The 142,547-nt window shown below is 38.7% G+C and overlaps 1 protein-coding gene across 2 annotated transcripts; it reads left to right on the top strand.

The window, feature by feature from the left end:
• Positions 1-23,703: 23,703 nt before the first annotated feature.
• On the top strand, positions 23,704-106,676 carry SLAIN2 (SLAIN motif family member 2). 2 transcript variants are annotated; one of them, XM_035005020.1, is made up of 9 exons: positions 23,704-24,391; positions 59,050-59,198; positions 65,125-65,289; positions 67,483-67,644; positions 71,530-71,889; positions 72,317-72,454; positions 81,747-81,824; positions 101,971-102,289; positions 103,679-106,676. In XM_035005020.1, exons 1-9 carry the CDS (start codon positions 24,003-24,005, stop codon positions 103,743-103,745), a joined length of 1,827 nt encoding a protein of 608 aa, XP_034860911.1. In that variant the 5' UTR covers positions 23,704-24,002; the 3' UTR covers positions 103,746-106,676. The 2 variants fall into 2 exon arrangements, with proteins under 2 accessions (XP_034860911.1, XP_034860912.1); XM_035005021.1 differs by lacking the exon at positions 81,747-81,824.
• The last annotated feature ends 35,871 nt before the right edge of the window (positions 106,677-142,547 follow it).

Here is a 142,547-nt window from a genome sequence, read left to right as displayed (position 1 = left end):
TTATTTATTTATTTATTTATTTATTTATTTATTTATTTATTTATTTATTTATTTGACAGAGAGAGAGACACAGCGAGAGAGGGAACAGAACCAGGGGGAGTGGGAGAGGGAGAAGCAGGCTTCCCGCCCAGCAGGGAGCCTGATGCGGGGCTCCATCCCAGGACCCTGGGATCATGACCTGAGCCGAAGGCAGACGCTTAACCGACTAAGCCACCCTGGGACCCCAACATGCTCCCAATATTTTTTGAGAGCTTCTTTATTTTCTGGAGCAAGCAGATGTTTCAGACTTAACTTGTGTTTTCCTTGGAACAGTCCTGGAATTGGCAACTTATCCAATGAACCCTGGTTCCTTTAAGTAAGGTGTTTAGAAACCAAGACCTGGGTGCTAAGTTGCTCTTTGTTATAAGAGCACCACTGGTTTCAGGCCTCTTGCCAGAAAGAGCCAGGAAAAGTTCTATGCCTACCCAACATCTATATCTATATCTATATCTATCTACACAGTAAAACAACTATGAGTTCACAACATTACCTATACATCCAATCCAATTCCACAGTTTGTTCTAGTGTTCCCCTTTCCGTATTTGTACTACTTCTCTGATAATAAGAAAATTGTCTCCCATCATCATTAATACATTTATTTTCCCTGTAAGTAACCAATATCCAGATCAAGGGAGCCATCTCCTCCACCTCCTTGGTTAACATCACCAAACCAAATCCACAGGCCACCTTCTCAGTCCTGGTCCTGCCACACCTGCCAGTGACACTATTTAGTCCCTCTGACCCCAAACAGTCTCCAGTCATTCGTGATTGCGCCCTCCCCTTCACTCTGCCCGTATAATCAACCACAAAGCCCTGATTATCCTGCCTCCTAAATATTCCCTGAATCTGTCTCCTTCTTTCTACTCTTTCCATGGATGGTATAACCAGGTAAACTGTACCAACTGCCTAGCAAATCGTTGATGTAATTGAGGGCGCTGGTAGATTCTTTCTCCCTCCCCCTCTAATGTTTTTTGGCTGGTGACCAATTTTTAAGGGACTTATTAACCATAATTAGAGAGTGACATGTTTCCCAGGCCATGCTTGCTCTCTCCCCGATGATTATTCAGAGCCAGGAATTGAATGGGAGGAGTTAAGCTTTGGTCCTGGCCTGCAAGGTGGGGAGACGCTCAGATGACAGAGCTGTTCTGGTTGAAGGGTGGAGGAAGAGGCAGAAGGTGAGAGGCCATCTCTATTAGTTGAGCCCCCCTGGTGGCTTGGTATCTTCTAGCTTCCAGTCCTAACCTCTAACGGGCAAATTGAAAAGCCCAGCTCTTCTCTGTAATTCTGACAGGTAACTAATACAGCATTAATCAGCTACTAACTAATTGCTAAACTCCTATGGGTAGGTGAGTGCAGCTCAGCTTGGTGCTGCACCCTCTTTTCTAGTAATTTGTCCCAAGAGTTGAGTTAACTTCCCTGTCTTTTAACTATTTCACATTGTCACTGACCTTGCCTTATCAGCTCAGAGCTGATCTAAGAAGTGCAGGTAGGGTAGGGTTGGGAAAGTGGCTTTTCTTCTGATTATAAAAGAAATCACAACTTTCCAAAAACTGGGGGACAATGAAAAGAAAATAAAGAAAATGAAAGTCATCCACAATACCACAACTCTCTGATGTAATTTCTTCCAGTTTTTCTCTGCTCTTATAAAACAACTTGATATTATAAAAGGTATTTCCTTTTATATCTTGTTTTTTCTTAACATTATGATATCAGCATTCTTCCATTTCATTTAAAATCTTTTGAAAATATTATTAATGAAAACATAGATGTGTCCTAACAATATCCCAATTTTTACATTGAGGTTGTTTCCAGTTATTTTACAATCATAAATATTGCTGGAATAAACACTTGTGTACATAAATCTTTGTCCATTGATAATTATTTTCTTATGTTCGATTATAGATGTAGAATTATCTGGCCAAAGTCTGAACATAGTTAAGTTCTTGGAACATACTGCCTAATTGTTTTCCAAAAAGCTTGCTGGGAAAAAAAAAAAAAAAGCTTGCTGGAATTTACACTTTCATCAGTCGTGTGTGAAAGTGAGTACCCTTCTCACTCTAGCAACACTGCACCATAAAGGATTGGATAAGAAGCAAGATAGGAAGATAAAAAGGAAGATAAATGGAAAAAAAACAGATCAAGTAGTCACTTGAGGAAGAACATTCCTATCTGACTTCCATCTTTTTACACTAGGATTTGATGGTGATATGTAGCCATTCTGATTTTCTTAGGCGCTTTTAGCCTTGGACACTATGTATACATCGAGGGAAAGAGAAGATTCTAAATTGCAAGATGCTTTGGTGGTGCTGGACGCTCAGCTTTATTATTTGGTAGGTAGGTTAAAGACATTGAATTGCCCAGGCTGGACACTTTAGAGCATCCTCTCTCCCTCTTTTCTCTTACCCTTCACATCTGATCAATCAACACAGCCAGCCACTCTGCCTCTTCTCTATCTGTCTCCATGTCCTCACCCCATTAGCTTCTCAGGTTCAGGCTGTCATCACTCTTCACCTGAACAAATGCAATAGCCTCCTAACAGATCTCTCTCAAATCATCCTTCACACAGAGCAATCTGTCTAAAGCATAAATCTAGCCATGTCATCTTCTGGTTTAAATACCCACAAGGGTGTTTAATTGCCTGCAGAATAAGGATCAAGCTCTTTATCCTGAAGACAAGGGTATTGTCTATTCCCCTCTGTTACTACTGCTTACTTTCTCCTGCCTTGAGCCTTATACATCATTAATAGCATGTTATTTACTGCCCAAACATCATTCTATTTCTTGCCTCTAATTTGCTCATTCCCACTACCTAACACACCTTTCCCTCCTCCCTGATAATGGCAGGGTTACACCTTATCCTTTTTCAAAGATAGTAATTGCCCCTCCTTGGGATCATATCACATATCCGGTTTGGACATATGATTTGTTTTGGCCCATAACATGTGAGCAGAATTATGTTTGTCACTGCCAAGTATAAGCTTTAAGAGTCAGAGTGTAGCTTGCTATGCTCTCCTCATGCCCCACCCCTGCAGCTGTGAGATCAGCAGTGCTCCAGGTAGAGAAGCTTCATCAGCTGGGTCCAAAAGTGAAGACAATACGGACAATCTGCAATAGACATGAGTGAGGGATAAACTTTTGTTGCTGTAAACCACTGAGATTTTGTAGTCATTTGTCACTGCAGCATAATGAATCGTACTCTGACTGATACAATGGCCATCTCCTAATCATCCTTCACACAAGGTACTACCTCTAATGAGGTTCTATAGTACATGTCTGGCTGCCATGTTTGGTGATACAAATAGACTTCCTATTTGGGAACCATCATTGCCCAAACCATGAGTTTGGGCAGGGGGCAGTTTCTGCCTCCCACCAAGGAGGCCAAAAAGAACCAATACCTGTTCTCCCAGATTCCTCACAGCTAGGGAATAGGCGTGTGACCTAATGTCAACCATCTAGAAACTCCCTACACATGACGTGGAGTCTTGATACAAAGAAGCAAGAATGGGATATTACAGCGTTAATTCTGGTGCTGGGGGCAGCATCCGGTGGAGTGACAGCAGTGAGAGCAGAGTTAAGGGCTGAAAACAGTGAATGTCCTGTAGCGACAAGATAAGCAGACTGTTCCGGTGGTGTGATCCAGCTGTGTTCCAGATGGCCTCGTCCCCTTAGTTCCTGCTCACTTTCTGAGCCCACTTTGCCAGTTCTCCTACAATTCTTTGATGTACCCAATGTCCTTCCAATCAATCTGTTTTCTTAAATTATTCAAACTTGTTTTCTATTGTCTGCAAGAATCTTATTCCTACTCATCCCTAGGGCTCCAAGTGATCTGGTCTCCATATGGAGTCACATTTTATTTTATTTTTTTATTTTTTATTTTTAAAGATTTTATTTTTTTGACAGAGAGAGACACAGCGAGAGAGGGAACACAAGCAGGGAGAGTGGGAGAGGGAGAAGCAGGCTTCCCGCCGAGCAGAGAGCCCGACCCGGGGCTCGATCCCAGGACCCCAAGACCATGACCTGAGCCAAAGGCAGACGCTTAACGACTGAGCCACCCAGGCGCCCCTGGAGTCACATTTTAAAAGGCCAATCCTGCATCCAAAAAGAACTTTATTTTTTTTTAAAGATTTTATTTTTTATTTATTTGCGAGAGAGAGAGAGACAGAGATAGCGAGAGAGAGCACAAGCAGGGAGGAGAGGGAGAAGCAGGCTCCCTGCTCAGCGGGGAGCCTGATGCGGGACTCAATCCCAGGACCCTGAGATCATGACCTGAGCCAAAGGCAGACGCTTAACCGACTGAGCCACCCAGGTGCCCCAAAAAGAACTTTAAAAAGAATTCCAATATTTATCTAATTTCTCTGAAGAACATTAAAAGGAATCCCATTCTGATCCATATTCACCCACATTAATCATGCTCTTTCCTCACCCACCTCCACCCTGAGAAGAGTTCTCATTTTTAGAGTGTCTCGGAGCCCCAAACTCACAACCCACCTACCTCTCCACATCTGGATTGCCCAACTCTGGCACCTCTTTTCCTCTTACCCTCTTTCTCCCCCAGTTCTTTGTTAGCTAGATCATCTTACCTCACCTACTAGGTCTTTTGTATTTTATTTCACCACCCAGACCTCGTACCTCTCTACTCATTTTCTCAATTCTGCATCATCAATTCTGCAAAAGGTCTGTTGCTGTTGTCTTTATTGAGTTAGTTGCCAACATTAAACAGTGGGAGAATTCCAACACAAAACCTGGATTTCCAGGTCTTCCGAAAAATCAAAAGACCTGGCAATGTTGGGATCCCATTTTTCCACAGTAAGAGTCAACTGAAATTTGACAGCTGCTGCCTCCTTCGACAGGGCATCCCTCCAGTTCTCCATGATCTCTGCCCCATCTTCCCCACTCTGGCTCCTACAGGAATTTGAATTTGCAATTTGAATTTGCAATCCGAATTTGCAATCCATGCTCTATAATTGTCCACCTGGAATGGCAGGAAGAATCTGTGAGATGAAAGAGTGCATTTTCTTTAGGGATGGGGCCATAGAGTGAAAGGAAAGACAAAAGAAGGCAATACTTCGCATATTGTAAATCCAGTCCTCTTACAATAGGACTGATGGAAAAAGAAATGCACAGGAGAAAGTAAGGCAGCTTCAGAAAGAACCAGGGGGCCAGGAGGCAAGACAAATGCATTAAAGTGGCTTGCTGACAAGAACCAAAAAAAGTACGTTTACAAACTTTCACGAGCTTACATTTTGTTTTCATTTTTTTATTGAGTTTTTTATTTTAGTTCCAGTATAGTTAACATACAGTGTTATATTAGTTTCAGGTGTACAATATAGTGATTCAGCACTTCCATATATTACTCTGTGCTCATCATGGTAAGTGTGTGTACTCTATAATCCTCATCACCTATTTCCCCCATCCTCCCATCCACCACCCCTCTGGTGACCATCAGTTTGTTCTCTATAACTAAGAGTCTATTTCTCGGTTTGTCTCTTTTTCTTGCTCTCTCTCCTTTTCTCCTTTCATGAGCTTATATTCTTTTAAAGATTGTATTTATTTATTTGGCAGAGAGATCACAAGCAGGGGGAGCGGCAGGCAGAGGGAGAAGCAGGCTCCCTGATGAGCAAGGAGCCCAACGTGAGGCTCAATCCCAGGGTCCGATCCCAGGGTCCTGGGATCATGACCTGAGCCAAAGGCAGATGCCTAACCATCTGAGCCACCCAGGTGCCCCTTCTTAAGCTTATATTTTGAATGCTCTCTCTCTCCTCCCACTCTCCACCCCTACCAACCCCACCCCCTTCTCTATACCTGAAAGGCATCATCCTTGATGTGCCTCCAAGCTGCCAAGGAAGATATATAGTGCCTACAGTTTAGTAGCAACTACATTTGATTCCATGTTAAGCGTATATAGGGGAAAGTTTTTGAAAGGAATCATAAGATAAAAATATTTCAAAAGGAATACTTACTTTCCAAAGTTTGCTCATATTCCTTTTAATCCTAATTTACATGTGCAGTGTTAGATTTGTTTAAAGTTAGACACATCTGGGGCACCTGGGTGGTTCAGTTGGTTAAGCAACTGCCTTCAACTCAGGTCATGATCCTGGAGTCCCAGGATAGAGTCCCGCATCCGGCTCCCTGCTCAGCAGGGGGTCTGCTTCTCTCTCTGACCCTCCTCCCTCTCATGCTCTCTCTCTCTCTCAATAAATAAATAAAAATCTTTTAAAAAAATAAATAAAATAAAAATAAAGTTAGATGCATCTAACTTATCAAACAACTGGGACTAAAATTTCTTATACCAAATTTATTGTTTTCTTACAACTTTATCATAGTTCTTCACTGAGAGAACTTACTTGATATCTATATCTCTATATTGTATCTGTATTTGTATATGAAACAGAGTTTCAGCTCTTTAATACTCCATGGTTGTGAGTGAAAATAAAATGGTAAAGTTCAGGCTGGTAGAGAAGAAACCTACGGCAATATTTAAGGAAGAGAAAGTCAATAAAATAGTAGATTATTAAGGAACTCCACTTTAGGGGCACCTCAGTGGTTCAGTTGGTTAAGCATCTGCCTTCAGCTCAGGGTGTGATCCGGGCATCTGGGATCGAGCACCCCCCTCACAATGGACTCCAGGCTCAGTGGAGAGTCTGCTTTTCCCTCTCCCTCTGCCCCTCCCTCACCCTCTGCCCCTCCCCACCTCCCGTGCACACACTCTCTCTCAAATAAATAAATTAAATCTTAAAAAAAAAAAAAAAGGAACTCTACCTTAACATAATTCACCCTTGTAGGAAGAATTCAGGGATTTTAATGTTTATAAATAATATATCACACTCATGCTTTTCATGGGAGATCTGAGAGTTGAATTTACCTTGGAAGGAAAGGAGAGGGAGAGTTAAGTTGAGAGTAGAGAAATACTGTTTCTTTTTTTTTAAAGATTTTATTTATTTATTTGAGACAGAGAGAATGAGAGGGAAGAGGGTCAGAGGGAGAAGCAGACTCCCTGCCGAGCAGGGAGCCCGATGCGGGACTCCATCCCGGGACTCCAGGATCATGACCTGAGCCGAAGGCAGTCGCTTAACCAACTGAGCCACCCAGGCGCCCAGAAATACTGTTTCATCTCTGTTGCATACACTTAAAAGAAAGAAGTTATAAATGACAGATTTGGGTTACTTTACTACACTGTTTTAGCTTCCATTTCTTGTCACTTTATTCTCTTGCAGTATTTGGTTATTTCATATATTGTAAACATGAACTGCAGAATTTTTTACAAACTGATTTCTTGGAAGTAAAATGATACAACCATTTTAGAGAATAGTTGGGAATATCTAGTTAATTTGAAGATATGTGTACCATGTGACCCGGAAATTTCTCCTATAGGTATATACCCCTAGAGAAACTCTTGCATGTGTGTACAGGGAGAACTGTACAAGAATATATGGCTACTGGAAAATGAAAATGGTTAGTACTAAAGTACTAAGAAAAATATAAGGTACCATTAGTTTACATAAAGTGTATATTGAGTCTAAAATCATGCAAAAATACTGTGTATTCTGTAAGAATGTATATGTGTTAGTAAAGTAAGTATACATGAATGAGAAAGTAAATACAAGTTCATGATAGCAGTTATCTCCTGGACAGAGAGATATTTCTTGGGCTGTGATAGGTACATGAGTGTTTTTTATTATACTTCTTCTGCCTTTGTGTATGGTTGAACCTATTTCATGATACATCTTAAGTCAAATGAATGAAATCTACTTTTAAAAACTATGCACACAGTGTAACCAAATTTCTGAAAATTTGGAAAATAAAGGAAAAATCACCCCAAATTACACCATCTTAACCCTCAATTTATTTTTTTTTAAGATTTATTTACTTCTTTATTTGACAGAGAGAGACACAGCGAGAGAGGGAACACAGCAGGGGGAGTGGGAGAGTGAGAAGCAGGCTTCCCGCTGAGCAGGGAGCCTGATATGGGGCTTGATCCCAGGACCCTGGGATCATGACCTGAGCTGAAGGCAGACGCTTAACGACTGAGCCTCCCAGGCACCCCTAACCCTCAATTTAAAAAATTAAGTAATTCCTTCAACATCTGAGTGAGGTTGGTGAATACAAATGTTATTTCTGCAGCTATTCGTAATAGCCAAAATCAATCCAAATGACCATCAATGAACGAATGGATAAACAAAATGTGGTATATCCATACAATGGAAGGAAATTCAGCAATAAAAAAGGAATGAAATGATAATATATGATACAACTTGGATGAAATTCAAAAACATTATGCTCAATAAAAGGAGCCAGACACAAAAAAAACACATGTTGTATGATTTCATTTATATGAAATGTCTAGAAAAGGCCAAAAAAGTGCCAAAAATAGATTAGTGTTACCTAGGCCCTCAGAGGAGGGAACAAGGAATGACTACAAATGAGCACAAAGGTTGTTTAGGGGATGATGGAAATGTTCTACAATTCAGTTGTGGTGATGGTTGCACAACTTTGCATATTTACTAAAACTCATTGAATTGTACACCCCAATGGATGAAGGTTATGGTATCCAACTTACATATCAAAAAAGCTGTTTTAGGGGCACCTGGGTGGCTCAGTCAGTTAAGCATCTGCCTTTGGCTCAGGTTGTGATCCCAGGGTCCTGGGATTGAGCCCCATGTCGTCAGGCTCTCTGCTCAGTGGGGAGCCTGTTTCTCCCTCTCCCTCTGCCTGCCGCTCCCCCTGCTTGTGCTCTCTCTGTCAAATAAATAAATAAAAATCATTAAAAATAAATAAAATAAATAAAAGCTGTTTTAAAAAAAAAAAGTCATTGAGGGGTACCAGGTTGGCTCAGTTAGTTAAGTGTCCAACTCTTGATTTCAGTTCAGGTCATGATCTCAGGGTTGTGAGATCAAGCCCTGCGTCGATCTCTCTGCCTCCTCCCTCTGCCCCTCCAATCTCTCTCTCTCTCTCTTAAAAACAAAAACAAAACAAAAACAAAAACAGTCATTATAGAAGAAACAGTTAGGCTTGAGGGAGGAGGAAGGGAATGTTATTTCAGCTTAAGGACCTGAATGTGGTAGAATATAAATCTGAAAAAGGACCCAGAATCCTAGCCCATTAAACTACATCAGTTGAAACCTTCCAGGTAGGTTGAGGTGGAGGCTGAAAGCAAAGCTTCCTTTCAGTCGGGGGCTCTGGAAAGAGGCCACCTTTTAGGAAGGCCCTTACCAACACGGAACAGCCATGGTAGAAAACATAGTAATGGTGGCACCATTAGGTAGAGAGAAATCTAGAGATGATGTTCCTCATACTCCATGTTCTGTGGGTGGTTTGCCAGAGATTCAGAAGTTCCTGCATATCCTGAATTGGAGAAAGTGGGCACCAAGGCCTGAGAAAGAATAAACTGAAAGAAGACTTAAAGATTAGAATCCTGGGAGCAAATACCATGTATATATTGAGGATCCCCAAATATATATGTCTAACTTGGATCTTGCATCTAACTCGAGGCTCCCATCTTCAGTGGCCAACTTGATAGCTACCCTTGGGTACTGCAGAGAAATATCAAAGTAAACATAGCCCCAAATGGCAATTTTGATTTCTACAGACCCACACCTCCCTACCCCCGCAATCTCCCAGGTTGCCACTCCCACCCACATCCACTGTTTCTGTTTCCTCAGGACATGGAATCCACTTTCTCTCTCTGCTGCCACCACCTGTTCTTGGGCACCATCATTTCTCTCCTGAACAAAGCAACCACCTCTCCATTTCTGCTTTTGCTTTCCTCCAACTACCCTCCACATAACAGCAAAAATATTTTTTTAAGTGTATTTGTTTATTTTTTTAGTAATCTCTACACCAGTCGTGGGGCTTGAACCCACGACCCCAAGATCGAGAATCATAAGCTCTTCTGACCGAGCCAGCCAGGTGCCCCACAAAAATCATTGTTTTGTTAACTTGGGTCCTGTCACTCAAGGGCTTAAAACTCTTCAATAGCTTCTCATTGTACACAGAATAAATCCAAACTCCTTCTGTTGGATGATAAGGCCCTGAATAATCTGGCTCTTGCCTAAATCTCTGTACCATCTGGCCTCCTTCCCCTTACTCACTGTGCTTATTTACATTTGTTCTTTTCTCAATTTTCACTTTTCCTAAGCTTTTCCCATCTCAAGGCACTTACTGTTCCTTCAGTTCGTACTGACCTACTGCCTTCTTCTCTGCCACATTTCAGCTTAAATCTGCCTCTCTCAAAGTCACCCTCTCCAATCACTCTCTGTAAGGTAACCTCCCTTTCTAGTCTGCCTTTGTCCTGGTTTTGTTTTCTTCATAGCACTTTTCACTATTTGCAATTATTATGTGTTGGTTTACTTATATTCTGGCCTGCTCCGCTTATGAGAATTGAAACTCTGTGAACCATATGCTATTTACTATTGTAGCCCCAGCATCCAGCATAATACGTGGAACGCTGCAGTGCACAACAAAGATTTGTTGAATGGAACCACTTAGAAAACCACTTGAATATTTCCTCCTATTGTTCAATTTTCAGAAAGAAACAGATTTTCTTGGCTGGATCAGACTATTTTGATTACAAGGAATGAGAGCCCATTGAAGCCTAAATAAAAGGGAGATTTATTGTGCAGACACAGGGTTCTCTCAGGAAGCTGAAGGGCAAAGGTACAGACGTGTCTTAGGAAAGAACTCAAAGCAAAAACTGGGGTGATGTTAGAAGCCTATCGATTTTGCTCTACTAGCAAATTAACAAGTTAGCCTGCCACGGTTTCATAGATTCTGGCAGAAGACACAAGATTCCTGCATTAGAGAAAAAGAACAATATGTCATTTATACCAATAGTATTAGCCAGCGTTTGCGCTGGTTCCAAGCTCTGATTCCCACAGGGTGGGACGTGAAGAGAGCCGAGTGATGCTTACCTACCCAGGGGGTTGTGTTACAGGCGAGAAACCCTGAGTTATGGGAGCCAAATTTTTTTTATCGTGGGTAGTATACTTGCCTGACCTTGGCTCTGGGAAGGCACATTAGCTTTATCATGCTGGATAGTAAACAAACCTGCTCTTTATTCCGGAGAGACACATCATCTCTATATTCCAAGGCTGTTTGCTGTGTAAACATTTTTGAAAAGATAATTCAGAACAAGGGCAGTCAGTGCCTCACTCACAAGATATGCAGAGATGCAAGAGATCCAGGGAGAAATGTCTCCCACCAATCAGGTGGTGGGGAAGTGGGGACAGGATGAGCTAGGCAGAAAAAACAACGGACATCCTCCACATATACATCTCAGGGAATAAGTGCAACACTTTTTACAAGTGAATTTAGGGAATATTTACTAATTTTATCTTACAAAACCTCTGTCCTTAGACCTGTTTTTCTTAAGAAACACACTGATACCTCTTTCTAAAAGGCGCCTGGGTGGCTCAGTTGGTTGGGCGACTGCCTTCGGCTCCATTCATGATCCTGGAGACCTGGGATCTGATGGAGTCCCACATCGGGCTCCCTGCTCAGCGGGGAGTCTGCTTCTCCCTCTGACCCTCCCCCATTTCATGCTCTCTCTCTCTCTCTCAAATAAATAAATAAATAAAATCTTAAAAAAAAAAGAAAACAATATTGTATTTTCATACCAATTGGTATGGAGAACAATTTAAATTCCTGGCAATGATGCATTTGAAATAATTCTTTGAAAATAGTTTCTCTCTTTTTTTTTAATTTTCTGTTTCCGTTATTTAAAGTGCAGATTGTGGCAAAGGGTCAAGGTGGGTATTGTTTTGTTTTTCCTGCCTAAGGGAATGTGAACTATTTTGATACTGTGTGAATAAAAACAAAACTTGAAACATTTATAACTGACTTTAAAAGAAACCTAAGGCAGTACTAAGAGAGTTAAATGCTCTGGTCTAATTCCCCATAACCATTTCAGATATTTTTAAATTACATTTGTGTATGAATTTAAAATTCTAGTTACCCAGAATTCTGTGGATAAAGAAAATCATATAGTCTTGGGAAGTAAACCAATAGTCAAAGCTTGCTGCTACCAGAGTAATCTTACTCTATGATTTCTTTCAGATCAATGATTATAGAGTGGTAGTTTGTAAATAACTATGATTTATTTATTATTTCTTCACTTATACTGGTTGTTACATTTGTCTTAGATGATGAAACCATAAAATATTGAGCTTAAATCAGTTTGATTCTCTGTATAAAGAACTTAGCATAGCAATTAAACTTAAATACTTGCTAAATTAAGAAAATGGTCCTTAAAATAAAGAAAAGAAAGACAGAAAATTGACCTCAAGTCAACTACAGAATCAGGATTTTAAATCTTTATGAAAGGTGAACATTTAGAAACAGCCTTCCCTCTAATTCAGTGTGAACACTTTTTCTTTGTCTGTCTCTGAAATTTAAGAAAGATAATTCCTTTGTCCCCTTATTTCTCCCGTTTCTAACCCAAGAGAAAATCAAACCTATTTCAGGTATACTTAGCGAGAGCTAATATGTAACAACAAATCTAAATAGAACAGATTACACATTGTTGTTCATGTGACGAAATGTGTCCTGAAACTAGGGAAATATTTCAGTTAACAAGGGTTCGTTAGAAACTACATGCAGGATACTAAACTTATTTACTGAGAAGAGTGAAGAAAGTACAAACAACAATAACATAACTTCCTTTCTTTAATGTACTCATTCAAAACGTGAAATGCCATTCACCTGCTGTCGGGATTGCAAAATGTAGCTACTATTTGGATAAATGAGTGTGCTATTTAAAGTGTGGAACTGCTTGTGACTAGTGCGTGGTAAGTACAGAAATGGAGACTAAGCATGTAGAGACCTTTTTTTAGCAATTCGACAGAATAATTTTCTGCGTGTTGAATCTAATAAAAAAATTAGGTGTCAATTTTGTATATCTTCTTAAATTTACTTTTTCTAAGAATTCATTTTTTTTTATATTTTACAAAAGTACCATTCTCCTACAGTTTGGAAGTAAAAATAAGAAAACTGGTCCTTACCACAAATCGTTTTAGAAGCTGTTTCAGTAGAGAGCATTATAAAGTCATCTATGATGACTACTACCCGTAAGCAGTCACTGAGCACTACGTCATATGATGTGATTATAGGTTTGCTTACTAAATAAGCTAGATGTATTGACTGTTAGGTATGTACTGAGAACCCAAAATATTTGGGGTACCTGATGAAGCTGACATGCTAGCCATGACCTCTTGGCCTATAATCCCTTCTCGGAAATGTTGTAGGATCCTGTTCACCTCTGGGAGCTGGCCTCAGCTTGTTCTATCATGGTGGACTAATATTAGTTAGCCTAAATAATATGTGAGTCTAACATTATGTCACCCAAGAATCTGGAATTGGGACACTGAGAGACTGAGTGGTTAGGTCACAGTTGGGCGTATGAGCTGAAATGTCAATAGTTGTTACAACACCAAACCACATGTAAGCTGATGTTATAAAGGCAACACAGAAGCCACGAGTAAGCAGAAATTTTGCGAGCGAATAAAGGGAATGAGAAACTGGCAAACGTGCAAGAAGCAGAAAAGAGAGGGATCTTATTAAAATAGTAATCAGATCATGTCACTTTTTGGCTCAAAATCTTGCCTTTTCTTCTCATTTTAGAGTAAAAGTCAAAGTCTTTACAATGGCCTACTACGCCCTATGGAATCTTTCCTCCATCCCCCTGAGCTCATCTCCTATGATTTTCCCCCTCATTCATTCCAGTTTAGCCACACAGACCTTGTTTTTCCTTGAAGCCAGCACATTATTGCCTCGGGGCCTTTGCACTTGCCATTCTGTTCTATTTCATGTTCTTCCCTAGTTACCTGCATGTCTTGCTCTCTCACCTCCTTCAGACCTTTGCTCAAATGTCATCTTCTCAGTGACGCTTTCCCTGATCACTCTGTTTAAAATTGTAATCCCATCCCCACCCACACCCCTAATCCTCTGTCCCTAATTCATTTTTCTCCATAGCACTATCATCATAAGGCATACTATACATTGTACTTAAGTGTTTATTGTCTGTCACCCATCACTAAAATGTAAGCTCCATAAGGTCAGGTGTTTCTCTTCCTGTTTGGTTCTTTGCTATATGCCCAATTCCTGTGCCTAGTTCCTGGTGCATGGTAAGTGCTCAATAAACACGTGGAATAAAATAAATGAATAAATCAGTAATGGAAATGGAGGACATTGCTTTGCTTTCTTGCTTTGTAATTCTAGTCCTCAAGGGGTCTGGTCACACTCTATTACCTATCATCAGATATTAGAATACTACCTTTTAATAGCTCTTTTCTTTTTTATTTTTTAAAAATATTTCATCTATTTATTTTGACAGAGAGACAGAGAGAGAGGGAACACAAGCAGGGGAAGTGGGGAGAGGGAGAAGCAGGCTTCCCTCTGAGCAGGGAGCCTGATGCGGGGCTCCATCCCAGGACCCCAGGATCATGACCTGAGCTGAAGGTAGACGCTTAATGACTGAGCCACCCAGGCACCCCTTCTTTTTGATTTTTTTTTAAAGATTATTTATTTATTTATTTGACAGAGAGAGACACAGCGAGAGAGGGAACACAAGCAGGGGGAGTGGGAGAGGGAGAAGCAGGCTTCCTGCTGAGCAGGGAGCCCGATGCGGGGTTCCATCCCAGGACCCTGGGATCATGACCTGAGCCAAAGGCAGCCACTTAATGACTGAGCGACCCAGGCGCCCCCAAAGCAAAGTTTATTGAGTGACAGTAAAGTTATTGAGTTATAGAGTACAAAGCTCCCGAACACGGAGGGAACCAGAGAGTGTTGCCACCAGAGTTTCTAAGTCTAGGGGTTTTTACGGGCTTGTTGGTGGGGCTGTTTTAACCTGATTAAGTCTCTATGCACCTGTCATCCAATCAGGTTTTTGTCATCTATATATCATGTGGGAAAGAGTGGAGGGCAGGGTGGTGTAAAATCCTTTAAGGGCGGTTTCCTCTTGGGGTGGGGGGGGCCCTTGTCCCTGCCTGCCTTTCTTCCAACTATCATAATTTTTATTGAGATGATTCAAGCGGTTTTCTGTTCATTGCAACCAACAAATCAAGATTAAGATAACTACCTATCCCTGAAGGCCCATCTCAAATCACACTCCTTCTGGGAAAACTCTTATTATCCTAGGCAGAAGGAATAAATTTCTATTCCCCTAATACTCTTAAAAAAAAAAGTCATAGGAAAAAAAACACAAAGAAAAGCCCTTGTATTCTCTCTTTTCTATATTGCTCACGTGGCCTTTTCACATGCTGCTTTGTATGTACAGATACCGATGTTCATCTCATCTCCTCAAATGAATAATAAGCTGCTGCAGGACAAGGAGCACATTCCTTATGATCTTTATCATCCCTGGCTCCAAATGGTGTACCTTGAACTAGGAACAATGACCAAATGAACAAATGTTAATGCAGCACATGACAGGGCCTTATATGAACATGTCCATTCAGAGTTATGCCTCACATAACATACCAGAATGAATCTCAGATCAACTAAAGAGTTGAATGTAAGAACTATAAGAAACTATAAGAAAAAAAAGATGTGATATTTGCCATTTGTTTGGAGGTCAGAAAAAGGACTGTCTGAACTTTGCACATTTCAACTAGACTGACCCAATAAAAATGAGCCTGAAGCCCTCTCACACGTCATTTTGGATCCTTTTTTCTCCTGCCCATAGTCTCTGTTCCTGGTACTAATCCTGGCTGGAGCCACTGCAAGACTGGCCCTTTAAGGGACGATTGAATACTCTTGCCCAAATCTAAGGCTCCAGAATCAAGCCCACAGCTACAGTCATGTAGAAGATCTGACAATTACATGATTGTGTTCAGTGAGCACATTGGCTTTAGTGTGAAGGTGGTGGCCTTTGTTAGTCTGTTGACTAAGTGTAGGAAGAATTTTTTTTTTCTGCTTGTACTCTAACAGGCCATGCCCACTCTTGAAGGGGACCTTGTGCAACATTATGATGTAGCTCTGAATGCATCTGAGGTGGAGAAGTACAAAGGCATCTCTTTGTTCTGGCTGTTAGAGAGGTTGGAGAAATTCATTGCCTTCCATGCAGCCTGCAATTCCATCTTTGAAAACAATACCCATTTCCAGGCTCTCCCATTATCTACATACCCTCTCCCTGCCAGGATGGTCCTGGTAAACACTGTGATCTGTCCTGCTGCCAACGCACAGCAAAATTTTGGTGGTTTTCTCAAGAACTGTCTATAAATGATACCACATCATAATTTGGGTCCGAGACTCAGAGGATGCTTAAGCAGAATGGCTGAGAGCTGCATGTGACTGGAAGTTGCCCAAATACCTGGCCACACTACATGATCAACTGACCTGGGCTGGTAAAATGGGCAAAAGTGAAAGCTCCACCGATTTGGGAGAATGGTGCTTGTAGAAAAGAAGAACCAGGTCTTGCAATTATGCTAGTAGACAAACGTGCCAACAGACAGAGCAGCTCTGTTTGAACCGTGAGCCACCACATCATGTTCAGGAGCCCCATCTGAAGTAAACCGTCACCCACTGAAAACAGTGGAACCACCTGTGCCGTGCCCTACTACTCATCTCTTCCCTACCCAGCCCAAGAACCTACCCTCATTTCTCTAGACGAGAGCACAGTTGTGAGATGAGGGCTATCTGGTTTCCAAGAACTTTGGGGAGATGGAATCTGTTTACAGATCAACACAATGGTGGACTCTTGGGCATCAGGGAGCTTTGCAGATCGGGCCCTGGTCCAGGATACCTGGTTACCAATTTGTCCCAAGGCTAGAAGCTCATAATCCTGCCAGGCAATAGCAGTACTGGCCCTTTAAACGCCACTGTTTCTCCCACATATCTTGCTACAAAGGCCATAGAAAGGCAACTGCCTGCGGCCACTTAGTATTTACTAAGGATCACCTTCTCATCTACTGTTGAGACCACTGCCCCTTGCTCTGCTCTGTTTCCCTGGTTCTATACCTGCTCTTTTGATATCTGCTTCTAGTCTTCCTTACTTCAGGACTGGTTCAAATTTTCCTTCTCTCATTTATAGGCCTAGGGCTCTTGCCAGTAAATTCCCTTAAATCTTCATGCTTTGTTGATTTAGGTGTGCTACTGCCCTGGGTAAGAGATTCCCCCTCCTAACTTCTTCTCCGTAAAACTAATCTAATAGCTTTTCCAATGAGAAGCTCAGAGGCTGAAACTTATCTTAACAAACTGCTAACTGGGGGGTCTTGAGGACTCCTGCATCCACCTCTCAAGTGCCTGGAGTACTGTCCAAGTAAATGGCCTACTAGGAAATCTTTTGAGCGAGAAGTAGAGGAATTGCCTCTCTCTCTAAGGAACAGATTGTTTCAATGTGTTGGGCTGAGACTTCAAAACTGGCAAACCTGCTCTTAGAGCAAGAGGATTGAGTCATTGGGTATCATAAAGGCAATACCCCTTGCTCCCAATCTCCACCCCAGATGGTAGCTGACCGAGATATCAATACGCCTATAAGGTCCTTTTCTTATAGGAAAACATGGAGAACTCATTTGGTCATGGACTGTTGGAGATTGTGAGTGCAGATTCTGAAGTCAGACCACCTGAGTTCAAATCCAGCTCTACTACTTCCTGACCATGGACCTTGGGAAATTATGTTACCTCTCTGTCTCGGTTTCCTTATTCATAAAATGGAAATGATGATGTTAATAGCAGCAACCTCAAAGGGCTATTGTGAGTTTTAAATGAATTATTACATATCTTAAAAGTGGTCAATGATTGTTAGCTACTATGATTATTAGGCCAATTCAGAAATACCTGGATATTTACAGAATTAATATTCTGGGGTACATATAAGTTTGTTTACATAAGGATGGTTATAAATAAGAAAGTAACCTTTCCAGACATGCTTGGACAAATTGAATAGTTGATGATGTCTTTCAGTCTGTAATATCCCAGGAGTATCTCAGAGACTCAGGAATGGAATTGTCTACAACTTCTGAGATAGAGGAGTATATTAAGTATCTCAGTGACAGCTTAATTTGCTTTAGCCTAATACAAACCTCTATTTTATTTATTATGTGATGTTAATCACCATACATTACATCATTAGTTTTTGATGTAGTGTTCCATGATTCATTGTTTGTGTATAACACCCAGTGCTCCATGCAGAATGTGCCCTCTTTAATACCCATCACCAGGCCAACCCATCCTCCCACCCTGCTCCCCTCTAGAACCCTCAGTTTGTTTTTCAGGGTCCATCGTCTCTCATGGTTCATCTACAAACCTCTATTCACAGTCTACTATCTCTATAGCATCTCTAAGTCAGTACTCAGAATAATATATTTTAGATCCCAGATCAGATTACTGGGATTTGTATTATCAACTTGGAGATTTGGATGATTCTTAACAAGTTTTCTCCTTTCCTTAAATGGTAGGTTTTCTAGATCATGGATACTCAGAAGTAGTTCAGATCCTACTTTTCCAACTGTGCTGTGCTGCTGATGTAGTACTTACAGAGGAAATAATAAATGTTATTTAGCAATCTTATCTCCTCACTTGCTACCACGAAAAGTGTGGCAGAAAGGTATTGTTTCCTTCAGGGCTAAGATAGCAGTCTCATAGAGTTTAAGAATATGTTCACATCTGCCCTGTTCATGAACCTCCTCACCCCTACATCAATATAATACATGCCCCCACGCTGTGATAGGGGGCCACTCTCTGGCCAGAGGACCTTCCAGAAGGAAGTGATATGCTGACTAGAAAAATTCTAAGGTCCAAATCTTGGGTCCCTCTTCTTTTTGCCCATAGGATTTCAATTCAGAATCTCATATACACCTAGCCTTTGAAGTTCCTGAGATTCCTTCTTAAAATTGCATATGCCAAGACAGTGAAGAAAAGATCCCTTGACAGACCTGAGGAGGTACACCTAGGAGAAGGATGCTGGTGAAGAATAGGTGAGAGAGGACACATGGGAAATGACTAGCCAAGTGGGTGTGTGTGAGGATAAAATGGATGTGTTGGATAGTAGAGGTTTCTTCAACAAATTTGAGCATGTTTTAAACAAATGCAAATATTTCTGTAAGCGCCTTGAGGTTTCTAATATCTTTTTTTTTTTAAGATTTTATTGATTTGAGAGAGAGCACGAGCAGGGTGGGGGGCAGAGGGAGACGGACACACAGACTCCCTGCTGAGCAGGGAGCCCGACACGGGGCTCGATCCCAGGACCCCAAGATCATGACCTGAGCTGAAGGCAGATGCTCAACCATCTGAGCCACGCAGGCGCCCTTTCTTTTAATGTCTCTTTTTTTTTTCCTGCCTTGCGGTTTCTTTTTTTTTTTTTTTTAAAGATTTTATTTATTTATTTGAGACAGAGAGAATGAGAGCACATGAGAGGGGGGAGGGTCAGAGGGAGAAGCAGACTCCCTGCCAAGCAGGGAGCCCGATGCGGGACTCGATCCAGGGACTCCAGGATCATGACCTGAGCCGAAGACAGTCGCTTAACCAACTGAGCCACCCAAGCGCCCTGCCTTGCGGTTTCTAAACTACCTTTGGGCATGTGCTCAGTTACACTCTCACACACACATATGTACATACATCGTGATTAGGGATTTTAGGATTGCTGAATACCTTTAGGCCATTGAGTAATAGTTTTTCCCTCTAAATACTTACAGTGGTTTGTAATATTTTTCACTTCGTCAGATTTGGCAGGAGCTAACAGGCAAGTAGGAGCAAGTTACGGAAAGGGCCACACCTGCTGAGAAAAGGAGCCACTCCTTCATCCAGGAACAAAGCAAGCTTATCGTGAAAGGCAACACCTGATAAACCTAGTTGAGACACCTGTGATGCACACTGCAGACATGTACCAGAGGAACTTCTCCTATCTCCATGAGAGAGCCACTTTTAGAGTGACTTTTTAAAAACATGCTCTAACACTTCTGAGTCATCAAAGAAGACTGTACTGTAGTTAACCTGAAAGAGAAGGATCCAGGCAGCATTTAGGACAGAATGGAAATATTCTTGTCCTCATACTTTTAAGTGAGAACCTGCGACTTTCCTCAGCAATTCTTAAGGGCTGTTGACACCCAGGAAGTGGAGAATGACCTAGTTTTGAGGATGACATATATAGTGTGACATGTTGCTCTGTGGAAGACAAATATATAATTAAAAAAAAACAACCATTCAACATTATTAGGAATTTCCACTTCAATGATTTGAGACATAACACATTTATCTGAAACTCTCTGTTAGGAGGCTTCACTTGACCTAAAGCCATCATTTATTCAACACTTATTGAAAATCTGCAATATAGTAAGGGCACCAGGGATAGTGCAGTGAATCCCGTTTTCACATAGTTCATATTCTACTGGGGAGAGATAGGCAACAAACAAAGGAAGAAATAGACGATGTGTCAGAGGAAAAATGAAACAAGCTAAGAGCTTGGGGAATGATAGGGATGCTATTTTATGAGGGTCATAACGATGAGAATAGTGAACTCAGTTGGTGAGATATGAGCTGAGACCTGAATGGAGAGAGTTAGTAATGTGACAATGTCGAGGAAGAATGGATCCTAGATAGAAGGTATAGCAAGTACAGAGTTCCTACAGTAGAAACATGTTTGGCATGTTTAAAAAAACATCAAAAAGGCCAGTGTGGCTGGAGTGGGGTGATGGCGGGGAAGAGTGATTGGAAGTCAATAAGATACTTGTACAAGCTGCCAAATATCCAGTCTTACAACCAAGAAAAGGACATGGTAGTTTAAATACGTTGAGAAGCAAGTCGAGGTTCCTAGCAGGGGAGTGACCTGATGCAACTAAGCAAAGGATCATTTGGTTGCTGTGTGCATCACAGATTGTAAGCAGCAAAGTGGAACAGCCCATTAAGAGAGTACCGCAGTAAGTTAAACAAGAAAAGATGGGAATTGGAATGACAGTCCTACAAATGGAGGTGCCAGGAAGTATTCAGATGTATTTTAAATATACAGCCAGTATGACTTGCTTAAGGATCAGAGATTAAGGTCAAGCACCACATTTGCGTTACAGCTAGAGTCTGCCACCGGGCCTTCTGATTCTCCATTCATTGCTCCTTGTCACACCAACCTCTTCTTGCTTCCATGAAATATTAGTGTTTAACTTCATAATGTCATATGAACTATTCTTTTCAAGGAATATATTTGAAGTGTTCTCATTAAAGAGCCTAGCTAGTTGGCATCTATTTTACAAACTGTTAAATGCAAGTGAAAAGTGCTATATGTGAAGGAGTCATGATACTGAACCCTCCGGCAACTAGTTCAGATGTGTCAGACAGACATGATATTCAGATGTGCATTATATAGATAATACATATTACTTCACAATTACTGTGTTAGCAAACAAAGACATCTTTTGATTAGATACATATATCTATGAAAATGCTTATTTATAAGTAGCAAACTTTGAAAATACTCAATGCTTTTTTTTTAAAGATTTTATTTACTTATTTGACAGAGAGAGACACAGAGAGAGAGGGAACATAAGCAGGGGGAGTGGGAGAGGGAGAAGCAGGCTTCCCTCGGAGCAGGGAGCCAGATGCGGGGCTCGATCCCAGGACCCTGGGATCATGACCTGAGCCGAAGGCAGACGCTTAACGACTGAGCCACCCAGGTGCCCCGAAAATACTCAATGCTTTTTTTGCTATCAGTAAACATCTAGACCTTGACCTGTCAGAATTTAAATTCTTCTCAACTTTCAACAAACCAGATATTGTATGTCCGCTGTGTCAGACACTAGACATGAAAAAAACCCAAAATAAATGGTCCCTTTTCATCAAGTAAACAGACAAAAACAAAAAAGCAAAAAATTTAAAATACAAACACCTGTTGAAAACTATTGATCAGGTAATGCTAGAGTAAACAGAACAGCTGAATCCTGTGGAATTGTCAGGAAAAGTTTTCCTAGATATGCGAGCATGGGTTTTAAAAAAAGGAATCAGATTTGGCAGGTAGAATATTCTAGGCAAGGAAAATACAGCACAGAGAGGCTAAAAGGTAGAAGTAAGCCATGGCATATTGGTCCACACCCAGGTGTAATAGGACTGGATCATTATAAGCTAAGGGTGGAGGAGGCAATTAGAGGAAACCTGCAAACATAAACCAAATAGTTCACAGCTGACATCTGAAAATAATGAATGTGATTAAAAATAAACCCATTTAAGTGGTTTTTGGTTTGTTTTGCTGTTAGTACACATTATAAACAGGTGCCACTGAAGGCAGATTTTTTACATTCATACATCCCTCAGCATTCATCAGTATGTTTATTTTTTATTTTTTTAAAGATTTTATTTATTTATTTGACAGAGAGATAGAGAGAACAGGTAGGCAGAGAGGCAGGCAGAGGCAGAGGGAGAGGGAGAGGCAGGCTCCCCGCCGAGCAGGGAGCCCGATGCGGGGCTCGATCCCGGGACTCCAGGATCATGACCTGAGCCGAAGGCAGTCGCTTAACCAACTGAGCCACCCAGGCGCCCCCCTTTTTTTTTTTTTTAAAGATTTTATTTATTTACTTGACAGAGAGAGACACAGCGAGAGAGGGAACACAAGCAGGGGGAGTGGGAGAGGGAGAAGCAGGCTTCCAGCAGAGCAGGGAGCCCGACGTGGGACTAGATCCCAGGACCCTGGGATCATGACCTGAGCCGAAGGCAGCCGCTTAACCGACTGAGCCACCCAGGTGCCCCAGTATGTTTATTTTTGCTTATTAGGTTTATTTTAGTTTTTAATGTTTATTTATTAAGTTCTCTTAATACACTTTTTAAAAAGGCAAGCCACACCATGAAAAAGTTTTTCCCAAGAAAACGATCCAAAGAGCAGATTACGCATCAATTAATAAAGGTAAGAGGAGCGGTTTTCTATCCCCCGCTTCCAAGCCAGTGTGCAGTAAACTTTAAGTGAGAAAAACTGTTTTAATCGATGAGATGCCTTTAAAATGCTTAGTACAGGGGCGCCTGGGTGGCTCAGTCCGTTGAGCGGCCAACTCTTATCTGGGCTCGGGTCTTGATCTCCGGTGAGTTCCAGCGGGCTTTGGGCTCCTCGCTGGGTGTGGAGCCTACTTAAAAAAAAAAAAAAAAAAAATGCTTAGCATAGTGTCTGGCCCATAGTAAACACTCAACAACTTGTGGTTATTATTTTGACCGTAGACCTCTCAACCATTTGAGGTTCTGTTTTCTCATTTTCAGAGGAAGAAACAGGTCACCGACAGTCCCTGAGGCTCCTGCCAGCGCTCACAATCTCCTATTTCAAGTAGGCATCGAATGAATATTTGCTGAACAGACAAAATAAACTCTTTCCAAGGGGTCCGGCTAAGCGCCCACCAGAGAACCAGCCAGGAGATAGGATCAGGCGCTGGTCCCACACGCCAGTGTTTGGGGGTGGAGAACACATCACACGCCCCCCCATCCAAGACCAATAGGCGGAGAATCTGAGTTTGCGATCTTAGCCCTACCCACAGCCAAGTCTTTACTCCTCTCCCGCCTCTGCGAGCCTATCTCCCCGCGGGGGCCCCGCCTGCGGCCAGAATCGCGCTTGCCAGCCAGCGGGGCAGCTTCCCACCTCCACCGCGCTCCGGACCCGCCCCTTCCGGCCGAGGACCCGCCCACCGGCCTCGCCCACGGCCCCGCCCCTCCGCGAGCTCTGCGCCCGCTCCTCTCAGCGCCCGCCGCCGGCCGCGTCCACCCCCGACGCTCTGAGGTCACCGACGGGGCCGGGCTGCGGGGGGCGGAGGGACGGAGGGAAGATGGCGGCCGAGGCCGGATATTGGCGCCGCCTCCCCCAATCCTGGAGCCGGCGCAGATGAGGCGGCTCGGCTGGGGCCAGCGGCGCTTCGGAACCCGAGCTGGGGGGACCCTGGCGGTGGGGCCTGGCCCTGCTGTATGCCGGCGCCTCGGCTAGAGTGAGCGGCGGCGGCGACGCCTCTTTGCCCTGGCCCTCTCCCTGTCGCTGTGAGTCCGAGCGGGTGGCAGGCGGCACAGGCGGCGGGGCCGGGATGGAGGACGTTAACTCCAACGTGAACGCGGACCAGGAGGTGCGGAAGCTGCAGGAGCTGGTGAAGAAGCTGGAGAAGCAGAACGAACAGCTGAGGAGCCGCTCGGGGGCCGTGCAGGGCGTCGGCTCCCTCGGGCCCGGCAGTCCGGTTCGGGCTGGCTCGTCCACTCCCTCCTCCGGCGCGGCGTCCCCTCGGGGCTTCCCCTTGGGCCTCAGTGCCAAGTCCGGCGGCGGGGTCGGGTCGGGCCCGAGGCGGACGAGCAGCGAGGAGCTGCGGGACGCCACCTCCTTGCTGGCAGCGGGCGAGGGCGGCTTTCTGGACGAGGTGGAGCCGCTGCGGCCCGAGGAGCTGGAGCGCCTGTCGGGCTGGGAGGAGGAGGAGGAGAGCTGGTGAGCGCAGGCCGTCGGGCCGGGGCTGGGCGGGGACGGGCCCGGGGGCGGAGAGCGTCTTCCGAGGGTACCCCTGGTAAGACACCTCGCTTTGTGTAGCCAGATCCGCTCTCTTGACGGGGACTGGTGGTTTTTTTGCTTTGGCTGCGGAAGGGTCAACTGGAGTTGGGGATTCAAGGCGTGCTAGGAACGAACGGCGTTGTAGCTAGTTTTATTTTCCCCTGGGTTGTGGTGGACCCTCTGGGTTTTAGACCCTGTTGGGGTCTGTGGTTTGGCACAGCCTGGGAAGGAAGGGCTCCTCGCGGGGGGAGGAGTCGGCGGTGGGAAACTGCTTTGTAAAGAAAGGATCTTGCTTTGTGTGAAATGCTGGCTTTCGGAGTGTGGTCTGAGTATTTTGGATGTCGGGGAGGGGTCTGCATGATGAGGTATCACCGGGTGCGGGGAGCAGACCAGAGTGGTCTAGTGCGGTCGTCAGTGGTTTGGACCGGTGGGAGATGGGTACCTTTCTGGCCGCGATGGGGAGACCGTGTGAATCAGCACTCCCCTTTTGGGTAGTGGGGTAAAGCTTGCTTTGTGTGAAGAGGGCAGAGGATGGTACTGCTTTGTGTGAAAAGTCAAGGGTGGAACAAGAGCCTGGCTCTTATTTTTTAAACAAGAATTGGGGCTGTCATTTTTCGGTGCTGTGAAGTGACAGTTATCACATCCGTCCTTAATTTCCATGTCATCCTAGGGGCAGAGAAAAGAAGCCCTATTTTAAAAATATAAACCAAAGCTGTATTGTCATAAGCTACTTCTTGATAGAATTGTGACCTATACCATAATATCACTTACATAAATAGAAAGGTCATGGGAGGCATTCTCCCTCATTTTATTGCAACCCCATAAAGATGTCTATGAGAAACTGTCTTAATTTATCCCTTTTTAAAGTTTCGATTTGTAGCTAAAATGTGTCAACTCTTTGTTGAAATGGAAACTTTTAAGCCAGTGAAGTGGAAATTCTTCATGGACTCTAATATTGCAGAGGTGCAACTTTACAGTTACTGAGATAGTTAAGAGCTTTGCCTGGATTCAGGCCCTGGCTCTGCCACACGAGCTGTGTGACCTTGGACAAGTTACTCTGAGCTTCACGTTTTTCCTCTATTTGATGGAGAAAACAATAGTTCTTATCTCTATGGAGTTGTGAAGATTACATGAGATAATTCATGTATGGTTTTAGCACTGGGTCTGACACATAGTAAACTCTCCAAAACTAACTGCAGTTACTCTTAAGCCTAGTTATTTAAATTGTGAAATATTTAGTAAGCTCTTATAGGATCTTGTGGGAAAGTCTAAAGATTCATTAACATGTTGATCCCTGTTCATTAAGGCAGTTACAGTCTTGGGAGCCAAGTTTTATGCAGTTAAATGAGCTAGGAGATATACAGTGAATTGCAAAAAAAAGAGTGAGAGGAACAAAAGTACTGAGAATGCTCAAAAATTGGGAAGAAAATAATGGTTCAAAGTAGCTGAGGCGAACTTTGAGGAGAGGTGGCTTAGGAGCCTGAGGGTGGGGAAAGAGTGGGAAGGGCCTTTTATGCTCTGACAATTGCTAGAGCAGAGTCAGATTATTTGTAACTCCCAATTAGGAAGGTTTGAATTACAGAGATACTCGAATATATGATATCAAGCTGTTACTTTATTTCCAAGTAATACGAAATGTTATTAGAACTGTCTATGGTAGTGACAGTTTTTCATATTAGTGTGAGATCACATCCTCCCAAAGGAATCCTGGGTGTGTGTACACTTTAAAAGAATCCAGAATCATTTAAATATCATCACATGCCTCTTCCAAGTGATGATGATAATGATGCTCTTAATAATGAGGATTAGCTGCACTCACGAGCCCGTTTTAGATTATGTATTATTAGAACACTGACTCCACTTGGGGAAGCTGAATACGTATTTTGCTGCTTTGGTTTCTGAGCAGAGTTTGTTCAGGTAAAGCAAGTCTTAAATACTGTGCCGGAGTTTTCTTTTGACCAGATGGTTCCTGCTTATTGCTTTGATCCTGGCTACGTATCTTGATCCTTTCCTTTTTCTGAAAAGATTTGTGTGAATTGAAAGTTTTATAAATCATTTAAAGTGCTTTAGAGTATGCTTTTGGAGTACAAGTGGGAAGGGGTGGGTGTTAGTGTGGGGGGGATGATTTCAAAGAATTAAGAATTTTTTCTTAGCATACCAAAAATTTACTTTCTGTAACTTGACACCCATTGTACCTTCTTTTTCATGTAATGTTTTTCCCCAAGTGTACACTATAAAATGCTAGTTCTGAAGATGTTAATAGATACTGTGTGAAAAAATAATGGTGAGTCTGAGGTTAAATACATGTGGGAAAAATAGTTTAACAAAAGTAAACAGGTTTCTTTAATCCTGGACCTGTTTAATATGCTAATTGTATATTGAATATAGTAAATTTCTTTTTTTTTTTTTTTAAGATTTTATTTATTTATTTGACAGAGAGACACAGTGAGAGAGGGAACACAAGCAGGGGGAGTGGGAGAGAGAGAAGCAGGCCTCCCGCCGAGCAGGGAGCCCGATGCAGGGCTCGATCCCAGGACCCTGGGATCATGACCTGAGCCGAAGGCAGATGCTCAACGACTGAGCCACCCAGGTGCCCCGAATATAGTAAATTTCTAAGTGGTAAACTTTTTTTGAGCTCCCAAGGATCTAGTACCTATAGAACACACTTAGAAAACAGTGCTTCAGACCAGTGGCTTTCACAGCCTTTTTGATGGCTTTTTTTGGACCCACCTTCATGATGAAGAAATACATTTTACATCATAGCCTATTACACAAGTATATGAATAATTGAAACAAATGTATCACAAAGCTATAGTTACTTTTAGTACCTGTGGTAAGCTCTAATATTTTCTGTGTTAGGGAAAAAATGCTAGTTACAACCCATTAAGCTGATTTTGTGACCCATTAATGGATTTTATCTCAGTTTGGAAAGCACTGTTACAGAACAACTCAGAAGAGTCAGAGAAAGCAGTTAACATCATTGTACGTCACAGTGTATTAGGCTATGCTGGGTAGCTTATATACGTCACAGTGTATTAGGCTATGCTGGGTAGCTTATAAACATTTTTGCATTTAATTTTCATCCACTTGTGAATTAAGTATCATTTTTAGGTAAGCAAACAACCTTTTTTTTTTTTTTTTAAAGATTTTATTTAGTTATTTGATAGACAGCGAGGGAGGGAACACAAGCAGGGGAAATGGGAGAGGGAGAAGCAGGCTTTCCGCTGAGCAGGGAGCCCAATGCGGATCTCTGTCCCAGGACCCTGGAATCATGACCCGAGCCGAAGGCAGATGTTTAACAACTGAGCCACACAGGCGTCCAGGAAACAATCTTTCTAAGCATCAAATAACACACAGTAAATGATGGAGTCAGGGTTTGAATCCAGGACTTTATGACATCAAAGCCTATGCTGTTCCCCCTGTATTTTGCTTTTTCCAGGTATAATCCCTTTTCCATATGAATGGCCCCTTAAAATATTTGAAGACTACTGTCATGATCCTGTTGACCTCTTCTACCCACCACACACACTGAGCATTCTCATCTCTTCTGCAGAGTAAAACAGTCCCAGTTTATTTCATCATTCCTAGTTAATATAACTTTCTGATCCTTCGACCATGATCACTTTTCTCAATGAATTCTAGTTGCGCATTGTCATTAAACATGGTACTCAGAACTGTACTCAGCATTTTATTCTTTTTTTTAAGATTTTTTTTTTAAATCTCTACACCTGTCATGGGGCTTGAACTTACAAACCCCAGATCAAGAGTTGTATGCTGTACTGACTGAGCCAGCCAGGTGCCCCTGTACTTAGCATTTTAGATGATACTTGACCAGACAGTGTGTGGTGGATACACCTTGCTTGAGGTAAATGCTGTTATTTTGAAACCAAATATTTCATTAACAGTTTTGGTTTCTGTTGCTTATGTTTAATATGATCCAGTAGTGTCAATTACACTTAGTATCTTTTATACATTAATTGTTAAAATAAGTCTCCCTAACCCTGTTTTTGTGCAATGAATTCTTTAGGCTTTTGTATTTATGTTCATATATATACCATATATATATATGGCTTATATTTAAATTAGTCTTGATTTCATTTCTTAGTCTTGATTTAGGCATTTAATATTATTTTTTGTCATTTTCACATTTGATAGGCATACCTACTGGGTCTTCATTCAAGTTGTTAAAAATGTTAAAATGACAGAATAAAGGGCTCTGAAATGTGCAGCTCAACTAGAATCCCTCCAGATTAACATCAATCTATTAATCAGCACACATTGTGGTTGTTCAGTAACTTAGTTCCATTTGTTATTATCAAGCCCATATGCCATTTTTTAAAAAGATTTGTCAGAGGGAGAGCTTGAGTGCACATGTGCACACAAGCAGGGGGAGCGGCAGGCAGAGGGAGAAGCAGGCTCCCCGCTGAGCAGGGAGCCCAATGCGGGACTCGATCCCAGGACCCTGAGATCATGACCCGAGCCCAAGGCAGACTGAGCCACCCAGGCGTCCCCATATGCCATTTTGTATGGATATTATGAAAGATTTTGCCAATTGCTTGCTATAATTAAGTTATACTGTGCCTACAGTGTCTTAACTGCAATGAAGTAAACCTATCAAGGTAGAAATTGCATTTTATTTGTTTTGACTTGTTCATGGTGAATCCTCTGGCTTTTTCCTTTTTTAACTTCACATTTTGTTTAATTCAGTTTTGAATTTTGCAAGGAATAAGTTTGGTGTAGAAATTCTAGACCTGCTTATTTTTCTCTTTAAAAAGTATCATATTTCCTCTTACCTACACTTTTGACCCTGACATGTTATTTTATTTTATTAATATTTTTTATATTTTTATTTAAATTCTAGTTAGATAATATACAGTGCAATATTGGTTTCAGGAGTAGAATTAAGTGGTTCATCACTCACATAAAACATCCACTGCTTATCATAACAAGTGGCCTCCTTAATACCCATCTAGTCCATCCCCCATCTCCCTCCCTCCATCAACTCTGTTTTCAATTGTTAAGAGTCTCCTATGGTTTGTTTCCCTCTCTTTTCCCCCCCTCCCATATGTCCATCTGTCTTGTTTCTTAAATTCCATGTGAGTGAAATCATATAGTATTTGTCTTTCTCTGACTTACTTCATTTAGCATAATACACTCTAGCTCCATCCACATCGTTGCAAATGGCAAGATTTCATTCTTTTTGATGGCTGAGTAATATTCCATTGTGTGTATATGTACATATACAATATTGGCTATAATGGACATTGCTGCTATAAACATCAGGGTGCATTTACCCCAAATCTGTATTTTTGTATCCTTTGGGTAAATACCTAGTAACACAGTTGCTGGTTGTAAGGTAGTTCTATTTTTAACTTCTTGAGGAACCTCCATACTGTTCTCTAGAGTGGCTGCACCAGTTTGCATTCCCACCAACAGTGTAAGAGGGTTCCCCTTTCTCCACATCCTCACCAACATCTGTTGTTTTGTGTGTTGTTAATTCTAGCCATTCTGACAGGTATGAGGTGGTATCTCATTATGTTTTTGATTTGTATTTCCCTGATGATGAGTGATGTTGAACTTCTTTTCACATATCTGTTAGCCTTCTGGATGTCTTCTTTGGAAAAGTGTGTATTCAACCTGACGTGGTACTTTAGATTGACATATTTTGAATCAATAATTCAGTGACAAAATTTCAATTATTTTACATTATTTGGAGGGGTAGGCCTAAATCTGTTTCAAGCTATATTCTGGCTTACATTCTGACTTACTGTCTATCACCTTGCTTTATTTGAAATTCAGTTTCCTTTGACAAATGTTTATTTGGGCTGTCCATTTGAACAAAGTATTGACAGAAATGCAGAAGGTAAAGAATATTTCTGCCCACTCTTTGTCATTTAGCCTTATTGCATATTTTGCTCCCATATTATGGGCTATCCCTCTTTTGATACTAATGTCCTTAGTATACTTTTTTTAATCCATAAATATTTGTTGATTGTAATTCACATGCAATAAAACTTGCCCTTAAGAAGTGTAATTTAGTGGCTTTTTTTAGTATATTCACAAACTTGTGCAGCTGTCTGATTCTATCAAACCACTATCTGATTCTAGAACATGTTCATTAGTACCCTTCCTGCCCCCCTGCTTAAAAAACAAACCCCCAAAAAACCACCAAACCCATTATCAGTCACTTCCCATTTCCCCCTCACCCCACGTCCATTTATATACTTTCTGTGAGTATGGAACTGCTTATTCCGGTCATTTCATATAAATGAAATTATGTAATATGTGGCATTTTGTGTCTGGCTTCTTTCATTTAGCATAATGTTTTTAAGGTTCATGTTGTAGCATGTATCAGAACATTTCCTTTTTTTCATTTTTTTTTTTTAAGGTTATTTGAGATAGCACACGAGGTGGGGGAGGGTCAGAGGCAGAGGGAGAGGGAAAAGCAGACCCCCTGCTGAGCAGGGATGCCTGATGCAGGACTCAATCCCAGGACCCAAAGATCATGACCTGAGCCAAAGGCAGCCGCTTAACTGAGCCACCCGGGCGCCCCTTTTCATTCCTTTTTATGTCTGAATAATATTGCCACATTTATCCATTCATCAGTTGATGAGAATTTGGGTTCTTTCCACCTTTTAGTTTTTACGAAAAATGCTGCTATGACCATTTATTTACAAGTTTTTATATGGACATGTTTTCATTTTTTGAGTATATACCTAGGAGTGGAGTTACTAGGTCAAATGGTAACTCCATGTTTAACTTTTTGAGAACTGCCAGACTGTTTTCCATTCCCATCAGCAATACACAAGGGTTCCAGTTTTGCCACATTCTCTCCAACACTTCTTGTCTTTTTTGTTATATAGCCATTCTACTTGTATCTCATTGTGGTTCTGATTTGCATTTCCCTAATGACTAATGGTGTTGAGCATCTTTTCAGCTATTTATTGGCCATTTGTCTGTCTTTGGAGAAATGTCTATTCAAACCATTTACCCATTTTCTAATTGTGTTAATTGTCTTTATAATAAGTTGTAAGAGTATATATGCTGGATGCTAATCCCTTATGAAATATATGATTTGCGAATATTTTCTCATTCTGTTTTTTTTTCCACTTTTTTTCTTTTTTTAAAAAAAGATTTTATTTGTCAGAGAGAGAGAGCACAAGCAGGGGGAGCGGTAGGCAGAGGGAGAAGCAAGATTCCTGCTGAGCAAGGAACTCAGTCCCAGGCCCCTGGGATCATGACCTGAGCCAAAAGCAGACACTTAACTGACTGTGCCGGCCAGGTGTCCCTGGGTTTTTTTTGTTTGTTTTTTGTTTTTTTCACTTTCTTGATGGAGTCCTTTGAAGCACAAAGTTTTTAATATTATAAAGTTTTATTTATTCTTTTGTTGCTTGTGCTTTTGATGTCATGTCTAAGAAACCTGTGTCTAATCCAGGATCACAAGATTTATTCCTATCTTCTAAGAGGTTTATAATTTTAACTCTTATATTTAAGTCTTTGATCCGTTTTTATTTTATTTGAAAGAGAGAGCACGTGCACAAGCAGAGGTAAAGGCAGGCAGAGGGAGAGGGAGAAGTAGGCTTTCTGCTGAGTGGGGAACCCGAAGCAGGGCTCAATCCCAGGACCCTGGGATCATGACCCAAGCCGAAGGCAGATGCTTAACCAACTAAACCACTCAGGCACCCCTTTAATCCATTTTTTAAATTGTGGTAAAATATACGTAATATCAAATTTGCCACGTTAAACCTTTTTTTTAAAAAAAGATTTTATTTATTTATTTGAGAGAGAGAGAAAGCATGAGGTGGAGAGGGTCAGAGGGAGAAGCAGACTCCTCGCTGAGCAAGGAGCCCGATGCGGGACTCGATCCCGGGACTCCAGGATCATGACCCAAGCCGAAGGCAGATGCTTAACCAACTAAGCCACTCAGGCGCCCCTTTGATCCATTTTTTAAATTGTGGTAAAATATACGTAATATCAAATTTGCCACGTTAAACCATTTTTAAATGTATAGTTCAATGGCATTAAAGTACATTTTATATTGTTGTGCAACCATCACCACCATCCATCTTCAGAACTTTTTCATTTTCCCAAACTGGAATTCCATACCGATTAAACAATAACTCCCCTTCTCTCCCTAGCCCCTGACAGCCATTCTTTCTGTCTCAATGATTTGACTACTCTAAATAACTCATATATGTGGAATCATACAATATGTGTGCTTTTGTGACTGCTTTATTTCACTTAGCACAATGTCTTCAAGATTCATGTTGTAGAATGTCTCAAATTCCTTCCTTTGCAGGGCGGGGTAGGGGGCTGTCTCTAAAGCTTTATTTAATCTTATAATCCTCAATGGGCAAGAAAAAGCAACACTTAAATCTTCCTATCCCAAACCTGAGCTGTGTGATGCATATGATTTTCATATTTAAATATGGAATTTATATGTATATGCTATTTTTTGTGGCACAAAACCCCCACAAAAGTCAGCCTTCAAACAGTTTCCAAGTATATAGTTCATTATTGTCAACCACATTCACATTATTGTGCATCAGATCCCCAGAATCCTTCCATCCTGCATGACTGAAACTCTACACCCACAGAACAGCAATTCCTTGCCTCCCTTTTCCCCAGCTCCTGGCAACCACCATTTTACTTTGTTTCTATGAGATTAGATGCCTCCTAAGTGGAATCATGTAGTATTTGTCTTTCTGTTACTAGTTTATTTCACTTAGCATAATGTCCTTAAGGTTCACTCGTGGTATAGCATGTCATGTGGTTTCCTTTTTTAGGACTGAATAATATTCTGTTCTATGTATATACCACATTTTCTTTATCCATTCATCTGTCAGTAGACATTTGATTTCTCTCTACCTCTTGGCTATTGTGAATAATGCCACTGTGAACATGAGTGTACAAATATCTCCTCAAGTCTTTGCTTTCGCTTCTTTTGAAGTAGAATTACTGGATCAAATGGTAATTCTGTGTTTAATTTTTTGAGGAGCCATCATACTGTGTTCCATAGCAGCTGCACCATTTTGCATTCCGACAAGCATTACAAAAGGATTCCAGTTTTTCCATGTCCTTGCCAACATTTGCTTTGACCCATTTTGAGTTTTTATATAATGTGAGGAGGAGTCCCAATTTCTTTCTTTTTGCACGTATATATCCTGTCACTGTACCTTTTGAAGACTTTCCTGTCCCCATGAAATTGTCTTGGTACTCTTGTTCAAATCGGTTGTCCATAAATGTATGGATTTATTCCTGAGCTCTCAATTCTATTTATTGATCTTTGTCCTTATGCCAGTAGTAAACAGTCATGATAACTAAAGGTTTTTAGTAAGTTTTGAAGTTGGAAAGTGTGAGTCCTCCATGGAGTTTTGTTCTTTTTCAAGATTGTTTTGGGTATTCAGTCTCTTGTATTTCTATATGAACTTTAGGATCAACTGGTAAATTGCAGCAAAAGCAGCTGGAATTTTGACAGGGATTGTATTGCGTCTATAGATAAATTTGTAGATCAGTCTATATTGAGAGCTTAACAGTATTTATTCTTTGAAATTGTGGACATTGGATGTCTTTCCATTCACTTAGGGCTTTAATTTCTTTCAACTATGTTTTGTAATTTTTAGGTTATAAGTTTTGCATTTATCTTGTTATTTTTATTCCTAGTTATTTTATTCTTCTTGATGTCATTGTAAATGCAATTTTTTCTTAATTTCATTTTTTGATTGTTCATTGCTACCATATAGAAATATGGTTGATTTTTGTTTATTCATTATATTCTGCAGCCTTGCTGAAGTCACTTATTAACTGTCATAGTTGTTTTTTTGTGTGTGTGTATTTCTTAGGACTTTTTTATATATAAGATCATGTCATCTGCTAATAAAGATAATTTTACTACCTCTTTTCCAATCTGGGTGCCTGTTTTATTATCTTCTTGCTTAATTGCCCTGGCTAGAACATCCAATATAATGTTGGATACAAGTGGTGAAAGTAGACCTCCTTCAGTGTGATTTTTATTGCTCTTTTATTTTTAATTATAGCTAACATTTATTGCATTAACATATGATAGATACTATGCTAACCACCTCATATTTTGTCTTCATAATAATTGGATATGATCAGACTATTATTAACCTCCATTTTAAAGATGGGGAAATTAAAGCTTAGATTAAATAATTTACTTATAGTCACTCAAGTATATGGCTGAGATTGGATTGGAACCCAGTTAGTCTTATTCTTTATTTTTAAAAAATTTCAATCTTTACCTAATTCTAATTATCTGTATTTTTGTTATTTTTAAGATTTATACTATTATTTACTTAAGGGTATTATGTGTCCCCCCAGTTCTGTCTTTTGGTCATTTGTCTATAATAACTTGATGTCTGTGTACATTTTTATTTCTGTATATGAGGACCTCTTTTTGTACTCATTATTCTTGTGCTAAATTGGCCTTTGGGGCCCTTGGGAGTCTGATAACGTAGTAGCTGAGAGCTTTGACTCGAACTAGATAGCCTGAGTTGAAGTCCCTGCTCCCAGCCTTCTTACCTGTGGGACCCTGGGCAAACCACTTAATCTCTGTGCTTGAACCTCTTCATTATCTCCAAAATAGAAATGATTATTGTAATATAGAATTTAATGTAATATATGTAAAATGTTAAGAACAGTTCTTGGCACACTGTTCACTGTTTTATTATTTTAGTTTCAGATTTGCCTATCTTTGCATTGAAATTTTAAAAAACTTTTAATTTTGGAAAATTTCAAACATATAAAAGTGTAGAATGAACCTCAACTTATTACCCATCTTTAACACTTAACACCTCATACCATTCTTGTTTTATCTATACCACCCAAACCTCAACATCCTGGACTATATTGAAGCAAATTCCAACCAGATATCATTTACTTACTAAATATTACAATAGAAGATAAGGACTTTTTTTTTTTAACATAAGCACAATACCAGTTTCACTCCCATTAAAAATATTTTTTAGCATCATCAAATGTGCTATGAATGTTTTTAGATCAAATTTTCTAAAAATTGATTTGCTTATCTGTGTTTAGAATTTTTTTATTCTGTGATAAACTCTAAAATGAAATGTTCTCTTCAAGCATTTTGATCATTTTCATATCCCCAGTTAATTTGTTGGTGATGGTCAGAACAGACCCAGTTCTCATTTCTTTCCCAGCCTTTTGAGAAATTGTTGAGGCAAATCACAGATTTCTTAGGTTTTCTGCTCTGTGCAGGGTGAAGTTTTCAGCAGATGTGTAAATACCTGAAGTGGTTCCATATCACTATTACATCTTTTCTTTGTACTAGAATTGAAATTTGTGTTAGTAATATTATTCATATCTTCCCTTGGCCTGTTGGCTTGTAATCAACTCTCATAATATCATCCCTGTTTTTACATGTACAGTTATTTAACATTTTTAGTTAATTTTGGTTTTAGTGTTTCTGTGCTTTGATTCCATGTACTTTTACTCTTAGGCTCCTACATTTTTGTAAAACAAAATAATTTCAGTCTAATTTTCCATAAATCCACATTTTCTTCACTAAATTTACCTAGAATGTTGTACCTTATTGAGGAAAGAAGCAGTCTTGGGTTTCAGAGAAAGGAGTTTTTACTAATGGCTTTTATTAGAATTTTTTAAGGGCCTCATATAAAAGAATGAACAAGTACATATACGCATAAAAATCTTTACTATTTAAAATATTTCTTGTTGAGGAGAGTTAGGAACTGACTTGTCCATCTCTTCAAGTCTCTTAAGATTGTTTTCTCCATCCTTACTGTGAATTGTGCTAATTGAAAGGAATTTACATGTGGGCAAAAGGGGAGTGTATATGTGAAATACTTTCTAAATGAGTTTTAGGTTGTTTATTCATCTACTCTGCTGCACTTTTGTAGTTGAAAGTTTAATATTGCACATATAGTGACTGCATTACCTAATTAGTATTTGTTAGTTAACATTAGTTGTTAGTATCTAGAAGTTTGTAATTTTATTTTTTCCCTTTTTTCTTTGAGAGAGCCATTATTTGTTGACATAAACCCCTGTATCTGTAGTGGAGACAATAGATTGAAAATAGAGATGTTAGGAAAAATTGATAATGAGTTGTCAGGCTCTTTGCAGGGCCCCTAGGAACTTTTGCAGAACATAAAATCATAGAAAGTGAAATTAGAAATGGACTTTGAGATCAGGTGGTCATGCCTCTTGTTTTTAAGCTGTTTAATATTCAGACTGGTGAGGACAAATGGTTGTATCTTCTTAAAAATGTTTGAGGGACCCCTAGGTGGCTCAGTCAGTTAAGCGTCCAACTCTTGATTTCGGCTCAGGTCATGTTCTCAGGGTTGTGAGATTAAGCCTCATGTGGGGCTCCACGCTGAGTGGGGAGCCTGCTTAAGATTCTTTCTCTCCTTCTGCCCCTCCACTCCCCCCCCAAAAAATTTGAAATTAGAAATCGAATAAGTCATTCATGTCTTGTTAAATCCATTTTACTTTAAATCAATTTTCTCTTAAGTTTATGAAGACATATTAAACTCAGACTGACTTCTTATCAATAAATTTTATTGATAAACTTCCCTAACTTAGATAGTATGTGGTTTTTACTTGCTGTGTTTTTTCCCTCACGGTCCTTCATATCTAAGAATGAACTTTATTACATGGCCTCTTTGTTTTTATGTATGCTTTTCATGGGAGACCATTGGTAGAATTTGACTGTAATTTTATTTGCTAAGTCTAGATTAATAAAGCATTTGATTTGTATAATTATCACTACTTATCTGAATAGCTTGGCAGTTATTTGCTGATTAACATCTTGAAGTTTGTTTTCTAGACTCTTCTGTACCAAGGAGATGTTACTTTAAAGTAATGTGGCTCTTTGCCACGTGTGTGTGTGTGTGTGTGTGTGTGTTTTAAATGAATTAAGAAATTACACATCTAGATGAGCATTTTATTCCCTTCTTAGTGGTTTTCCAGTGATTCTGATGTGACTTAAAAATTTTTTTATTAAGAGAACAAATACTTAGAACCCCTATGTGTAAACAGCACAATGTTGGGGAAGCTGAGAGACATAATAATGCAGGTTCTTGCTTTCTTAAAAAATGGAATTTGGCCAACAAGGGCCACATGGTTGGTAAAATATATTACGGTCACTATTGTTTAATTATATTCTGTATACAAAGTACTGTATAAGGCATTTTATGCATGGCAAATCATTTAATCTGCATAATTTTACATTATTATCTCCATTTTTTATTGTAACATATGCAAAACAAAAAATTACCATTTTAACCATTTTAAGTGTACAGATCAGTGGCATATACACTGATTTATGCAATCCTCACCACCATCCATCTCTAGAAGTTTTTATCCTTCCCCATTGAAACTGTATAAACAGTAACTCCCCAATATCCCTATTCTCTTGCCCCCAGCCCTTGGCAGCTACCATTCTACTTTCTGTGTCTATGAATTTGACTACTCTAGGTACCTCATGTAAGTGAAATCACAAAGTAGTTGCCCTTTTCTGTCTGGCTTATTTCATTTAGTATTGTGTCTTCAGAGTTCATCTGTGTTGTAGCATGTGTCATGTTATCCCCATTTCACAGGTAATGAAGTTAAAGTCACATAGCTGATAGAGTGAATTGAGACTCATGCTAAGCGTGAGAATAAAACATTTGATGTGTATTTAACCTATGGATATTTAGCTTTCGGAAGAGAATGTTTTTTAAATATTTGAAGGAGTATAATGAGGATTATTAGACTTACTCTGTATAACTCTGGAGATCATTACTAGAACAATAGGTATAAATTAGAGGCAGGCAAATTTTTATTTAATATAAGTTAGAATTTTCTAATAGAGCTGTTTCTAGGTGGTATGGACTGTATTTTTTTAAAACTTTTTTTAGATTTTATTTATTTGATAACGAGCGAGCACAATGGGGGGGGGAGGGGCAGAGGGAGAAGGAGAAGCAGGCTCCCCACTGACAAAGTGCTAAGCTTAAATGTGGGAGAGATCTTTAGCAATGGGAGCATCATAGATTTTTTTTTTTTTTAAGATTTATTCATTTAGAGCGAGCAAGTGAGGGGAAGGCTAGAGGGAGAGGGAGAAAGAAACTTCAACCGACTCCTCGCTAAACTCAGAGCCCAGTGCCAGGGTCGACCTCACCACCCTGAGATCCCTATCTGAGCTGAAACCAGGAGTTAGATGACCAACCGACTGCGCCACCCAGGGGCCCTTAGATTTTTTTTTTTTCCCTGAATCTATAGCACATTTTTCTGAATATTCTCAGTAATGGAAGATTCTTTTCCTTGTGAGGGTAGGTATGAGTTTTGAAAACTATTAAAAGTCATTATTATGCTAGCAAATAAAAATGGGTTAGCAAGGTATTTAAAGTCTTGAGCAGTCCAATTCCAGTTCTCCTTTTTCCTGTGTTTACTTACTGTTGCCAGCAAACTTCGTGGACATTCCTGCCCGGTGGCATGTTCTGATGTTCATTCAGCAACAGAGCACCTTTTTTCTTTGTGAAATTCTAAATATCCTGCTTGGTTTATTTCCTTTTCAGTGTTACCTACCACTGTTTACACACCATTTTTAGAGTCAATGTAACAAGACAACCTTGTACTTTGGTCTCTGTAGTCTATCTAGATTGTGAGCAGTTTCAGCAGAGGGACAGTATCATATTCATCTTCATGTGTCTGAACAGGCTCTCAGTATCTTATGTGTAGTAAGAGTTCAGTTACATTAAATTACATTGAATCAATCTGATTGTCAGTGATGTTAGGTTGAAATGAGGTGAAGCTGGAAACTAATGAGATCAAATTCTTGCCTGACTTGACTCTTAGGCTAGTTGAGATGAGGAGTTTCCCACACATTCTGAATACTAGCAGTGTTGAATCTACACTCTCGCATGATGAATTAAAGAAGAAAATACTGTCTACATAGTGTCTGATGTTAAAAAGATTTTATTTCTTTATTTGACAGAGAGAGACACAGCGAGAGAGGGAACACAAGCAGAGGGAGTGGGAGAGGGAGAAGCAGGCCTCCCGCTGAACAGGGAGCCCGATGTGGGGCTCAATCCCAGGACCCCGGGACCATGACCCGAGCCGAAGGCAGACGCTTAACAACTGAGCCACCCAGGCGCCCCCAAAAAAATCAGTTTTAAAATTAAGATAGTGATATCTCTTTGGTGGGTTAACAGATGCACCCTGTTTCAAACTTATTTGTACTTTTTGTGATTTCTAAATTTCCTGTTATGAACACAAATTGCTTTTATAATTTAAAAAATCCTATTTATGGGACTCCTGGGTGGCACAGTTGGCTAAGCATCCAACTCTTGGTTTCAGCTTTGGTTGTGAGATTGAGCCCTGCGTTGGGCTCTGCACTCAGCGAGGAGTCTGCTGGAGATTCTCCCTCTGTGCCTCTCACTCATGCACGTATGCGCTGTCTCTCTCAAATCTTTTTTAAAAAATCCTGTTTATGAGATTTAAGTCAGTTTCATTACCTTGTGGTCACATAGGTAGGGATCATAATATAACATGATACGTTAAAAAGCCATTGATGTTTTCCTTATTACTTAGTGGTAGTAAGATTGTATATCAAAGATGAAAAAAGGGGCGCCTGGATGGCTCAGTCATTAAGCGTCTGCCTTCGACTCAGGTCATGATCCCAGGGTCCTGGGCCTGCTCTGCGGGAAGCCTGCTTCTCCCTCTCCCACTCCCCCTGCTTGTGTTCCCTCTCTCGCTGTGTCTCTCTGTCAAATAAAGAAAATCTTTTAAAAAAAAAAAAAAGATGAAAAAAATTTGGTTCCAATAAGTTTAAACATGTGTTTTTGATAGAACTGGAGCCCAGGTCAGCTGTTGTATATGATATTATCTATTATTCTTGTTTTTAACTTTGCATTTTAAAAATGAAATTACTCAGGGACGCCTGGGTGGTGGCTCAGTCGGTTAAGCGTCTGCCTTCTGCTCAGGTCATGATCCCAGGGTGTTGGGATTGAGGCCCGCATTGGGCTCCTTGCTCGGCAAGGAGCCTACTTCTCCCTCTGCCTGCCGCTCCTCCTGATTGTGCGCGTGCTTGCTCTCTCTCTGTCTCTCTGACAAAATCTTTAAAAAGTAAAAAATAAATAAAAATTTTTTAAAAATTAAAAAAAAAAAAGAAATTGCCCAAGTGTAAATTTTCTTTTTAATTTTTTAAAGATTTTATTTGAGGCAGAGCAGAGCAAGAGAGAACACAAGCAGGGAGGGGCGGGCGGAGGCGCAGAGGGAGAGGGAGAAGGAGAAGCAGACTTCCCGATGAGCAGGGAGCCTGCCACAGGGCTCCATCCCAGGTCTCTGGGATCATGACCTGAGCTGAAGGCAGACGCTTAACCAGCTGAGCCACCCAGGCGCCCCCCAAGTGTAAATATTAATATCAGATTTGCCTAAATAAAGTATATCTATTTTTTTTTTTAAGATTTTATTTATTTATTCACGAGAGACAAAGACAGAGAGAGAGAGAAGCAGAGGGAGAAACAGGCTCCCAAGGAGCAGGGAGCCCGATGTGGGACTCGATCCCAGGACCCTGGGATCATGACCTGAGCCAAAGGCAGACGCTTAACCATCTGAGCCACCCAGGCGCCCAAAGTATATCTATCTTTGTGGAGGTGGAAAACCGTGAAACTTTTTTATTTTCCGGGAATATCAGATAAGGAACCCCAAAGCTGTGTGTAGCTCACACCTTCTGGGCAAAGAGATCTGTATGCCAAACTTCAGGGAACCTGATGCTGATGCCTTGTAAACCAGAAGGGCTTTTTCCCTTCTCCCCCCACTTACCAGGCCCCCTGCCTCCTTGCTTGTCTGCTAGGAACATACCTAAAACTATATTTGTAAATCAGTTTAATTTTGGCTTTTTTTTTTTTTTTTTTTTTTTTTTGACAGAAAGAGCACACAAGCAGGGAGAGCGGCAGGCAGGGGGAGAAGTAGGCTCCCCTGCTGAGCAAAGAGCCCAACATGGGGCTCAATTCCAGGGTCCTGGGATCATGACCTGAGCTGAAGGCAGATGCTTAACTGACTGAGCCACCCAGGTGCCCCACATTTTTTATTTTTTATTCATTTCTTAAAGATTTTATTTATTTGAGACAGCACAAGAGGGAGGAGGGTCAGAGGGAGAGGGAGAAGCAGACTCCTCGATGAGCAGGGAGCCTGTTGGTCACCGGGCTCAATCCCAGGACCCTGAGATATGACCTGAGCTAAAGGTAGATGTTTAACCAAATAAGCCACCCAGGCGCCCCTAATTTTGACATTTTTTTAAAAAGGAAACAATTTGAGTGGTAAGTAGCAGAATTAAGTGTCTTAATGTAAATGGGTTGAGTTACAATAACGTAGTGTTCCTTATGGTAAGGACTCATACTAGCCAAAGCACACTGCATGTTGTCTCATGTGCTAGTTTAGTAGCAAAAATGAACATGTAGAAGTATGTAAGTTTTGGGGCGCCTGGGTGGCTCAGTCGTTAGGCGTCTGCCTTCGGCTCGGGTCATGATCCCGGGGTCCTGGGATCGAGCCCCGTGTCGGACCCTCTGCTCAGCGGGAGGCCTGCTTCTCCTCTCCCAATTCCCTGCTTGTGTTCCCTCTCTCGCTGTCTAAATAAATAAATAAAAATAATAATTTTTAAAAAATATGTAAGTTTTAAGACTTTAGGTAATAATAAGTTTTTATTTTGCCTGTTGCATTTACTCAAAGTTACATCCTCTGGTGTCTTTCACTTGGGAATCCAAATTATGGAGGAAATGGACACCTTTAGGAACAAACCAGCTTATTGAAGAGGAAGGCTTTGTCAAACGAGGTCTTTAAACTGGGTGTGGCTCCAAAAAATGCAAAACCTGCAGTTTGCTTTGACTTTGAAAAGGCTCAAGTGCTGAAATAAAAGTGAAATTTCTTAAAGGTGTTAAAGGGTATATAGGGAGGAAAAGAAAAAGTGATTGTATCTCCTTGAAATGTGAAAAATAATAAAAACAAGATAATGCAGTACCATAATATCTGATATGATTTTTTTTTTTCTTAAGATTTTATTTATTCATTTGAGAGGGAGAGAGACAGAAAGCACAAGTGGGGGAGAGGCGGAAGGAGAGGGAGAAGCAGACTCCTGGCTGAGCTGGGAGTCCGACATGGGGCTCGATACCAGGACCCGGAGATCATGACCCGAGCAGAAGGCAGACGCTTAACCATCTGAGCCACCCAGGCGCCCCTGATATGAAAATTTTGAAAGTATTTGGAAAGGTAAGGTGAAGAGGGAGATAGTGTTTAGTTAAGAATTAGAGGTTTAGAATCCATGAGGATGAATCAAACCATCTCCCACTTCTACAGTTTACTAGAAGGAAACTCCTCCCACACACAGCCCTCCATTCAAGAGATTTTGCTCATTTCTCTGTGTGAAATAAGTACCAACTTTACTCTGTGAGAGTAAAAAAGTACTAACTCTGTGTGGCTGTTAAAGGGTTTTGTTTGAAAGGTGTGAATAAGAAGCAAGGGTGGGCCAGGCCAAGTAAGTGGCCTGTATGTCTGATAACATTGAGGAATGGAACTTAATAGATGCTATCGAGTTAGGAGGTTTTAGAAGTATGTATTTAGTGCCTATTTAGTATTGTATTTTATAAGGATGATGTAATTAGGTTGTATGTCTTTATTAATATTAGATGCAGAAAGAATATAATTTAGTAATTTCAGGATGTGAGTATTTTTTGAGTGGGCTTGCTAATTTCCTTTCTAGGAGGGAGATAATTGACTTGTGTTGACTTGTCATAGTAAAATTCTTGTTTGCCATTGGTTATTTTTAGCTAGGGCTGTTCTGGAGAGGATTAAAAAATGAAATTTAAAAAACTGATGAAGGGGCGCCTGGGTGGCTCAGTCGGTTAAGCGTCTGCCTTCAGCTCAGGTCATGATCCCAGAGTCCTGGGATCAAGCCTCGCATTGGGCTCCCTGCTGAGCGGAAGCCTGCTTCTCCCTCTCCCACTCCCCCTGCTTGTGTTCCCTCTCTTGCTGTGTCTCTCTCTGTGTCAAATAAATAAATAAATAAAATCTTTAAAAAATAAAAAACTGATGAATCCTAGAAACCTAAGTCTAGAGGCTTGGAACTTCACAAGCAGGCATTACAGGTCTCAGTGGTAGTACATCAAGTGAATGAGAGAGGCTAACAGCACTATGTATAATCTAGTTTTGTCCTAATTCATCTTTAGTTTCCTGTCTAGCACCGTGCCTGGCCAATGGTACTTGCTACGTTAATATTTCTTTAAATGAGCAAGTAGAACTTGATACTAAGGCTTCAGGGTACTTACAGTTTAATTTGGAGACAGAATGAACACGGAATTCGGGTCTCTCTGAAACCAACAATGAGAGTTCATAGAAGAAAGGCATATATGGACTTGAATGTGACAAAGGACTTAGGTACAGGTGGAAGGTATTTCTTGCTGTTCTGTCAGAATCAAAACAGATGAGTGCTGTATTTGAGTAGGGTAAAGAGAAAGCCTGTGAAGATACCTCAGTGAAGTATGTTGGGGAACAAGTGAGAAATCGTTGGGTTTGGGACCATACTGTGGATGGCCTGTGAAATCTAGGAAGAGATTTTTGAGTGGTGGAATATTCTTAGCAAAATGGTGTTTTGGAAAGATTAGTACGGCAATTGTATGTAGGTGGGAACAGAAGGCAGAGCTATGCTTAAAGGGCTAGAAAACTGAGCCTCTGAGTTTTATCAGCCTCTTGTGCCCAGAAGCACATGGCAAACTGGAATTCAGTCTTTCCATTTCATTCCAACTCTTCATAATTGATTACATAAAAATCATCATATCAAAGTAAATGATTAAAGATCAGAGTAGTTCCTCTATTTTTTTTTTTTTTAAGATTTTATTTATTTGACAGCGAGAGACACAGCGAGAGAGGGAACACAAGCAGGGGGAGTGGGAGAGGGAGAAGCAGGCCTCCCGCAGAGCAGGGAGCCAGTGCGGGGCTCGATCCCAGGACCCTGAGATCATGACCTGAGCCGAAGGCAGACGCTTAACAACTGAGCTACCCAGGCGCCCCAGAGTACTTCCTCTTATAAGACATTTACATTGTTTAAAAATAGCATTTTGGTCTTACTAGCTTTTTTTTTTTAAGATTTTTTATTTATTTGACAGAGACAGCGAGAGAGGAAACACAAGCAGGGGGAGTGGGGGAGGGAGAAGCAGGCTTCCCGCGGAGCAGGGAGCCCAATGCGGGGCTCTATCCCAGGACCCTGGGATCATGACCTGAACCGAAGGCAAACGCTTAAGGACTGAGCCATCCAGGCGCCCCCTTACTAGGTTTCTTACATGAGGATATTGACATTTGGGGCCAGATAATTCTTTGTTGTGGAGGCTGTCCTGTGCATTGTAGGATGTCTCCAGACAAAAATGCCTCCAGATATTGCCAGATGTCCCTGGGGGCAAAATCACCTTAGATAATTGCCTTACAGCATACTTACACGATACAGCCTCAACCTAACCAGAAGTATTTAGTGCTGTATTGCAGGAATAAGGATTGCATTCTAGTAACTGTGTTCCCTTTACATTTCTAAGTCATGAAATAGTAATGTTCTGAACATTAAGAAAAACTAAAGTAATTTATTGTACAAACCTGGGCTCTAATTGAGAGTCAAGGGAGTGCTAGGATGCCAAAACAACAGGCTTAAATTAGGACTTCCCTGGGCAAACTGGATGAACGGTCATCCTAGGAGTTAATCTTCACACATACATTTGGTACTTACTATGAGTAGAGTAGTATGTTAAAGTGGTAAGAAGTAGGCTTGAGCACTATGGGTGGTTGGAAAGCCTCGTGAAAAAGGCAAGTCTTGAATTGGTCTTGAAGTGAGGCTTGAATTAGATCAGGAATATGAAAAGGAAATTCTGCCCCCTACCCCCCATTGTTAAAATTATGAACAAAGACATCTGTGGTTTAACTATCCAGGATGCATGAGATGAACATTTGTCTGGTTTGGCTGGACAAGACGGTTTTTTACTGGAGTACATGGGAGAGAAGATCAAAGGATGTAGTTTTGGATGAGACAGTAAGATCTTAAAAATTAAGCTGGGGGCTGTATTCTAAATTTTTTTTTTTTTAAGATTTTATGTATTTGTGAGAGAGAGAATGAGAGACAGCATGAGAGGGAGGAGGGTCAGAGGGAGAAGCAGACTCCCTGCTGAGCAGGGAGCCTGATGTGGGACTCCATCCCGGGACTCCAGGATCATGACCTGAGCTGAAGGCAGTCGCTTAACCAACTGAGCCACCCAGGCGCCCTGGGGGCTGTATTCTGATGAGAAAGTTTTTGAGCTGTGAAACAATGTTACACTGATCTGTATTTTAGCTAAATGGTAGTGGGCAGAGGATAGATTGGAGGAGTAAAAGTCTAGTAGGTATGGGGAAACCACTTGAGATTATTAAATTGCTTATGTTGGGTGAGATGCGGGTCTAGACTTGAGTGAAGTCAGTGGAAATGAAAAGGAAGGGTTGGATTTTAGGGGCATTAATGAATTGATAGGATGTGTTGATTGAGCACATTGAATATGTAGAGAGAGAAAACAGTCAAGGTTAGCATAAAACTTTCATTGACTGGAAAAAATAGTGGTGCCATTTTGTGTTTGTTTGGAGGTATTTGATTTTGGGAGGATGTCTGTAGTAAACCATTGGAGCTCTATGATACTCAGAAAAATTAGGACTAGAACTATTTGAAACTAATATATGTCCAAAGAATGATAGTTCTCAAGCCTACTTCTTACCACTTTGTTATGATGAAACAAAAAAAGACTTCTTCAAATTAAAAGTTTCTGGTTAAATATAGAATAAAATAGTAGGAACAAATTTATAGTTGTATCCTGTGAGGCAGCAGTTGATAAAGTAACAAAAATCCTGTGATACAGAAAATGTGTGACGAAATAAAACTCAGTTTTTACACTTGTAATGTGTATTTTCAGACCCTATGTCATCACTTCTAGTTTTGGTAATTAAACTTTAATAAGTGATGTGAAAACTGATGGGAAAGGAAGAAAATTAAGAGATGGAGAATAGGTTCAACTTAGTCTCTTAAAGACCCTGGCATAATTGATAACTGTCACTTGGGAGAGAGCCTGGTTAGTTGTTAATGAGTATTTTGAAAGGAACAAATGAAGTGGAATGGATACGAATTAAATAGAAAAAAAGTTTTTTTTAAATTTTTCTTTTTTTAATTAGAAAAAATTTAGTTCTCATCTTGTAACTAGAGTTTACTAAGTGGTACAATCGAGAATAACTAGAATTTTTGTATAATTTTTCAAGAAAAAGTGCAGTGCCCTATTATGGATTCTTTATAGTTATTTCTTTCATTCATTCTGCAATATTGAATTCCTTTTCTACTATGTACAGGGCAGGTTTCTTTGGGGTTGAGGGTATAGCATAAGAGATGATGGGGATGCCTGGAGTCCCATATGAAAGACAGTTATATAATATATAAATAAATATATATAAATAAATTGTATATACACACACACAACTACAAATTGAGGACTAGATTGGGTTTTCTTTCTAGGAAAATGTCAGTTCTAGAAATACCGTCCCTCTCGCCTCTCAAAAGTATTTTATGCATTCTGACCATTTCAATATACGGTATATGTCGGGAATCCTCACATACTCTTATCTTTCTTTTTATATAACTCAAAAAGAGAAGAGAATGTCTGAGCTATTCTTAACTTTAATTCTATAAACAGTACAGAGTACCATTCTCACTTCTACTCTGGCATGTAACATAAAAATATTGCCAGATTTTCTTTAGCACTTCAGTTACCTGATGTTTTAGGCCAACCTGTTGTTGGGGATAAACACATATATTTGAATACAAATATGTAAACATATATATATGTATCTAATACATATATATCACACATACATTGGGTACTTACTATGAGTAGAATAGTATGTTAAGGTGATAGGTAGGCATGAGAACTATGGTGGTTGGAAAGCCTCGTGAAGAAGGCAAGTCTTGAATTGGTCTTGAAGTGAGGCTTAGATTAGATTCCTCCCATTATTTTGTTCATATTTTCACAAAGTGGATAAAATATTTAATTTTATAATTCAAGAAACTAATTTTAGAACCTGTAGGAATACTGCAAATAGAAAATTCTCTGATAAAAGAGTTGTTTATTGTATATATAAACCTTTGTTACCAGTATGTTGTGGATTCTTTTTTTTTTATAAAGATTTTATTTATTTATTTGAGAGAGAATGAGATAGCATGAGAGGGGGGAAGGTCAGAGGGAGAAGCAGACTCCCTGCTGAGCAGGGAGCCCGATGTGGGACTTGATCCTGGGACTCCAGGATCATGACCTGAGCCGAAGGCAGTCGCTTAACCAACTGAGCCACCCAGGTGCCCCTGTGGATTCTAACTTTATCTTTTCTCAGATATTTGTGCAGAAACTTTCTTAACAATAAGAAAAATATATTAATTTTTAAAACCTAACCTTAGTTGACAAATTGTTAAAAGTCATTATAGTATGTATGCATTATTACCCGGGATTTGAAGGACATGTCATTTGCTAAAAGTTATGACTTGTTAGCCATAAGTACCATGGCTTCTACAGATAAAATCCTGTTTAAGGCATTTCACCAATAAAAAGTTAGTTATTTAAAAAAAAAAAGTTATTAACAAGCAAAGTACTCGAAAAGAATCAGTGTGGATTGTGCACAAACACACACATTTCATATACATGTAACCTATATATCTGTATGTTAAATATACACACACACAAATTTATGTTCTCTGTGGACTAAAAAATTCTGCTTTTAGTAGTAATTGTTATATTGTATGTGGTTGTGGCTGAAATTATATGTTTAGTTAGTATACATAAGGACTGTCATGCTCTGCCACTATTGTCAAAATTTTGCAGTCTGGTATAGTTTGAGACTCCCAGCCTTCCTGATGTCTTTTCTCAAACAAAACAAAACACACAAAACCCCAAAAAAAACCCCCTCAGTTTTTGATTGCTGCACTCGAAGTTGGTCTCACTGTAACTATTGTTTCCCAGCAGTACGTGGCTATGCCTCAAACACTAGAAAATTGTCTTTTTAAAGAAGTAGTTTCCAACCTCACTTTTGTGGAATCCCAGAGAACATCAAAACTGTTTTGATTTTCTTAAAATTAAAAAACTCTTGCCATACTGGAATGAGAATCAACAGAGTCATGAAATGAAAATGGAAGCATAGAGTGTCACTATTTGAAACTTTGGAATTCACTGTTTTAAAGCTTTTCTTTAGTCTTTTCGGCTTGCTTGCTTGCTCTGCCCTGTGTTTTGGCTCACTGTGTTGTATTCTGCTGTCATACTTTCTGTTTATATATGTGTCCTACCTACCCTGTAGCTAATGTCACTTCAGTGCTTGTGAACTGTTTTTTTGGGTTTTTTTGTTTTTTTATTTTTATTTTTTTTAAAGATTTTTATTTATTTATTTGAGACAGAGAATGAGAGACAGAGAGCATGAGAGGGAAGAGGGTCAGAGGGAGAAGCAGACTCCCCGCCAAGCAGGGAGCCCGATGCGGGACTCGATCCCGGGACTCCAGGATCATGACCTGAGCCGAAGGCAGTCGCTTAACCAACTGAGCCACCCAGGCGCCCCTGGGTTTTTTTAAATATTATTTCTTTGTCAGAGAGAGCACAAGCAGGGGGAGTGGCAGGCAGAGAGAGAAGCAGGCTCCCCGCTGAGCAGGGATCCCGATGCAGGACTCGATCCCAGAACCCCGGGATCATGACCTGAGCAGAAGGCAGACGCTTAACCGACTGAGCCCCCAGGCATCTCAGTGCTTGTAAACTGTATAAGAATTTCTTAATGAATTTGCTTTGCTAATAATTACCATTATTATTGGTAATACCAATGATAGTTCTCTAAAAACCAGAAGAGTATTTTATATTTCTTCATGTAAATGTAGTATATATGCCTTTAAGTCTGCTAATGGGCCAAATATAATAGTTAATGGCATGATCAGTCTAAAATTTCAGAAAGACTCTTGCTGTATATATGAACTGAAGATATTTTTTTCCTTTTCCTTTTTTTTTTTTTTTTTAACGATTTTATTTATTTGAGAAAGAGAATGAGAGAGAGAGCCTGAGAGGGGGGAGGGTCAGAAGGAGAAGCAGACTCCCTGAGCAGGGAGCCCGATGTGGGACTGATTCTGGGACTCCAGATGGGATCATGACCTGAGCCAAAGGCAGTCATTTAACCAACTGAGCCACGCAGGCACCCAGAGATGTTTTTTTTCAATTGAGAATGGAGTTCTGATTTTTTTATTGTAATAGTAGGATCAATTACAACTTTATGCTTGGTAGGGTTTAGGAAAAGAACAGGGAAACCGCAGGAGCCATTAGAATGATGAGTATACTGGAGTTTTTTGTTTTTAAGTAAATTCTACCCCCTTCGTGGGGCTCGAATTCAGCATCCTGAGATCGAGTCCAATGCTCTACCGACTGAGCCAGCCAAGAGGCTAATTAGGCAATAAAATATAATAGTTAAGTGCACAGGTTCTGGAGTTATCTTGGTTTTGTCACTTAGTAACTATGTCACTTTGGACAAGTCATTTATCTCATTGTGCCTCAGTGACCTTATCTGTAAAATGGGGATTAAATATAATTAACCAACTGAGCCACCCAGGTGCCCTTTATTATTATTTTTTTTTAACATTTAAGCCAGGTCTAAGTGAATAGCCATCTGTTTGTTTGTTTTTTTAAGATTTTATTTATTTAAGAGACAGAGAGACAGAGAGACCACGAGAGACCACAAGCAAGGAGGAGAGGGAGAAGCAGGCTCCCGGCGAGTAGGGAGCCCAACTCGGGCTCAATCCCAGGACCCCAGAATCATGACCTGAGCCGAAGGCAGACTCTTAACGGACAGAGCCAGCCAGGCGCCCCCCCATAACAATTTTAATATAACTTTTATTTTTACTTTAAAGTTAAATCTTTGTTGTTAGCTTCACTAGCTTACTTTCAGCTGACTACAATATGAAAAGTGATTACTATGGTTACCATAAATTCAGCAAAGTAACTCCAGTCTCCCTTCCTATCCATTATTTATTTATTTTTCCATCATTCAGTTATATGTCTACTATGTGTTCATCATAAAGTCAGGAGAGACCTATTCCAAACTGTAAATAACTTGGGGGGATAGAACTGGTAGGGAGAGGGAGGTTATTACCACTCCTTATTACATTTATACATTCCTATATTACTGAAAGTCATTATACTTTTTAAAAAAATAATAGTTATATTCTTAGCTTTTTTTCTTTTTTTTTTTTTAAGATTTTATTTATTTGACAGAGCAAGAGAGCACAAGCAGGGGGAACAGTAGAGGGAGAGGGAGAAGCAGGCTCCCTGCCAAGCAGGGAGCCTGATGTGGGACCCGATCCCAGGACCGTGGGATCATGACCTGAGCTGAAGGCAGACGCTTAACCATCTGAGCCACCCAGGCGTCCCTATTCTTAGCTGTTTTTATCACCAATCATATTATATAGGTATGTGTGACATATGGGCCAAAATATGATTTATTACGGTCAGTTTCATAATCTTAATTACATTTTGACTAGTTCTCTCGGACAGTATACGTAAATTAATGATGTTTAATTCTTCTGTAATGATCATTCTAAGGGAAAAAGTAATATCTCGAGGGCCAATTTTTAAAAATTTTTAATTCAATTAATTTATGTATAATGTATTATTGGTTTCAGAGGTACAGGTCTGTGATTCATCAGTCTTATCTAATACCCAGTGCTCATTACATCACATGGGCTCCTTAATGTCCATCACCCAGTTACCCCATCCCTCCACCCTCCTCCCCTCTAGCAACCCTCCGTTTGTTTCCTATGATTGAGTCTCTTAGGTTTTTCTCCCTCTCTGGTTTTGTCTTGTTTTATTTTTTCCTTTCTTCCCCTATGATCCTCTGTTTTGTTTCTTATATTCCACATATCAGTGAGATCATATGATAATTGTCTTTCTCTGATTGACTTATTTCATTTAGCATAATACCCTCTAGTTCCATCCATGTTGTTGCAAATGGCAAGATTTCATTTTTTGATGGCTCTGTAATATTCCATTACACACACACATACACCACACCACACCACATCTTCTTTATCCATTCATCTGTCAGTGGACATCTGGGCTGTTTCCATAGTTTGGCTATTGTGGACATTGCTGCTATAAACATTGGGGTGCAGGTGCCCATTGGGATCACTGCATTTGTATCTTTGGGGTAAATACCCACTACCCAATTGCTGGGTCGTAGGTAGCTCTATTTTCTACTTTTTTTTTTTTTTTTTTAAGATTTTATTTATTTCTTTGACAGAGCAAGCAAACACAAGCAGGGGGAGCTGCAGGCAGAGGGAGAGGGAGAAGCAGGCTTCCCACTGAGCGGGGAGCCCAATGCTGGGCTCCATCCCAGGACTCTGGGATCATGACCTGAGCTGAAGGCAGACGCTTAACCGGCTGAGCCAGCCAAGTGCCCTGTTTTCAACTTTTTTTTTTTTTTAAGATTTTATTTATTTATTTGACAGAGAGATACACAGCGAGAGAGGGAACACAAGCAGGGCGAGTGGGAGAGGGAGAAGCAGGCTTCCCACTGAGCGGGGAGCCCGATGTGGGGCTCAATCGCAGGACCCTGGGATCATGACCTGAGCCGAAGGCAGACGCTTAACAACAGAGCCACCCAGGTGCCCCCCTATTTTCAACTTTTTGAGGAGCATCCATACTGTTTTCCAGAGTGGCTGCACCAGCTTGCACTCCCACCAACAGTGTAGGAGGGTTCCCCTTTCTCTGCATCCTTGCCAACATCTGTCATTTCCTGACTTGTGAATTTTAGCCATTCTGACTTGTGTGAGGTGGTATTTCATTGTGGTTTTGATTTGTATTTCCCTGATGCCGAGTTATGTTGAGCATTTTTTCATGTGTCTGTGAGGGCCAATTTGTTTCTAACAGATTTTTAAAACAGCTTTATTGAGATATTTTACATACTACAAAACTGGCATGTTTAAAGTGTACTATGGTTTTTAGTATTCAGTGATTTCTAGTATATTTACAGAATAGTACAACCATCACCATAGTCTTGTTTCAGAATATTTTCAACATACCCCAAAGAAACCATGTACCCATTGACAATCACTTCCCATTTCTCTTCTCCCTTCGCCCTCTCCAATCCCTAGGCAACCACTAAACTACTTTTTTGTCTCATAGATTGGCCTGTCCTAGACATTCCATATAAATGGTATCATATAGGATGTGGTCTTTTGTGGCTGCCTTCTTTTGCTTAGTATAATGTTTATAAGGTTCACCCATATTTTAGCATTTTTATTGTCTCTAGTACATTTTTAAAAGTCTATTTTCAATTTATAAATACTAACTTAAAAACTTCAAAAGGACAAAAATGAACAAAGTATAAAGTAGGTCTTTTGTAACTAGAATGAATGTTAGAGGAATTTCCTTTTTGATAAGACATTTAAGTGGCTGCAAAGAAGCTTTGTTAAAACACCTTGGTTCACCATATAGTACTAGTCTTATGAGAGGTGTTGAAGAAAGATTTCCCTGATGAAGTGACATTTAAGCGGAGATGCAGTAAAAAGTAGGAATGGGATGGCTGAGGTTGGGCAGGGAAGGGTGAGATAAGCAAAAAGTAGAATTGAGCTTGTTTCAGGCAAAGGGGACAACATGCACATGTGACCTAGAAGTAAAAGTGTTGGGCTTTCCAGGAATAGAAGTTAGTACGATATGGCTGTTATTAAGATTTGGGTGGTGGAGGAGGGTGAGAAACGTAGCTTAAAAATAAAAGCATTGCAACAGTTAGATCACTGCTCATTCCTCAAGGGCTGTGGGGACCATTTTTTGGAAAGGGCTCTATCATAAGGGCAAAAAGGAAAGTGGGACAGAATTTTTAGCACAGGAATATTAGCATACTCAGATTCATATTTTAGAAAACAATTAGGCTTCATTGTATAGAAGGGATCAGAAAGAAGTAAGACCAGAGATTTTCAGGGTGTTTGTTTTGTTTTGTTTTGTTTTAGGATTTTTTCTTTTCAAAATTGTTTTGGCCATTCTTTGCCCTTTACCTATTCCTATAACTTTTAGAATTAGCTTGTCAATATCTATAAAAATGCCTGCTGAGGTTTTTTAGGGATTGTATCAGTTGTGTAGATCGGTTTCGAAAAATTGACATCTTAACAGTGTTGAGTCTTCAGGTCTATGAACATAGTACATCTCTCCATTTATTTGAGTCTTCTTTAATTTATCTCAACAATGTTTTCAGTGTACAACTCTTGTACTTCATTTGTTATATCCCATTTGAATTGTTCGTTGATAATATATAGAAATACAATTGATTTTTTTGCCTACTGAACTTATATCCCACGACCTTACTAAACACATTTATTCTAATTGGGTGTTTTTGGTTTTGGTGGATTCCTACAAAGTCATTTCTATAGAGAGGATCATGTTGTCTGCAAATAAAGACTGTTTTTCATTCTTTTTTAAGATTTTATTTATTTGAGAGAGAGAGAGAGCACAAGAAGGTGAAGCTGGAGGGAGAGGGAGAAGCAGTGTCCCAGCTGAGCAGGGAGCCTGACACAGGGCTCGATCCCAGGACCCTGGGATCATGACCTGAGCCGAAGGCAGACACTTAACGACTGAGCCACCCAAGTGCGCCTACTTCTTTCTTTTCAATATGATGTCTTTAATAACTTTTTCTTGACTTCTACTGGCTAGACACTCCCAGGCTATCATTGTAGAGACATGATGAGCATTTGCACCCTTAACTTTATTCCCAGTCCTAGAAGAATTCAGTCTTTTACCATTAGATCTATTTTTCTGAAAGAGTTTGTATAGGATTAGCATTTTTTTCCTTAGTGTTGATAACATTAATAAGTGAAGGCATCTGGGCATCAGGTTTTCTTTGCAGTAAGATTTCTAATTACTAATTCAATTTCTTCAGATTTTCTACTTCTTTGTGAGTCCCATTTGGTAACTTACATCTTTATAGGAATTTGTATATTCTATTTAAGTTACCTGTTCGGATAAAATTGTTCATAATATTCCTTTATCATCTTATTTGTAGCAATGCTCACTCTTTATTTCTAATTTTGGTAATTAGTGTTTTCTAGCCTTTTAGATCTTTTAGATCTTTTCAAAGAACCAACTTTCGTTCCCCCCCAATATATTTTTCTATTTCACTGATTTTTGCTAATATTTGTATTTTCCCTCCTTCTGACTGCCTTGTGTTTAATTTGCTCTTCTTTTTTTATGCTTAGATTGTGGATTTGAGACCTCTTTTCTTTCCTAATGTTTTTAAAATTCTAAATTTGCCTCTAAGTACTTCACTGTCTTCATCACCTAATTATTGGTACGTTATATTTTGTTTTTATTCAGTTCAAGATATTTTCTAATTTCTCTTGTGATATATTCTTTGACCTTTGGTTATTTATAAGTGTGTTGTTTAATTCCCAAATATTTGGGATTTACTTAATTTCTTTCTGTTGATTATTAATTTAATTGCATTGTGGTTTGAAGTTTTTAAACTCAAAGACTTTTTCGTGGTTGAATTGGCCTGACCTGAAGAATGTTCTGTGTGCACTTAAAAAGAACGTGTATTCTGGGGGCGCCTGGGTGGCTCAGTTGGTTAAGCGACTGCCTTCAGCTCAGGTCATGATCCTGGAGTCCTGGGATCGAGTCCCGCGTAGGGCTCCCTGCTCGGCAGGGAGTCTGCCTTTCCCTCTCCCGCTCCTCCCTCTTGTGCTCTCTCTCTCTCTCTCACTCTCTCTCTCAAATAAATAAATAAAATCTTAAAAAAAAAAAAAAAACGTGTATTCTGTTATTGGTGGATTGAGTGCCCCTTAATTGTCAGTAAAATAAAATTGATAATGTTCAAGATTTCCATATCTTTACTGATTTCTCTACGTAGCTCTTTTTTCAGGAAGTAAGAGGCAGCTATTGAAAACTCCAAATAAAATTTTTCAATTGTCTCTTTTTCCTTTTATTCTTCTACTGTTGTTAGGTATCTTTACATTTGATTGTTCTACCTTCCTGATATATTTATATGTTTTTCTTTGTCTCTAGTAATATTTCTTATCTTAAACTCCAGCTCTCTTATGGTTACTATTTGCATGGTATATCTTCTCATCTTTCAGTTCAACCTATTTGTGACTTTGTTTTTTTGTTTGTTTTACCCTCTGAGCAGAGAGCCCGACATGGGGCTTGATCCCAGGACTCTGGGATCATGACCTGAGCTGAAGGTAGGCTCTTAACCAGCTGAGCCACCCAGGCGCCCCGACTTGTGACTTTGAATCTCAGGTGTTTCTTTTATAGATAACATATAGTTGGGTCTTTTTTTTTTTTTAATCCAGTCTGACCATCTCTTTTGAATAGATTGTTTATAGTCTTGTTCACATTTAATGTAATTATTGCTGTGGTTGGATTCATGTCTGCCATTTTGCTTTTTGTTTTCAGTTTGACTCAAGTATTTTTGTTCTCTGTCCCTCCTTTAACTGGTTTGTTTTTTTTTTTTGGTATGATGAGTGTTTTCCAGTTGTATCCTGGACATTCTGGGTGTTATATTGTGAGACTCATAATCATATTTCTTCTTTTTTAGTAGGCAGTCTTGTTTAGATGTAATGCATGGGATAGATGTTCAGCTCCCTGCCAGGCCCTGGCTCACACTATCTCCTTCCAGATGGATGGATGGGGTATAAAATCAGCTCTGTACTGGGCTCTGCTGACATGTAGAGACCTGGGAAAGGGAGATGAGGTGCTCACTTCCCCTTGTGTCCTGCATTGTTGATGCTGGGTGGGGGTAGAGGCTCTATGACTTAATTTTAGCAGAATTAGGGTAATGAAGTTATATGCTTCACGTTTTCTTGGCAAGTAAAAACTTGACAAATCTCAACATGTTGTAAGTTGCATTAGCCATCTATATACTGGTGGTGTCCATCAGAACTAAGTCCCTCCTAATTAAGCCAAATATTATTTAAAAACTTCAAAAGCACCAGAGTGAGAAAAATGTTTTTAGTAGGCAAAAGTTATTTTGAAGAAGTCTATGTGTTTGTAAGAAACAAAGGAGATAATATGTATAGTTATTCAAATATTTTGATTAGGGATTTTTCTTTAAAATTCAGGGACTGAAACACCTTGGTCTTGCTAAAAGAGGATCCAGTTACAAGCTGCAACTCAGTTTTTGTGTCCTCTGGCAGGTTTAGAAGTACTTTGAAACCTCAACCAAAGGTTGACCAAAGAATTAATTTTGTGCCAATACCATTTGGGCCACAGCACTCCAGTTTTAGACCTGGAGGTAGTGTTGGGGCATTGAAATAAGAGGAGAGAGTGATAGGAGATAGTTGGCATACTCAGGGGTTATTGAATCCGTCTCCCTCTTTTCATCACTCTAGGAATGTACAGGTTGCTACATTAACTTTTATCTGTTAATGGAAGGAAGGGGCAGTCTCTATTGCCAGTTAGGGAAATAAATACAGGAATAGTGGGGGGAAAGGTAGTTTGTACATGTAGGATCAGCAAGACTTGGTAACAGATTATTGGTGAAGGTAGGAAATAAAACAGACGGAGGAACCCAAAATTACTCTTATATTTTTAGCTTTTATAACTGAAAGAATGGTGCCATTGACAAAAATAGGAAAGCTACCATGCATGTGGTATAGGAGAGATGATGATGCTTTAGTGTAATTGATTTTGAATTATTATTTTATTCAATTAGTTTATAGTAGATTCTATCTTTTTAAAGATTCTAAAAGCACCTTACAATTTTTTATAAAAGCTTTATCAGGACATAATTTACATACTATAAAATTTACCCATACTTGTGTAATTTATGTACAAGAAAACTCATCATATAATTCAAGAGTTTAGTATATTTACAGTCATGACATTATTACCACAGCCATCAGCACCATGTAATTTTAGAACATTTATATCACCCTAAAAGAAATCTCTTTCCCATTCCTACCTCCAGTCCTAGGCAGTGACTAATCTACTTTCCGCTCTGTGTCCTTTTCTAGACATTTCATATAAATGGAATCATATAATATGTGTGTTTTGGTGGCTGGCTTCTTTGAGCATGTTTTTGAGGCTCACTCATGCTCCTTGCACTTTTTACAATTAGTATATTCCTCTACTATTAGCTATGAAACTTAGTATACATGAATCATATGGGTAACTTGTGTGAAACCAGTCAGTGTAGGGAAAAGTTATATGTTGAAAGAAAGCTATCAGAAAGTGATTTTATTGATACTCATCTATAGAGGTTTTGTTTGCTAAGTATTTGCTAACCTAGAATATCTGTATATGATAGTTATCACAATTAAAATGGGAATGCTGAGATAGAGATTTATTATGAAGCATTTGTAATATTTAAGTTGGAAAGAGAGTGAACTCCCTTGGTTTCTTTTCTTTTTGAACTGTTAATAAGTTATTTACTAAATTGAGATTTTATTTCATTTTTGTCCAAATGAACATGGATTTTGACTAGAGAAATGATTATTTAGCCTATTAGTCTTGATTATCTTGATCAGAGCTAAATAGTTGATGTGAGTGACACACCTAAGTTATAAGTAGGGGAGATGAGAAAAGAGATGGAAAATGTATATATTGTCACTACAAAGTAGTTCGTCAATTCTGGTACAATAGAGATATATTTCAATATTTACGCCAGAACACACTTCATTTTATTGCCCTAACTTGATTAATGTAAAATGTGAAATTACTAACTCCTGGCCTTATTGAGACATTTAACTATGTGGATAAATCAAAGTATACTTTTGCTTACTTCATTGATTCCACTTAAAGTGTCTTAATTTGGGAACCACTCTGGTTAGAATTCAGTTAACTTCACATTTTTCATATGGCATCATATTTGAAATAAGTCAGTATCAATTGAAATAATCTAGACCAATCTGAAGAAAAAACTATGAAGTAGAAAATTTAAGTGTTTCCCTCCCTTGTCTTCTGCTCACCTTTTCTTTTGTATCCTTTCCACAGGAGCTTACAAAATACTGTCCTAAATTTCATAATGGATTCGTACTAAGTTATTAAGGATTTAAAGTATTGCTTTTTTCTGATGTATCATAGCTTGAAAAGAGGGCTACAGAGTGTACTGCTTAACTAAAAGGAATTAATTACTAATGGTAAAGTTTTGGGTGGTTTGTGGTAAGAAGGGAACTGGGATGTAGAAAACAAGGTATTTATCTCCTCATTCTGTCTCCTAGACAATACTTAATGATATGGTTATATTAGGGAGTTGGTCAAGTACTAGTGAAAACAGAAGAAACTACTGTAAACACAGATATTTGCTCATAGTTTTTGTATGAGACTAAAAGAGAAAAATAAGACATTTTAGGATTGGACAGTTGGCTTCATTTGGGTTTATTTAAAATTTGAAATTTCGGTTAATTTTGCTCGTTTTAGTGTCATTTTCTTTTTACGCACAAAGTAAAATGTGGATGATTTTAAAGATAATCTATGACACCTACGACGCCCCCCTCCCAGTTTAAATCTGTCCAAAAGGATCTCTATCTTATGACCTTGTGCTTAATAATGAATGTTACCCTTTTTGTTTTCTTCTAGGCTGTATTCATCACCAAAGAAAAAACTTACACCAATGCAGAAATCAGTTAGTCCATTAGTTTGGTGCAGGCAAGTTTTGGATTACCCAAGTCCTGATGTTGAATGTGCTAAAAAGTCTCTTATCCACAAACTTGATCAAACTATGTCAGGTATGTTTATAATTTTACTTGTAAATGCATCTCTTTTTTTAATCAAAAACCAGATAAATGTTGAGTGGGTATGTTTTTAGGAAGGCAATTCTTTGCTTGGTAGTGTTTTTTGAATCTCATTGTGCATGCCATCATGAGTTTTTGCCATATGCACATAACCCTGTGCTATTACTTAATAGCTTTTTTCCCCCAATCTTTTCATTTTTATTTCACTTCATCCTGAAAAATAATATCCATGGGGGCACCTGGGTGGGTCAGTTGGTTAAGCATTTGCCTTCGGCTCAGGTCATGGTCCTGGGGTCCTGGGATGGAGCCCCACATTAGGTTCCTTACTCAGCTGGGAGTCTGCTTCTCCCTCTGACCCTCCCTCCTCATGCATGTGCGCTCTCCCCCTCTCCCTCCTTCTCTCTCTCAAATGAATAAGTAAAATCTTAAAAATATAATATCCATGAAATAATGGGTTTTTGCAGCAGGGTTTTTTTTCCCAGTGCAAGTTAAAACAAATAACTTTTAAAAAATAGGTTTGGTATCATCTAAAATCATCTCACTACCCTCGGGAAATTCTGATGTGGTAGAAAGGTACAGCTGGAGAACCTAAGAGACCTCATTCTCACTCTAGCACTTAGTTACTGAGTGACTCTCAGCATTATTTAACTTCTGTGAGCTCAGTTTTCTCATAAGAATGATGAACCTTGTACATTTATGTTAAGGACTAGATGATAGTGTTTTTGCAAGAGCCTAGCATGTTTCTCTGGCTCATAGTAGGTACTTAATAAATGTATTCACTTTCTTTCCCTTGTTTTTTGTTTCTAACTTGGCATTTTAGTTCAGATTGCTTTTATGCTCTTTTGTTTAATAGCACTCACAAAGCTGACAAAATGTGTCTGTCACTATTTATGGCATTTAATATAGCATGCCAGTGTGGGTAGAAATGTAGGAAAAATATTATTTACTCTTTCTTGGAATTTCAATCTCTTAAGAATGTTACTGTTTTTTGGAATACTTACGTAGTGAGGAATTGATGTGTGATTACTAATCCTAAATAGGTTTTCTGTTTTGCCTTGTATTTACTTGACAGCCATGTACTTAAAATCGCTTATTTTGCTTAATTATTAAAACTGTGCTACTATTAGAGTGTAAGCTGAAAATGTCGGGGGAGGCAAAGGGGAGACTAAACAGTCAAACTGGCATACGATGAAGCATAGTTTGGTAGGCTAGAAGTAGTGTTATTACATGTTATTACATGAAAATAACATATAAGATGTGATTACAGAGCTTCTGAATCTGTTTTGACACCAAATTGTTACTTTTTCCTCCCGTGGAGGATCCTTTTTGAAAAAGCAATCGCTTTTATGTAATTTTAAAAAATGTTTTTTCTCCCATCTAAGTATTAACCAGGCCTGACCATGCTTAGCTTCCAAGACCAGACAAGATCAGTATGTTCAGGTGGTATGGCCATAGACTAAAAATGTTTTTTCTGAATATTAAGTGTTTATAGAATTATATCCTGGAGCTTGACTTAAATTATACTTATAAGAGATGATTAGAAATATGTAGACAAGGTAGTAGACAATTTGAAATAACTGGAAAATTACTAACTTATTCCAGTTAGGTGATATTAAAGATTTATTTGAGAGAAGAGCGTATGTGTGTGCGCGTATGCACACATGTGTGAGCGGAGTGAGGAGAGAGAATCTCAAGCAGACTCCCCACTGAGCGTGGAGCCCAGTGCAGGGCTTGATCTCATGACCCTGAGATCATGACCTGAGCCAAAATCAAGAGTCGGATGTTTAACTGACTGAGCCACCAGGGTGCCCCTAGATGATATTATTTAGATGTTTATTAAAAACATCTTTAGGAACAATTTTCTAGTATTCTATCTCATCTTAGAAATACTGTAAGTATATTTTACAGTTAGGAGTTTTCATCATTCAGTACTATATGTTCATAACCTATTATGTGCTATGTATTGTTCTCAGCTCTAAGGATATTGCAATGAATAAAACAGACCAGAGCTTATATTCTAATGGGTGTGGCAGACAGTAGATAAATAAACATTAAAAAAAGGATTGGCAAGCTTTTTCTATAAATAGCCAGATAGTAAACATCTTAGGCTTTGTGGACTATGAATGGGCATGGCTGTGTTACAGTAAAGCTTTATTTACAAAAAGAAGTGATGGGCTAGATTTGGCTCACAGGCTATAATTTACTAAACCCTGGTTTAAAACATCCTAAGACATAGGAAGTATTAACAATTGGTAATTAGTAAGTTGCACTTAGAAGGAGAAAACCAAAATAGCACCTCAAAAATAGCAATTTGAGGGAGTAGCTTTTTGCTTTATTATATAACAAGGTATTAAAGATAGTGGGAGTGTGTAAGAGAAACTGCTACTCTTGAACTACTAGATGTAATCAAGTACTGGATTTAATGCTGTGCATCCATCAGCACTGTCCATCTCCAGTACTTTTTCATCATCCCATACTAAAATTCTGTATCCATTAAATTTCCCATTTCCCCGTCCCCCATCTGCCCACCTTTTAAGTTTAGGGTGACCCAGGTCTCTTTTGTCTGGATTCCCTCTGTTTTGATTATTTTATCCATTCATATGGTGGCCAGATCCTCTATTCAAATTAATCTTATTCATCATGTATATATTCAGTTAATATTTACTGAGAGCCTGGTATGTATCAGACTTTGGGGAAAGGGTAGAGGATACATGATGAGGAAACACTAACACTGTACCTGAACTCATGGAGTTTGTCATTTACTAGGGGAAATGTACTAATACAAAATAATTTTTATAACTGGTGATATGTAATGAAAGAATGGTACCTAGTGCTTTGAGCTTTGAGAAATAGGAATTTTACCTCAGGAAGCAATGTTTGACTTGAGTCCTAAAGATTCAGAAAAATGTGAGTGATTTAAGGGGGAAGGCGGAAGAGGGAGTAACGTATTCCAAGTAGAGAAGACAGCATGTGCAAAGGCTCTGTGGGAGGCCTGTGGGAGCATGTGGGTGGAGTATGGCCCACACTTGAGGACCTGGAACAAGCCAGGGTGGTGACTGGAGAAGACTAAGGAAGGGAGAGATGTGAGGTATGGCCAGAAAGATACGTAGGAGCCAGACTTTGCAAAGCCTTATAGATTATGTTAAAGGTTTTGGACTTTATTCTAAAAGCAATAGAAAGATATTGGAGGGTTTTATTCAAGGGTGTGGTGTGTATGGGCAGGAAGATGTGATCAGGTTTGCATTTTGGTTAAGGTCTTGCTTAGCTGTAGTATGGAGAGTAGATTGGAAAGGGCCAAAAGTGAATGAATGTAGGATCCTTTTGAGGGGGGGTTGATAATGACAGCTGAGCAGTGTGTGTTGATGGTAGGGAAGATGAAAAGATGTGGAAGGAAAAATGAACGAACCAGATTTGAGGGAGAAGTATCAACAGTGATCTAGGTTTCCAGCTTGTGTGACAGGATGAATGTTATTAATCATTCTGAGATAATAAACCCAGGAAGAGAATTCAATGTTAGTGGGAAAATCATGAGTTTGAATTTAGAAATGTTGACTCTGAGGTACACATGCCATACCTATAGGGGAGACATTAAATAGGCAGCACACATGGGACTGAAGTCCAGGAAAACTTAGGACTGGAGATACAAATAATGGGGAGTTTTTGGAATACAGATAATAACTGATGTCATGGGTATGAATGAGATTTTTTAGGAGAAGGAATATGGTATAGAGAAGATAAAAGGGCTGAGGACTTGAAATGCTAGGGATTAAACAAATAACCAAGTAGAAGAGAATAAGCTTAAAAGATCAAAGAGTAAGGGGGAAGAAATTAGCACCCCAATTTCTGCTCAGGTTGGTATTTCTGAGATCCTGCCACATACTACATACTAAATATGTTTAAAGTGTGGCATCTTGTCTCATGGTGAATATGGACAAAACCACATTGTCCAACTTAAACTACACCATCCAACTAAAGAGAAAAGCTAAACAGAAAACACATGTTCCTTCTCTCTAAAGCACTACTCTGCCCAGTAGGTAAACCAGAAACTTTAGAATCATCTTATTTTGTTTCCTTTAGTAATCCTTCTAGTTTTTAATACTGATTCTTTTTGTTTCCTTATTATATTTGTCTCCTCTACTGCGTAGTTCAGTCTAATTATTCAACATAAAAATGTCCATCAGTTTTCGTCTTTTTTTTTTTTTTTTTTTTTAAAGATTTTATGTATTTGACAGAGACACAGCGAGAGAGGGAACACAAGCAGGGGGAGTGGGAGAGGGAGAAGCAGGCTTCCCGCGGAGCAGGGAACCCGATGCGAGGCTCGATCCCAGGACCCTGGGATCATAACCTGAGCCGAAGGCAGATGCTTAACGACTGAGCCACCCAGGCGCCCCCATCAGTTTTCTTCTTAAACTGTTTGGATCATGTTACTCTTGCTCAAAATTCACGGATGTGAATAAAGTTCATTCTCCTGAGCATAGTTTCCAGGACTTCCATGACCTAGCCCAGCCATGTTTTCCTGTTTTGTCCCTCAGCTATGTGTTTTACCTTTCTATATTACTCACTCTTTCTTCCTGAGTATACTGTGTATTTTCAAGGCACTGCTTTTGTTCCTATCACAAACACGGATGAAAGCACACACTTTGCTCATTTTCAGTGGTCTGTCAAACTGCTGCTCATCCTCTCAAGACTGCTCCAGTGCCTCATTCCAAAAAGCCTTACCTAGTTTCTCTCAATTGTAAGGAATTACTCTTATCTCAAAAGTTCCACAGCTCTTTGCACCTTTATGATAGTACTCATTTAGTTTTGCCCTGAAGTCATTGTTTTTTTTCTGCCTGCACTACTTGGTTGTAAGCCTCTTGAAAAATAGTGCCATGTCACATTTGTCTATACGTTCTACATATTGCTTTGCCAATGGTCTGAAATATTGAATAAGCTATGGATTTTAGAATAGAATAAAGAAATACTATTTTAAGTATTAATTTTTCATGTATATAATTGCACTCAATATCTTAGTTCTACTTTTATACTGTTTCTATAATTTTATACGCATAGCATAAATTTTTCTTTCCTCTTTTGGCAGAAGTATTCCCCTTGGGTCAGAAAACTGGAGTTCGGGGGGAGGCTTCTTTCTTTTTAAAAAGAGGATTCTCACACGTTTGGCCTTAATCTGGCCTAAGTAGTCAATATTGCTTTATTTTTTTCAAAAATCCAAACTTTGGAAAGACTGTTTTTATTTTTATCTATTTTTTAAATTTTTTTAAAGATTTTTATTTGTCAGAGAGAGAGGGAGGGAGCACAAGCAGGGAGAGCAGGAGAGGGAGAAGCAGGGAGAGCAGGAGAGGGAGAAGCAGGCTCCCCACTGAGCAAGGCGTCCAATGTGGGACTCTATCCCAGAACTCTGGGATCATGACCTGAGCCAAAGGCAGACGCTTAACCAATTGAGCCACCCAGGCGCCCCTGGAAAGACTGTTTTTAAATCTCATTTTATAGGGTTTTTTTTTTCCTTTTTCTTTGCAATACGTGTTTGTTATAGAAAAATGAGAAAACACAAATATACCTTTTCATTCATTTTATTTTTTAAGGCTTTTCAGGGTTGATACAGTTGGAACAAACTTTCCAACAAGATAGAAGTAAATTAATTTAATGGTTAATAATTTGTTGAGAAGATATTCTTCTTGTGATATTATTTATGTTTGGTGTGGCTACTGTTTTATTTGCATAGCACAATTGAAGATAATGGAAATATATTGTTGGAGTTCTTAATATGTATTATATGTATTTTCTCCTGCTACTGTAAGAATATTTCTGTATTTAAATTGAGATAATGACTTAATGAATTTCCCAATAAGAAAAACTTTTAAGTAAAATGTGAACTTTTCTCAGTTATTAAATTTGATTTCTCCCCTTCTCATTAACACAGCTCTCAAGAGGCAGAATTTATATAATAATCCTTTCAACTCCATGAGTTACGCAAGTCCTTACAGTCCGAATGCAAGTAGCCCATACAGCAGTGGTTTCAATTCTCCATCCTCAACCCCAGTGCGACCTCCTGTAGTCAAACAGCTAATACTTCCTGGAAATTCAGGTAAGGAGAAAATGAAATGGAATAATTAAGGAATTTACTGCCCTACCTCAAAAAAATATGTAATCATCAGTTCAAGTTCTTTTATTTATGAAACTTTTAAGTGGTTAGAGAAAATATCAGTGAAGGGCACCAGGTGCCATTCTAGGCACCAGGGATACAGATAAACCAGGTTACCTCCATAAAGTTTTCTTAAGCATGTACTTAAAAGTTTGTATATATTGCTTGATTAGATTAACAAGCTTTTGATTCTTTTAACCAATAGATGCTTGCTGAATAGCTTGATTGGGTTGTACAAGCTAAAAATAAGAGTTCTTTTTTTAAAATAGCATTTTCCTTTTATTTATTTTTTTTAAGGATTTTATTTATTTGTCAGAGAGAGAGCACACGAGCAGGGGGAAGGGGTAGAGGCAGGGGGAGAAGCAGGCTCCCCACTGAGCAAGGAGCCTGATGCGGGCCTCTGTCCCAAGACCCTGGAATCATGACCTGAACTGAAGACAGCCACTTAACCAACTGAGCCACCTAGGCATCCCTAAAAATAAGAGCTCTTATTTTCACTTATTTTGTTAAACAATTTAAGCTTTATTTAATAAGCTTTGATATTGCACTTAACTAATAATATAAGGCCATATGTGAATGTGCCGACAGAGCGGAGCCCTAAATGATAGGGGAGGGATAGACTGCTGTAACTCAGAGAAAGAATGTTTATTGTGGTTCTGACTGAGATGTTACTCTGTAACTTAACTGTTCTTCAGAATTCACTCACTGGTTAACTCTTACTGCTGCTATCTTTATGGCTCATTATTACACCTTCCTTAAAAATTAAGGTTATTGTTAACCACCTCAAATTTTGACCTGTGTATTCCCTAGTCTAATGATTTTTTTGACCCTGCTGTTTGCTTTGTACATAAGTTGTTACTCGCTATTTATTTCACCCATGACTGTATACCAAAAAATATTTGTTTAATATAAAGAATTTTATTTGGGCACTATTTGAGCCTGACCTTGTATTACTTTTGCTATCATATGTACTGTGTTCTTCTTGATAATATAAACATTAACTATTTTGCTTTTCTTACATTCCTTTCATGTTGGAGCTAACTTTTCTCTTTTCAAGTTTTTATTTAAATTCTAGTTAGTTAACATATATGGTAAAGTTGGTTTCAGGTGTAGAATTTAGGGATTCATCAGTTACATATAACACTCAGTGAAAGTTGACTTTTATGGTAAAGAATTCTGGGAAACAAGCATTTCAGATAAATCTGTATTAGAAACATTAGTGACAGTGTTGGGATTTTATGCTTCACCAGAAGTTGATAATCTGATGAAAGCATTTCCTTAGAAATAAGTTAGACTCTTGGTTATGTATATCCTTTATTCCTCTGACCTGTCTTCTATCCCCCTTTTTGTTTTGAGTGATTAAATGCTTTCTTTTAATCTAGTTATTTTCTTTACTCCATCTTTGTGCTTCACTGCTAAACTTCAGAGGACTCTTTGGATCCCCATTACTAGTTTGACAAAGGAATTTTGTAAACATGGCATAATGTAGGAAAAATGAGCCTATGTTCTTTTTTTGGTTTGTTCCTAAATCTCTAAAGAATCTTGATTTTCCTCAAATTATAGTTTTCTTGCTTAGGAAAAGTAGATGCTTTTATTCAGGGAAAAAGATAATGACTAAATTGCTAATGACTAAATTTGAGAGGAGAAAACCCATCATAAATTCATCTGTTTATGAGCAGTTTAACTGGCTATCTTATAAAAGCTGGAATCTTCTAACATGTATTGGACACCACCTACTTGCCAAGCGCTGTGGTAAAAAGCTTAATTGTTTCATAAGAGGATAGATAATTTATAGTTAAAATGAAAATGTTTTTATGTCATAACATATGAAGGAGTCCCTAGAGTCTTCTTTATTCTTTTTTTTTTTCTAAGATTTTTTTAAGTAATCTCTTCACCCAACATGGGGCTCAAATTTACAGCTCTGAGATCAAGAGTCACACATTTCACCGCTCAGCCAGCCAGGCACCCCATTCCTCTTTATTCTTAATAAGGTCAATTTTTAATTTCAATATTTGGGAATTTTTTAAACAGAAGGCAGAATAATGGTGAACTGAGGCAAAGATTTAGTATCAATTAGAACAGATGTTTATTCAGTTTTTGTTTCACCAAAGTTCAAATCTTTTTTTTTTTTTTAAGGTAATTTGAAAAGTTCATCAGACAGAAATCCTCCACTCAGCCCTCAGTCCTCTATAGACAGTGAGTTAAGTGCTTCAGAATTAGATGAAGATTCAATTGGATCCAATTATAAGCTAAATGATGTAACTGATGTACAGATTCTAGCTCGGATGCAGGAAGAAAGTAAGTATTTTAATTGTTAAAGTTGAGGTCTAGTTGAGGTATAATTTTGTTGGGGTTATTAAATAGGTCTTAAGATGTTGTGGAATAGTAATAGAAATGTTAAAATTTCAGAGGCTTATTCAACATATAGACTTGCTTGTTCATTAACTTATTTTCAGAATTCATTTTACATAGAAAAGCTTGTTGTGTGAGGAGCAAAGAAAGGCAGGTAATACTCTACTTCAATGACTGGTAACCATACCCTGCATGTTACTTTGCGCAGGAACTCTCTAGAGTAGTTACTACTCTATTACTTTGTGTTTTCTTATTCTAGACCATTGTTTCTCAACCTTTTTCCATTATTAGCCCCCCCCAAAGAACCTTTTCAGACATTTTTTTTCCTTTTTTGCCTACCATCTCCTACCATGACATTTTTTTTTTTTTTAAGATTTTATTTATTTATTTGACAGAGAGAGACACAGCGAGAGAGGGAACACAAGCAGGGGGAGTGGAAGAGGGAGAAGCAGGCTTCCCGCCGAGCAGGGAGCCCGATGTGGGGCTTGATCCCAGGACTCTGGGATCATGACCTGAGCCGAAGGCAGACGCTTAACGACTGAGCCACCCAGGCGCCCCTCACCATGACATTTTAATATCACAGATATACCCTACATCTCTTTATGTACAATGAAGACCACAAATTATTATGATATCTAAGATTTTTTTCATACCCAAGAACCAGTTATCCCCCCTTCGGGGCATATATCACCACTCTCAGAATATATGGTATAGACTACAAAAAAAAAGACCTTTATGAGAAAATTGGAATTAGGACATTAAATGAGGTAAAGCATATGATATTGCTTTGGTTCAGAGTGGTCCTTGCAACTTTTTAGGTCACAGATACCTTTGAGAATCTAATAAAAATTATATCCCTTGTCATCCCCAAAACGCACATATGCACAAAATTTTTCATACTATTTTAAGGGTTCATAGATGCCCTGGCTCTCATTATAAGATGGTGGTGAGGGTATTGTTATTGCCTATACATTTCTTTCTTTCTTTTTTTTTAAAGTTGTCAGAGAGAGCACAAGCGGGGGAGCAGCAGGCAAAGCAGGCAGAGGGGGAAGCAGGCTCCCGGCCGAGATGCGGGGCTCGATCCCAGGACCCTGGGACACGACCCGAGCCAAAGGCAAACGCTTAACTGACTGAGCCACCCAGGCATCCATATACATTTCTTTTTAACGCAAATGACAATTCATTCTTATTTATATAGTTGCACTTTTCACATTTGTGTATAAAATATTTGAAAAAATATTTCAGCACACAAAATGTGAGTATATAAAGATGAGGAATGAAAAGAGTAAGTGAAAATAATCAGGCTAAAAAAATCAGTGTCATTCTCAGGAGGTCATAAAAAGATTCTCAACCTGAAGAAACAGGAAAACTTGAACATGTGAAGTACCCTCACCTAATTATAATGATAATAGTACATATTTTTAAAAGGCTTTTAGAAAGGACGGGATTGTTTTATATATTTAGTAAAGTATTATGGTTTGCCTATATACGTTTTATTGGACGATACCACAAGCTTAACTGTGAAGTAAGCAGTCTCTAAAGTGACCCCCTTAACCTTTACAATGAAAAGATTCTTGAAGCGCACATTTCAGAGTGTTGAAGTTGGCTGAGGGTAATGGAGCATTGCTATAATTTAGTTGAAATACTTTCTGCTTTAGGCCCTTTTGTATAAATATGGAGTTTTATTAAGCTATAACATTTATTAAGAAACTGCAGAATGTTATTCTGCTGATTCATTTCCCATTTTTACACAACTTCTCATAGAAAAATAGAAAGATTTGGTGCTTGCTTTATCTTAAGCCCTAGAAACTAATAATATGGTACCCTTTTCTTCTGTAATTATGTATAACTCCTCATTGAGACTGTGGTATTGTCAGCTAGTGAGGGACTAGTTTTTGTCAGGGATGTGAAAGAATAAAGAATGCTTCCTCACTATAACTTAGAGTTAATTCTCTCATTTCTTCTTTGAACTCTGACTTTTTAGACCCCAGGATTTTGTTAGAAATGCAACCAGCTATTTGCTGTCACTTTCATACTGTGTTTTGGTAACAAGTAAAAGAAATTTTAGCTTTACTTTATTTTTTTAAAAGATTTTATTTTTGTTTATTAGAGAGAGACCGCAAGCGGGGGGGGGGGGCAGAGAGAGAGAGAAGCAGGCTCCCCACTGAGTGGGGAGCCCGATGGAGGGCTCAATCCCAGGACCCTGGGATCATGACCTGAGCCAAAGGCAGACGCTTAACCAACTGAGCCACTCAGGCTCCCCTTAGCCTTACTTTAATCATTCTTTTTAAGCCATCCACATGCACAAATATTTCTTTTTCTAGTGAATTAAAAAAAAAAAATGCTAAAAGTATGTCTGATACCTCCTTCAAAATGCCTGTTTTTTTTTTTAAGTGAATGATATTTGTTCTAAAGTATCATTTCTTCAGTTTTTTGGGGTTTTTTTGTTTTTTAACAGAAATGTAGAATTACAGATTTTGGCTGTTGCCTGGTTAAGCCCCTTATTTTTAATATGAAAAACAGACAATCCTATAGAGATTGTTGCTTCCTTAGGATCCCTCTAGTACTGGAGGGTCTGCTTTTGGGATCGGTGTTTTTCTTTGTAAAACAGTCCGCTGTCTTTTGTTAGGTGACTTTAATGCCATGTTTGCTGGAAGGAGACACTATGTAACTTGTCAGTTACTAGTGAAACTTGTAACTTGACTGAAGGACCAGATAGGCCCAAGGAATCCGTAGTTTTACAGATACCCTAGTGTGATTCTCATCCACTACTTTGGGTACCATATCGATAGCACTCTCTGTGTATGAATACCCATCTTAAAAGTTTGAATACTACTCTATAATAGTAGAGCTTTTTTTTTTTTTTTTTTTAACATTTTATTTATTTATTTGACAGAGACACAGCGAGAGAGGGAACACAAGCAGGGGGAGCGGGAGAGGGAGAAGCGGGCTTCCCGTGGAGCAGGGAGCCTGATGCGGGGCTCGATCCCAGGACCCTTCGACCATGACCTGAGCCAAAGGCAGATGCTTAGCGACTAAGACACCCAGGCGCCCAGTAATAGAGATCTTTTAAACTAGATTGTCCATAGTTAGCAGGACTTGCTCAAAATATTAGCTAAATTCTGTACTTTTCTTGAATATTAATTTTTTCTTCACTGAATATATATCAATTGTTTTTGTTTTTGTTCCAGAAGTTTTTATACTGTTTGAAGGGCCTAAGGTTCCTTGGGTGTTTCTGGAGGTGTCAAGATACATACGGGACTCCTTTGAAAATTTGTACTTGATGGCTTAGAATTTAAGCTTGTTTTACTAAAGTGTCTTGGATGAAGCAACTGAAATTCATTCATGCCCAAATATTGAATTCCTGAGGGTAGGATAGAAGTTTCCTTCATCAATAACATCAGTTTGAAGAAATTAGTATTCAGGGAGTTTATTTATCCACTGGTGTATTCTTTTCGTTGGTTGCACAGTAATTGTTTTCCCTCAATATTTCTTAAATGTTGATCTCAAATTTCGATTATTGTCTTTAGGAGTAGAAATATTTTTAAGTTTATGGTTTCTCCCTCTACTATAGATTTCAGATTCAAGAAGAAAATGTTGGATTGGGCAAAAGTTTATAGAATTTCATTCAGTTTAAAAATAATCTTTTAAATGTTTTAGGCATCATTATATGGGATGATATCTAAGATGATTCAAGTGGAAAGGGAATTTTCCTTTATACTTTATACCCTGTTTGAATTTCTCAATGATACTCTTTTGTTTTTAAACTTCAAAAATATTTAAATGTTTAAAATACCTAAAGAAATGAAATAACGCATTCATTATTGTCAGGTCTCCGTCAGGAGTATGCAGCCACCACATCTCGGCGCAGTTCTGGTTCATCTTGCAATTCTACAAGACGGGGTACTTTTAGTGATCAGGAACTTGATGCGCAAAGTTTAGATGATGAAGATGACAATATGCATCATGCAGTATACCCTGCTGTTAACAGGTTTTCACCATCACCACGCAATTCACCTCGACCATCACCTAAGCAGTCACCCAGAAATTCACCTCGTTCACGATCTCCTGCTCGGGGAATAGAATATAGTAGAGTGTCCCCACAGCCTATGATTAGCCGCTTACAACAACCTCGCCTTTCACTTCAAGGTCATCCCACAGATTTACAGACAAGCAGTGTCAAAAATGAAGGTAATTAGAATGTTTCTGGAAAAACAGTTGTCCTTCATATTTCAATATGAAAGTAACACAATTCTTACCAAGGTTTTGTATTTCAGATAAGTAGATCAAGAATTTGGTCAGTTTACTAGTGAATCAATACACAAATAAAGGAGAAAGTGAATTATACTTGATTATGTTAGTGTTGCTTTGTCCTCATGAAGTGATCTGTATGTAGGTTTTGATTTAATTAATTTATAGTTCATTTAAAGATTCTCTTCTACCCATTTATAGAACCTGGGTTGAGTTATTTATTTTTATAAGACATGTACTTCCTGTTAACTCTTCTAAAATATGCTGAATGCTTAAATAATTTGATTTGTGAATGCCAATTAATATTTTAACTCTTTCTTCAACTAAAAGAATGGTTTGATTTTTTTTCATTAAATTCTGTTGTTAGAAAAACTGAGACGCAGTCTTCCAAACCTGTCCCGAACATCTAGTACACAAGTTGACTCAGTGAAAAGCAGCAGAAGTGACTCAAATTTTCAAGTGCCAAATGGAGGAATACCTCGCATGCAACCTCAGGCTTCAGCCAGTAAGTATCGTTTATGTATCAGTTATTTAAAGGAAAGTGAAAATTATAGGTAGTAATTTTGTGCTGAATAGCTGTATTAAACCATATCTGTAGTAAAATGCAGTGATTATTCATTGCTATAATAGCTATATTAAAATTCAAATCTTGTTCCTGTAAGATATAAAATTTAAATTTTATTCCATTTGTGTCAGTACTTATATCTGTATGAAACTTTGGTCTCTCCAGAATTTTAAAATAAGCAAAGTCTACTGGCTAAATATATATGTATGCTCTTAAAAATATACATATATATATGTATATATTCCTTAAAAACCTATACCTTATGTATCTGTATATACATACCTTATGTATACATAGATATAGAGATATATTCCTTAAAAACCTACACATTAAAAATAACAAGATTTTTGTGGGAGATAGTCCTGGAACAGACAACTTAAAACCCAAGCAGCTTTCTTACTAGAACATTAATAAAAAGCAATAATGATCCTGCAAAAAATACTAGCATAATCAAAAACATGTTAAATTTTCAATGACTTAAATAAATACTCCAGCAAATATAGAACTTCACTAAAAAAAAAAAAAGTTGAAGGTAATTTGATGGAAAGGAAGAGCTGAGTCTGTTGAATGAAGGAGACATATGCAACAGAAACAAAGATGAGAAAGAATCATGAGGAAGGAACTTCTAAGACAGAGTAGCCAAACTGAGCCAAGAAGTGATATGGAAATAGATGGATACTGTGTACTTTAGTGTAAAAGATGATTAAAAAAGAATTGAACACTTTCCAAAGAATATTATTAACTACAGTAGATAAGAGCATGTAATCAAACCAGTTTTAAACAAACTATCACAGTTATTCCTATAATTTTAGAAATGCTCTGTATGCATGTCTTGTATCCAACAGCTCACATCAGTCTTGTGGTCTGATTGACTCAGTTCCTTTGTAGCATTTTATGTCACTGGTTGAAGTGGTGGCTGTGATGTGTTCCTTCATTTCCTCAAGGCTATGAAGAAGTCACACAGACATGAGGTTATTGATTATTTATATAACTTGCTTATTGAATAATACAACTTTGAAAGCATTTGATTATTTTTTAATTCCCTTACACTCTTCCTTGGCTCTGTTGTGTTTATCTGACTTTGTGTATTTTGTGTGAAGCTGCTGTTACTTGGTGACTCAAAAATAAACCGGCCCAGGAAAAAATACATTTGAACCCAAATGATTTTTGTGATAACACTGATATATTTTCCTTATTTTCTAGTTGTATATGATATTTATATTACAGAAACTTGCATTTTGCTGTACCATACATACATAATCCTGTTTAATCCTCAGAAAAATTCTAGGAAGTAGGTACAGTTATTAACACATTTTGCAAATTAGGAAATAGGAGCTTTGAATGGTTGAATAACTTATCTTTGATCATATAGCTTATAGGTGGCAAGTTAGGATTCACACCCATATTGATTGTGCTCAAGAATCCAAGTCCACCTAGAGAGATTTGTCACATTTATGGTTTAGAACTAAGATTTAAAAATAATCCAGAAATACTATTTTTTTCTAAGATGAACCATAAAATTTAAAGCACTGTGGAAAATTATTACATAGAGATTTGTGTACTTCATTTATTCAGCTGGATGTGTGCACATGTTTTTGAACCAAATTAAATTTTAAACTTAGTATTCCAGGTCTTGCAGACTATGTGAGTAATAAGTAAGAGTGCCATTATGATACTCATATGGTGTACTCATAAATGGTATAGAAAATAGGGAATCACAAAACTTTAAAAAGTTACAATTTGAACTCTTAAGTTCTATCAAAATGATAAATGATAACTTTTGTGCCTTTAAGTCTGCAAGTTAATTTGTCCCTTGAGGACAATGTGTTTCTGGTTTTTTTTCCTCCCTTGGTATATTTGCCTGAAACAAAAAGCAATGCACAATGTTAGTAACAACAGGAAAGAAAATTTTATATCATTAAGAAGATTAAGCAATAAAAATCATGCATATTATAAGGTACACTTTTATAGCCTATGCACAGATAATCCAAAACATCATTTGTATTTGTGCTTTTATGCTTAGTTTGAATTGTTAAGTTCGGAATTTCTCAAAACTTTACATGATTATATCTCCAGAGACAGCTTCCCTGCTCTTTGTTAAAACTAGCTATATCTATATTCTCTTTACTTTTATTCAGTAAATTCTCAGTACCAACTCTTTATTCAGGGTTGTTCTCTCATGCCCTCATGTATGTTCTTTGTTTGAACTATTCTAGCACACCTCAAAGCTATATGGAAATAAAAAAAATTCTTCACAAAAATAGAAGAAAATAGAAAAGGTTGAGAACCTAGAATAAAAATGTTAATAGAAAAATATACTGACCATGTCTTAAACTTTGTGATAATTACTTGCCTTCCCCAGTGGTAGAATTACCATTGTAATTACCCGCTGATTCCCTAGAATTTTTTTCTGTAGGTGAATTATTTTTTCTTTTTACCTATAAATTGATAATTAAAATATATAGGGAAAAATAATGAGATTCTGAACACTAATTTACTTTTAAGTAGAAAATATGCATGTAGTTTCATAGTGGTGTATTTCAATACTTGAACAGGTACAAGCAAAAGACAAAGCAAGGTACCATCCTTTTTTTTTTTTTTTAATTGCATATAGTTGTTTTATTTTTATACTTGAAGCTATAATGAAGCTTATTTACAATTAAAATGCCATGCTTATTTTAGTGTAGAATCACATTAGTCAAAAATATTTTTGGAAAATAGTAAATCCAGAATTTTATCAAGTTTAAAACTTGTTTATTTTATAAAAATATTTTAAAGCCTTCTGTTTAAAATTAACATATTTTGTAACATATTATCTATTTTTCTTAATTTTACATATATCTTTGATGAATAGAAATGTATGTATGTGTTCTTTTAATTACTGTGTGTATATATACTGTTTTCATAATAGCCTTTTTATTTTGATATAGAATTATTTATAAATGTTATAATAGCAAGTCTTACACATTTTATACACGAATTAGTATTTTTTATTTTTTGTATAAACCGGTTAGTATAATAGATGTTGCATTTTGTTATCCTTTAAGTTTTTATTTTTCCAGCCCTTAAGTGGTAAAGCTTTGGTTCTTACTTGCTGGTCTGCATGAACCTAACTTTGCAAGGTTGCTGTTATTTCCACTTACGGGACCACTTCTTTTGCCTTCTTATGCCAATCACTGTTTTTATATGCTTATTTGCTATGGCTGCATTATTGTGGATGCTGGCATTCAAATATGAATATTATGAGAGTTCTAATATATTTTAATTTTTATAGCTATTACCAATTTCCAACTTTTATATTTGAAATGTGAATAACTTAAAAAGCTTAAGAAAACCAGAGCATTGGAGAGGTCATGGATATATGTCATTTTCTCAGTTTCTCCATTTAAAGGAAGGAATGTTTGTCAGGAACAGAGTTTTTCAAAAGACTAGCGCCTTGCTAAGACTACTAGAGTAGAGGTTCAGTAGGAAATTTAGTTTTCAGAAAGATACAGGAATTATTGGTTCAGAAATAAGAAAAGGGAGAAAAACCCAAGACAACCTGCTGGTTTAAAAAAATTAAAGTAATACTCAAACTCTGGTTAGTATTTTTAAATGTTTACTTTCACATTAATTACCTCATTTGAACCTCACAACAACCCATTTCTTATTTTTATAGAGGAAGCAGAGATCCATATGTATTATACGTGCAATGGCATATACCTAGAAAAGTGCAAAACCAAACCAAATTACTCCCTCCTCCCCACCCCTCTTTGAGTCCCCTGTTTTCCTCCCAATAATTTTTTTATTACATCATGCTGACCTAACTGCAAATGAGTAGGCATCTTGGAAAATATTCCTGGATGACTCTGTTGGAGCATTATTGAACTATAAATACTTTGTGAATTACCACAGAAGAGTAAAATAATCCAGTGTAATATTTATCCACTTACTTACATTTAGTCAAATGGAAGAATATTTTTATGTAATATTTATCCACTTACTTACATTTAGTCAAATGGAAGAATATTTTTGCGTAGGATACAAAGTATTCCCCCAGAGAAAAGGTATATGGTCAATATTCTACTCCGGACTTCTCACTGAAGAGGGAGTGTCGAAGGCAGTTGTCAGCTTATGCATAACCAGACTGCCCTGAGACTCCTGGGGAAGGAATTCTCATCCAGATTTCGCTGGGAACCAAACATTAAAAGATTACACTTGAATTTTACAAAATTATGAAACATAAATTCAAAGAAATAAGTCATGATAAATCTCTGTAATGGGCTGATGTAAGAATGAATGGAATACTTGTAGAATTTCTTTTTAAGAATGAGTGCAATGATGGGTCAATTATCTAATTACAAAGAGATTTTATAAATGTAGTTTTTCTGACACTTCTGTAAATTTTGATTGAATACATCTGGAATGGGTACCCATCATCTGTATTTTTTAGAAGTGTCTCACCTGATTCTGGGGTATATTCAAGTTTGAGAAACACTAGATTAGACCTCTACTCCAGAGGATCTTGAATACTTAGTTCAGATCTCTGGATTTTATCCAGTGATCAGTCACTCATGTCTCCTTTATTATTCAACAGATATTTATTGGGTATATGTTATGTTCTGGGCACTGGGATTATAAATATAAATGAGACAGCATGTGCCCTTCAATAGCAGGGAGTGATTGGCAGGAACTTCTATGGGAACAGAAGAGAGGCATTAAACTCAGCAATGTGAAGAGGTTTTCAGAAAAGATACTGAAGATATCTCTCCACTAACTCAGGAGGAGATTATGAGACCACATGAAGAAAGACAGGTTTACCTAACAGTGGAATTGGTAATGAAGTCTTAAAAGTAGCACCCTGATTATAGTGGTTTTGTATGACTAGAGTGTAGGGTGCAGTGATGAAGGATGAGAGAGATACATAGGGCACAGATTGGGAGTTTTTTAATATATTAAGGAATTTGGGTTTTATCCTATAAGTGTGGAGAGCCATGGTAGACTTTTAATCAATGTTACTTCTTAGAAAATCCATTCTGGTAGCAATATGAAGAATGGATTAAAGTTGAAGAGAGAGTAGAAGCCATTTAAAAGGCTTTTGTATAATCATGGCAAGAAATGACTATCTGAACAAAGGCACTGGTGCAGGAGGTGATGAGATCTGGATGAATTTTTAGAAATGAAGTACAAGATATGTGACTGGGTAACACCCGAGAAGATGGGAGGTGGAGAGAAAGAGGATTGAAAGGTGACTCAGAATTTGTAGCAATGAAAGTTTCAAAACAAAATGTCATTGCAGAGTTAGGGGGAACGGGACATTTTACTTAGCAGTAATTAACATTCTTTTATAGTGGTTTATGCTTACTTAGTATTTGGGACCTGGAGATTATTTTTAACATCTCCCCATATGACAAAATTATGTTCAATAATAATGAAATAGAATGAGTTATAATAATAATGGCTGGAGAAAATGCAGACAATGAGAAATATTCTTTTATTGAGCATTATTTTATAACTCAGTAAAAAAATAATATCAACATTATAGTACAAAAAAGAAATACTTTTAAATCATTTTTTATAAAAAAGGAAAATATGTTTTTACATATTGGTTTGTCACAGTAATGAATATTATAGCTTTAGTTTCTGGAAATTTGTCAATAACTTCTTCAGAATTGATCTTTGCATATTGAAGCTCAAGACACAGTATAGCCAGATTTATCAATTTCTCTTCAGTCATGTTGATTGAAGAATAGTCTTCAATTTTTAAATCTGAAAAGGTTTTTTTTTTCCCCCACAAAGCAGCTTTTATACAAGTAAGGAAATATTCAACATAATGATAAGTTTGGCAGAAATTAATAAAATTCCATTTTACAGGATATTTCAGAAATTGCCATCTTATCCATATCTTAGTTCCTTTGGGGATCAAATCTAATGATTTTTAAATGTCTTCACAGCTGAAAAAATTTAATACTCAGTCACATATAATTACAATTGAAGTAACTCACATTCTGTTTCATTGACTTTATAATCACTGTACCATCATTGTTTATTTCTAAGCTGTGTAAATATAGGAATATATTATTATACCATAGGGGTTGGAGGCATATAGTGTGCTAAGCTTGATTTCACATCTCTATGAACTCTGGAAAGAAATGTGTAGCTGAATCCCCCTATGTTAGGGGAGACCATATAACTGGGAGTTCTCCTGATGATTTTTCATGTGAAATGCAATGTACTTTAAAAGATAAGTATTAAAACACGTTCATTTAAATCTTTCATATATGCTATTAAGAGGCAACAGTACCTGCAGCAGTTGTTTATAACTTAGGCTGACAAACTGTTTTCTTCAGGGAGGAGCATTTTATCGCCAACATTGATTATTAATCCAGGACATGATGATAATAAAAAAAACAGACCAAGCTGGTTTTATTTTTGTTCTGAATTCCTTACAGACCATTCACTCACTTACTGCCTGCACTGGACTGGGAGGGGGAGGTACTGGGTGGGGGGACCGCACTTCCACTAGCCTTCCCCTGATGCACATGAATAAAGTGGAAGGATTGGATGTAGGAAAACCCAAAAGGACACTGTTCTAATCCAAAAATAGGGTGATGAAGGTCTGAATTAGGTATTTAGGAAACAGTAGGGATGTAAAGGAAGAGATCAACATAACTGCAGGGATGACTAAATGGAATTAAAGAAAACTTTGAGCCAGAATGACTTGGAAAATGGTGGTGTATGTTTAACAAAAATACAGAGGCATTTGGGATTGGTTTATGGAGGAAGACAGTAACCTAAATAATGGTAGCATGAGAGAATAATATTTTTATTGTACCATCTTTGCTTTTCATGGTGGGGTCTTGCTAATTTGGAATTATGTAAATATTAAGAGAGAAACCAGGGAAACCATGAGTATTTTTAAACAGCTAACACACTGAATTCTATTATTGTAGAAAAATTTGGAGACTTTCCGTTTACTACACTTTATCATTTAAAAAATGATACAGTCTTTAGAAGACTCATCAAATTAAGAGTGATAATTCAGATAAAAATTTAGTTTTCTTATTTGAGTAATACACCAATATGTTGTATCTTATGAAAATCACTAATTTCATTCTGACAGATTTATCAGATTTGTTGTATTAGACAAATTTAGTGTATACTGCCTGATTCTATTTGCAGTCTGATTCTTCAGATTACCATTGCATAGATTTTACTTGTTATGGATGCTTTTGTTGTGACCCATGAAACTTGAGCGAGAAAGTTTGGAGTTATCATAGCTATTAATTTAAATAGGACCTTTCCAAAACAGATTATAGATGATATTTGATGTTAGGCCCTCACTAAAAAAAATTTTAATGGTTAATAGGTATTGTGGATTGCCAGCATACATACAGATAGTTACCTTTTGCCCTCATTTCTCTATTCCAATCATAGTGGCCTATTTCCTGTTCTTCAGATATAGTAGGCACACTCTTACCCCAGGTCCTCTACCATTGCTTTTCTGTCTGTCTACAGTGCTTTCCCCAGATATCTGTATGGCTTACTTCCTCTCTTCCTTCAGATCTTTGCGCAAATGATCTTTGTCATCTCAGGGAAATCTTTCCTGATCACCCTATTTATAATTGCAATTTAAATCTCCCCATTTCCTGTCTCCCTTCCCTACTTAGTTTTCTCCTTAGCAGCTATCACTGACTATTTGACTCTTTTATTTCCCCTTTCCTTTCAGAATGTTAGTTCCATGAAAGTAGGAATTTTATCCACCTAGTTGGCTACTGAACAAATCCACTATACCTAAAACCTGAAATAAAGTAGATAATTAACTATTTGAAAGAATGAGAAAAAGCAGCAGTGAATGAGTAAATGAATGACACTGTGAATGGTTGAAAGCATGTATGAATAAATATGCAAATGGAGAATATTCAGTGATGATAGGATCCTATATTTCTGTGGGATAGGTATGAGGTAATTATAAAATTGATTTTTTTTTTTTAGGTTTGAAGAAGTTTTTAGTAGTCTTCCTGGCAATATTTAAGCTGAATTGGTATATATTTGGCTACGTAATGTGTGGAGTAAAACTGGAAGTCAAATACATTTATTACTCTTTAAAAATATTTACTATCAGACAGTGAGGAAACAATAGTTTTTTAAAAGCATTGATATAGTTAAGCAATAGGGCAAAAGAGAAAGTCTCCTTAATTCTCTTTGATGATATTATCAAGTATTCCTTTGTCAATCCGATAATTGTTTAAATGCTGGCCAGATTTATGGTTGTCGGATCTCTCTCTCTCTCTCTCTCTCTCTTTCACATATAAATCCTAGAAGTCCAACTTCTCAAACAGTAGAGTGACATTTTAGAACCGCTTAAATAGGTGACTATACAGGTAGGTGTGGGTCTTTTCAGTTCAGTGAAACTATAGTGAGCTTTAACTCTGGATGGCTCTGAGCTGCTGCTTACATGCCAGTTCTGAGAGTTTCGTTGCAGTTAATAGAGTAGGAGTTTTGAAGAAAGCTTAAAACTCCTCATTGATCACTTTAAGAAGCAGATGCTCTGACCCCTCCAACCCTGTCAACCCCAACATACAGTGTGCACCCCCACACACACACCCCCATCCACCACATATAATATGTGCACAGCACAGATATATTGCTACCCAAAGTCTAAAGTACAAATTAGTTTTATGCTACAGCAAGATGATGTTGAATATATTAAAGCCACTGGGTTTTTACTCCCTTGAGGACCTGCCTGGTTCTGAGTTTTCTTCTCCTTTTTGAGTATGGGGATTACTGTTCTATGTTAGGGCAATTCATCTAACAATAACTGCTTTGCCAAAGTCTGCTTTTTTGCATTGAACAAGTACTACTTTTATTTTATTCTATACTGTGTGCTTGTGTTCATCACTTTTACTTACTTAGCTTTATATTCTTTGCATCCTGTAGCATGTTTGCCGGTGGTTTGTTTTCTCTTTGATATTTTGATTAGTTTACATATTGTAGATTTTCTCATCTATAAGAAACTATTTCTGAAAGTATGCACTTTGCACTAAGATTTCCATCCCTTTTCCTTTCCGACTTAATGCACTAAGCATCACTTTCAGATTCCTCTGCTTCTAGGTTTCTAACATATTTTCACCTTATGGTTTCTGTTCCTTGATAAATTTTCAAGTATGTATTAAAATATTCAAGTTTACAGAAGCTATAGCCTTTATCTTGTCCTTCCAGGCAAATATTACAGTTCCTTATTTTTCAACAGCTTCGCAAAGGCTGAAAAATTTGCCTCGTACTTCCCTCAAAGCCAAACAGTTGCTTCCAACTTCATCTACAAAAAGAGGTAACTACAGCCTCTTACTAAGTTTTAAATTTCAGCAAATAATCTGATAGTTAAATCTCATACCTTTTGGTACACTGAGTCATTGATGTCTGTAGGGCATGTTTTAGTCTTTTTTATTTTTTTACATAAAGTAATGTGGATTCATTCTCTCTTATTTGGATAAATCCGGAAGAAACTTATTTTCTGCAGAGGTATGTATTGGATTGCTCTTCTGAAGGGAATAAGTGATATGTAGCATTTTCTATTAGAGAATTTATCATTTTTCTTACCAACCTAAAACTGAAGGTCATTGTTTTAACTTAATGTAGGTGAATGTAGTGCTTTAAAATGAACCAAATGCCAGACATTTTGTATGTAAATTTTTTTCTTCTGACTTTTGAGTTTTGGATTTACTTATCTGTAGGATGAAATGGGAATGCTTTCATGTTAGAAGTTGATAAACATTAAATCACAAGTTGTTGTGGTTAACTGGTAATGTTTAGACTATTTAAGGGAATGGTATCTTTTTTAAGACCTGAGAGTTGAAGTATTTGGAGGTTGGACACCAAAGCTATCATACTGGTTTGAAGAGATTGGATGTATGAGCAGCTAGAAAGAAGTAGAATTGGGGAAAATACCATGCAATTGGGTAGGACCAGCAGTAATAAGAATGAATAGAAGCCTCAGAGGAAGTGGGACATAACAAATATAAGCAATGAAGAAAAATATTTCCCCTGTCCAGGACATGTAGATTTCCTGACGGTTCCAGAACTCAGTAAATAACAAAGATATATGAGGAGGATAAAGTATTAAAGGACATTATGTGGGAAGAGGAGGTTTGAGATTTGATTGTCAAAGAAGAAGATTTGGTTAATATGGGTACAAAAGCACTGAAATACGTATTTTAGCAAGTTCATTAATGTGTAAATGTTTTAGCAATGATTTGGTGGGTTAAATATGATTTAAAGAAATAGTTTTAGATAATAGAATCTGAAGGAAAGAGAATAGTCAAATGGAAATGTTGGATGTGTAAATGTTTGTGTTTTGAATACCAGAAGTTGATCATAGCCCTCCAATACAAATGTCTTTTGGTGCTACTGTCCGAAATAAGAATGGATAGGGGTGCCTAGGTGGCTCAGTTGGTTAGGTGTCTGCCTTTGGCTCTAGTCATGTTCTTGGAGTCCTGGGATCGAGCCCTGAGCCCTGTGTTGGGCTCCCTGCTCAGTGGGGAGTCTGCTTCTTCCTCTCCTTCTGTGCGCCCCCCCAGTAACTCCATAAAATCTTTAAAAAAAAAAAAAAAAAAAGACTGGATAGTATATGTTCTTTTGTTAGAGAAGAAGGTGATTTATTAGGAATTATTATAGAAAGGGTCCTTATAGAAATTATTTGAGGACCATAGGCTTCTTCTTTTTTTTTTTTTTTGAGACTTCTAGATATTTTTTGAGTACTTGATGAGAGGTAGTAAAAACAGGAACATGAAGAGATTGTGGTGTCTAAAACAGGGCAAGAAATTACTGTATCATAATAAAACATAGGATTTTAAGTTTATATAAATTTGTATGTCTCTCTAAGCTGCTTCATAATTTTGGGGGGGTCAGGTAGGTTTAAATAATTTTAAATATTTACTTAAGGATTTTTTGCTCTTTATTAGGTTAAGAAGATATAACTTCTGGCTGGTTGTTTTTTTTTGTTTTGGGGCTCTTTTGGTTTTTTGCCTATGGAAGTTACATATTTTTGTGATTGAGCCACCAAACTCCCACTTTCTATGATAAAATGACAGGAAAACCCAATCTTATAATTCCTGGTACCTCTAGTTGTCCAGTTGACTTAGTAAAGGGAAAGAAGTTTGTATGTTTGTGTGTTGGGTTTTGTTGTTGTTTTGTTTCTTTTTGTTTAATCTCTTATTTAACTTAATCCAGACTCATATTTTTTTGATTGGTATTGTAGTTTGGGGATGATCATTTTACACTACTAGAAGTTCTGAACCAAAATAAAAAAAAAATTCTGAACCAATTGAAAAATGGGCACAGATATACAATAGGATTTCAAATAATTAGGTTAGGGGTACCTGACTGGCTCAGTCAGTAGAGCATGTGATTTTTTTTTTTTTTTTTAGATTTTATTTATTTTTTTTGACAGACACAGCGAGAAAAGGAACACAAGCAGGGGGAGTGGGAGAGGGAGAACAGGCTTCCTGCAGAGCAGGGAGCCCGATGCAGGGCTGGATCCCAGGACCCTGGGATCATGACCTGAGCCGAAGGCAGATGCTTAACGACTGAGTCACCCAGGCGCCCCAGAGCATGTGATTCTTAATCTTGGGGTGTTGAGTTCTAGCCCCATGTTCATCATCAAGCCTACTTTAAAAAAAATAAAAATAAAATATTAGGTTAATTACTGGTAAAGTTGAACCCGAGAATATGTCTTGGATCCAAGGCCAAATGGATTTTCTAATTTACCTTCATATCTAGACTTTGAAAGAGAGGGGTCTGCACTGGACTGGGGGATTCTCTGTTCTTGTTAGGGATGTGAGGCAGATGAGATTCAGATACCATGTGTTCATAGGTACCTTTGGCACTTTAAACCTGGACTAGAGAAACATGGGACTGGATAGTAAATTGTCACATAAATCAGTTGTCCCATCCTGGGGATGAACCTGTAACATCTTAGAAAGTTGGCGTACTTATTTTAAGGACTCAAAGGATCATGGGAAGAGGGAGAAGGTCGTTCCCTTAACAATTGGAAATAGGACACTATGATTTTATTTTATTTTATTTTATTTTTTTTAGAGAGTGCGCATGAGCGGGGGGTGGGGTGCAGAGGGAGAGAAAAAATCTTACGCAGGCTCCATGCTGAGCATCCACTCGATCTCATGACCCTGATCTTGTGACTTGAGCCAAAATTAAGAGTCAGGTGCTTAACCACTCAGGCACCCCAGTCACTTGGATTTTAATTGCATTTAGTAGTAGCTGGAGTTTGAAGATAGGAAGGGAAGTAAGAACTGTGTTGCCTGGCACAAAGGGACACACCGTAAACATCTGTGGAATGAACACAGTCATGCCACTAACTCAAGGCTGGACACATTCCTCTTTGCATTTTCTTCTTGCAGGGTTTTTTGTTTGTTTGTTTCTTTAGCCCATCCTTCTCTTTGAAGAAAAAAAAAATCCATTGTGTATTGTTAAGGCTTCGTTCATGGGCTTGACTACTTAAACTGCTCTGACAAAGAGATATTCATTCCTATTTGTTGGGAACTCAGTGAAGGGGAGGTAAACAAAGTAGAGACCTCATCAAGTCAGGGAAAAAATAACTACTTAGAAAAAGTGAATGTGTAGATCAGGACAAATTAAAATGTAGAAACATACTTTAGAAGGAAAGAGGCAGCACCTTAGGACGAGTTAGCAGTGGTAGTTTTCCAGTACTGCTTTAATTCATTATATTTTGAATATTCATATAAGGTGAGATAAACAACATTTATAAGAGGCCGAATTGATAGGAGTTTAAAATGCTGTTTGATATCAGACTATCTGAAAATGGAGTACCTAGGAATTTTGCCATTACCTTTGATCCAAAATTTAAAATTTCTTATATTTGCTTTTCATTAACAAGTATTTATTGAATCTGTATCATAAACAAGATACACTCATTACACGCCACCCCCTCCCCCCATGTCTAGTTCCTCTTTACTTTTTCTATTATAGTTGTGGTCAAAGCCAGCCTCTGCCGTATGGAGTTTTTTTTTTTTTTAAAGATTTTATTTATTTATTTGACAGAGAGAGACACAGCGAGAGAGGGAACACAAGCAGGGGGAGTGGGAGAGGGAGAAGCAGGCTCCCCTCAGAGCAGGGAGCCCGATGCGGGACTCGATCCCAGGACTCCAGGATCATGACCTGAGCTGAAGGCAGTCGCTTAACCAACTGAGCCACCCAGGCGCCCCCGTATGGAGTTTTTAGATACAGTTAAAATGATAGGAATTGCTCCCTTTCCCATGATTTTATTATATAAAATTGAGAGAATGGGAAAGGAGAGGGAACAGGGCTCTCTCCGAACACACAAATTCCTGTTAGCCATTTCATGCTATTTTTGGAATGATAATTGAATAGATTCTACTTACATTTAGAGTTAATAAGTCTTTTGTGATTTTCCAAGATCTTTTTTCTTCTTTAGTTACATCTTGACTACATCTATTAATTTCTCTTGCAGATAAAGTCCTAGATCAAAATTTTCTCCTCTCTGAAAATTGTGCTTTTATTTTTCTGATTAAAAACTATCTGCATTTTAGAAAATTAAAGTTAGAGCTAGAATGCCTTCAAAGATCACCTAATTTCAGTTAACCTCATTTTATTCTTTTTCCTTCCCAAGTTTATACATAAGGCATAAATGCTGCTACCATTAGAGGAAACACTTTTTATAATAGTAAAACTATAGCTTAGTGCACTTTACATTCTGGTTTTCCCTCAAGTTATACATTAACCTTGTTAAAATTTTTTTTTTTTTTTAAGATTTTATTTATTTAGGGGCGCCTGGGTGGCTCAGATGGCTAAGCGTCTGCCTTCAGCTCAGGTCATGATCCCAGGGTCCTGGGATCGAGCCCCACATCGGGCTCCCTGCTCAGCGGGGAGTCTGCTTCTCCTCCTCCCTGTGCTTCTCCCCCTGCTCATTCTCTCTCTCTCTCTCTGTCTATCTCTGTGTCTCGAATGAATAAATAAAAATATCTTTAAAAAAAAAAAAGATTTATTTATTTGACCGAGAGAGATACAGCAAGAGCGGGAACACAGCAGGGGGAGTGGGAGAGGGAGAAGCAGGCTCCCCGCCGAGCAGGGAGCCCCATGGCTCAGATCATGACCTGAGCCAAAGGCAGACACTTAACGACTGAGCCACCCAGGTGCCCCAACCTTGTTAAAATATTTCTTTCCATATTCCGAGATTGTAGAACTTTTCGACTTGTCCTTTCATATACTCTAGTGCATTTTTCTAAGAATTTAGGATTAATAAATTTAAAAGGATTTCTAATTTATAAATCTGTTTAAACTTTGTTATTTTAAAATATAACACAAATTCAGAAAACCATATAATACATAGTTTAATGAATTCTTGCAAGGCAACCCCTTAGTGACCACCATTCATATCAGGAGACTATAACTTGCTACTTCAGAAACTACCTGTCTCTTTCCAAACACAATCCTCTCTTGACCCACTCTCCCAGAGTAGCCATTGTTCTGAATTTTTATAGAATCGCTTCCTCACTTCTTTGTATGATTTTTATCATTCAAGGAATGAAACTGTAGTTCTGCCACTTTAATATGTGTCTTTTTACATTTCTCTTGATTTATAGTTTTCTTCCAACTCTTTACTCCCCCTTGTTAGGTTTGTTTGAAGAAACCACCAGATCATTTGCCCTATAGATGTGGATGTAGATCCACAGGCTGGATCTTGCTGATATCTTTTCCACAGTGTCATTTAGTAGATTTCTCTGTATTTCCCATAAATTGGTAATTGGATCTAGATGCTTTACTGGATTCAGTTTTGCTATTTTGGGCAAGACTACTTCATAGGTGGTGCTGCTGCTTTAGCCACAAGTGCACAAGGCAAGATTACCTCTTTTCTTGATATTATCAGTCATTGATGGTTAATGCCTATATCCTTATTTTTCTTAAATATATATATATCATTATGAACTTACAGGTTCAAACATTTTTTATGTATTTTGATTCATTCTGGATATTTTCCCAGCTTTGGTGGAAGCTTCTTCAAGTTGGCCCTCAAGACTTTTTGACACAAGCCTAGTAGTCTGATAAATTCTTGCTAACTGGTATGACAAGATAGGCACATCTTGTACATTTCCTGCCACAGAACTGGATTTAGTCATTTCTCCAAAAAGTCCTGATTTCCTTTGATAGGAAAGGGTATTTCAAAACCCAAATCTGAGTTTTTAGCTATATTAATTGCTATTGGATTGGCCATTGTTTCTAGGTTTTTTAGTTACTAGAGTTAGTACATATATGTGTAGATTTATGTCTGTGTGTTTTTTAAGATTGAATTCCTTAATGAGATCATGCTGATACCTCCTATTCACATTCAAGGCTTCAGGGTAATTATGTAATCTCTTAACTTAAACCAGTATCTCCTTTATCTTGCTCTGAGAATTCTGTCTCTCACCAACAGATAGAATTTTTTTTTTAATATTTTGTTTATTTATTTGACAGACAGTGAGATAGGAAACACAAGCAGGGGGAGTGGGAGAGGGAGAAGCAGGCTTCCTGCAGAGCAGGGAGCCTGATGTGGGGCTCGATCCCAGGACCCTGGGACCATGACCTGAGCGGAAGGCAGACGCTTAACGACGGAGCCACCCAGGCGCCCCAACAGATAGAATTAAAATATCATTTAACATTTTATTTTATCCCATATTACACACAAAATCTGGAGAAAACATTAGCATAATACCATACAATGTGGCTACTGAAAATTGTTTAAAAAGCTTTTTGCATATGCTCACTCCTTTTTTTTAAGCAGTTACACTGCATATCCATTATCAGCTTAAAGAGTTATTTGTACTCTTTCATTTAGTCTTAGTTCTACATTTAAATATGTATTTAATGCTTACCGTCAGTCTGTACATTATTGTCTCACCAACCATTTTTCTTGTTTGAAGCTCATTCTCCAGTAGATTCCTTAAAAAAGGAGTTGTAGGAGCAGTATCCATTCCCTCCATTTTTGTGTGTTGATGACCGTTTGCCCTTTTTATATTTGAAATTCATTAGCTAGATATGAAATCTTTGGCTCATATTTTCTTTCTTTGAGTGTCTTAAATATATTACTCCATTTTTGTCAGGACTAAAAAGTTATTTCTCTTACATTCATTTGGATTTTATCTGGATGTCCAATAGATGTTTTCTTTTCCTTTAAAGTTTAATCATTTATTTTTTAAAAAGATTTATTGATTTATTTTAGAGGGAGAATGAGCAAGTGAAGGGAGGGCAAAGGGAGAGAGAGAGGCAGACTTCTGCTAAGTTTGGAGCCCGATGCAGGGCACAATCCCAGGACCCCAAGATCATGGCCTGAGCTAAAATCACGAGTTGGCCACTTAACCAACTGAGCCACCCAGGCGCCCCTAAAGTTCAGTACTTTATGAGAATATATCTTAATGTTGGTCATTTTGAATTGATTTCCCCAGATAGGCGTGTGTTCTTTCAATATGGAATTTCACATACTTTAAAATTTCAGACAAATTCTTTTGGATTATGGTTTTTAGTATTCTGTTCTCTTGCTTTGGCTTTCTTTTTTTGTAGGAACTCCTGTTGTACGTATGTTGGATGTTCTTTGCCTGTCTTTTCTATCTGTTGCCTTCTCTTGAATCCTTTTCCATCTCTCTTCATTTCTTCTTGTTCTGTGAAAGTTTCTTTTCATTGTCTATTTCTCTTAAAGCATTATCTGTCATGTGTGTAGACTCTTGTGTTCTTTCTATCTTAGACTTCATTTTAGGATGATTTATGTCCGGTTCTTTTCTGTGTTCCATCACCTCATTTTTTAATGTTTCCTATTCTGATTTATGATGTTCTTTCATATCTTTTATCATTTTCTTAAATACTTTTAGAATTTGAAATATTAGATTATAACTTTCATCTTTTGCATGTGTGTACATGGTGAACACAATTTCTGGCAAGGTTGTACCATTAATAGAAATGTTATTCTGCTCCTTTCTTTTTTTAATAGTAACTTCATGTGGGATTTGGCTCAGTTCTTTTCTGTTGCCCATTTTTCTTTGGAATTGGTTTTTTTAACCATTTAGAAAGGGACCTTGATTTAAGATTTTCTAATTTTAGGTCTCTAGAGATCCCTCTTCTGTTGTTTTGGGAAACTGTTAAAAAATATGGCTGCTAATTTTCTGAGATTTCTTACCTTTGCTCCTCTTCCCTACTTATAAAATTCATCCTTTTGGGGCACCTGGGTGGCTCAGTCAGTTAAGCAGCTGCCTTCCACTTATTTATTCATATCTATCAATCTTTTTGTATGTAAGGAATAAAAACTATAGTAAAGCCCATTCCCAGGGGTGTCTTCTGCCTCTTATGTTTAATAAATCTTCTCATGATAACTGTGTGCTTACAAAAATAATGGTGAGTCAAGTATAGTAATGGAAGAAGAAATCAAAGGCTTCTGTGCCTTGTAAATTCTTTTTGTGTGTGATTACTTGTCAGCCTTCACAAGTTTAATAGGGCCTTGGTATCATGTCTTAGGAAACCTGCCTAGGATAGTAGCTCCACAAACATACATTCTGAGTCCAGTTGAAAATAAAAATAGTGAGAATAACATTTTAATTTCTACTCCCAGAGGTGTTTCTCTTTTAGTTCCCAGTAAAGAATACCAATCTGGGAATGAGGAGATGTGGGTTCAACTTCTGACTTTCTTATTTGCTCAGTTGATCTCTGTGGTTGTGGCAAGTTATCTTCTCTACACAGTGAAAAGGTGGGAACAGATAGCACTAGTGAGAGAATCATATTTATGTCATCTCTGCAGTCTTTAATAACCAGAACTTATTTTTAAGTCTTTATTATGTCTGTAACCTCTTACTATCCTTGATGGTGCGTAGACCACTGAGGAACTGGGATGATGTAAGGGAGAGTTAACAAGTATTTTTGTTTTTAATCTATTGTTAAATAATTGGATGGCATGTCTATTTTAATAAATGTTTTTCTCCCCATTAGTCATAGTGGCCAGTGTTTGGGAATGTGTATATTTTTATTGTAAACTATATATTTGATATTTACATATTTTTAGCAATTACACAATTAATGGAATTTATAGTTTAGACATATCACTGTGAAGACAACCATTTGGAGTATCTATTTTTTTTATGTTGCTATTTACATTTGAGATATATTATTTATAAAACATTCTCTGAATATCTACTAAGCTAAAAACAGTATATAGTTTACTCAGTTTCTCCCATTCTAAAGTGCCTGGTGTATTTTCTAAGTCTCAATTAGAAAACTTGCCATTTTTATTAAATGCTTATTAAAAGACAAAAAATGAATGTTTTAAAAATAGAAATCCTCATATTACCCATCATTTCATTTCAGAGGTGACTTAACTTAGACACCAAGGTTAGCATTCTTAGTCATATGTCAGTTTTATAAATAGAGTTCTAATTCTTGCTCAGAGTAGATAACAACTTCATTTTATGCCTTGATTTAAGTGCAATTCTCAGTTTCCAAAATGAGCAAAGAGAAATTATAACCTACTATCATAATTAATTTGGACAATAAAGCCTAATTAACCCCTGTGTTTTAGTTAATTTATAAGGATGGCCTAGGAGACAACTGTCTTGAGTGGCATTGTTTGTTTGTTTTAAGATTTTATTTATTTATTTGACAGGGAGAGAGCACAAGCAGGGGGAGTAGCAGAGGGAGAGGGAGAAGCAGGCCTCCCGCTGAGCAGGGAGCCCGATGTGGGTCTCAATCCCAGGACCCTGGGATCATGACCTGAGCTGAAGGCAGACGCTTAACGACTGAGCCACCCAGACGCCCCTTGAGTGGCATTGTTGAATATCTTTCCAGAGAACTCAGCTGTAACAGGCTGAAAGGCTCCAGTATTCCTTAGATAAGGAAGGCACAGATGTAATATGCCTTACAGTTTGTGTAATATTATACATTTGCCAACTATTTATCCAGATATTACTCATTTGATTTTCGCAGCTAACCCATGATATTTGCTGAAATTTGCTTTCTGGGTTTTGTTTTATTAGATTTACATATAAATATTTCTTTTCTCTTTTGGGGGAGCAGTGCAAGTGGTGTTGCATTTTTTATTTTGATTTCTGTACATTCATTAGTGCTATATAGAAATATAGTAGATTGTTATATGTTAATCTTTTATCCTGTGACTTTACTGGACTTAGTATTTCTAGAAGTTGTTTTGTGTGTGTGTGTGTGTGTGTGTGTGTGTGTGTGTGTGTATTCCTTGGGATTTTTGATGTAACAATCATGAAGACAGTTTCTTTCTAATCTATATGCCTTTTATTTTCTTATTGCACTAGCTAGAACTTCCAGCACTATGAATAAGAGTGGTAAGAGTATATATTTTTCCTTTGTTCCTATCTTAGAGGGTAAGCAGTCTTTCACCAGTAAGTATAATGTTATATGTGTATTTTTTTAAATGTTCTTTAACAAGTTCAGGTTCCCCCATTCCTATTTTTCTCAGGATTTTTATCATGAATATGTGTTAAATTTGGTTGATGCTTTTTTGCGTCAGTAGATGTAATCATGTGACTTTCCTTTAGCCTGTTGTTGTGGTGAATGACACTGATTGATTTTCAAATTTTGAACCAACTTTGCATCCTGGAATAAACCCCACCTGATCGTGGTATATGAGATATATATATATCACTGAGTTCTTGTTTGCTAATTTGTTAAGGAGTTTTACATCTACATTCATGAGAGAGATTGGTCTGTGGTTTTCTTTTTCGATACTATATTTCTGGTTTTGTTTTTTCTGGCTTTATATGTCTTTCTCTGACACCACTCAGGCATTTGGTGGATGAGGCTTGGGGCATTTTATTACTGCTAGGTGGAAATAGAAGGCTGGGTTTTCAACTCAGTCTTTGTTGGCACCTAAGGGAGAGGGGCCAGGTGGGTGGAGGTAGGAGTTCTGGCTCCCCACTTGGTCTCCACTCACACTGTGGTGGAGGTGGTCTTGTTACCACTGAGCAGTTGTCAAAGTCCTGACTCTGTACTGGACCTCCTCTGACACCAACCCATAAGGAGAGGAAAGAACATCTGATTACTGTCTTCTCTGACACCTTCCTGGAGAAAATATTGGGGCGCCTTGTTAAACCTCACAAGAATAGAAGTCCAGACACCCCACCAGCCCTTGCTGATGTGGGTGAGAGTAAGACTACAGTTTTTCTGTGGTGTTTGGCTGGAGTAGAAGAGTTATCATCTAAAAGTTCTCTTTCCTAGTTCTTTGGCTAGAGAGAGCAGGCTTTTTTTCCTCTGTCACACCTGATGGCTTTTCCAGGTTGCCAATTTCTTCAGCTCCAATTTGGGATATATGTAGCAAGAAGAAAACCCTAGCAACTCATTACCGTGTCATCCCTTAGGTCTCAAGGTCCCTAGGCAGTCTTCCTTTTTCCTCTCCACATAGAGTTTTCTTATGTCTGTTTTATGTATCATGCCCAGGGTTTTAAATTATACTTTATACTCATGCCCAGGGAGAAATAGGGAAAAACACATCTATCCCATTTTCCCAGTGGCAGTCTGAAATTCACATTTTTAAAAAATTTCAGGAGACCATCATTTCCCTGGTATTACTATTAGCAGTTCAAAAAATGGTCAGAAGTTTTTCCAGAAGAAAAGATGCTTTTCACAAAGCCTATTTTCAAGATAAGGTTTGGGTAAGACATTCAGAGCATTATAGATATATTCCTGTATGTGTAAGGTTATCATGTAGACATGAAACACTCTTAGCCTCATTGGTATAAGTGCCTAATTTCACCATGGGCTTTACATCAGTCACCATAAGAAGGAAGCCTAGGACTCTTCGGTCATCCCTCATCTAATAGATTGTCATTCACAGTGTCTTAGTGCATCTCTTAATCTGACCTCATTGCTATCTTTCCTCAACTCCCCAGACTTTTCCAGAATACTCTTTGAAGCTTATGATCCTGTGAACTGTACTGTTCTTGCTCCTATCAGAAACCTGTGTTCTACCAAAACAAAACCCTGGCTGAAAGACTACCAACTATGGGAAAAGCTAGGACTGAAGATGGCCTTTTTGGAGTTGGTACTAGAAGGAGGAGGTCCAGGCCACACCCTCAGGTAGTGGCTAGATGAATTAGAGAGCCTTGGTTATCCAGTAAGCCTCCAGGAAATCACTGAAACAAGTTGGGTAGAGCCTGATTTGGCAAGGGAGACAAGGCTGGGCCTAGAGAATGAAGTTGACAAAATATATTTACAGTCACCTATAAAAAGGGGAATATGGATTATGTAAGAGTTAAAAAAAAAAAAATCTTCTGTGAAGATCATGGAATTTGCAATTCAGTGTACTCAGGCCCTGTGGACATCTTCAGTTTTCTGCCAGAGGAGACTGTAACAGTTGTTGGGGACCAGGACATGATTGATTCAAGAGCCATTATTCTCAGTCTTGGCTCTACTGTAGAGTCCCTTATGGAGTTTTCTTAAAGTCAGCTATATTCAGGTGGAATTTTAAACACACAGTTTTAATTTCAGCAAAAATTCACATTCATGGGGCGCCTGGGTGGCACAGTCAGTTGGGCAACCAACTCTTGGTTTCAGCTCAGGTTGTGATCTCAGAGTCTTGAGATCCAGCGTCCCACCAGGCTCTGTGCTTTGGAGTTTCTCTCTTCCTCTCCCTCCGCCCCTCCCCACTGTGCATGCGCTCTCGCTCTCTCAAATACATAAATAAATAAAACTTTAAACACACACACACACACACGTTCATGTAACCACCAATATAGTGAAATTATAGAACATTTCCATCATCCCCAAAAGTTTCCTTGTATTTCTTCCCAGTCAATTCTTCAAACCTCAAGCAAATACCTGATCTGCTTTGTTACCATAAATTAGATTTGACCTTTCTTTTCTTTTCTTTTCTTTTCTTTTCTTTTCTTTTCTTTTCTTTTCTTTTCTTTTCTAAGATTTTATTTATTTATTTGACATAGACACAGCGAGAGAGGGAACACAAGCAGGGGGAGTGGGGGAGAGAGAAGCGAAGCAGGCTTCCCACCAAGCAGTGAGCCCGACGTGGGGCTCCATCCCAGGATCATGACCTGAGCCGAAGGCAGACGCTTAACAACTGAGCCACACAGGCACCCGTAGATTTGCCTTTTCTGGAACTTAGTATAAATGGAGTCCTTCAATATGTGCTGTTTTGTGTCTGGCACTTAATTCACTCAGCATAATTTTTAGAGTCATCCTTATTTTATCTGCAGTTTACTCCTTTTTATTGCTGAGTAGTATTTTATTGTATGAATACACCACATTTGGTTTACTCATTCACCTGCTGATGAAAGTTTGAACTGTGATCAGTTGACTAGAGTGTTCTATAAATGTCAAGCCAATTTGATTCATGGTAGTGTTTGTCTTCTATGTCGTTTCTGATTTTCTACCTATTTTATCAGTTACTGAGACTGGAATAGTGTTGAAATACATAATTGTAGACTTTTCCCCCCAGCTTTCAGTTATGTCAGTTTGTTTCATGTGTTTTGTACATCTGTTTTTGGATATACACAGTTGGAATTCTTAATTCTTTTCTGAATCAACCCCTTTAACATTGAACTCTATCTCTCATGGTCATCTTTTTTTCTGTTGTTATTATAGACATTTCAGCTTTTTCATGATCAGTTTTGTGTATTGTATCTTTTTCTGTGCTTTTACTTTTAATCTATGTTTTATGTCTAAAATGTGTTTATTTTGATTTAAATTCAATTCATTAACATATAGTGTATTATCAATTTCAAGGTAGAGTTCAGTGATTCATCAGTCTTATACCCAGTGCTCATTATATCACGTGCCCTCCTTAATGTCTATCACCCAGTTACCCCATCCCCCCACCAACCTCTCCTCCAGCAACCTTCAGATTGTTTCCTATAGTTAAGATTCTCTTACGGTTTTTTTCCCCTCTCTGGTTTCATCTTGTTTCATTTCTTCCTCCCTTCCCCTATGATACTGTGTTTTGTTTCTTAAACTCCACATATCCGTGAGATCATGTGATAATTGTCTTTCTCTGATTGACTTATTCGCTTAGCATAATACCCTCTAGTTCCATCCATGTCCAGCTCTGTAAAAAAAGTTGATGGTATTTGGATAGGGATTGCATTGAATGTATAGATTGCTCTAGGTAGCATAGACATTTTAACAATATTTGTTCTTCCAATCCATGAGCATGGAACGTCTTTCCATTTCTTTGTGTGTCCCTCAATTTCTTTTATGAGTGTTTTATAGCTTTCTGAGTACAGATCCTTTGCCTCTTTGGTTAAGTTTATTCCTAGGTATCTTATTATGGTTTTGGGTGCAATTGTAAATGGGATCGGCTCCTTAATTTCTCTGTCTTCTGTCTCATTGTTAGTGTATAGAAATGCAACTAATATCTGTGCATTGATTTTATATCCTGCCACTTTGCTGAATTGCTGTATGAGTTCTAGCAATTTTGGGGTGGAGTTTTGGGTTTCCCACATAGAGTTTCATGTTGTCTGCAAAGAGTGCTGATTCAGATGTCTTTTATTTCTTTTTGTTGTCTGATTGCTGTGGCTAGGACTTCTAGTATTATGTTGAACGGCAGTGGTGATAGTGGACATCCCTGCTGTGTTCCTGAATTAGGGGAAAATCTCTCAGTTTTTCCCCATTGAGAATGATAGTCACTGTGGGCTTTTTATATATGGCTTTTCTGATGCTGAGGTATGTTCCCTCTATCCCTACACTGTGAAGAGTTTTAATCAAGGAACGATGCTGTGCTTTGTCAAATATGTTTTCTGCATCTACTGAGAGGATCATATAGTTCTTGCCCTTTATTTTTTTTATCTTTTTTTTTTAAAGATTTATTTGAGACAGAGCAAGAGAGCAAGCACAAGCAGGGGAAGGGCAGAGGGAGAGGGAGAAGCAAACTCCCTGCTGAGCAGGGAGCCTGACTTGGGGGTCAGTCCCAGAATCCCAGGATCATGATCTGAGCTGAAAGCAGATGCTTAACCAACTGAGCGACCCAGGTGCCCTGCCCTTTCTTTTATTAATGTAGTGTATCACATTGATTTACAGCCCAGGAATAAATCCCACTTGGTCGTGATGAATAATCTTTTTAAAGTACTGTTGGATCCTATTGGCTAGTTTTTTTTTTTTTTTTTTAAGATTTTATTTATTTGAGAGAGAGAGAGAATGAGAGAGAGCACGAGAGGGAAGAGAGCAGAAGGAGAAGCAGACCCCCTGCTGAGCAGGGAGCCCGATGTGGGACTCGATCCCGGGACTCCAGGATCATGACCTGAGCCGAAGGCAGTTGCTTAACCAACTGAGCCACCCAGGCGCCCGGCTAGTTTGTTTTTTTTTAAGATTTTATTTATTTACCTGAGAGAGTGCGTGTGTGTGCGTGTGGGGGGAAGGGCAGAGGGAGAAGCAGACTCCCCACTGAGCAGGGAGCCCATCGTGGGACTCAGTCCCAGGACCCTGAGATCATGACCCGAGCTGAAGGCAGCCTCTTGACCAGCTGAGCCACCCAGGCATCCCCCTATTGGCTAGTATCTTGGTGAGAATTTTTGCATCCATGTTCATCAGGGATATTGGTCTGTAATTCTCCTTTTTGGTGGGGTCTTTGTCTGGTTTTGGGACCAAGGTAATGCTGGCCTTATGGAAAGAGTTTAGAAAATTTCCTTCCATTTCTGTTTTTTGAAATAGCTTCAGAAAAATAGGGTATTAATTCTTCTTTAAATGTTTGGTAGAATTCCCCTGGGAAGCCATCTGTCCCTGGACTCTTGTTTGTTGGGAGATTTTTGATTATTGCTTCAGTCTCCTTGTTGGTTATGGGTCTGTTCACGTTTTCTGTTTCTTCCTGTTTCAGTTTTGGTAGTTTATACATCTCTAGGGATGCATCCACTTCTTACAGATTGCCTAATTTGTTGGTGTATAGTTGCTCATAAAATGTTCTTATATTTCTTCGGTGTTGGTTGTGATCTCTCCTCTTTCATTCATGATTTTATTTGTCCTTTCTCTTTTCTTTTTGATAAGTCTGGCCAGAGGTTTATCCACCTTATTCTTTCAAAGAACCAGCTCCTAGTTTCATTCATCTGTTTACTGTTCTTTTGCTTTCTGTTTCATTGATTTCTGCTCTAATCTTTATTCTCTTCTCCTGATGGGTTTAGGCTTTATTTGATGTTCTTTCTCAGCTCCTTTAGGTGTAAGGTTAGGCTGTGTATTTGAGACCTCTCTTGTTTCTTGAGAAAGGCTTTTATTGCTATATACTTCCCTCTTAGTACCGCCTTTGCTGCATCCCAAAAGTTTTGAACAGTTGTGTTTTCCTTTGTTTCCGTGAATTTTTTTAATTCTTCTTTAATTTCCTGGTTGGCCCATTCATTCTTTAGCCTCCATGTATTTGAGTTCTTTCCAAATTTCCTCTTGTGATTGAGTCTCACTTTGAAAGCATTGTTGTCTGAAAATATGCAGGGAATGATCCCAGTCTTTTGGTACCAGTTGAGACCTGATTTGTAACTGAGTATGTGATCAATTCTGGAGAATGTTCCATGTGCACTCAAGAAGAATGTGTATTCTATTGCTTTAGGATGGAATGCTCTGAATATATTTGTGAAGTCTATCTGGTCATTGTGTCATTCAAAGCCCTGTTTCCTTGTTGATCTGCTTAGATGATCTATCCATGCAGTGAGTGGGGTGTTAAAGTCCCCTACTATTATATTATTATTGATGTGTTTCTTAAATTTTGTTATTAATTGGGTTATATAATTGGCTGCTCCCATGTTAGGGGCATAAATATTTACAATTGTTAGATCTTGTTGGATAGACCCTTTAAGTATGATATAGTGTCCTTATCTCTTATTACAGTCTTTGGTTTAAAACCTAATTTGTCTGATACAAGGATTGCTACCCCAGCTTTCTTTTGATGTCTATTAGCATGATAAATGGTTTTCCACCACCTTACTTTCAGTCTGGAGGTGTCTTTGGGTCTGAAATGAGTCTCTTGCAGACAGCATATCGATGAGTCTTTTTTATCCAATCTGATACCCTGTGTCTTTTGATTGGGTCATTTAGCCCATTTACATTCAGAATTAACTATTGAAAGATCTGAATTTAGTGCATTATATTACCTGTAAGGGCTCTCTCTTTGCTTAAAGGATGCCTTTTAATATTTCTTGTATGGTTGGTTTGGTGATCACAAATTCTTTTAGTTTCTGTCCTGGAAGCTTTTTATCACTCCTATTTTGAATGACATCCTAGCTGGATGAAGTATTCTTGGCTGCATATTTTTCTCTTTTAGCACCCGAATATATCATGCCAGTCCTTTCTGGCCCTCCAGGTCTCTGTGGAAAGGTCTGCTGCCAACCTCATGTTTCTCCCCTTGTAGGTTACAGACCTCTTGTCCCAGGCTGCTTTCAGGATTTTCTCTTTGTCTCTGAGATTTGCAAGTTTCACTATTAAATGTTGGGCTGTTGCCCTATTTTTATTGATTTTGAAGGGTTCTCTGTGCCTCCTTGACTTGGAAGCCTATTTCCTTCCCCACATTAGGAAAGTTCTGTGCTATAATTTGCTCCAGTATACCTTCTGCCCCTCTCTTTCCTCTTTTTCTGGGATCCCAATTATTCTAATAATGTTTTGCTTTATGATCTCACTTATCTCTTGAATTCTTCCCTCATGATCCAGTAGTTGTTTATCTCTCTTTTTCTCGGCTTCTTTATTTCCATCATTTTGTCTTCTCTATCACTAGTTCTCTCTTCTGCCTCATTGAGCCTAGCAGTTAGGGCCTCCATTTTTAATTGTATCCCATTAATAGCCTTTTTTATTTAGACTTGATTAGATTTTAGTTCTTTTATTTCTCCAGAAAGGATTCTCTAGTGTCTTCTGTGCTTTTTTCAAGCCCAGCTAGTATCTTTATAATCATTATTCTGAACTCTGTTTCTGGCATCTTACTTATATCCATACTGATTAGGTCCCTGGTAGTTAGTACTGCCTCTTGTTCTCATTTTTGAGGTGAGTTTTTCTGTCTTGTCATTCTTGCAGAAAGTGGTCGCTTTTCTATTTGTAGAATTGCAGCAATTCTTTTCTTACATCTCCAGGTGAGTTCACAGGTGTTCAGAATGATTTGGTAGCTCTCTAGCTGAATTACTGGGACCAGACAAAACTAAGGTCTCCTACTCCTCCACTGTCTTGGAAAGTCCTCTCTAAAATGTTTGTTTTAGATAGCATGTAGCTCTTTCTCTCTTGTGGGTACCAACAATCATTACCTTTTCATTGGCGTGATTACTATTCATAGTTAATGCAGTTATCAGTATAGTTGGTTTAACATCTACCATCTCTCAGTTTGTTTTCTCTCTCTGTCCATTCAGATCCTTGCCCCCCCCTTTATTGTTCTAGAATAGCTGAGTGCCTTTAATATTACATTTTATTTTTATTGTTGGCTTATTTTTCATATATCTTTTTTTTTTTTTTGCAAATTTAACTTATTATAGTTTATTTTCAAGTAATAGGCTTCATTTAGTTTACAGCATTTCAGTCTTCCTTTGCTCAGTCTCATGGAACTTCATTTGGTATATGCGTAGCACAGTATTTAGCCAAGGATTCAAGTAGACTCCTCAGCTGAGTTATGGAGGTCTTCTGGAGCGGCTCCCTCTTCTAAGGTACTCTTCTCCTCAAATTCCAGCTTTTGTCTTCTCAGCTCAGCAAGATAACTTTGATCTGTTCAGGATCCTCCTTGCTCTACATTCCAAAAAGCATCTCCTTCCCCCCCAAAAAGCCAGTGTGCTCACAAGGCTCACTACATTTATTTTCCTTTTCTCCAGAATTATAGTTTTATACTGCCTGTTGTCCAATATTTGAAAACTGTTTCGTATATTTTGTCCAGTTGTACAGGTGTTTACAGGTAGGAAGGTAACCCCCTTCCCAGTTTTGACATCATGGCTTGAAGCTCCTGTGGTGGTTTTAATATAAATATCTGAGTTTCATTCTGGACTAGATTTTCTGGAGGTGGTGCCTGGGTTTCTGTATTCTTTTTTAAAAAGCTCCTTGGGATTCTGATGCACAGTCAAGTTTGAGAATCATGGCTCTAATGTTTTTGAAGCCAAGCAGAGATCATTTGAGCCTATCAAGTACTGGGGCCTAACATATCTTAAGTACAGAGATGCTGACATTTGGGACTTCAATTAAACAGAAGGCAAGAAAGATCAGTTGGGAAGGAAGGAGGCTATGTATAAAAAACATTATTGAAAGGATGGTAAGAGGAATTTCCCATTTGGGAGTTTTGAAGCTAAAGTGTATCCTCTCTTCTTTCTCTCAGCAGAAGAAAATAGTGGCCATCCATTTTTTCCTTTCCTACCCGCTACTGTGGCAGACCTTACTGTTACCTATTACCATGTAGACAGATTAGTAGAAGTGAAGAAGATGGAGTTGTGTGGAATAATCCATTTCTGGAGTCTTAAGACCAAGGTTTTCCCTTCAGTCCTCCCCAACCTGATAGAGGTTGAGAGAGAATAGGGTGACCTGGTTCTGTCTCTGATCCAGCTCTCCCTCTTTCCTTCCACATCCCATTCTCTTCACCTCCCAAATTCTTTGTTAGATAAGCAGGTCAGGGTAATATTTTTTTATTTACATTTGGTGTATCCATTCATGGACATTTGAAGAAACTAAAATTGATGCCCTTTTAGAGGTGACTTAGCTAAACCAAACAAACAGGGAACAATGAATGTGTCCCCTAGGAGAGCAGAACTTATAATGTTAAGGAATAACCACAATATTTATTTGTAGTCCTATTTTGGCTTAAAACAATGCAAATTTTACATTTTATTCTTTCATGTATCAGTATTTATTTTAACTTAAAAGTGTTTTAACTTATAGAATTGACATTCCAGAAGAATGTACCATCTTTATCCTGTGCCTTCATACACATCTTGATATGCCCTTAGATTTATAACTTCTCTATTTGGTGAAGCACAACAGTAGAAGCTGTTCTGTTTTGTTTTTAATGTTTTATTTCCAAGTCTTAAGTTACACTGTAGATGATATAGGACTTTGAAGTACAGCCACCAGATACTTGATACATGTTTACATGAATGGTTTTTTGAAGGGAGAGTATGTTTCAAATTCTAGTCAACCATGTGGTAGTCAACCGTTATTCCATTTCTAGAATGTGGCCCAGATTAGTTGCTACAGTGAAATAGATTCCTGAATGCCTTTTCTCTTCTGGTATTGTGGATTCCTAGCTGGCATAGTTAAAACACTGTAACGAAGGATAGTTGCAGTCCTCTGAATAAGGACTTGGTTATTTAGGACTTACAGTTATCTTGTTTTGTTTTGTTAGCCAGAAATATTCTTTATTCTTTGCATTTCTGTAAAGCAAGTTTTCATGAATACAGATATACTGGTGGCCTAGTCATCAAGTGTAATATAAAGCACTGGTTTCACTTACACTTAGTTTCTACTAAAAACATTGATTTTTCTTTGCTATTCTGCAGTACCTTCTCCAGGCAAATTCCGCTCCCCTGCAGCACCATCTCCTTTGGCTCTCCGGCAACCAGTAAAAGCATTTAGTAACCATGGCTCTGGTTCTCCTGGTAGCCAAGAAACAACACAGCTCACACAGACCACCTCCTCACCTGGGCCTCCCATGGTTCAGAACACAGTCCCAGCAAATCCTCCCAACAATATCAACAGCACTACTCTAACCAGACCTGCAGGGACAACCGCGATGAGAAGTGGCTTGCCCAGACCCAGTGCCCCTTCTGCTGGGGGTATACCAGTGCCTCGCAGCAAACTTGCACAGCCTGTTCGCAGGTAAGTGACAGATGTTCTGTTGAAACAATCTTGAGCATAGGAAAGTGGGTAGTTTAGAATTATGCTTATCACAGCACGTGGTAGCAAACCTAGAGAGTCCTAATGGGTTCCCATTAGAGTCTTAGTAGAATTGGAATAAAACGTGACTTTGTTGTTTTACAGAAATCGTCATTTAAGATACAAGGGTGTCATTCCACTTTGGTCAGATAAAATTCACACAGATGCCTAACATGATTAGGCACCAGTGAGAACTCCTAGAAAAAAATTGTTAGAACCACTCAATTTGGTTGTGATATTTGTTCATTTTGAATATGTTATTCAGTAAAGATAAAGAAGCTCATTAGAACCTAGAGTGAGATTTAAGATAAAACTTCTAGCTACCAAATCTGAGTATAATCTAGGAGGGTGGTTTTCAAACTTTGATATAGTTCAGAATCTTCTGTAGAATTTATATAAATGTAGAGGCCTAAGTTTTACCCCTAGAGAGTAGATCTAGTATGAAGGCCAAAATCTGTGGGTAATTTTTTTGTTTGTCTGTTGAATCTTCAGGTGATTCTGAGGCCAGCCAGGCTGGGAACCATGCATCTGTGTAATCGTAGTATCTGCCTTTCAGGAATGTGATTACCACCATCAGTAAACTTAGGAGTCCAAGCATACTTAAACTTTAAATATTTATTTGCATGGGGAAAAAAATGGCTTTCATCTTGTAAGCATTTAAACTGAATTACCCATATCTCTTTCATTCTAAGATAAATGTATTACATTTCTGAATTCAGTAGTAGAGTACAACAGCTTTTTGCTATGCACTGTGCTAAATAACTTACAGGTACCTTATTGAATTTTTACAGTAACATTAAACATTACAATAACATAAATATTAAACTGTTATTATCCGTGTTTTTCAGAGGAGAATATTGAAATTTAATGAGGTTAAGTAATTTGCCTAAGACTACACAACTAAAGGCTTTCAGTTCTAAGTATGTCTGACTTAAAAGTCCATTTAAACACTGTCATTTTGCCTCTCAAAGTGATGGTGACACTAAGTCTCTACTGTCACATTCATCACTCTGCCCCCCTCAAATTAATTAATTAATTAATTAAAATGTTGGTGATCCATGCTGTTGGAAGAGATGAAACAGTCTTTTCCTTTCTTTTCTATAGTAGCTGTGTTAACAAAAAGATGTTAGTGAAGTCACCTGGAAAGTTAGAAATGCCAGGTGTGGGACAATTGTGCTAATAGGCTGTTTAGAGCTTTGATCTCAGTAGTCCCCTGGAACAGCTTTCATTGGATCGGGATGCCACCTGCAAAGTAATTAATATATGTGGGAGATAGTATGGTAATGTTTCATAAAGCCTTACAAATCACTTTATAAAATTGCTTTATTTCAGATCCTTGCCAGCTCCTAAAACCTATGGTAGCATGAAAGATGACAGTTGGAAAGATGGCTGCTATTGACCAGCAAAGATGGGAATGCAGAGGCCCACAGCTTCATGGATACCCCTTCACCAGGCTAAAAGACAACTTTTACATGCAGACTGTTCAGATAAGACTCTTGGGGTTTATAAATCCCAGCCCTCTCTGTCTTAATTAGCACAAACTGACAGAGATGATCAAGCAGCACTTTAATGACATTTAACATCAGATGTGTTTGGTAATCATACAATCAGTCTCCATGGAATCACATTTAGTTTTGTTTAGTAGAAACTAAGTTGATTTTTAAATATTTGACAGGCCAATATCTGGGCAAAAAACTAATGGATGCCAAAGAGAAATGCCCATTTGTAAATGAGAGAATACCTTTGTGCACAAGAAAATGGTGAATTCAAGCTATCCAAAACTTCACATTCAACCTAATTTACTGTATAAATAGCATCAATAAATATTTGTGTTAATGAGAACTAATATTCTGACTAATTATCTAAAATGTTTCACTAGTATTTCACTAGTACTCCAAGAAACGAAATTGAGATGGAAGGGAGGATGGGGGTGGGAAGAAATCTAGGCTAGAGATTTCAAACATGATACCTGATGTATCAGAAAAACTGTCATTTTGTTTAATCTTAAGTTTTGGATGTAGCTCACATATCACCACCATCAGATAACGTTACACCGTGCATCCACTGTATTGCATTGACATATCGGACTTCTGCGTGTTTGTTTTGATTGCCAAAAGGGCTTAATATCAGTTGTACAATCTTTCTAAACTTTATAGCTCCTGGCTCAGGAAAGATAGCCTTTGCTATTGAAGCCGACTTCTTCACATGCTATTACATCTGTTACAGAACTAAGAGATTGTCTTTTTATTAGCAGGTTTCCATGATAGGAAAGAGCAAGTAGTATGTCTTTATTCTTGATATAACTAACACCGCCTCAGTGCTTACAACCTGGAACGATACCATACCATGAGAGAGAGGGGGAAAAAATCTATGCACTTAACTTATAAAATCTCTGGTAATGACAGTTGTATTGTTACTATTAATTGACACAATGGTCTATTATGTGGTAGGAAGATAGAGCCTGCTGAATCCTACTTAAGTTGATCCACTTTAAACTAGGTAACTGTGTAAAACCTCGTTTGAAAATACTGTCCCTTTTGACTTGGATTCTGCCTTACATTAATTTTTACATTTTTGGTAACAAATGAAACCCACTACATATGACTCTAATCTGTTAAATACTTGCTCTCTAGTGGCCCTTATGTATATCCTGGAAATCACTTATTTTGGTTTTATTAGACAATTACCAGACTAAAACTTCCTTCAGCGGGCTTCTCATTTTTCATGGTGAGGTCTGTTTTAAAATACTTAATTTGAATGGCTCTGAAATATTGGCAGTCAGGTTACCTAAAGGATTTTAGAGACTTGAACATAAATTCATTTCCTGTTAGTCAAAGACATTCTGTAAGTTGGCAAAAGAAATTGAGAGACAAGTGAGAGACTTGATATTCAGGATAGCATTGAGGTTGATAGGTTGAGAGAATGATAAAATGTTTAAAACCAAGGCCCCAATTCTGCCGTGACACCATGGTATTTTTTATTAGCTTGACCAATAGGGAGTCATTCAGTTAGCACATGCAGCTGGAGATTTAAACTGCCAGTGCTAATGTATTTTGGTGTATAATGCAAGGGAGAAATTGTATCCTTGAATTTGAGGGTGATGGGTGTGGGTCAGGGAAGGGCGGCGCCAGAATTCCACATGATGATGAACTAAAAAATGTTGCTGTTCAGAGGAAGATAAAGCATCTGCTTTGGGTGGGGGGTAACTCATGTAAAAATCTAAGGAAAAGAAAGAACTAGCCACTGTCTCTTTTTAAAACCATACGTACACAAAACAAAATAGGTCTCAGTTTCAGTGCAACATTGCAAAAGAAAAATATGCTGCAATCTAATAATTACAAGGAATTTTAACTCTATTTGAAACACCCATTACATTAAGTTAGATTATCTGTTTCAAAAGGAGTATTCAGGTTATTTAACTTTGTTTTTAAATGGCTGCATCAGAAAAAAAATGTCTATTTTTTTTTTTTTATTAAAATGCTTCATCACTTGTTAGAAACGTATTTGGGTCTGAGTTGGGTAAAGCATTATTTTACCTGCGGTTGTACAACCACAGACTATTGGCTTTTAGGTTCCTAAAGAGAAAAATTGCCTTTTCACTAGACGGCCTTTGTGTGTTGCCAATTTTTCTGTTTGGGAATATCTAAGGATTCACTGTGGTTAGTCTTACAGAAGAAATGTGGATTTGATAAACTAGTGCCTATGATTTTAACTTATGTTTGATATATAGTAGTAAGGGTTTTATGAATGTTGATTATTTTTCTGTGCCAACAGCCCAGAATTGTCACTTATATGTAAGCAGAAAGCTATGAGCTCTGCTTCCAAAGTTATTTAATTTTCTCAGTGTTTGAATGTTATTTTTTTGTAAGTGTGTTAATAAAAGTGTAAAAAATTGGAAAAAATATAAATATTCTTAACTCAAGCATTTGCTGGATCATTTTTCTACAGAACTTGTTTGTATAATATAAAACACTCTCTGAAGAGTTGACTTTTTTCAGTTTTCATGCCCTGGAAATCACATTTTGTAAAACTGGGGACCATTCATAATTGTCAGATACTTTTTAAAATTATCTCAATATATCACTTTTATAAGAGTTTTTTTGAAAGGAAATTAGATACATGTGTCCCCAGACATTTGTATAACTCCAGAATGATCTAGACTATGTATGTTTAAATTTTTATTGAATGTACAGACATCCATTTTTGACATTACGCATGGTCCTTTTAGATCACATGAAGTTTGATTTGCAAACATTTCTATAGCTGAACTTGTATGTGTGGTTGCCTCCTTAATAAAACAGCCTGACCATAATGTTTATTATTAAATTTATATTTGTTTTTTCAAGTGTTTTATGAATTTCTGGATATGGTAAGATTCCCCACCCCAAGTTGCCTACAATTGGTTTTAATCAATTTCTCAGTTGATTTTCTTTTTTTTTTTAAACACACAGACCCAAGTCATATTGCCCTTTCAAACTTGATCTTCATGAGTTGGAATATATCATGTTATATTCTCCTTGTCCTAGTTATTTCATATTTGAATTATTTGGAGTATATTTATAGTTTACTCAAAACTGGTATGTTCTTGGAACTTTGTCACCTGCTGTGAATTGATACCTACTTTTAAAAAGCCAGCATTAAAAAAAAAAAAGCCAGCATATGTAAAACAAGCAAAAAGACATTATATATGAGTTTCCAAGAGGGAAAATTAATACATTTTCAAACCAAATACATTTATTTAGTTAATCGTGCATTTTTCTCTTATGGATAAATGGAAGAAAATCCAGAATTATACAGTGATTAATTAGTTCCCCACATTCCTTTTGGAAGTTTTTCTGTCCTTTGTTACAATTAGTCTCATTAATACAGCATAGAGAAATGATATGTTTGAATTTTCCCCTCAAGCCAACCCAAAAACTTCTAAGAACCATTTAAAATTAAATGTCAATGTACTTGTAAATCAATGAGTGAGAATTTTTCTTAAATTTCTTATATACCCAATACAGTGGAAAACCCACATGGAGGTTCTTGTGAGATATTTGCTATATCAAAGTTTAACTTTGAGTTACAAAAGCAGAGTAAATAATAGAGAAATGAACTTTGAGGCAGGTAGTGAACAAGATGTTCACATGAGCATGAAGCCAAAGTTAGCAACCCCTAATATATTTTTAATGATCCTAAATATAAGTCTGAGTGGACTAAGTGGTCCTCTGGTTACTAGTCTGAAAATGGAACAGATTTCACTCACAGACCTTAATACAAGTCAGTTTAAAACTATGTTAACTGCATGCCAATTTCGAACCAATTCTTTATCTAAACTGGCTAAACTTAATGTTTTCTCTTTTAAAAACAAAAAACAAAAAATCTTAATATTTGATTTTGAAACTAATAGAGACTCATTGCTTCAAAAACTGAGAATATTAATATAAATGATCCCACATTTCACCTTGGGATCCTGCAATCCCACCATCCAGAAATAAATACTTAAGTGCTAAACCTAACTTTTTTTTTTTTTTTTTAGATTTTGTTAGCTCACAAGCAGGGAAAGCAGGAAGCAGAGGGAGAAGCAGGCTCTCCGCTGAGCAAGGAGCCCGATGTGGGACTCGATCCCAGTACCCTGGGATCATGACCCGAGCCGAAGGCAGACGCTTAACCGACTGAGCCACCCAGGCATCCCTAAACCTAACATTCTTATAAAATGCTAAATGGAAGGGTAGAAAGTCTTCCATTGAGGATGGGAAAATATTTTAACATGAGTTTGCTTTTGAATGGAGGTGTACATTAACTGATACTGAAAGCTTGACCCACATTTCTCCATTCCTGAGTGCAGATATTCCTAGATGTTATTTAAAAAATCTGTCATATATATTGTTTGTATCTTTATAACGTTAGTTGGTTTTTCTTATGAAAAATTGTTTCTAGTTTTATATAATAGAAATACAGTTAAATTATAAAGAAGACAAAGCACTTAATTCCCTAGGTAATCAACCACTTAAATTTGCAGATATTGTCATTTGTTTTTTTCTTCTTATGAAATTGGGATCATATTCATGGTTGGCACTGTAACTTTTTAAAAAAAATTTTATTGTTATGTTAATCACCATACATCATTAGTTTTTGATGTAGTGTTCCATGGTTCATTGTTTGTGCATAACACCCAGTGCTCCATGCAGAGCGTGCCCTCTTTAATACCCATCACCAGGCTAACCCATCCTCCCACCCCCCTCCCCTTTAGAACCCTCAGTTTGTTTTTCAGAGTCCATCGGCTCTCATGGTTCGTCTCCCCTTCCGATTTCCCCCCCTTATTCTTCCCCTCCTGCTATCTTTTTTTTTTTTTTTTAACATATATTGCATTATTTGTTTCAGAGGTACAGATCTGTGATTCAACAGTCTTGCACAATTCACAGCGCTCACCATAGCACATACCCTCCCCAATGTCTATCACCCAGCCACCCCATCCCTCCCACCCACCTGCACTCCAGCAACCCTGTTTGTTTCCTGAGATTAAGAATTCCTCGTATCAGTGAGGTCATATGATACATGTCTTTCTCTGATTGACTTACTTCACTCAGCATAACACCCTCCAGTTCCATCCACATCATTGCAAATAGCAAGATCTCATTTCTTTTGATGGCTGCATAATATTCCATTGTATATATATACCACATCTTCTTTATCCATTCATCTGCCGATGGACATCTTGGCTCTTTCCACAGTTTGGCTATTGTGGACATTGCTGCTATAAACATCAGGGTGCACGTACCCCTTCGGATCCCTACATTTGTATCTTTGGGGTAAATACCCAGTAGCGCAATTGCTGGATCATATGGTAGCTCTATTTTCAACTTTTTGAGAAACCTCCATACTGTTTTCCAGAGTGGCTGCACCAGCTTGCATTCCCAGCAACAGTGTAGGAGGGTTCCCCTTTCTCTGCATCCCCGCCAACATCTGTCGTTTCCTGACTTGTTAATTTTAGCCATTCTGACTGACACCATAACTTTTTCTTAACTCCGAGGTCACTGCCATCATTTAGATCGATTCTGCTGGGGGAGGAGTTCCAGAAAGAGTATACAAATACTAATTCCAAAACTTCACCAAACCAGTATTACCATAGTTCTTCATATAGTATCTGTTATTGACACTTGAACTGCCACCCCGCCCAACAGTCTACCCAGACGGAATTGACAATATTGGTTGAATACAGTTCCTGTTTTAAAACAAAATACTTTTAAGAAATAATAGGCACAACCAAATAAAGAATTGAGATAGTCTAGATTAGAGTTCTCAATCCTTAGGATCAGCTGATTGGCTGCACCCCACCCCAAGCATGCCTATTCAAAAATAGGACTCTGATCCTGAGAACAAAACTTACAGGAATAGGATTCCTCAACACAGTCAAGTGCTCATTTCTGGACTAGTTGACTGTGGTCAGGTGATCAGGGTTAATTAAAAGCTCCTATGAAAACATGGATGGAATGAGGGAAGACCATTTTCCCTGAAAGTGGTGCTATCCCCAGTAAGTGGGCCTAGTCTTGCACCACAAATGTCTCAGTGCATATCCTATAAAATGATTGTTTCATGTCAGTGGTCATATTTTCCTAGAGGGAACATCTGTAGTGAGAGAAGGCTCTAACAGTATTTGAGCCCTTGGCTCAGTTGTCCTTGAGGCCCAGGATCATTCCTGTTCTTGAATTCCATGAAGTAACCTCAGTCATTATAAATTCCCCTTGGTACATAGGTCAATTTAAGCTAAGATTCTGTCCATTCCCCAGAGAAGGAAGAGTTAAATTTTCAAATGTTTTTGAAGTTGATATGCAAAATATGTACAGAAAAGTACAAAATGAATGTTCAGCTCAGTGAATTACTAAGTGATTACATGTGTAACCATGTGGGCAAGAAATAGACCGTTAGCACCCCTAAAGCTCTCATATTGCCACCTGCCAATCACTCTTCCCTCTCTTCGCGATAACAGCTATCCTGATTTCTAACATTATAATTTAGCTTTATATAAATGGAACCTACACTGATATTTTCTTCTATCTTAATTTGATTAAAGGCAAAATGGAGTTGCTCTCAGACTCAACAACAGAAGTAATGTGAGATTCACCCATGTTGCTGATGTCACTGTAGTTTGTTCCTTCTCGTTGCCATGTTATATGCCATTGTAAAAATATATCACAATGTGTCTATTCTAATGTTGAAGGAAAGTGGGGTTGTTTCCAGTTTGGGTCTCTTAAAAATAATGCAGCCTTGGATTTCAGGCATAGTCAAGATGGAGTAAGCCCTCAAAAAACCTCTCCCACTTAAAAACAAAAATGCAAAAGGCAACTACCTGAAGACACTGAAAAATATACAAGAGCAGATGGAATGGGAGTAGAGTCAAACCTGGAGAAGAGATCCATACAAGGGTGAGTTTTCATCCCCTACCCCCTTCCTTTTCTCTTTTGGCCCCGAGCCAGGAGAGGGCACCTAGTAGACCTGTCATAGTGGTTCCTCTGATGGGTTAAACCAGAGGAAACTCTGTGGAAAAACCTATGAAAGAAAAATTCTAGAAGACCAGAAAAAAATGAGCTCCTGGAAGCTAGAGCATGTTGAGGGTTTTTCTTTTCTCTTTTCTGTCATGGCATGTCACTGGTAAGCCTCGGTAACAAGCAGTGCCAACAGTTAAAATTGATGGAAACTCTTGACAGAAGTAATGGGAAGAGAACACTTGGCATCTGAAGAATGTGAGGATAATCCTCATTTTTTTCTCTATTTACTCTTTGTCCTGAAGATGGGTTGTACTGTGGGAACTGCACAGTAATGGTGTCAAGTTGAGCTAACATGCCAAGAGGACCCCCATATATCTGGTCAAAGGACGGAGCAAAGGGGCCCTGTGTGGCAAGGGGGGATACCAGAGAGAAGAGAGCTAGAGAAGGGACTCCTCTTATTTTGTTGTAATTAGCACAACCTTTAAACTTAACCCTGAGCTGCACATACTCAGACCCAAAGCAGCACAGCAAGGTCTTTGAGAACTGAACTACAGTTTAGAGCACTGAATATGACACAGACTAACTACTGAGTAGTGCATGTGTGAGATTGATCCAATTTAGCATAGCAAAGCCTTCGTAAACTGAACTGATATTAGAACCACAGCCTGCAGAAGATGAAACAGAACTTGCTGTCTGATCCTGTCTGGGTTGGTTGGTAAACAAAAATCAACATTGCCCAGAATATTTTAACAGGACCTAGAGTCTATATAATATTAAAAATGTTCAGCTTATAATCTGTAGTTATTCAACATATAAAGAACCAGGAAAATGTGATCAATTCTCAAGGAGGACAACAAATGTCAATACCAAGATGATCCAGATGTTAGAACTATCAGAGATTTTAAGGCAGCTGTTATGAGATAAAGGAAAACATGAGATGAATGGAACTATAGAAATTTTCAAGAGGGGGGCACCTGGGTGGTTCAGTTGTTTAAGCGTCCGACTCTTGATTTCAGCTCTGGTCATGATCTCAGGGTCATGAGATTGAGTCCCGCTTGGGGCTCCAGGCTCAGTGGGGAGTCTGCTTGAGATTCTCTCCCTCTTCCTATGTCCCTTCCTGGCTGTGCATGTGCACTTGCAAGCTCGCTTGCTCTCTAAAAAAATAAATCTAAAAAAAAAAAAGTTCTCGAGAGTAGTATATTGTTTTTTAAAGAACCAAACAGAAGGTTTAGAACTGAAAAGATAATCTGAAATTTTAATAATTTGCTAGGTGGGTTCAATAGCTGACTGAAGATGATGGAAGAGTCAGTGACGTTGAAGAGGAATCAGTAAAATTTGTCCAACTGAAGACAGTAACAAAAGACCAAAAAAATGAGCAGAGCCTTAGGAACCTGAAAACCAGTATCAAAAGATCTAATATTTGTGTCATTGAGTCCAGTAGTAAACTGGCTCTCAAAAAAAAAAAAAAAAAAAAAAGTCCTTATCTGTAATGTTTTCCTATGTCCAGGTGTAAATACTCCTACCATGGCCATTTTCAAGCTATCAACATGATGTCACTGAACGTGGAGTTGGGAAGAGATATGCAGAATCAACAAGCTGGCTTCAGCACACCAATGTTGGTCCCAGAAAAAGAGGAGAAAGAAATAGCACAGAAAAATTATTTGAAAAAATAATGGTTAAAATATGGAAATTTGATAGGCATAAATTTACAGATTCAAGAATCTCAGTGACCTGAACCTATCTACATTGATAACCAGATAAAGAAAACCACACCCAGACACATCATAATTAAACTGTTTAACTCAGGGGTTCCTGGCTGGCTCAGTCGAGTGGAGCATGTGATTCTTGATCCTGGGGTTGTAAGTTTGAGCCCCATGTTGAGTGTAGAGATTACTTAAAGATAAAATCCTTTAAAAAATAAACTGCTTAACTCAAGGGCACCTGGGTGGCTCAGTCGGTTAAGCATCTGCCTTCAGCTCAGGTCATGATCCCAGGGTCCTGGAATTGAGTCCTGCATTGGGCTCCCTGCTCAGTGGGGAATCTGCTTCTCCCTCTACCCGCTCTCTCTCTCATGCTCTCTCTCTCTCAAAATCTTAAAAAACAAATTGCTTAATTCAAGAAAACAAGATAAACTCAAACACATACCCAGTCAGAAATTAATCAAACTGCTAAAACCAATTAAAATAAATATTGAAAGCATCAAGATAAAAATACATTATATATAGTGGAACACAATTCCGGGGATCAGATTTCTGATCAGAAACAATGGTGGTGAGAAGATAGTGAACATTATTTTTAAAGCGTTGGAAAACAAGAATTATCAACTCAATTTTCTATCTACTGAAAATTTTCTTCAAGAATCAAGGCAAAATAAAGACATTTTCAGGTGAAGGAAAACTAAGAATTTGTTGTCTGCAGACTTGTTTAAAGGAACTGGTGCTAAAGTTAAATTTAGAACTGTAAGAATGAAGGAAAAACAACAATGTTAACTATATGGGTAAATAGAAAAGAATTTTTCTAAGTTATTTAAAATGTTATGACTGTTGGGGCACCTGGGTGACTCGGTTGAGCATTGGACTCTTGGTTTTGGCTCAGGTCGTGAGATTGAGCCCCGATTTGGGCTCCGTGCTCAGCAGGGAGTCTGCTTGGGATTCTCTCTCTCCCTCTCCCTCTGCCCCCCCCCACTCACATTCTCTCTCTCTCTCTCTGAATAAATCTTAAAAAATAATAAAATATTATGACTGTTGAAAGCAAAAACTATAACATTGTCAAGAGAAGTTTTCAGTGCATTTAGGAACCATACATATGACTATAAGAAGAATAAAGGGATATATATATAGTTGTGAGGCTTCTATATTTTACTTGCAATGGTAAAATATTAACTCTAAAGAGACTGAAGGGTTAAGTATATATATTGTAATTCCTAGTGTGTGTATATTGAAACTGCAATTGAAAGAAAGACTAGATAATAAGTTATAAGTCTGTTCAAATAATCCAAAAGGAAGGAAAGGTGGAATGGAATAACAAAAACAGAGGACAAACAGCAAGCAAATATTAAAATGGTAGATCTAAATCCAACCATACCAATAATTTCATGAAATGTAAAAAATGGCCTAAACACACCAAATTAAAAGAGGTTGCATTAAAAAAAAGATGATATCCAACTATATGCTGTTATAACTATATGCTATATATAAATAAGATATAGGTTAAAAGTAAAAGGATGAAAAAAGACATACAATGCAAACATCAATCGAAAGAAAACTAGTGATCGGGGCACCTGGGTGGCTGAGTCGGTTAAGCATCAGACTCTTGGTTTTAGCTCAGGTCATGATGTCAAGGTCATGAGATGGAGCCCTGTGTCAGGCTCCACACTCAGCAGGGAGTCTGGTTTTCCCTATCCCTCCCCCTCTGCTCCTCCCCTCTCTCCCTCTCTCTCTTAAATAATCTTTAAAAAAAAAAAAAAGTGACTATATTATCATAGACTTATGAACAAGGAACATTACTAGGGATAAAAAGGGAAATTACATAATGATAAAAGGTCAATTCACCAAGAAGATGTAACAGTCCTAAAAAATGTATGCTCCTAATAACAGATCTTCAAATTCATGAGGCAAAAACTGGTAGAGCTAAAAGGAGAAAGACAAATCCACAACTGTGATTGATAGAACAAGTAGGCAAAATTAGGATATGGAAGACTTGAACAGCACTGCAAACCAACTTGACTAAATTGACATTTAAAAAATACTCAATCCAAAGGTAGTATAAAACACATTCTTTTTAAGTGCACATGGAATATTCACCAAAACATTATAAGCTGGCTCATAAAAAGAACATATTTTCTTTTAACAAATTTTATTCTCTGAATGAAAGTTAAAGCAGAAATCAATTACAGCAAGATATCTGGAAAACACAACAATTTGGAAATTTTAAGACCTTTATTAGAAATTAGAAAGTATTGGGGCGCCTGGGTGGCTCAGTCGGTTAAGCGGCTGCCTTCAGCTCGGGTCATGATCCCAGGGTCCTGGGATCGAGCCCCACGTCGGGCTCCCTGCTCAGTGGAGAGTCTTATATTAGAAAAAAAATGTGGTTGGCAGAAAAAAAGCCCTCCAAAGATGTCCACATCCTAATCCCTGGAACCTATGAATATGTTTAGTTACATGGCAAAAGAGGTTTAAAGTGGCAGAAGGAATTCAGTTTGCTAATCAGCCAACTTTGAGATAGGTTATCCAGTTGTATCCAATGAAAACACAAGGGTCCTTATTCTTGGACGAGGGAGGCAAAAGAGAAAGGGATGGCAGCATGAGAAGGGCTCAGCCTAACATTGCTGGAGGGAAGTGGCTGTGGACCATGGGATGCAGGCCATCTCCAGAAGCCAGGAAAGGCAAGGAAATGGACTCCACAAAGGCTCCGAAAGGAATAAAGCCCTGCTAATGCCTTGATTTTAGCCTGCTGGGAAAATTTCAGATTTCTGGCCTACAGAACTGTGAAATAATACATTTGTGTTTTAAGCCACTAAGTTTGTGGCAATTTGTTACAGCAGCAGTAGGGAGCTAATAAACGAAAGTGTGCAAATCAATGATCTAAGCTTCTGCCTTAAGAAACTAGAGAAAGGAAGGAAGCGGAAAAGAATAAAGAGTAGAAATCAGTGCAACTGAAAACAAAAACAACTGCGAAATCAGTGAAGTCAAAGTAATGCTACTCTGAGCTTTCTGGTACATGTGCATACATCTCTGTTGGGTATACATGTAAAAGTGGAATTGCCAGGTAAAATGATGTGTATATGTTCAACATCTGCAAATGTTTTCTAAACTTTTCCAAAGTGGTTGTGCCAGTTTACGTTCCTACTACAGTGAATGAATATTCCCATTGCTCCACGTCCTTGCCAATGTTTGGTATTGACAGTCCTTTCTATTTTAGTCATTCTGAGTATGTTGTGGTACCTTTGTGGGTTCAATTTTCATTTCCTTGATAACTTGTGATGGGTGAGTACGTTTTCATATCTTATTGACAAATGGATATTCTCTTGTTGAAGTCTGTTCAAATAGCTTGCCTGATTTTCTAATTGAGTTGTCTCCTTCTCTTACTGATTTGTAGTTCTGTATGTATCCTGGATAAATAAGTATACATAGTTTTTAGTAGTTTTTCATGATTCTTATCTTTTTAATGAGTTTTAATCAATTTTATCCTTGCAACTATTAGTTTGATAGGTCCCAGGGTCCAGTGCTTGGCCTACTTCTCTGTCTACACTCACTCAGTGGTTCATGGCTTAGAATTCATCTCTTATCTATATGGAATTCAGACCCATCTCCTGAACTCCAGATTTACATATGCAAATGCTGATTTAGCATCTTTACTTGGATATCTATGGACATCTTAGGGTATACATGTGCAAAACCAAACTTTTGAGCGTGCAAAACTGTTTCATCTTTCTTGGCTGATGGCAACAGGCTGAAAACAAACTTTGGAGTCATTCTTGATGACTCTCCCTTTCCTCCCCACACCCCCATCTCTATCTCTGTCTCTCTGTCTCTTTCTCTCTCTCTCTCTGTTCCCCCCCACACACCCCCACACACAATATAAGCCTCACAGGAGCTTTGATTTATCATTTGTCTTAAGTGCCTAGAACAGTACCTGACACATTGTAGGCATTCAAATATTGAATGAAAGGATTGCTGGTGAGAGTCTTTAGAAAGCAATTTTTAACACTTAACAAAATCTAAAATGTACCTTTAGATTCAATTATTCCCCTTCTAAGAATTTATCTTACAGATATACCTGCACATTTGCTAGTGTAGATGTGAATATAAGAATATTTATTACACTATTATTTAGTGGGTTTTTTTCAGTTTGCAGATCTTTTTTTTTAATTCAAGTATAATTAACATACAGTGTTATATTAGTTTCACATGCACAATATGATTCAAGCATTCTCTACATTTCTCAGTGCCTATCATGGTAAGTGTACCCTTAATCCTCTTCATCTATTTCACCCATCCCCCCACCCACAAACTGGCAACCACCAGTTTGTTCTCTGTATTTAAGTCTCTCTTTTTGTCTCTTTTTATCTCTTTCTTTTGTTTCTTATATTCCACATGAGTGAAATCATATGATATTTGTCTTTCTCTGGCTTATTTCACTTAACATTATCCCCTTTAGGTCCATCCACATTGTTGCACATGGCAAGCTTTTATTCTTGTTTATGGCCAGGTAATATTCCATAGTTTATATATAGCACATCTTCTTTATCCATTCATCAGTTGATGGATTTTGGATTATTTGTTCCAGCTCTGTGAAAAATGTTGATGGTATTTTGATGGGGATTCCATTAAATGTTTAGATTACTTTGGATAGTGTGGACCTTTTAACAATATTAATTCTTCCAATCCATGAACGTAGAATATCTTTCCATTTGCTTGGTCATCTTCAATTTCTTTCATCAGTGTTTTATAGTTTTGGAGTACAGATCTTTCTCCTCTTTGGTTAAGTTTATTCCTATGTATTTTATTATTTTTGGTGCATTTACAAATGGGATTGTTTTCTTAATTTCTCTTATTGGTGCTACTTCATTATTAGTGTATAGAAATGCAATGGATTTTTGTATATTAATTTTGTATCCCGTGACTTTATTGAATTCATTTGTCAATTCTAGTAGCTTTTTGGTGGTGTCTTCAGGGTTTTCCATATTTAGTATCATGTCTTCTGCAAATAGTGAAAATTTTACTTCTTCCTTAAAAGCATGTGGAGGGGTGCCTGGGTGGCTCAGTCGGTTAAGCGTCTGCCTTCGGCTCAGGTCATGATCCCAGCGTCCTGGGATCGAGCCCTGCATCAGGCTCCCTGCTCTGCAGGAAGCCTGCTTCTTCCTCTCCCACTCCCCCTCCTTGTGTTCCCTCTCTCGCTGTGTCTCTCTCTGTCAAATAAATAAATAAAATCTTTAAAAAAAAATTAAAAAAAAAAGCATGTGGATGTTTTTTTTATATTTATTTATTTATTTTAGAGAGAGAGAGAGAGCATGTGAGAGGGGTGAAGGACGGGGGGAGAGGGAGAGAATCCCCAGACTCCCCACTGAGTGCAGAGCCTGACATTGGGCTCAGTCCCAGGACCCCGAGATCATGACCTGAGCCAAAATCAAGAGTTGGATGCTTAATCGACTGAGCTACCCAGGCACCCCTGTGGATGCTTTTTATTTCTTTTTCTTGTCTGATTGCTATGGCTAGGACTTCCAGTACTATGTTGAATAAAGGTGGTGAGATTGGACATCCTTGTCTTGTTTATGATATTAGAGAAAAAGCTCTCAGTTTTTCACCACTGAGTATGATATTAGCTGTGGATTTTTCATATATGGCCTTTATTATGTTGAGCTATGCTTCCTGTAAACATTTTGTGGAGAGTTTTTATTATGAATGGATATTGTACTTTGTCAAATGCTTTTTCTGTATCTTTTGAGATGATCATACCGTTTTTATCCTTTATCTTGTTGATGTGATGTACTACATTGATTTGTGAATATTGAACCACACTCGTATCCCTGGAATAAACTCCACTTGATTGTGATTGATTTTTCTTTAATGTATTGGACTCTGTTTGCTAATATTTTGTTGAGGATTTTTGCATCTGTATTCATCAGAAATACTGGCCTGTAGTTTTCTTTTTTTAGTAGTGTCTTTATCTGGTTTTGGTATTGGGGTAATGCTGGCCTCCTAGAATGAATTTGGAGGTTTTCCTTCCTCTTGTATTTTTGGGAATAGTTTGAGGAGAATGAGTACTAATTCTTCTTAACATTTTTGGTAGAATTCACCTGTGAAGCCATCTGGTCCTGGACTTTTGTTTGTTGGTAATTTTTATTACTGATGCAATTTCATTGCTAGTTATCGGTCTATTCAATTTTTTTTTCTTCCTGATTCATTTTTGGAAGGTTATATGCTCCCAGGAATTTATCCATTTCTTGTAGGTTGTCCAATTTGTTGGCATATAATTTTTAATAATATTCTCTTATAATCCTTTGTATTTCTGTGGCCTCAGTTCGTATTTCTCCTCCTTCATTTCTGATTTTATTTATTTGAGTCCTCTCTCTTCTTCTTCTTTTTTTTTTTTTGATGAGTCTGGCTAAAAGTTTATCAATTTTGTTGATCTTTTCAAAGACCCAGTAACCAGTTCCTGGTTTCATTGATCTGTTTTATTGATTTTTTAGTCTCTATTTCATTTATTTCTGCTCTAATCTTTATTATTTTCTTCTTTCTAATGACTTTTAGCTTTGTTCCTCTTTTTCTAGCTCCTCTAGGAGTAAGGTTAAGTTGTTTATTTGAGATTTTTCTTGCTTCTTAAGGTAGAATAGTATTGCCATAATATTCTTAACACAGCTTAGAACAGCTACTGCTGAAGCCGAAAGATTTTGGACCATTGTATTTTCATTTTCATTTGTCTCCATGTATTTTTTAATTTCCTCTTTGATTTTGTGGTTGACCCATTCATTGTTTAGTAGCATGTTATTTAGTGTGTGTGTATTTATGTTTTTTCCATATTTTTTCTTGTGATTGATTTCTAGTTTTATACCATTGTGGTTGAAAAAGATGCAGGATATGATTTCTTTGTTGAGACTTATTTGATTTATTTGTTGAGACTTACTTTGTGGCCTAACATGTGATCTATTTTGGAGAATGATCCAAGTACTCTTGAAAAGAATGTATATTCCACTGTTTTTGGATAAAATATTCTGAATATATGTTAGGTCTATCTGGTCCAATGTGTCATTCAAAACCACTATTTTCTTGTTGATTTTCTGGATGGTCCATCCATTGATACAAGTGGAATATTAGAAGTCCCCTGTTATGATTGTATTACTGTCAATTTCTTCCTTAATGTCCGTTAATAGTTGTCTCATGTATTTAGATGCTCCCATGTTAGTTGCATATTTGTGATTGTTATACCCTCCTCTTGGATTATTCCCTTTATCATTATGTAGTTGTGTGTGTGTGTGTGTGTGTGTGTGTTTTACAGTCTTTGTTTTAAAGTCTGTTTTGTCCAATATCAGTATTGCTACTCCAGCTTTCTTTTCACTTCTGTGTTCATGGTAAATGTTTTTCCATCCTTTCACTCTCAATCTGCATGTGTTTTTAGGTCTAATGTGACTCTCTTGTAGGCGGCATATAGATGGGTCTTGCTTTTATATCCATTCAGTCACCCTGTATCTTTTGATTGGAGCAATTAGTCCATTTACATTCAAAGTAATTATTGAGGGGTACCTGGGTGGATCAATAAGTTGAGCATCTGCCTTAAGCTCAGGTCATGGTCCTGGGGTCCTGGGATTGAACCCACATCAGGTTCCTTGCTTAGCTGGAAGTATGCTTCTGCTTCTCCCCTCCCCTCCACCACTTGTGCTATCTCTCTCTCTCTCAGATAAATGAATAAAATCTTTTTTTAAAAAAAGTAATTATTGATAGGTATGTACTTAATGGCATTTTGTTACTTGTTTTCCAGTTGTTTTTGTAGTTTTTTTTCTGTTCCTTTCTTTTTTGCTCTCTTCCCTTGTGATTTTATGGTTTTCTTTAGTAATACGTTTGGATTCTTTTCATTTTTTGCATATCTATTACAAGGTTTTGATTTCTGGTTACCACTAGGCTCATATATAACATCTTATGCATATAACAATCAATATTAAATTGATGGCCACTTAAGTTTGAAACATTCTAAAAGTACCATATTTTTACTCCCCTCCCCCCACATTATAGGAATATGGGGCCATACTTAACAATCCTTTTATTTTGTGAATCCTGGACTAATTTTTATAGATATAATTGATTTTACTGCTTTTGTGATTTAACCTCCATATTGGTTTTATAAGTGATTAATCTACTAATTTTGTTATGCTTGTATTTACCTGTAAAATTTTTTTCTTTCAGCATTTTCTTACTCCTGATTATGACCTTTTCTTTTCACTCAAAGAATTTCCTTTAATGTTTCTTGTAAGTTAGCAGTGATGATCTTTTTAAACTTTTGTTTGCTTGGGAAACTATCGCTCCTATTTTATTTTATTTTTCTCTCTTTTTTTTTTTTTTTAAGATTTTACTTATTTATTTGAGAGAGAGAGACTGAGAGAGAGAGCACATGAGAGGGGGGAGGGTCAGAGGGAGAAGCAGACTCTCTGCCGAGCAGGGAGCCCGATGCAGGACTTGATCCAGGGACTCCAGGATCATGACCCGAGCCGAAGGCAGTCGCCTAACCAACTGAGCCACCCAGGCGCCCCTCTCTCCTTCTATTTTAAATGATAGCCTTGCTGGGTAGAACATTCTTGGTTGCAAGTGTTTTTCTTTTAGCACTTTGAATATATCATGCCACTTTCTTCTGGCCTACAAAGTTTCAGCTGAAAAATCAGCTGATATAGCCTTATGAAGTTTCCCTTGTATGTAACTATTTTCTTTTCTCTTGCTGCTTTTAAAATTCTTTCTTTGTCACTACTTTTTGCCATTTTAGTTATTATGTGTCTAGATGTGGACCTCCTTGGGTTGATTATGTTGGGGCCTCTCTCTGCCTCCTGGATCTGGATGTCTGTTTCCTTCCCCAGATTAGGAAAGCTTTCAGCTATCATTTCTTCAAATAAATTTCCTCCTTCCCCTTTCTTTCTCTTCTTCTTCTGGGATCCCTTTGATGTGAATGTTATTACACTTAATGATGTTGCTAAGTTCTCTTAACCTATTCTGATTTTTTATTATCCTTTGTTGTTGTTGTTGTTGTTGTTCTGCTTGGTTGTTTTCCATTACTCTGTCTTCCAGATTGCTGATCCATTCTTCTGCCTCCTCTAAACTACTATTGATTCCCTCTGATGTATTTTTAATTTCAGTTATCAAGGTCATCATCTCTGATTGGTTCTTTTTATATTTTCTGTCTCTCTATTGAAAGTCTCACTGAGATCCTTCTCTCTTTTCTCAAGGACAGTAAGTATCTTTATGATCATAACTTTAAATTCTCTATCAGGAATTCTGCTTATCTTCATTTCATTTAGTTTTTTTCCTGTGGTTTTATCCTGGTCTTTCCTTTGGGACATATTCCTCTGTCTCCTCATTTTATCTAACTCCCTGTGTGATTTTATGTATTAGGAAAGTCAGTTTCATCACCTGATCTTGAAAGTAGTAGTCTTATGAAGAAGAGGCCCTGCGGTGCCCTATAGTGCATTGTTCCCCATTCACCAGAACCAGGCACTTCAGGATTGTCTCCTATTAGGTTGCATTTGCCCTATTATTGTGGCTAAGCCTCATTTGCCCTCAGTCCAGTTGGCTTCAATGGCCTACTTTGCCTGTTGTGGGCAGGGTTTGGACCCTATGCTGTTAAGGGGCCAGTCTGGGGCCACCATGGGCTTGTAGTTGGGTGGTGTCAGCAGTCTGACCAGATGCCTGCCCTCAGTCCACTTGCTAAACTACAGGGAGCTCTCCCTGCATTGTACCCTGAGAGGCTTTTGTTGATGGGTAGAGCCAGCAGTCAGACCAGATGGCTTCCTCTGTCCATCTGCCAGGTATGCAGTGACTCTTAACTGCAGAGCTCTCTCCCTCTGCTGCCCCTGAGAGGTTTTTGTTGGTGGGTGGGGCCAGCAGTCAGACCAGATATCTGCCCCCAGTCCATCTGCTGAGGCTGCAGATGCATTGATCAGTGGGGCACTCTCCCTACACTACCAGTTATAAGGTTCAGCTGCTGGACTGCAGTTGAACTGGTGTGTGTAGTTATCTTCCCCTCTCCCCAGGTAAAGAGTCACTTTGGAGTCCCCTGGTCCCTGCCAGGGCTGCTTACAGGCTAAAATGAGGCAGGAGCCATTTTGAAGGGACTCCTCTCAGTGAGATGGACTGGATGGGGTGGATTCACATGAAAATGCAGGGGTGGGATGCATGGTGTTAGCCAGGTAGGTGGAGGGTATTGGTTCCTGCAGGTGTCCAGCTATTGGGGGGGACAGGGAGGGATAGTGGGAGAGATATAGTGCATGCCAGCTCTTTTGTTCTTACAGAAATCTCTTAAAGATCCCTGCACCTCCAGCATGCATTCTGAGATTAGTAAATAAATCTTTTTTTTTTTTTTTAAGATTTTATTTATTTATTTGACAGAGAGAGAGAGCATAAGCCTGGGAAGCAGCAGGCAGAAGGAGAGGGAGAAGCAGACTCCCAGCCAAGCAGGGAGCCAGATGCGGGACTCGATCCCAGGACCCTGGGAACATGACCTGAGCTGAAGGCTGACGCTTAATGACTGAGCCATCCAGGTGCCCTAAATCTTTTTTTTTAATAAATCTTTTTCATATATACCCCAAGTGCTTTTCAAACTGATGCTTCTATGTTGTAGTTTGTGGGGTTGTTTTGTTATGCTTCTCTTTAAGGGCTGGGACTCCGTTTCCTATTGCCTTCTGGCTCTCCCAGAGCCAAGCCTGTTGATTTTTAAAGTACCTGGAATTAAGCCCCACTGATTATAAACAAACAAACAAACAAACAAATTCACATAGTTAAGTCCCACTGGTTTTCAAAGCCAAATGCTACAGGACCTATCTTCCCAGTGCAGTTTCCTCATGTCTGGGGTAGCTGGTGTGGGATTGGCTTCTCTCCCTTCTCCATGCCTGTGGTCTCCCTGGGAGTTTGGTTCCCAACCATATCTCTGCCTTTCCTACTGTTTTCATTGTGGCCTCCTCTCTACAATTAACTGTAGAAAGTCTGTTCTCCCAGTATTCCTTTTGTTTTCAGAGTTGGTTGCACTGATATGGCTGTTATCTAGATGCATCCATGGGATGAGGCAGCTTAGGATCCTCCTACTCTGCCATCTTCCCAGCCTTGCCCTCCAAAGATATATATTACAGTATTATTTGTGACAAAAGCTGAACTTACATGACAATCAATAGGAAACTGGTTAAATTATGATACATTATTACATTATTCACTAAATATGTAGCCATAGGTAAGATCAAGATACAATAGTTTTGGGGTGCCTGGGTGGCTCAGTTGGTTGAGTGTCTGACTCTTGATTTCAGCTCAGGTCTTCATCTCAGGGTCGTGAGTTCAAGCCCCATGCTCAGCAGAGAGCCTACTTAAAAAAAAAAAAGATACAATAGTTTTATAAGTAATGATGTAGAATGACACTTGATACATTGTTAAAAGTTTAAATAAGGTGCCAAACAATACCATGTGTGGAATAAAAAGGATTGTGTGTGGTATTTGTTTGATTAGCAATGACTACCTCTAGAGGAATACAAAAGAAACTGGTGACTGATTACCTCTGGAGAGGGGCATTGGGGATGAGGTTAACAATGATAAAGAAGATTTCTTTTACCCGATAATTATTTTGATGCTGTTTGAATTCTTTAAAATGTGCGTATGTAAACACACTGGTTTTTCAAAAGTAAAAGAGAAATTTAATTCTTCTCCTAACTATCCTCCCTTCAAACCTATCTGACTTAGTTAAACAAGTAGAATCTGATCTGCAGGACATGCTCTTCATTGCTTTAGTCTTCTCATTTATGTCATCTTAAGTTTATATATTTAGGCCACAAAAAGCATTTTCATAAATTTCACTTTAATGTTATACTTTGTTATTTTTTTTTTTTAAATGCTTCTGTCTCTGGTGTAAAATTATCAAGAGCACTGCTCATTATGTTGTTCAACATCTCCTATATATGGGCCCATGTGCATGGGCAGTACCTAGAAAGTAATTGTCTCTCTTGAGGAACTGGGGCTCCCTGTTTTGGGTACAAGACCTATGTGCTTTATCATGTTTGCATTATTGTCCCTGCTGCCAGAAAGTTTAGATCTATATGTGCTGCTCAATTGTAGTAACTGAATTTATTTCTTTATAGCCTGTCTTGATATAAAAAAATTTAGGGGCACCTGGGTGGCTCGGTTGGGTGAATGTCTGACTCTTGGTTTCAGCTCAGGTCATGATTTCAGGGTCCTGAGATCGAGCCCCATGTCAGGCTCTGTGCTCAGCACTGAGTCTGCTTAGGATTCTTGCCCTCCTCCCCTTCTGCCCCTCCCCCCACTCATGTGCATGCACTCTCTCAAATAAATAAATAAAATCTTTAAAAATAAGTAAATAGGGGCACCTGAGTGGCTCAGTTGGTTGAGCAACTGCCTTCAGCTCAGGTCATGATCCTGGAGTCCCTGGATTGAGTCCCGCATCGTGCTCCCTGCTCAGCGGGGAGTCTGCTTCTCCCTCTGACCCTCCCCACTCTCATGTGCTCTCTCTCTCCTCTCATCCTCTCTCTCAAATAAATAAATAAAATCTTTTAAAAAAAAAAGTCTCTCTTTAAAAAAAAATAAGTAAATAAATAAAATTTAAGGTGGTTTACACAAATACAAGAAGTTTTTAATTAGGAAAACATTGTGAAGCTGAAGAGACTACAAGAAACCCTGTATTTGCTTCCTCTTCCTTTCCAGAGCCCAGATTGTATTATTTTATTATATAAATATTCTCTTAAAGTAAAGTGAACATAAGTGAAGAATCCATATTTACATTTTTAATCTCAACATTAAATTTTTCTACCTATTTTCATTCTTCAGCCAGCAAGAAAAGCTACCGTAGATTTATTTTGCACAGTCCTAAGTTGTGGACTGAGAAAAAAAAATCAGTTCTGATAATATAATTTTATAATCAAGTTATAAATATTAGGGTTTTTCCAGTTTCATTAAGAAATAATTAACATATATCACTGTATAAGTTTAAGGTGTACAGTATGATGGTTTAATTTACATAGATAGTGAAATGGTTACCATAATAGGTTCAGCTAACATCCATCTTCTCATATAGATACAATAAAAAGAAAGGAAAAAAGAAACAAAGGGAAAATATTTTCTCCTTGTGGCGAGAACTCAGGATTTACTTTTTTTTTTTTAAGATTTTATTTATTTATTTGACAGAAACACAGCGAGAGAGGGAACACAGCAGAGGGAGTGGGAGAGGGAGAAGCAGGCTTCTGCGGAGCAGGGAGCCTGATGCGGGGCTCGATCCCAGGATGCTGGGATTATGATCTGAGCCAAAGGCAGATGCCCAATGACTGAGCCACCCAGGCACCCCTAAATAAATAAAATTTTTTCAAAAATTTATTTTAGTGTAAGGAGTCAGTATATAATAAATTTGGCTTCAAGTAATAGAAAACTTGCTTTTCAAGAACATATATAAGTATGCAAGAAATCCAAATTAGGTTATTTGTGATGTTGATTCTGTATTCAACAATTTCAGAGATCCAGGTTCTTTCTAACTTTATGCCCCACCGTCCTTATAATTGAATTTTGTTTTCATTCTTACTGCCTCATGGTTCTACATGACTGCTGCAGATCCAGCCATCACATTTTTACTCAAGGTGGGAATATGGGGGGAAGGGACAATGCCAGGGATGTCCTTTCCCTTCCATCAAGAAAGCAACAGCTTTCTCAAAGGCCCAACAATTTCTGGTATCTCTTTGGCCAAAACTGTGTCACAAAGCAACTCCTAGCTAAGGAAGTTGGGAAAATGAGTATTTAGCTGAGTATATTGCTTCTCAAATAAATTAATTCCATTACAAAAAAAGAGGGGGAGTGGATGCTGGATTAGTAACAGTTTGCCACAAATACATGAATTTTATAAATATTAGAAACTGCTGTGTTCCAAAATCTTCTTAAATTTTAGTCATTTTTAATGAAAATCTTTCTGATGCTTTCATAAACGGAAGATGCTGATTATGATGTGAATGTTGCTTCATGATTTAAGCTCAGTGATAAAGTCAATGCTATATTCTGTGTTCAGTAGAATTTGTTTTTCTTTGGCTACCAGCTGTCAGTCTTACTGCCAGAAAGCCAACTTTAAGCCATCCCGACAAGTGAGGTATCTGCTAACCCAAATCAAATAATCCAGATTATCAGAATTACATATAAAAATAGTAAGTTCTAAGTTCTTAACTGTGTCTATTTCTATCTGGATGCCTACTTCCTGTTTATCTGTCTTTGGGATAGCTATTTCACAGCCTCTTCGGGCATACTTCTTGATTTGTCACTATGTTCAAATGGTTGAATATCCCGTAATTAAGGAGGGGACCGGAGGGAGTGGGGGAAAAGTGCTGCTAAATACAGTGCTCATCAAGCCTAATGAAGTAGAGAGGCAGCTATTTAAGATAATATAATATACTCGCATTGAATGCCTTACCTTTTAGATTCATCTGATAGCCACACACCAACCTCCCAGGCTTTTGACATTACCACCTGCCATGGCGGAGCCTCTGTCTGTCTTCAAGGAATTTTATTGTTGAGGTTGTTTGCCATAACTGTTAGTTATTGAGAGTATCTTCCCTTTCTTTTGGTGATATTTAAACTCTAGTATTTATTAGCCTTTCCACAATAAACTTTTTTAGGAAGGCAAGTCCTTCCGCGTTAGCACTACCTTGGAAAGTCAAGATGCTATTTTCTATTCTGAACACTAGGGGGAAATCTTGTTTTCTCTTGGAGTGTCTTAAAATCCCAACTCTCAGCTAGCTCTGAATTCATTTACTTTAGTTTCAGTATGAGTGAATCTGTGAGATTTTCATATTTATCAAAATAAAATGAGACATGATGACTAAATGTGATGTGGTATCTTGGGTGGGATCTTGGGACAGAAAAAGGATATTAGGCAAAAATAAAGGAAATCTGAATAAAGCATGGATACTAGTTAATAATAATGTATCAATATTGGTTTGTGGATTGTGACAAATATAGCATGCTAATGTAAGATGTTAACAAAAGGGGAAACTGGGCAGAGGGTATGTGGGAACTTTGTACTTACTATCTTTGCAAGTTTTCTAGAAGTCTAAACTGCCAAAATAAAAAGAAAATGATTTTTTATTTAAAAAATTCATTTCAAAAGTGAGTCCAGAACATAATTTCCATTCTTTTTCTTTTTGGAACCATGGAAATACTTTTAAAACAATATATTTGCAGGATAACTTGAATATTAGAAAGAACTTTGCTAAATGAGCTTTAAGTATACGAACATATAATTAAATAGGGTTGGATACATTTAAAATACTGAAATATAAAAAAAATATTTGTTATCTGAGCTTTGCAAACTCCCACCAAAGTAGCCCTATCCCAGCAGAGATGAAGGAGGAGAGGCTCCTAGTGCAGTGTAGCCTGCTTCAAGTACCAAGTGTCTGGGAAATTCCTCAGGGTCTCTTGCTAACTCCCATGCATGGGCTCCCTTGAGCCCATCTTAGCCCGGTGTTCCATCTCCAAGAAACATAATAAAAGTCTGTTAAATTTTCTTAAGGAGCTATCTCTTCTTCTGATATGTGTTTTTTGTTTTTAAAGATTTTATTTATTGGAGAGAGAGAGAGGGAGGGAGAGAAAGCACAGGGAGAGTGAAAGGAAGAAGCAGACTCCCCGCTGAGCAGGGAGCCTGATGTGGGGCTTGATCCCAGGACCCTGAAATCATGGCCCACACCAAAGGCAGACGCTTAACCGACTCAGCCACCCAGGTGCCCCTCTGATATGTGTTTTTATGTGACACACCACTTTCCAAGAGTTCCTGAGACCCCTCTCATGCTAAGATTCTACTCCTTACAAGAGCTCTCTCATTTCTCTTCTCTCTCTCAAAATTCAAACCCACGGTCCTGGGATTCACGGCTCCCTTCCCTTCTCTGGACATTTTATTCCCTCCCTGAGGACCCATTTGTTCCTCCCTTTAGGGGGCTCCACTCATCTAGAGCCATGGATTCCTTCCTTGCAATGGGGAGGCGTGGGGCTCTGTGGTAGGCGTGAGGGTGTCCACGACATTTCGGTTCTCCACGTGGGCATAAGGTAGAATTGCCATTCCCTTGCTGCAACAATGGAACATACCAGCCTATAAGAGCTGGTATATAACTCCCCATGTTTTCTTCCTCCCTCCACAGAAAACACTGTCTTTCCTGGGGATGGAGGCTCCCTCAGCTTGCACACTTAAGTGAGGACAAGGTGGAGCCCCCAGCCAACGGTCGGGGACATACAACATCAGAAAGAAAAGTATCTTTCTGGTTTTAAGTCACTGAGACATTGGGGTTTTTGAGCAACATAGCGTCGCTCGCCCTGACCATCCACCATCCCTCCAAGCAAAACATATTATAATCTTCCCCATTTTACATGTGAAGAAACGGAAGCACTGGGAGATTAATATCACCTAGCTACTAAGGAGGAAACCGGGATTTAAACCCAGAAAGTATGGCTCCAGCGTCAGTGCCCTTAATAACCACCCTTAGAGATACCCAGAGAAATAATCCAAGAACACATCTTCCTTTCCTTTCCTCTGAAGAGCACCATCCTGCTGCTCGCACAGGCCAGGTGCTTTCCTCCTCCTGCTGCATAGCTGTTGTCCTTAGACGGGCCTGTGTGGGAGCCTTCTCCCAGATCCACGGCTTTTCTTTCTGAGCCTTCTCTCTTGTTCTGCTAAGCTTTCTAAGATGCCCCGAGGAAAGGGTCCACAGGAGGTTAACTTTTGGAGGCCTTGAATTTTTGAAAAGATCTTATTCTTCTCTCATTATGATGGTTAATTTTACGTGTCAACTTGGTTGGGCCACAGTGCCCATGTATGTGTCAAACATTATTCTGGAAGTTCCTATGAGACTCTTTGCATGAGATTAACATTCACAGAGGGGGATGTTCTGTTGGTCTCAGCCTATGGTTTGTGATGCTCTTGGCTGGGAATGCCCGAGGCACTTGCCTGGGCCTGTACAGCTGACAAACCCCCACAGACATTCCCACACAGCAAGGTTGAGGGTAGAGAGACCGCAAGGAAGCACGGACTTGGGGCTCAGCTTTTACTGGGGTCTGAGGGTGAAGTGGTTAAGGCTCACTTCTAACTGGTGGATTTATTTATTTTAAATATTTTTAAGTAATATCTACACCCAACCTGGGGCTCAAACCTAGAACCCTGAGATCAAGAGTCACCTGGTCTACCGACAGAGCCAGGCAGTTGCCCCCTTTACTGATGAACTTAAAATGCAAGCACAGTAAGGGTACAGGAAGGGAAAAGCAGGATCAGTCAACTGGTCAGTTATTTAGGTTACCCAAGGCTTTCTAAAAGGAAGACTTCACGAGTGGGGTGGTCTGGTTTCTTATCTAGTTGTTTTACTAGTAGCCATGTCATAGAGCTGGCAATGTGTTTATTCGAGATAGGTGTCTTTGACATGGATGGCTCAGTAATCAGAAGCTTAATGTCAGGCATTTCCACTACAGTTGGCTTTGAATAATGCAGATGACCTTGCATCCCTCCATAATGTGGTGGGCCTCATCCAATCAGTTGAAGGCCTAAATAGAACCAAAGACTCACCTCCCCCGAACAAAAGGGAATTCTGCCAGCAGATGGCTTTTGGATTTGAACTGCAACACTGGCTCTCCCCAGGGTCCCAGTTGCCAGCCCACCCTGCAGATTTTGAACTTGCCAGAATCCATAGTTGGATGAGCCAATTCCTTAAAATAAATCTTTCTCTATAGATACACATCCAATTGGTTCTGTTTCCCTGGAGAAGCAAACTAAAACATTCACATATAATTGATAGCTTGTAAGGCATAGTATTCCCCCTTGAAAACAATAGTTCCTCAGAATGTTGAAGGTATTCTTCTATGGTCTTCAAATAACTAGGGTTGGCACTGAGAGTCTTATTTTCATTCTATTTGTGTTCCTTTGAATGTGGACTTTTCCCACTTCTCTCTTAAGAAAGGTATTTTATTTGTCCCAAGTATTTTAATATTTTAAACTTTTTTTTTTTTTTTTTTTTTAGTTAAAGCCTTAAGAATGTGTTGTCCTGGGCCCAGAGTGGGACTTTCCAACATGGAGATTCATGTTCTTCAATTCTGGGAAATTTTCTTCTTCACTTATGAGTATACTTTGTTGGACTAGAAGCTTTGTGAAGGCAGGCCCATAAATATCTTTTTCCTTGTTTATTTATGGGGCATAGTGTAGTAGAGTGCCTGGAACCCCATAAGTACTTGAATGAGGGAATGAATGAGTGAACGTATGCAGAAGGACATGTATGCTTGGGTGGGGGAGAGATTGAGCTGAGTTTTAGACATGTACATCTTGAGGTGTAGGTTGAATGTAGGAGCCTGGGATCCAAGAAAGACTTCAGGGCTATCAGTGTAGACCAGGGAGGTAAGGGCATATGTCTACCACGGAGGATGTGCTCTGTGGTCATGAAATGAGCTCCTGGAAAAGTGTACGGAGAAAGGCAAGAAAAGAAGGTGGACAGCAAAGCCTGTAAAGGAAATTATTTCTTTGAATAAGAAAAAACTGTGTTTCCTAAATCTTCAAACACAAGTAAAACTCAAGGAAGATATTCCCTTATCCTATGGCTTTCTGTACCTCCCATCAGAATTCTGCATATTCTTTGAGAAGCATGGTACTAGAGCACATTAATTACAGGATCTGCCATCAAAACTCACCTCTTTCTGTATCACAGAAGCAGAGAGAAGGAGACATACACAGGCAGGAAACAGAAACGGAAGAGAGGAAAAGCTGTGGACAGGTAAGAGAAGTTCCCAGAAGAGAAATGTAGGTGGACAGTTCTGACTCATCAAACCTTCAGTCTCCCCTCAGCTACTCAGACCCTTGTTCCCAGGCCCTCTGCTCCTGAAAACATTACACTGCTACACACTCCCCCAAATAGCCCTCAGTACTCCGCCCCTGCCATTAGCAAGTATTTCTTGCAGGTCCAGCTTCTGGGTCTTCCGCACGCCCCCGCCCCAGCCCCCACTTTCCACCAAATCTTGTTCCTTATCTAAGAGGGCTCAAGTCTCCTGTGTGGTAAGCCTAGCTTGAACTGAAACCAATATCCTTAATTCTGGCTGAAGTTAGCTAACTTCTCCAACCCCTGGATACCTAAGCCCCCTTTAACTGCCTATTTCAACAGCCAAACCACCTGCTTTGACCCTCAGCCCAAGGTCCTATCTCTACTTCTCCCCCTCTGAATTTGCCTGCAGGCCCCACACCATCTCAGAGTGCGGCTCTCAGGGAAAGCCCACCCTGGATGGTGTCTTCCTGCCAGAACATGCTTGCAGATGAGCTCACAATTGGATTTGTTTCTTTTAATGCTGGGGGTTTGGGCACCTAGAAGCTAATTTTAGAAGATGCATTGCCTGTCGGATGAGATGATGATGAAGTCCACATCTAGCCTGCAGGTCTGAGAATCTCCACCAGCACACTAGCTGGCTAGAGTGTTAGAAGGAAGTAGAAAGATGGTGTGTGTCCTGTAACATTCTATACAAACAGAAATTCAGTTTCCGTTAATGACGGGCTAGATAATAAGGACCAACCTTTCCTCTAAAATGAAATATGTTGGATAAAACATATTTAAAGTCACATGAAAAACAACAAAGAATGAGAAAGATAGTGGGGCCTGCCATGCTAAATTTGGGGGAAAGACCTGAACCGAAATGTCAGGGGGAAAATGTCTGAGCACCAAAACCACTTTGTACTAAAGATGTTTGCTGATGCTGAACACTTAGTCTTGAGTTCTCCAGCCTTGTGGCTAAAGGAGACAGAATCAGAGCCAAGGGCCCACCCAAGAAGAGGAAACTCAGGGGGTAACATTTCCTACATCATAGGGACCCCAAAAGGCTGCTGTTAGATTGTGATTTACAATAGGAAGTAAGTAGTTGGTTTCCTCCCTGTGTCTAGCACAGAGCTTTTAAAACCCCTGGACTTTCCAAAGTGATGAGAGCATAAAGGTATCATTTGTTATGGTAGGATAGCACCTAAGGCTGGGGCTGGTTACAGGGAGAACCAAATAGGAATAGAGGGCTGGAACTTGCAGTCCACCCCTTATCTGGGGAGGAGAGAGGAGCTGGAGGTTGAAGCAATCACTGAGGGCCAGTGAAAGCCTCCATAAAGGAAAAAAAAAAAAAAAGTAAAAGGATGGGGTCCAGAGAGTGTCTGGGTTGGTGAACATGAGATTTGGGGAAAGTGGTGCGCTCAGAGAGGGCATTGGAGCTTTGCACCCTTTCCCTGTGCCTTGCCCTGTGCCTCTTTTCATCTGGCTGTTGATTCAGATCCTTTTTAGTAAACCTGTAATCTAGTGAGTAAACTGGTTTCCTGAGTTCTGTGAGCTGCTCTAGCGAATTAATCAAACCCAGGAGGGAGTCATGGGAACCTCTAAGTTTAGCCAGCCGGTCAGAAGCAGAGGTAACAACCTGGACTTGGGAATGGTATCTGAAGTGGGATCAGTTTTGTGGGACTGATTGCTTAACCTGTGGATCTGCTGCTATCTTTGGGTAGGTAGTGTCTCAACTGAGTTGAGTGGTAGGACACCCGGCTTGTGTAGGATGATTGCTTTGTTCAAGGTGGGTGGAGGGAACACACACATTGTAATTGGAGGCAGAATATTAGCTACACAATAAAAGAAATGGTAAACCAGGACTAAACTCCCCCTACCTGTAGTAACAGAACAGGAGAAAACAAAAACAGGAAGGTAAGGGGAGAAAAGTCTCTAAGACCATATGGCTGTAGATTTGTCCTTAAAAATATTTGTACCCTAGAGAAGCATAGCCTGGGTGAACCAGAGAACCTCGAGATAAGCTGGTTGACAACAGGTGTCTCCTTGCACTTGGCAGACACAAATGTAAAACCTCTATGAAATAGGGCTCATTTATCTTAGGCACCAGGGAACCCACCAGACTTTTCCTAAGGGCAATAATCAGTAAGCAAAAATATACAAGAAAGCAAGGCAACGAGTATGAAAAACAGTAGAAAAAAAAGAAAAAGTGAAAACAGGCATATCTAAATTTCAGATATTAGAATTATCAGACAAAATATATAAATGAAAAGCTTGAAAATATCTGTAGAAAACCATGAAAAGTAACAGCAGATCTGGGAAAGAACAAAATAAAAATCCTAGAAATGAATACTACACCAACCAAAATGGAAACTGGAAAGACACCTCTGGTGACAGAAAAATCAGTGAGCTGAAAGACAGATGGGAGGATATGACTTCGAATGTGTAACCCAGGAGAGGACAGGAAATACAGGAGGCAGGGAGGAGACTTGAAGGACAGGCTGAGAAACTCCTGGAACTGGAATCCCAGCAGGAGAGGAGACAGAGAACGGAGCAGACACAATGTCTGCAGAGATAATGGCAGAGCATTTTTCAGAAAAACATGAAAGACACCAATCCACAGATTCCAGAGGAATTTCTTTGTATTCATGTTGCTTAGGCTTTTCACACCAAAATACATCATAGTGAAACTTCGGAACAACTAAGACAAAGGCAAAGTCTTAAAAGCAGCCAAAGGGAGAGGGGAAGAGAGCATCTTCAAAGTAAGAGCAGCTAGACACACAGCTGAGTTCTAGCAGAAACAATGGAAGTCGGAAGACGATGCGGGGATGTCTTAAATGAGCAGAAAGAAAAGGTGTGTGCATCAGTCAGAGTTTAAGCAGAGAAGCAGAACCGGGAGGAGATACATATGAAGTGACTTGTTGCAAAAAATCAGCTAAGACATTTGGGGGCTGGCAAAGTAAGTCTGAAGTCTGGAGGGCAGGCCGGAACTCAGGCACAGGCTGGAGCTATGGTCCACAAGCAGGATTTCTGTTTCCTTCTGTGAAACCTCAGCTCTGCATTTTAAGGCCTTTCAAACTGTTGGATCAGGCCCATATAGGTCATAGGATGCTCTTCCTTACTGAACGTCAACTGATTATGGAGGTTAAACACATCTCTAAAACACCTTCACAGCAACCCCTAGATCAGAGTTTGATTCAATAACTATGAACTAGAAAGGTTGATACATCCAAAGAATATCACACCTGCCAACCTGGAATTTTATACTCACTGAAAATATCTTTTAAGAATGAGAGAAATAAAAACAGCCACTAAAGATGACAAAACACTAAGAAGACAGAAATACTGTGACATTATAAGTCTCTCAAATGTGCTCGCTGAGATGTGTTTTGGATAAAGATAAGGATGTACATGTGTATCATGTGTGGCAAACAGAAACTAATGGTAATGCTCTGGCTAAATGTCTCATGCTGCACAAGACAAAGGCCTGTAAGGGAATGCACCCTAGACTTGAAGTTAGGAGCCCTCGGACTTGGGTTCAAGCCTTCCCCTTCTTACCTCCAACCACCACTTATCAGCTTTATTTAGCTGTGGGACCATGGGAAAGGCCTAAATTTTCTGACTGCCCACTTCACACACTATCAAAGGGTACTCCTTGCTCTATTTACCTCGCAAAACTATTGTGCTATCACATGAAGCCATTGACATGACAATGACTCTATGTAATAACACCATGGACCACAAACATGTCTCAAGTCCAAATAACAAGCAGATGCAGAAAATGAAACACCAGAGGTTAGTCCCAATAGTATTTGGAAAAACAATGATTTAGAGAGAGATATATATACAAGGTCGATTTGAAAGTTCCTTGGAAACAGACAAAATAGGGCCCTGGGTCAAGTTTGCATTTGTGTGTACATGTCTTTCTCCTTACCCTGTGGTTCCATTCCGTCCCTGAGAGTTTACAGACTCCAGAAGGTCAGACCGAAGAGTTGGAAGAAGGTGAAAAGGAAGTCCTGTACATTGTGCAAAAGAAATGAGAGGCGCTGAGAGTGGGGAAGGGCGACCAGAGAGAGAAGGGCAGCCCCAGGGTAAGCAGGAGTCATGGGGAGTTTGTGTTGATTCTTGGGTCATTCCCAACCCAGACCAGCGGGAAACCTGCTCCAGGTATCCCATCCAGCTTCCTTCCTGGCCCCAGTGCCACCACACTGAGAAAGCAAACAGACAACTTTGCTGTCTTCTCTTGCTATCTCTATGGGAAAAGGTAGGATCAGGATAATGTTCCCTGACATCTTGGAGGAGAGGATAATCTGTGTATCACAGAAGCCTGGGGAACATGGCCTGAAACCATTGGGCAAGGAGAGAGACAAGGAGAGGTATGAGATGGGGGAGACAAACAACAGAAGTTCTTCTGGACTTGCCGGCAGGGTTTTGTACCTTTTTGGTTTGGGGGTACATAAGCTACTCCTTGCAACTAACTGTGACAGTGAGTCATACTTTTATGTATCACTTACTGCTTTGCAAGAAGTCCCAGTACACTTCTCAAGAATTCTACAAGTTCCCTTTGTCACAGTGGCAGAAGTAGAGAGGGCCACAGAAAAAAGCAAGCTCATGAACCGAAGGAGAAAACGGTATTATGCTTGGCCAGAGGCCTTCACTGCAAAAGAAAAGAAAAAAGCCTCTCTCTCTCTCTCTCCAAAAGGAGCAATTGCATCCTTGCAGCGATTGTCAAAGAGACTATGAAGCCAATCCCCTTGGAAGGGTGATAGAGTTGTAGGAGTTTGAATGGTGGAGGAAAGATCATTAATCTTTAATTTCTGGCTATTTATATTGCTAGTAAGTGGTCCTGTAAGGTGATCCAATTAACTTTCTCAAATAAAACAAAAGATAACAGTAACTTCCCAATGGTACTTGAAAAAAAGGAAACAACTATGCTTACTGTAGGTCGAGCCACATGAAATTGCTGATATTTGACCATTTATGACCTGCAAAAAGAGTAGTCACATACAGCTCAACTTGCTACAAAATCAGAAAGAAATGCCCGTAAATATTTTTAAAGGATGGGGGCACCTGGGTGGCTCAGTTGGTTAAGCGACTGCCTTTGGCTCAGGTCATGATCCTGGAGTCCCTGGATCGAGTCCCGCATCGGGCTCCCTGCTCGGCAGGGAGTCTGCTTCTCCCTCTGACCCTCCCCCCTCTCATGTGCTCTCTCTCATTCTCTCTCAAATAAATAAAATCTTTAAAAAAATAAAAATTAAAAAAAAATATTTTTTTAAAGGATGGTATTAGGTGTGTAGTATTTTGAGTAGGAGAGAGAAGACCAGAAACCTCACTTGAAAGGGAGGGGAGCTTCCCTTGGAGAAATCCACATACAAGATGGCATCTTACTCATTTAACAGTAATATATTTTTAGTTAGGCCATTCATAAACAATTTTCTTGAGTTTAGAGTATATAAATAACATAGAGACATAACAGAAAACCAAAACCAGAGTAATGTGTTTGTTTTTTTTTAGATTTTATTATTTGTTTGCTTGTTTGTTTAGAGAGAGAGCATGAGCGGGGGGAGGGGCAGAGGGAGAGGGAGAAAAAGAATCTTAAGCAGGCTCCATGCCCAGCATGGAGCCCCACATGGGGCTCCATCCTACAACCCTGAGATCATGACCTGAGCCAAAATCAAAAGTCAGATGCTTAAGCAAGTGAGCCAACTAGGTGCTCTAGTAATGTTTCTTTTTAAAGAACAGTCAAAAGAAGATCATTTCCAAAGTAAAAAAATTATTTATCTTTTTCTCAATTTGTTTCATGTAACAGAAAGCAGCTAGACACTCCCCAAACCTGTTCATTCCTCTTGGACACACAGCCAACCCCTTTTCTGGCCCTCTTGCATCTATTTGGTAGAACCCTGTGACTCTTTGGTGTGCTAGTCCATGTTTAACACTTGGCTCTTCAGATGGAAAAAGGCTTCATGTATAGTATTTGCCTATTTCCATGGTGTCCATATTCCCACAAAGGCCTATTTCAAGCCACCAAGAGGATGCCTTTGAATGTGGAGTTGGGAAAACATGCACAGAAGAACTCTCAGAAGCTGAGACCAGATGGTTCCAGCACACCACCAGGATGGCGGTGAGTTCTTGCCAATGGAATGAGGGAAGTGACATGTCATTTAACAGGCAAGGAATTATGTGCCCAGGGCTGTTCCACTGGAACTCTCTTCCTCTCTCACAACTCGGTGGCCTTCTGAGGAAGATATCAAAGCTGTAGGATGGAAGGAAGATCAATTGTTGAGTAGCAATTCCTTTAGTGCTTAAGAACATCTGCCCTGGGACTTTACACGAGTGAACAGTAAACTTCCACTAATCAAAACGCTGAGATGTGGGGACTGTTTGTTAAAGCAATTAGCCTCTCCTAATTTATATATTGCCTTTAGAGAAACTGCAACTACACTCCAAAATATCTCTTCTTTATCAATCATATGTCTTCCTTCAACTCAAACTCTAACCAAGGATATAATCATTTATGTACCTTATATGATGTTATAATAAGAAATATATATTGGGTCTCTCCTATTTCTGGCAAAGAGCTCATAAAAGTTTTGGCATTTCCTAAGTGACGGAGTGATAAGTGTCTTTTATGTTAATGAGGTGACATTGGACCTCTCCTGGTCATTTGCGGGCTGGTTGCCAGGAAAACCAATTGTGTGAACCAACCCCAGAGGAGGGAAGAGGGGCCGGAGGTTGAATTCCATCACCAGTGGCCAATGATTTAATCAATTGTGCCTATGTAATGAAGCCTCCATAAGAACACGAGGGGATGGGGTTAGGAGAGCTTCCTGGTTGGTGAACACACGGAGATTCTGGGAGAGTGGCGCACTTGGAGAGGGCTTGGAAACTCTGCAGCCTTTCCTGCACTTCACCCGATGCACCTCTTCCATCTGGCTGCTTCTGTGTTATATCCATTTCTAATAAGCCAGTCATCTAGTTAGTAAGTACAATGTTTTTTTGGGTTCTGTAAGCTGCTCTAGCAAAGTAATCAAACTGGAAGAGGAGGTCATTGGAACCTCCAAACTATAGACAGTTGATCAGAAGCCCAGGTGACAGCTGGGACTTAAGATTGGCCCCTGAAGTGAGGGAAAGTGGGGGTCAGTCTCATAGGACTGAGCCCTTAATCTGGGGAACTTGACACTATTTGCAAGTAGTAGCGTCAGAATTGAGTGGAACTGTGGAACACCCAGCTGGAGTTGGAGGACTGCTTGGTGGTGTGGGAACCGCGCCCCCCGCCACCTCAGAATTGGTGATCAGCATCGTGATCCTACGATTGTTGATCTTGCTTTAAGAAAAGAAGTCTTTTTTTTTTTTTTTTTTTTTTTTGTGAGAGAATGAGAGACAGAGAGCATGAGAGGGAGGAGGGTCAGAGGGAGAAGCAGACTCCCTGCCGAGCAGGGAGCCCGATGCGGGACTCGATCCCGGGACTCCAGGATCATGACCTGAGCCGAAGGCAGTTGCTTAACCAACTGAGCCACCCAGGCGCCCCCTTTTTTTTTTTTTTTAAAGATTTTATTTATTTACTTGACAGAGAGAGACACAGCGAGAGAGGGAACACAAGCAGGGGGAGTGGGAGAGGGAGAAGCAGGCTCCCTGCAGAGCAGGGAGCCCGATGCGGGACTCGATCCCAGGACCCTGGGATCATGACCTGAGCTGAAGGCAGTCGCTTAACCAACTGAGCCACCCAGGCGCCCCAAGAAGTCTTCATTCTTAAATAAGCCATTATCGTGGGTTTTTATTAAATAGCAAAGTGAATGTTTCATAATTTTAATAAATGACTTTCAGGAAAACATCAATAAGAGACATTTTACTTTGTTTCCAATTAAAAAGGCTGAAATAATAGCCCAATCATTTCAGTCCTTTAAAATAGCCTGGTATCAATTAGCAAATAATGATTCAATTCAGTTGTATAATCACTTTAACCCTTGAAAGTATAGATAACGAACAGATACATCTCAGACTGTTTTCCTGGCAAACTCTCAACCTGAAGCATAATAATGGTGAGGTAATTGCGTGTGTCAGGGTCATATTAATTCATTTAAGTCTGCAGTAAAATTTCTTGGCAGAATGTCTTCTAATGGTATGGGCTCTAAAGGATCTAGTGAAATGTATGCTGTAATTGACTCCACCTGGCTTTGTCACACTAAGTGCTGTCAGTTATGAGAGAATGGAATGGTTGAGACAAATGTTAACACAGATTGATGTCATGAGTCTTATTTCCTGGAACTACTTGAATCATCAAATTCTAAGTGACCAATCAGACAAGAGGGGGAAACCATCCCTTCAGGGTATGTTTTTCAACCACTGTTGAATATCCTGAATTTTTTATTGAGCATACCCTCTCCCTCAGTTTGTATGGTGGAAATTCCCAGGACTAAAGTTGACATTAGGCCTTCCGTGGCTCCCTTGGCATTCAGCTCGGGGGTGACATCACTGAAAGAAAGATTTCCAGGCTACAGGGCAACTAGCGGAACGTTTCTTTCTTTCTTTTTTTTTTTTAAATGTTTTATTTATTTATTCATTAGAGTCAAAGAGAGAGAGAGAGAGGCAGAGGGAGAAGTAGATCCCCCGCTGAGCAGGGAGCCCGATGCGGGACTCGATCCCAGGACCCTGGGATCATGACCTGAGCCGAAGGCAGACGCTTAACCATCTGAGCCACCCAGGCGCCCCTAGCGGAACGTTTCTGATAGCTCCTTGTTAGAAGACCCCTTGGCCTTAATCCCCCAACTTCACACAGTGCAGCCTCTTAATACATTTTCCAGCTGAAGTTTATAGAGAAAAATTTTTTATTTATGTCCCCAAATCCAACATTGTAAACAAAATGATACATAGGTAAAGTCTCAAATTACTTCCAAAACTGATTAGGAGATGTCAGAATGATGAGGGGTTGGTTTGAAAGGGCACCAAGCATGCAGGCTTCAGTGTTGCTGGATCTCACAAGTCAACTGCTTGTGACAGCCTTATTAATTACAAGGCACCCCGGAAGTGGGGTTTTAATCATTGTACATCCTAATGTGGGAGGTTATTACTTATGTGTAAGTGTGTAGGTGTTTTACTAAGTTTGATGTTGGGAAATTGATTGAGTTCTGGGAACTTTTAGGAAAAGAATGAGTTCTGGAAAACATGGCTGACTGACCACAGTTGGAGCATCTGGCTGGAACATACAGATTGTCATAAAAAATAGTATCAAAGGGAATTGAAAGTCCTGTATTTCTTGCTTCAAGAATCATATGACCTGGGGCACCTGGGTGGCTCAGTTGGTTAATCGTCTGCCTTTGGCTCAGGTCACAATCCCAGAGTCCTGGGATTGAGCCCCTGCATCAGGCTCCCTGCTCAGTGGGGAGTCTGCTTCTCCCTCTCCCTCTACCCCTCCCCCCACCTGTGCACTCTCTCTCAAATAAATAAATAAAATCTTTAAAATCATATGACCTAACTTCAACTCTTAGGAGTATATCAAAATATCTTGGAATAAATGAGCTTCTTAGATGATTCAAGCAACAGGACATGGAGGGGAAAACAGGAATTTTTGTAGCAACACCTAAGAAAAGTCAAGTACATATAAGAATATAAGCAGGCATGGGTGCCTGGGTGGCTCAGCCAGTTCAGTGTCTGCCTTCGGTTCAGGTCATGATCCCGGGGTGCTGGGATCGAATCCCACGTCGGGCTCCCTGCTTGGCGGGAAGCCTGATTCTCCCTCTCCCACTCCCCCTGCTAGTGTTCCCTCTCTCGCTATGTCTCTCTCTGTCAAAAAATAAATTTAAAAATCGTAAAAAAAAAAAAAAAAATATGAGCAGGCATTCTGTCTTCAGGTAAAAAAAGTGGGGGAGGAGACTAGAACGATGCTAGGAATCTTGGTGATGACAGCTCTTCTCAATGTGTCCTTGAATCCTACTCCTTCCCTGTAGACTGCTTTCCCCTATATTTGTGCACAGCTATCACTCTGGTACCTCTTTTCAATTTCCTCCTTGAGATTTCCTTGGCCTCTCTCTTAGGCTGGATCTTCTGTTTTCCATGTCTTCTTGGTTTGCTGTTTGATTTTAATGGAACACATCCTACAGTAACTTCATCAGAAAGGGTACATGGAAGGTCAGGTTTTTGAATGATTGCCAATCAAAAGTCTCTTTATCCTAACCTGGTAATGTATTAATAGTTTAGCAGGGTATAGAATTTCAGATCAGCAATCATTTTCCTTCTAAACTGTGAAGGCATTACTGTACTGTCTTTTTTAAAAAATTATTTCATATATTTTTCATTTCTGGAAATGATCTTTAGTTCTTTTTCAAAACTGGTCTGTCATTCTCACAATTCCTTGTTTCCTAAAGATATTTTTAAGTTAAATTCTTTAGTTCTTTAAACTTGGTAGGCCTAGTTGTTTAAAGTTCATGACTGATAATTCCAGTGCCCCGTTGTCATTCAGATTCAAGTTTTATTTTCTGGTGTGCTTCTGCTGACTGCTAGATATTACTTTAGAAAAATGATTGTGGTGGTTCTCCGAGGTCTAGGCTGGATGTGCCTTCCTGCAGAACTTTCCATTTGTTTCTTCCAGGTGCCTAAGGGCATTATCAGGAAGAACCTCGTCAAGGTTTGAGAGTTCCTGGCCCACCCAGGTTATGTACGCAATACAATTTCATGTGAGGGCCATCCGTGGGCACGGCCTCCTCAGGTCAGCTTCTCCCTTTTTTTCCCTTCCTGTTCCCCAAGGCAGCACCAAGGCTGTCCTCCCCACAGTTCCCTGCGCTGCAGGGGAAGGAGAGCAAGTCTAGCTCAGGTTTGCCATTATTGTTGTGATGTTCTGCTTGCCTCTCTGGTTATAAGCTCTAGTCCTGAGAGTTCCCAACTGTCTATGTCTTTAATGCTTTTGAGGTATTTTTATCTTCAAAAATATATTTTATCCAGTGTTTTTCACTGTTTTCAGCAGGGGGATTGCTAAGTTTCCTACCCTGCCTTTACTGGAAACTGAAGTGCTTTGTTGATGTCTTGCTTCTAGTATTACTGTTAAGTCCAAAACCATTTGGATGCCTGATCCTTTATATACAATCAAGGTGGTGGTTGTTGTTTTTACTTTCTCTTTCTCTGAAAGCTAATAAACTTTGATGCTAATTTTGTGAAATTTCATAATGATGTGCTTCAATGTGGATCTGTTTTATCCATTGTGCTGGGCTTTATCAGTGTGTCCTTCCAGTCTGCAAATCCCATCCTTAGA

Source organism: Mirounga leonina, unplaced genomic scaffold, assembly GCF_011800145.1.
Source record: "Mirounga leonina isolate KUSES-001 unplaced genomic scaffold, KU_Mleo_1.0 Mir_129, whole genome shotgun sequence".
NCBI lineage: Eukaryota > Metazoa > Chordata > Mammalia > Carnivora > Phocidae > Mirounga > Mirounga leonina.
This window is presented reverse-complemented; position numbering and strand designations above follow the sequence as displayed.

What these genes read in the sequence shown, in the direction of transcription:
- SLAIN2 (XM_035005020.1), top strand. Translation starts at nt 24,003, where the DNA reads ATGGAGGACGTTAACTCCAACGTGAACGCGGACCAGGAGGTGCGGAAG. An exon ending in GAGGAGGAGGAGGAGAGCTG is followed by an intron (nt 24,392 to 59,049) that starts GTGAGCGCAGGC and finishes GTTTTCTTCTAG; the next exon opens with GCTGTATTCATCACCAAAGA. An exon ending in AGCTCGGATGCAGGAAGAAA is followed by an intron (nt 67,645 to 71,529) that starts GTAAGTATTTTA and finishes CATTATTGTCAG; the next exon opens with GTCTCCGTCAGGAGTATGCA.